The sequence below is a fragment of the Brienomyrus brachyistius genome, chromosome 18, assembly GCF_023856365.1.
Source record: "Brienomyrus brachyistius isolate T26 chromosome 18, BBRACH_0.4, whole genome shotgun sequence".
Classification (NCBI taxonomy): domain Eukaryota; kingdom Metazoa; phylum Chordata; class Actinopteri; order Osteoglossiformes; family Mormyridae; genus Brienomyrus; species Brienomyrus brachyistius.
In genome coordinates, this window is record NC_064550.1 from 5,547,420 (window position 1) to 5,690,421 (window position 143,002).

Sequence of the window (143,002 nt, forward strand, 5' to 3'; positions counted from 1 at the left end):
CCACCTGTGTTTATAGAAAGTCACTTTGGGCCCTCCTCCTCCACCTGTGTTTATAGAAAGTCACTTAGGGCCCTCCTCCTCCACCTGTGTTTATAGAAAGTCACTTAGGGCCCTCCTCCTCCACCTGTGTTTATAGAAAGTCACTTAGGGCCCTCCTCCACCACCTGTGTTTATAGAAAGTCACTTAGGGCCCTCCTCCTCCACCTGTGTTTATAGAAAGTCACTTAGGGCCCTCCTCCTCCACCTGTGTTTATAGAAAGTCACTTTGGGCCCTCCTCCTCCACCTGTGTTTATAGAAAGTCACTTTGGGCCCTCCTCCACCACCTGTGTTTATAGAAAGTCACTTTGGGCCCTCCTCCACCATCTGTGTTGATAGAAAGTCACTTAGGGCCCTCCTCCTCCACCTGTGTTTATAGAAAGTCACTTTGGGCCCTCCTCCTCCACCTGTGTTTATAGAAAGTCACTTAGGGCCCTCCTCCTCCACCTGTGTTTATAGAAAGTCACTTAGGGCCCTCCTCCTCCACCTGTATTTCTAAAAAGTCACTTAGGGCCCTCCTCCTCCACCTGTGTTTATAGAAAGTCACTTTGGGCCCTCCTCCACCATCTGTGTTTATAGAAAGTCACTTAGGGCCCTCCTCCACCTGTATTTCTAAAAAGTCACTTAGGGCCCTCCTCCTCCACCTGTGTTTATAGAAAGTCACTTTGGGCCCTCCTCCTCCACCTGTGTTTATAGAAAGTCACTTTGGGCCCTCCTCCTCCACCTGTGTTTATAGAAAGTCACTTTGGGCCCTCCTCCTCCACCTGTGTTTATAGAAAGTCACTTTGGGCCCTCGTCCACCACCTGTGTTTATAGAAAGTCACTTTGGGCCCTCCTCCACCATCTGTGTTGATAGAAAGTCACTTAGGGCCCTCCTCCTCCACCTGTGTTTATAGAAAGTCACTTTGGGCCCTCCTCCTCCACCTGTGTTTATAGAAAGTCACTTTGGGCCCTCCTCCTCCACCTGTGTTTATAGAAAGTCACTTAGGGCCCTCCTCCTCCACCTGTGTTTATAGAAAGTCACTTTGGGCCCTCCTCCACCACCTGTGTTTATAGAAAGTCACTTTGGGCCCTCCTCCTCCACCTGTGTTTATAGAAAGTCACTTAGGGCCCTCCTCCACCACCTGTGTTTATAGAAAGTCACTTTGGGCCCTCCTCCTCCACCTGTGTTTATAGAAAGTCACTTTGGGCCCTCCTCCTCCACCTGTGTTTATAGAAAGTCACTTTGGGCCCTCCTCCTCCACCTGTGTTTATATAAAGTCACTTAGGGCCCTCCTCCACCACCTGTGTTTATAGAAAGTCACTTTGGGCCCTCCTCCTCCACCTGTGTTTATAGAAAGTCACTTAGGGCCCTCCTCCTCCACCTGTGTTTATAGAAAGTCACTTAGGGCCCTCCTCCTCCACCTGTGTTTATCGAAAGTCACTTAGGGCCCTCCTCCACCACCTGTGTTTATAGAAAGTCACTTAGGGCCCTCCTCCTCCACCTGTGTTTATTGAAAGTCACTTTGGGCCCTCCTCCTCCACCTGTGTTTATAGAAAGTCACTTTAGGCCCTCCTCCTCCACCTGTGTTTATAGAAAGTCACTTTGGGCCCTCCTCCACCACCTGTGTTTATAGAAAGTCACTTTGGGCCCTCCTCCACCATCTGTGTTGATAGAAAGTCACTTAGGGCCCTCCTCCTCCACCTGTGTTTATAGAAAGTCACTTTGGGCCCTCCTCCTCCACCTGTGTTTATAGAAAGTCACTTTGGGCCCTCCTCCACCACCTGTGTTTATAGAAAGTCACTTAGGGCCCTCCTCCTCCACCTGTGTTTATAGAAAGTCACTTAGGGCCCTCCTCCTCCACCTGTGTTTATAGAAAGTCACTTAGGGCCCTCCTCCTCCACCTGTGTTTATAGAAAGTCACTTTGGGCCCTCCTTCTCCACCTGTGTTTATAGAAAGTCACTTTGGGCCCTCCTCCACCATCTGTGTTTATAGAAAGTCACTTTGGGCCCTTCTCCACCTGTATTTCTAAAAAGTCACTTAGGGCCCTCCTCCTCCACCTGTGTTTATAGAAAGTCACTTAGGGTCCTCCTCCACCATCTGTGTTTATAGAAAGTCACTTAGGGCCCTCCTCCTCCACCTGTATTTCTAAAAAGTCACTTAGGGCCCTCCTCCTCCACCTGTGTTTATAGAAAGTCACTTTGGGCCCTCCTCCACCATCTGTGTTTATAGAAAGTCACTTAGGGCCCTCCTCCACCTGTATTTCTAAAAAGTCACTTAGGGCCCTCCTCCTCCACCTGTGTTTATAGAAAGTCACTTTGGGCCCTCCTCCTCCACCTGTGTTTATAGAAAGTCACTTAGGGCCCTCCTCCACCACCTGTGTTTATAGAAAGTCACTTTGGGCCCTCCTCCTCCACCTGTGTTTATAGAAAGTCACTTTGGGCCCTCCTCCTCCACCTGTGTTTATAGAAAGTCACTTTGGGCCCTCCTCCTCCACCTGTGTTTATATAAAGTCACTTAGGGCCCTCCTCCACCACCTGTGTTTATAGAAAGTCACTTTGGGCCCTCCTCCTCCACCTGTGTTTATAGAAAGTCACTTAGGGCCCTCCTCCTCCACCTGTGTTTATAGAAAGTCACTTAGGGCCCTCCTCCTCCACCTGTGTTTATAGAAAGTCACTTTGGGCCCTCCTTCTCCACCTGTGTTTATAGAAAGTCACTTTGGGCCCTCCTCCACCATCTGTGTTTATAGAAAGTCACTTTGGGCCCTTCTCCACCTGTATTTCTAAAAAGTCACTTAGGGCCCTCCTCCTCCACCTGTGTTTATAGAAAGTCACTTAGGGTCCTCCTCCACCATCTGTGTTTATAGAAAGTCACTTAGGGCCCTCCTCCTCCACCTGTATTTCTAAAAAGTCACTTAGGGCCCTCCTCCTCCACCTGTGTTTATAGAAAGTCACTTTGGGCCCTCCTCCACCATCTGTGTTTATAGAAAGTCACTTAGGGCCCTCCTCCACCTGTATTTCTAAAAAGTCACTTAGGGCCCTCCTCCTCCACCTGTGTTTATAGAAAGTCACTTTGGGCCCTCCTCCTCCACCTGTGTTTATAGAAAGTCACTTAGGGCCCTCCTCCACCACCTGTGTTTATAGAAAGTCACTTTGGGCCCTCCTCCTCCACCTGTGTTTATAGAAAGTCACTTTGGGCCCTCCTCCTCCACCTGTGTTTATAGAAAGTCACTTTGGGCCCTCCTCCTCCACCTGTGTTTATATAAAGTCACTTAGGGCCCTCCTCCACCACCTGTGTTTATAGAAAGTCACTTTGGGCCCTCCTCCTCCACCTGTGTTTATAGAAAGTCACTTAGGGCCCTCCTCCTCCACCTGTGTTTATAGAAAGTCACTTAGGGCCCTCCTCCTCCACCTGTGTTTATAGAAAGTCACTTAGGGCCCTCCTCCACCACCTGTGTTTATAGAAAGTCACTTAGGGCCCTCCTCCTCCACCTGTGTTTATAGAAAGTCACTTTGGGCCCTCCTCCTCCACCTGTGTTTATAGAAAGTCACTTTGGGCCCTCCTCCTCCACCTGTGTTTATAGAAAGTCACTTTGGGCCCTCCTCCACCACCTGTGTTTATAGAAAGTCACTTTGGGCCCTCCTCCACCATCTGTGTTGATAGAAAGTCACTTAGGGCCCTCCTCCTCCACCTGTGTTTATAGAAAGTCACTTTGGGCCCTCCTCCTCCACCTGTGTTTATAGAAAGTCACTTTGGGCCCTTCTCCACCACCTGTGTTTATAGAAAGTCACTTAGGGCCCTCCTCCTCCACCTGTGTTTATAGAAAGTCACTTAGGGCCCTCCTCCTCCACCTGTGTTTATAGAAAGTCACTTAGGGCCCTCCTCCTCCACCTGTGTTTATAGAAAGTCACTTTGGGCCCTCCTTCTCCACCTGTGTTTATAGAAAGTCACTTTGGGCCCTCCTCCACCATCTGTGTTTATAGAAAGTCACTTTGGGCCCTCCTCCACCTGTATTTCTAAAAAGTCACTTAGGGCCCTCCTCCTCCACCTGTGTTTATAGAAAGTCACTTAGGGTCCTCCTCCACCATCTGTGTTTATAGAAAGTCACTTAGGGCCCTCCTCCTCCACCTGTATTTCTAAAAAGTCACTTAGGGCCCTCCTCCTCCACCTGTGTTTATAGAAAGTCACTTTGGGCCCTCCTCCACCATCTGTGTTTATAGAAAGTCACTTAGGGCCCTCCTCCTCCACCTGTGTTTATAGAAAGTCACTTAGGGCCCTCCTCCTCCACCTGTGTTTATAGAAAGTCACTTTGGGCCCTCCTCCTCCACCTGTGTTTATAGAAAGTCACTTTGGGCCCTCCTCCTCCACCTGTGTTTATAGAAAGTCACTTTGGGCCCTCCTCCACCACCTGTGTTTATAGAAAGTCACTTTGGGCCCTCCTCCACCATCTGTGTTGATAGAAAGTCACTTAGGGCCCTCCTCCTCCACCTGTGTTTATAGAAAGTCACTTTGGGCCCTCCTCCTCCATCTGTGTTTATAGAAAGTAACTTTGGGCCCTCCTCCACCACCTGTGTTTATAGAAAGTCACTTAGGGCCCTCCTCCTCCACCTGTGTTTATAGAAAGTCACTTAGGGCCCTCCTCCTCCACCTGTATTTCTAAAAAGTCACTTAGGGCCCTCCTCCTCCACCTGTGTTTATAGAAAGTCACTTTGGGCCCTCCTCCACCATCTGTGTTTATAGAAAGTCACTTAGGGCCCTCCTCCACCTGTATTTCTAAAAAGTCACTTAGGGCCCTCCTCCTCCACCTGTGTTTATAGAAAGTCACTTTGGGCCCTCCTCCTCCACCTGTGTTTATAGAAAGTCACTTAGGGCCCTCCTCCTCCACCTGTGTTTATAGAAAGTCACTTTGGGCCCTCCTCCTCCACCTGTGTTTATAGAAAGTCACTTTGGGCCCTCCTCCACCACCTGTGTTTATAGAAAGTCACTTTGGGCCCTCCTCCACCATCTGTGTTGATAGAAAGTCACTTAGGGCCCTCCTCCTCCACCTGTGTTTATAGAAAGTCACTTTGGGCCCTCCTCCTCCACCTGTGTTTATAGAAAGTCACTTTGGGCCCTCCTCCTCCACCTGTGTTTATAGAAAGTCACTTAGGGCCCTCCTCCTCCACCTGTGTTTATAGAAAGTCACTTTGGGCCCTCCTCCACCACCTGTGTTTATAGAAAGTCACTTTGGGCCCTCCTCCTCCACCTGTGTTTATAGAAAGTCACTTAGGGCCCTCCTCCACCACCTGTGTTTATAGAAAGTCACTTTGGGCCCTCCTCCTCCACCTGTGTTTATAGAAAGTCACTTTGGGCCCTCCTCCTCCACCTGTGTTTATAGAAAGTCACTTTGGGCCCTCCTCCTCCACCTGTGTTTATATAAAGTCACTTAGGGCCCTCCTCCACCACCTGTGTTTATAGAAAGTCACTTTGGGCCCTCCTCCTCCACCTGTGTTTATAGAAAGTCACTTAGGGCCCTCCTCCTCCACCTGTGTTTATAGAAAGTCACTTAGGGCCCTCCTCCTCCACCTGTGTTTATAGAAAGTCACTTAGGGCCCTCCTCCACCACCTGTGTTTATAGAAAGTCACTTAGGGCCCTCCTCCTCCACCTGTGTTTATAGAAAGTCACTTTGGGCCCTCCTCCTCCACCTGTGTTTATAGAAAGTCACTTTGGGCCCTCCTCCTCCACCTGTGTTTATAGAAAGTCACTTTGGGCCCTCCTCCACCACCTGTGTTTATAGAAAGTCACTTTGGGCCCTCCTCCACCATCTGTGTTGATAGAAAGTCACTTAGGGCCCTCCTCCTCCACCTGTGTTTATAGAAAGTCACTTTGGGCCCTCCTCCTCCACCTGTGTTTATAGAAAGTCACTTTGGGCCCTCCTCCACCACCTGTGTTTATAGAAAGTCACTTAGGGCCCTCCTCCTCCACCTGTGTTTATAGAAAGTCACTTAGGGCCCTCCTCCTCCACCTGTGTTTATAGAAAGTCACTTAGGGCCCTCCTCCTCCACCTGTGTTTATAGAAAGTCACTTTGGGCCCTCCTTCTCCACCTGTGTTTATAGAAAGTCACTTTGGGCCCTCCTCCACCATCTGTGTTTATAGAAAGTCACTTTGGGCCCTCCTCCACCTGTATTTCTAAAAAGTCACTTAGGGCCCTCCTCCTCCACCTGTGTTTATAGAAAGTCACTTAGGGTCCTCCTCCACCATCTGTGTTTATAGAAAGTCACTTAGGGCCCTCCTCCTCCACCTGTATTTCTAAAAAGTCACTTAGGGCCCTCCTCCTCCACCTGTGTTTATAGAAAGTCACTTTGGGCCCTCCTCCACCATCTGTGTTTATAGAAAGTCACTTAGGGCCCTCCTCCACCTGTATTTCTAAAAAGTCACTTAGGGCCCTCCTCCTCCACCTGTGTTTATAGAAAGTCACTTAGGGCCCTCCTCCACCACCTGTGTTTATAGAAAGTCACTTTGGGCCCTCCTCCTCCACCTGTGTTTATAGAAAGTCACTTTGGGCCCTCCTCCTCCACCTGTGTTTATAGAAAGTCACTTTGGGCCCTCCTCCTCCACCTGTGTTTATATAAAGTCACTTAGGGCCCTCCTCCACCACCTGTGTTTATAGAAAGTCACTTTGGGCCCTCCTCCTCCACCTGTGTTTATAGAAAGTCACTTAGGGCCCTCCTCCTCCACCTGTGTTTATAGAAAGTCACTTAGGGCCCTCCTCCTCCACCTGTGTTTATAGAAAGTCACTTAGGGCCCTCCTCCACCACCTGTGTTTATAGAAAGTCACTTAGGGCCCTCCTCCTCCACCTGTGTTTATAGAAAGTCACTTTGGGCCCTCCTCCTCCACCTGTGTTTATAGAAAGTCACTTTGGGCCCTCCTCCTCCACCTGTGTTTATAGAAAGTCACTTTGGGCCCTCCTCCACCACCTGTGTTTATAGAAAGTCACTTTGGGCCCTCCTCCACCATCTGTGTTGATAGAAAGTCACTTAGGGCCCTCCTCCACCATCTGTGTTTATAGAAAGTCACTTTGGGCCCTCCTCCACCTGTATTTCTAAAAAGTCACTTAGGGCCCTCCTCCTCCACCTGTGTTTATAGAAAGTCACTTAGGGTCCTCCTCCACCATCTGTGTTTATAGAAAGTCACTTAGGGCCCTCCTCCTCCACCTGTATTTCTAAAAAGTCACTTAGGGCCCTCCTCCTCCACCTGTGTTTATAGAAAGTCACTTTGGGCCCTCCTCCACCATCTGTGTTTATAGAAAGTCACTTAGGGCCCTCCTCCTCCACCTGTGTTTATAGAAAGTCACTTAGGGCCCTCCTCCTCCACCTGTGTTTATAGAAAGTCACTTTGGGCCCTCCTTCTCCACCTGTGTTTATAGAAAGTCACTTTGGGCCCTCCTCCACCATCTGTGTTTATAGAAAGTCACTTTGGGCCCTCCTCCACCTGTATTTCTAAAAAGTCACTTAGGGCCCTCCTCCTCCACCTGTGTTTATAGAAAGTCACTTAGGGTCCTCCTCCACCATCTGTGTTTATAGAAAGTCACTTAGGGCCCTCCTCCTCCACCTGCATTTCTAAAAAGTCACTTAGGGCCCTCCTCCTCCACCTGTGTTTATAGAAAGTCACTTTGGGCCCTCCTCCACCATCTGTGTTTATAGAAAGTCACTTAGGGCCCTCCTCCACCTGTATTTCTAAAAAGTCACTTAGGGCCCTCCTCCTCCACCTGTGTTTATAGAAAGTCACTTTGGGCCCTCCTCCTCCACCTGTGTTTATAGAAAGTCACTTTGGGCCCTCCTCCTCCACCTGTATTTCTAAAAAGTCACTTAGGGCCCTCCTCCTCCACCTGTGTTTATAGAAAGTCACTTTGGGCCCTCCTCCTCCACCTGTGTTTATAGAAAGTCACTTAGGGCCCTCCTCCTCCACCTGTGTTTATAGAAAGTCACTTAGGGCCCTCCTCCACCATCTGTGTTTATAGAAAGTCACTTAGGGCCCTCCTCCACCACCTGTGTTTATAGAAAGTCACTTTGGGCCCTCCTCCACCATCTGTGTTGATAGAAAGTCACTTAGGGCCCTCCTCCTCCACCTGTGTTTATAGAAAGTCACTTTGGGCCCTCCTCCTCCACCTGTGTTTATAGAAAGTCACTTTGGGCCCTCCTCCTCCACCTGTGTTTATAGAAAGTCACTTTGGGCCCTCCTCCACCACCTGTGTTTATAGAAAGTCACTTAGGGCCCTCCTCCTCCACCTGTGTTTATAGAAAGTCACTTAGGGCCCTCCTCCTCCACCTGTGTTTATAGAAAGTCACTTAGGGCCCTCCTCCTCCACCTGTGTTTATAGAAAGTCACTTTGGGCCCTCCTTCTCCACCTGTGTTTATAGAAAGTCACTTTGGGCCCTCCTCCACCATCTGTGTTTATAGAAAGTCACTTTGGGCCCTCCTCCACCTGTATTTCTAAAAAGTCACTTAGGGCCCTCCTCCTCCACCTGTGTTTATAGAAAGTCACTTAGGGTCCTCCTCCACCATCTGTGTTTATAGAAAGTCACTTAGGGCCCTCCTCCTCCACCTGTATTTCTAAAAATTCACTTAGGGCCCTCCTCCTCCACCTGTGTTTATAGAAAGTCACTTTGGGCCCTCCTCCACCATCTGTGTTTATAGAAAGTCACTTAGGGCCCTCCTCCACCTGTATTTCTAAAAAGTCACTTAGGGCCCTCCTCCTCCACCTGTGTTTATAGAAAGTCACTTTGGGCCCTCCTCCTCCACCTGTGTTTATAGAAAGTCACTTTGGGCCCTCCTCCTCCACCTGTATTTCTAAAAAGTCACTTAGGGCCCTCCTCCTCCACCTGTGTTTATAGAAAGTCACTTTGGGCCCTCCTCCTCCACCTGTGTTTATAGAAAGTCACTTAGGGCCCTCCTCCTCCACCTGTGTTTATAGAAAGTCACTTAGGGCCCTCCTCCACCACCTGTGTTTATAGAAAGTCACTTAGGGCCCTCCTCCTCCACCTGTGTTTATAGAAAGTCACTTTGGGCCCTCCTCCTCCACCTGTGTTTATAGAAAGTCACTTTGGGCCCTCCTCCTCCACATGTGTTTATAGAAAGTCACTTTGGGCCCTCCTCCACCACCTGTGTTTATAGAAAGTCACTTTGGGCCCTCCTCCACCATCTGTGTTGATAGAAAGTCACTTAGGGCCCTCCTCCTCCACCTGTGTTTATAGAAAGTCACTTTGGGCCCTCCTCCTCCACCTGTGTTTATAGAAAGTAACTTTGGGCCCTCCTCCACCACCTGTGTTTATAGAAAGTCACTTAGGGCCCTCCTCCTCCACCTGTGTTTATAGAAAGTCACTTAGGGCCCTCCTCCTCCACCTGTATTTCTAAAAAGTCACTTAGGGCCCTCCTCCTCCACCTGTGTTTATAGAAAGTCACTTTGGGCCCTCCTCCACCATCTGTGTTTATAGAAAGTCACTTAGGGCCCTCCTCCACCTGTATTTCTAAAAAGTCACTTAGGGCCCTCCTCCTCCACCTGTGTTTATAGAAAGTCACTTAGGGCCCTCCTCCTCCACCTGTGTTTATAGAAAGTCACTTAGGGCCCTCCTCCACCACCTGTGTTTATAGAAAGTCACTTAGGGCCCTCCTCCTCCACCTGTGTTTATAGAAAGTCACTTTGGGCCCTCCTCCTCCACCTGTGTTTATAGAAAGTCACTTTGGGCCCTCCTCCTCCACATGTGTTTATAGAAAGTCACTTTGGGCCCTCCTCCACCACCTGTGTTTATAGAAAGTCACTTTGGGCCCTCCTCCACCATCTGTGTTGATAGAAAGTCACTTAGGGCCCTCCTCCTCCACCTGTGTTTATAGAAAGTCACTTTGGGCCCTCCTCCTCCACCTGTGTTTATAGAAAGTAACTTTGGGCCCTCCTCCACCACCTGTGTTTATAGAAAGTCACTTAGGGCCCTCCTCCTCCACCTGTGTTTATAGAAAGTCACTTAGGGCCCTCCTCCTCCACCTGTATTTCTAAAAAGTCACTTAGGGCCCTCCTCCTCCACCTGTGTTTATAGAAAGTCACTTTGGGCCCTCCTCCACCATCTGTGTTTATAGAAAGTCACTTAGGGCCCTCCTCCACCTGTATTTCTAAAAAGTCACTTAGGGCCCTCCTCCTCCACCTGTGTTTATAGAAAGTCACTTTGGGCCCTCCTCCTCCACCTGTGTTTATAGAAAGTCACTTTGGGCCCTCCTCCTCCACTTGTGTTTATAGAAAGTCACTTTGGGCCCTCCTCCTCCACCTGTGTTTATAGAAAGTCACTTTGGGCCCTCCTCCACCACCTGTGTTTATAGAAAGTCACTTTGGGCCCTCCTCCACCATCTGTGTTGATAGAAAGTCACTTAGGGCCCTCCTCCTCCACCTGTGTTTATAGAAAGTCACTTTGGGCCCTCCTCCTCCACCTGTGTTTATAGAAAGTCACTTTGGGCCCTCCTCCACCACCTGTGTTTATAGAAAGTCACTTAGGGCCCTCCTCCTCCACCTGTGTTTATAGAAAGTCACTTAGGGCCCTCCTCCTCCACCTGTGTTTATAGAAAGTCACTTAGGGCCCTCCTCCTCCACCTGTGTTTATAGAAAGTCACTTTGGGCGCTCCTTCTCCACCTGTGTTTATAGAAAGTCACTTTGGGCCCTACTCCACCATCTGTGTTTATAGAAAGTCACTTTGGGCCCTCCTCCACCTGTATTTCTAAAAAGTCACTTAGGGCCCTCCTCCTCCACCTGTGTTTATAGAAAGTCACTTAGGGTCCTCCTCCACCATCTGTGTTTATAGAAAGTCACTTAGGGCCCTCCTCCTCCACCTGTATTTCTAAAAAGTCACTTAGGGCCCTCCTCCTCCACCTGTGTTTATAGAAAGTCACTTTGGGCCCTCCTCCACCATCTGTGTTTATAGAAAGTCACTTAGGGCCCTCCTCCACCTGTATTTCTAAAAAGTCACTTAGGGCCCTCCTCCTCCACCTGTGTTTATAGAAAGTCACTTTGGGCCCTCCTCCTCCACCTGTGTTTATAGAAAGTCACTTTAGGCCCTCCTCCTCCACCTGTATTTCTAAAAAGTCACTTAGGGCCCTCCTCCTCCACCTGTGTTTATAGAAAGTCACTTAGGGCCCTCCTCCACCACCTGTGTTTATAGAAAGTCACTTTGGGCCCTCCTCCACCATCTGTGTTGATAGAAAGTCACTTAGGGCCCTCCTCCTCCACCTGTGTTTATAGAAAGTCACTTTGGGCCCTCCTCCTCCACCTGTGTTTATAGAAAGTCACTTTGGGCCCTCCTCCACCACCTGTGTTTATAGAAAGTCACTTAGGGCCCTCCTCCTCCACCTGTGTTTATAGAAAGTCACTTAGGGCCCTCCTCCTCCACCTGTGTTTATAGAAAGTCACTTAGGGCCCTCCTCCTCCACCTGTGTTTATAGAAAGTCACTTTGGGCCCTCCTCCACCATCTTTGTTTATAGAAAGTCACTTTGGGCCCTCCTCCACCTGTATTTCTAAAAAGTCACTTAGGGCCCTCCTCCTCCACCTGTGTTTATAGAAAGTCACTTAGGGTCCTCCTCCACCATCTGTGTTTATAGAAAGTCACTTAGGGCCCTCCTCCTCCACCTGTATTTCTAAAAAGTCACTTAGGGCCCTCCTCCTCCACCTGTGTTTATAGAAAGTCACTTTGGGCCCTCCTCCACCATCTGTGTTTATAGAAAGTCACTTAGGGCCCTCCTCCACCTGTATTTCTAAAAAGTCACTTAGGGCCCTCCTCCTCCACCTGTGTTTATAGAAAGTCACTTTGGGCCCTCCTCCTCCACCTGTGTTTATAGAAAGTCACTTTGGGCCCTCCTCCTCCACCTGTATTTCTAAAAAGTCACTTAGGGCCCTCCTCCTCCACCTGTGTTTATAGAAAGTCACTTTGGGCCCTCCTCCTCCACCTGTGTTTATAGAAAGTCACTTAGGGCCCTCCTCCTCCACCTGTGTTTATAGAAAGTCACTTAGGGCCCTCCTCCTCCACCTGTGTTTATAGAAAGTCACTTAGGGCCCTCCTCCACCACCTGTGTTTATAGAAAGTCACTTGGGGCCCTCCTCCTCCACCTGTGTTTATAGAAAGTCACTTTGGGCCCTCCTCCTCCACCTGTGTTTATAGAAAGTCACTTTGGGCCCTCCTCCTCCACATGTGTTTATAGAAAGTCACTTTGGGCCCTCCTCCACCACCTGTGTTTATAGAAAGTCACTTTGGGCCCTCCTCCACCATCTGTGTTGATAGAAAGTCACTTAGGGCCCTCCTCCTCCACCTGTGTTTATAGAAAGTCACTTTGGGCCCTCCTCCTCCACCTGTGTTTATAGAAAGTAACTTTGGGCCCTCCTCCACCACCTGTGTTTATAGAAAGTCACTTAGGGCCCTCCTCCTCCACCTGTGTTTATAGAAAGTCACTTAGGGCCCTCCTCCTCCACCTGTATTTCTAAAAAGTCACTTAGGGCCCTCCTCCTCCACCTGTGTTTATAGAAAGTCACTTTGGGCCCTCCTCCACCATCTGTGTTTATAGAAAGTCACTTAGGGCCCTCCTCCACCTGTATTTCTAAAAAGTCACTTAGGGCCCTCCTCCTCCACCTGTGTTTATAGAAAGTCACTTTGGGCCCTCCTCCTCCACCTGTGTTTATAGAAAGTCACTTTGGGCCCTCCTCCACCACCTGTGTTTATAGAAAGTCACTTAGGGCCCTCCTCCTCCACCTGTGTTTATAGAAAGTCACTTTGGGCCCTCCTCCTCCACCTGTATTTCTAAAAAGTCACTTAGGGCCCTCCTCCTCCACCTGTGTTTATAGAAAGTCACTTAGGGTCCTCCTCCACCATCTGTGTTTATAGAAAGTCACTTAGGGCCCTCCTCCTCCACCTGTATTTCTAAAAAGTCACTTAGGGCCCTCCTCCTCCACCTGTGTTTATAGAAAGTCACTTTGGGCCCTCCTCCACCATCTGTGTTTATAGAAAGTCACTTAGGGCCCTCCTCCTCCACCTGTGTTTATAGAAAGTCACTTAGGGCCCTCCTCCACCACCTGTGTTTATAGAAAGTCACTTTGGGCCCTCCTCCTCCACCTGTGTTTATAGAAAGTCACTTTGGGCCCTCCTCCTCCACCTGTATTTCTAAAAAGTCACTTTGGGCCCTCCTCCTCCACCTGTATTTCTAAAAAGTCACTTAGGGCCCTCCTCCTCCACCTGTATTTCTAAAAAGTCACTTAGGGCCCTCCTCCTCCACCTGTGTTTATAGAAAGTCACTTTGGGCCCTCCTCCACCATCTGTGTTTATAGAAAGTCACTTAGGGCCCTCCTCCACCTGTATTTCTAAAAAGTCACTTAGGGCCCTCCTCCTCCACCTGTGTTTATAGAAAGTCACTTTGGGCCCTCCTCCTCCACCTGTGTTTATAGAAAGTCACTTTAGGCCCTCCTCCTCCACCTGTATTTCTAAAAAGTCACTTAGGGCCCTCCTCCTCCACCTGTGTTTATAGAAAGTCACTTAGGGCCCTCCTCCACCACCTGTGTTTATAGAAAGTCACTTTGGGCCCTCCTCCACCATCTGTGTTGATAGAAAGTCACTTAGGGCCCTCCTCCTCCACCTGTGTTTATAGAAAGTCACTTTGGGCCCTCCTCCTCCACCTGTGTTTATAGAAAGTCACTTTGGGCCCTCCTCCACCACCTGTGTTTATAGAAAGTCACTTAGGGCCCTCCTCCTCCACCTGTGTTTATAGAAAGTCACTTAGGGCCCTCCTCCTCCACCTGTGTTTATAGAAAGTCACTTAGGGCCCTCCTCCTCCACCTGTGTTTATAGAAAGTCACTTTGGGCCCTCCTCCACCATCTTTGTTTATAGAAAGTCACTTTGGGCCCTCCTCCACCTGTATTTCTAAAAAGTCACTTAGGGCCCTCCTCCTCCACCTGTGTTTATAGAAAGTCACTTAGGGTCCTCCTCCACCATCTGTGTTTATAGAAAGTCACTTAGGGCCCTCCTCCTCCACCTGTATTTCTAAAAAGTCACTTAGGGCCCTCCTCCTCCACCTGTGTTTATAGAAAGTCACTTTGGGCCCTCCTCCACCATCTGTGTTTATAGAAAGTCACTTAGGGCCCTCCTCCACCTGTATTTCTAAAAAGTCACTTAGGGCCCTCCTCCTCCACCTGTGTTTATAGAAAGTCACTTTGGGCCCTCCTCCTCCACCTGTGTTTATAGAAAGTCACTTTGGGCCCTCCTCCTCCACCTGTATTTCTAAAAAGTCACTTAGGGCCCTCCTCCTCCACCTGTGTTTATAGAAAGTCACTTTGGGCCCTCCTCCTCCACCTGTGTTTATAGAAAGTCACTTAGGGCCCTCCTCCTCCACCTGTGTTTATAGAAAGTCACTTAGGGCCCTCCTCCTCCACCTGTGTTTATAGAAAGTCACTTAGGGCCCTCCTCCACCACCTGTGTTTATAGAAAGTCACTTGGGGCCCTCCTCCTCCACCTGTGTTTATAGAAAGTCACTTTGGGCCCTCCTCCTCCACCTGTGTTTATAGAAAGTCACTTTGGGCCCTCCTCCTCCACATGTGTTTATAGAAAGTCACTTTGGGCCCTCCTCCACCACCTGTGTTTATAGAAAGTCACTTTGGGCCCTCCTCCACCATCTGTGTTGATAGAAAGTCACTTAGGGCCCTCCTCCTCCACCTGTGTTTATAGAAAGTCACTTTGGGCCCTCCTCCTCCACCTGTGTTTATAGAAAGTAACTTTGGGCCCTCCTCCACCACCTGTGTTTATAGAAAGTCACTTAGGGCCCTCCTCCTCCACCTGTGTTTATAGAAAGTCACTTAGGGCCCTCCTCCTCCACCTGTATTTCTAAAAAGTCACTTAGGGCCCTCCTCCTCCACCTGTGTTTATAGAAAGTCACTTTGGGCCCTCCTCCACCATCTGTGTTTATAGAAAGTCACTTAGGGCCCTCCTCCACCTGTATTTCTAAAAAGTCACTTAGGGCCCTCCTCCTCCACCTGTGTTTATAGAAAGTCACTTTGGGCCCTCCTCCTCCACCTGTGTTTATAGAAAGTCACTTTGGGCCCTCCTCCACCACCTGTGTTTATAGAAAGTCACTTAGGGCCCTCCTCCTCCACCTGTGTTTATAGAAAGTCACTTTGGGCCCTCCTCCTCCACCTGTATTTCTAAAAAGTCACTTAGGGCCCTCCTCCTCCACCTGTGTTTATAGAAAGTCACTTAGGGTCCTCCTCCACCATCTGTGTTTATAGAAAGTCACTTAGGGCCCTCCTCCTCCACCTGTATTTCTAAAAAGTCACTTAGGGCCCTCCTCCTCCACCTGTGTTTATAGAAAGTCACTTTGGGCCCTCCTCCACCATCTGTGTTTATAGAAAGTCACTTAGGGCCCTCCTCCTCCACCTGTGTTTATAGAAAGTCACTTAGGGCCCTCCTCCACCACCTGTGTTTATAGAAAGTCACTTTGGGCCCTCCTCCTCCACCTGTGTTTATAGAAAGTCACTTTGGGCCCTCCTCCTCCACCTGTATTTCTAAAAAGTCACTTTGGGCCCTCCTCCTCCACCTGTATTTCTAAAAAGTCACTTTGGGCCCTCCTCCTCCACCTGTATTTCTAAAAAGTCACTTAGGGCCCTCCTCCACCATCTGTGTTTATAGAAAGTCACTTAGGGCCCTCCTCCTCCACCTGTGTTTATAGAAAGTCACTTTGGGCCCTCCTCCTCCACCTGTATTTCTAAAAAGTCACTTAGGGCCCTCCTCCTCCACCTGTGTTTATAGAAAGTCACTTAGGGTCCTCCTCCACCATCTGTGTTTATAGAAAGTCACTTAGGGCCCTCCTCCTCCACCTGTGTTTATAGAAAGTCACTTTGGGCCCTCCTCCACCATCTGTGTTTATAGAAAGTCACTTAGGGCCCTCCTCCTCCACCTGTGTTTATAGAAAGTCACTTTGGGCCCTCCTCCTCCACCTGTATTTCTAAAAAGTCACTTAGGGCCCTCCTCCTCCACCTGTGTTTATAGAAAGTCACTTTGGGCCCTCCTCCACCACCTGTGTTTATAGAAAGTCACTTAGGGCCCTCCTCCTCCACCTGTGTTGATAGAAAGTCACTTAGGGCCCTCCTCCTCCACCTGTGTTTATAGAAAGTCACTTTGGGCCCTCCTCCTCCACCTGTGTTTATAGAAAGTAACTTTGGGCCCTCCTCCACCACCTGTGTTTATAGAAAGTCACTTAGGGCCCTCCTCCTCCACCTGTGTTTATAGAAAGTCACTTAGGGCCCTCCTCCTCCACCTGTATTTCTAAAAAGTCACTTTGGGCCCTCCTTCTCCACCTGTGTTTATAGAAAGTCACTTTGGGCCCTCCTCCACCATCTGTGTTTATAGAAAGTCACTTTGGGCCCTCCTCCACCTGTATTTCTAAAAAGTCACTTAGGGCCCTCCTCCTCCACCTGTGTTTATAGAAAGTCACTTAGGGTCCTCCTCCACCATCTGTGTTTATAGAAAGTCACTTAGGGCCCTCCTCCACCACCTGTGTTTATAGAAAGTCACTTAGGGCCCTCCTCCTCCACCTGTGTTTATAGAAAGTCACTTTGGGCCCTCCTCCTCCACCTGTATTTCTAAAAAGTCACTTAGGGCCCTCCTCCTCCACCTGTGTTTATAGAAAGTCACTTAGGGTCCTCCTCCACCATCTGTGTTTATAGAAAGTCACTTAGGGCCCTCCTCCTCCACCTGTATTTCTAAAAAGTCACTTAGGGCCCTCCTCCTCCACCTGTGTTTATAGAAAGTCACTTTGGGCCCTCCTCCACCATCTGTGTTTATAGAAAGTCACTTAGGGCCCTCCTCCTCCACCTGTGTTTATAGAAAGTCACTTAGGGCCCTCCTCCACCACCTGTGTTTATAGAAAGTCACTTTGGGCCCTCCTCCTCCACCTGTGTTTATAGAAAGTCACTTTGGGCCCTCCTCCTCCACCTGTATTTCTAAAAAGTCACTTTGGGCCCTCCTCCTCCACCTGTATTTCTAAAAAGTCACTTTGGGCCCTCCTCCTCCACCTGTATTTCTAAAAAGTCACTTAGGGCCCTCCTCCACCATCTGTGTTTATAGAAAGTCACTTAGGGCCCTCCTCCTCCACCTGTGTTTATAGAAAGTCACTTTGGGCCCTCCTCCTCCACCTGTATTTCTAAAAAGTCACTTAGGGCCCTCCTCCTCCACCTGTGTTTATAGAAAGTCACTTAGGGTCCTCCTCCACCATCTGTGTTTATAGAAAGTCACTTAGGGCCCTCCTCCTCCACCTGTATTTCTAAAAAGTCACTTAGGGCCCTCCTCCTCCACCTGTGTTTATAGAAAGTCACTTTGGGCCCTCCTCCACCACCTGTGTTTATAGAAAGTCACTTTGGGCCCTCCTCCACCACCTGTGTTTATAGAAAGTCACTTAGGGCCCTCCTCCACCTGTATTTCTAAAAAGTCACTTAGGGCCCTCCTCCTCCACCTGTGTTTATAGAAAGTCACTTTGGGCCCTCCTCCTCCACCATCTGTGTTTATAGAAAGTCACTTAGGGCCCTCCTCCACCTGTATTTCTAAAAAGTCACTTAGGGCCCTCCTCCTCCACCTGTGTTTATAGAAAGTCACTTAGGGCCCTCCTCCACCACCTGTGTTTATAGAAAGTCACTTTGGGCCCTCCTCCTCCACCTGTGTTTATAGAAAGTCACTTTGGGCCCTCCTCCTCCACCTGTATTTCTAAAAAGTCACTTAGGGCCCTCCTCCTCCACCTGTATTTCTAAAAAGTCACTTAGGGCCCTCCTCCTCCACCTGTGTTTATAGAAAGTCACTTAGGGCCCTCCTCCACCACCTGTGTTTATAGAAAGTCACTTTGGGCCCTCCTCCTCCACCTGTATTTCTAAAAAGTCACTTAGGGCCCTCCTCCTCCACCTGTGTTTATAGAAAGTCACTTTGGGCCCTCCTCCACCATCTGTGTTTATAGAAATGTGTGGCTTGATTTCAATAGTTATTCTATTTTTTAATGCAGAGGATCTGGGGGTTTTTCAGTATCCATTTCGGCGTCATGACTGACGGTTGACATTTCCCAACAGGTAGACTACTGCATCGTGCTGTTGGCTACATCCACCTCTGATCTGACAGAGCATTTCTCAGCCTCGCCTGCCTACTGACAGTGGCCACTGCTGCTTCAGTCAGGGGCGCAAAAAGCCGGGGGAGGGGGGAATGTACCCCCCAATATTTTATCATTCATTCAGTCTAATAAATAGATCTTTGTATTTAAATTAAGTTGCCACCCCCCCCCCCAGTATCAAAATTCCTCCTACTCCATCAGCTTCAGGCATTATTGCCTCCACCTCTTCCTAGTCACTGGTCAGTTGGTTTGCACTCCACTTCTGTGTGACGCACTTGGCCTGTCTTTTGTTTCTCTGGCCGCCTTGCCCATGTTAGCTTGCTGGTCCCGTTTTTTGACCTTGGATTGTTTGTGTAAATCCTGCCTTCTTCAAGTTGCGTCGCGTCTGTAAACCTCATTCATGCCACATTCCTGGAAATTGATTATGAATACACTGCAATTTTAATGTTGTTGTTAGTTGTTATTATTTGCACCATATCTACTGGATACTGTTATCCAAAGCAATATGTAATTAACACACAAATAATGGCATAATGGAGATTCGGGTTACAAATATAATTACAGTACGGTGGCAGCACTGCTGGCTCTGCCTTCAGGGGGGGCAGGTTTACATTCCATCTTGGTGTGGGAGGGGCTTGCATGTAATCCATGTGTTGTATGAGCTCCCTCCAGCTTCTTCCTGTAGTTAAATCACATGCTGCTGAAAGCAGTGATATTCCTAAATGGATGAGTGTCTGTACTGCGACACACTGACATCAGATGCTGTGTATTTTACCAGGGACCCCGAGGTCCAATCCGACCCCAACTGGCCCACTTGGAACGAGCTGTGGTGCTGGGACCGATGGACACATCAGCTTCAATGTGGCCAATGAAATCAATCACCAATGCTTTACAGTACTGTATGCTAAGCAAGACAAACATTTTCTACGAACCGCCAGTTATTTCAAAAATGTAATTCCTTGTGGTCAGGTAATTCTTATTAGTTGAAGAATGGATATTTTACTAAACATACATAAGACTTGTATGTATATTTAGTTGTCTAATCAAATGTGTGTAGATGCTTAAATGTGGAGATGTTAGATGGTGTAGTTACTTGATGGAACCAAGAAACTTGAATTATTTACACCGATTAAGTAACGGTGAACTATAACCTTGCACTTTATAAGCAGTAAGGATTCGGGAGGGGGGTCTCGTAGCAGTAAGGTAGCAGGAGGGGGGTCTCGTAGCAGTAAGGTAGCAGGAGGGGGGGCTCGTAGCAGTAAGGTAGCAGGAGGGGGGGCTCGTAGCAGTAAGGTAGCAGGAGGGGGGGCTCGTAGCAGTAAGGTAGCAGGAGGGGGGGCTCGTAGCAGTAAGGAAACAGGAGGGGGGGCTCGTAGCAGTAAGGTAGCAGGAGGGGGGGCTCGTAGCAGTAAGGTAGCAGGAGGGGGGGCTCGTAGCAGTAAGGTAGCAGGAGGGGGGGCTCGTAGCAGTAAGGAAACAGGAGGGGGGGCTCGTAGCAGTAAGGTAGCAGGAGGGGGGGCTCGTAGCAGTAAGGTAGCAGGAGGGGGTCTCGTAGCAGTAAGGTAGCAGGAGGGGGGGGCTTGTAGCAGTAAGGTAGCAGGAGGGGGGGCTGGTAGCAGTAAGTAAGCAGGAGGGGGGGCTCGTAGCAGTAAGGTAGCAGGAGGGGGTCTCGTAGCAGTAAGGTAGCAGGAGGGGGGGCTCGTAGCAGTAAGGTAGCAGGAGGGGGTCTCGTAGCAGTAAGGTAGCAGGAGGGGGGGGCTTGTAGCAGTAAGGTAGCAGGAGGGGGGGCTCGTAGCAGTAAGGTAGCAGGAGGGGGTCTCGTAGCAGTAAGGTAGCAGGAGGGGGGGTCTCGTAGCAGTAAGGTAGCAGGAGGGGGGGGCTCGTAGCAGTAAGGTAGCAGGAGGGGGGGCTGGTAGCAGTAAGTAAGCAGGAGGGGGGGCTCGTAGCAGTAAGGTAGCAGGAGGGGGGGCTCGTAGCAGTAAGGTAGCAGGAGGGGGGGCTCGTAGCAGTAAGGTAGCAGGAGGGGGTCTCGTAGCAGTAAGGTAGCAGGAGGGGGGGGCTTGTAGCAGTAAGGTAGCAGGAGGGGGGGCTCGTAGCAGTAAGGTAGCAGGAGGGGGGGCTGGTAGCAGTAAGTAAGCAGGAGGGGGGGCTCGTAGCAGTAAGGTAGCAGAAGGGGGGGCTCATAGCGTGCTGTGTCTCTCCCAGCAGGTGGACACTCCTTCTGTTACAAGTGGCAGTAGCTGCGTCAGAACTTCGCATTATTAGCAGTAACAAATCACAGTCCCACGTTTGCTTCTCCTTCTCATAACGCCGCAGCTACGCCCACTGTCAACTGAACGCCTACTGGACTCCCAGTGCAGACCAGCATACCGGTCCTTTTTCAGCAGAATGCTTTTTAATGCATGTTATGCGGCTTGTGTGTGCACTGATAATGAGGGGGTGTCTGGCAGAGCACGTCAGAGGAAATGCGTTCCGCTTTTCATTCCGCCCAGGCAGCTGTGCATGCCGCGCTTTGAATGGAGATCCACCAGGAAATAAAGTGATTTCACATTTCACTTTAGCAGAAAAACTGCAGACACTATCAATGCCTTTTAGTCACATATATTTGTCCACATGCACTTCCTGAGACCGTGAGCTGCAGCCGCAGATATGCAGTGTAGCATAGCCAGTTCCAGACCAACCACACAGACACCCTGATTTGGGATAGGGAGTGGAGTAACTGTGTACCGAGTTAGTACTGATATGGTTATTTAAACAGGGAAATTTACAACAACAAGCATAAATATCAGCTAAAATGAAATTATCTAAGATATTAGGTCTCTCATCTGTGTTTAAGTACTGGTACTGACAGGGAATCTGGGAACTGTTCCAAAGAAAAGAAATCTTTTTGCTTTAGGCTTTACTGCTTACAAATTTATTTATTCAAGAAAGTATACAAGCTACTTGCAGACAAGTGAAAATGTCTGAAAGTGTTCGGATTGGGGGCGAAATTAGATTTGTTTGCGTGGTTAACCAATGACATGAATAGAATGCAATATTATTACATATCTGCATGATCTCCCTCAAATTTGATAACTCTGCTGATTTTCTCACCTTATACAAAATTATTGCCACCGAACAACTAGAATTGTAATTGAACAGATGAAGATTAGTGCAAATCCTTACAGTGGTATCTAATGAGCGCTTGTGTTGACTATATGTATAAATGGTAATGTGATGTTAGAAAGTATTAATAATGATCAGGATACATGTGAACAACTCAGTTTATAGCTTCGTTGTTCATCTTAAAGTTCATTGTTACCATCACTACAGACTGAGAGCGTGTCTCTATGCTATTTCTGTATCCTGTATCTGTTGTTGATGTTTACATGTGTCTTACATCCCAGGGAATATGTCTTAAACAGAGCTGGGCTGCAGGAAGGCAAGAGGCACTCATGGTTGTCTCAGAGCCACAGAGTAAACAGGTCTTAAAGGCTTCTTTCCACGAGCTATTTGTGATGATACACCCTAAGCAGATCTAGCCGCAGGTGGGATCTATCAGATGAGGTCTGTTGAATCCCTTCATGCCTTTTGTCAGACAGTATTGAACGATTGCAGCACAGCCTCAGTACCTGCTGGTCTGCTCCCTAGGGCTGAGAGAGAACTTTCCAGCAAGCCTTTTAAATACAACCTAGCTGCTTTGTAAACAATTAGACCTTAATAAGCCCCATTTTGTTGGGAGGCCTGTGTGCAGTTTCCACCTTTGTTGCTGGAGTCTCAGGTGACCTGTAAATTACATGTACAGTCTCCCAAAAACTATCATAAAACTAAAGTATTACTGAATATCCTTTGCCGCTGACTAACGATATGATGCTTCTCCTTATACAGATACACACTGATCAGTTTTCCTGTATATAGTTGCATATACCTTTCACCTTCACACAATATCTGTTCTGGTTTGTTAACGGTGTTTTAAGAATTCCATGCAGCCAAAATGTATCTAATATTATTATGTAATATTATTTCTACCCTTTATTTCCTATAACAGGCTGCAGTAATGTCTTTGAGAAAATTATTATGGGAAAATGGACGCAGAAATGAAACGTGTCACATAATCCCGCATTCATCCCACTATAATGATAGTAGCACAGAGACATGGTTTTGATCCACAGCCATGTGCAGTAAATAGAAGAAAATAGAATCATAGCAGGTTGTGATTTTAGCATCCATGTACTTGGATTTGATTCATTTTTTGAATACTTAATTTTAATTCCGTGAAAATGAAACCGAAAAAAATAAATCCGAATGTAAAAACTGTTTCGAAAAGCCAGCAGTTTCGCCACTAGATGTCAGTGTGAATTCATAATTGCATTTTTGGCTTTAAATTTTTCTATTGCTGATGCTTAATACAACGAAATATGTATCCTGGCTATATGGAATACTTTATCAGATCATAATTTAATTTCAATTACTTGCTTATGTGAAATTTTGTTTTAACTTGGACCATGTTTCTAATGGATTAGATTCAATTTGTAGATTCATCTTGTGGAGTACGGTGCCAATGAAAACTCCTCACTCAGAATTTCTCAGGATAAATAATTACTTGCACCCATAACTTTACTGTTCATTTAAGTACTGCTTCTTATTATCGAATTTGCCGGATCAGCTCCAATGTAAATGCATTCAAAAGTGACTTCCAGTATACAAATATTATTCCTCTGATTCGCAGGATTGTTGGACATTCATAAAACGGCCTCCAGCAGGATGCTGAGCACTTCTCAAAAATGTAGAAAAAGACGAAACTGATACAATTTCAGGTCCTGCAATGAGACAGAAATGTTACATTTGACAAGCAATACCGACACCCTTTTTATTTTGGAGCTGGCTTGATTTAATAGCAAAGAACCCGTAAATGGACAAAAGAAGTGTTAAATATAAGCACCTACTATTTTTGCATTTTTCATAAAGGCTTTATGCAGCGCAGGTTCATGGAGAGCCTTCAGACTGTTCTAGAATCAACAAGATGGTAGGAACGGATGTCAGTGTGTTGGAAGGTTCACGTTCACACCGAAGCACCTTTCATGCTGGAAATCGTCTGAAAGCTTTTCAGGAACCAAGAGGAGCAGTCTGGGGAAACCCAAAGAGGGCGTATGATTCCACAGCGACAGTGAGTCACTCATACCAAGACACAGGTGTGTCTACGGACTCAGTGCCACTCAGTAATTCTTTAAGGGACAGACCTTCATGGCCATAGGACTGGGCCGGAGTGTTTCCGAAATGGCATGGCTTTACGGTGCTCCCAATCCGCGGTGCTGAGTATCTCCTGGCAGTGGTTAGAAGAGGCCAGAAAAACCACAAACCTGCAACAGAGTGTTGGGCTCCCATGGCTGACCGATGCACGGGGACAATGGGGGCGTCCTGGCCATTTCCTTTTACATCGTGATGGTTTGTGGAACATGACAAATAGCTAAAGGTGTTGTTCTGGCCACTTAATTCCCCAGATCTGAATCCTGTCGAGCATCTAGGATGTGCTAGAACAGCAAGTCTGATCTGCAGTAGCTCTACCTTGCAGCTAAGGGGACTTAAAGGATTTGCTGCTGCCGTCTTGGTGCCAAATACCGCAAGACACCCTCTGGGGTATGACAGACCTCAGAGGCTAACCGCTGTTTTAGCAGCACATGGGGGACCAACAGCATATTAGGCAGGTGGTCATAAAGTTTTGGCTCTTCAGGGGATATCGTGCACTTTCCAGTCACAGGGAACATTTCTCAGTTAGTCTCCTTTATAATGGTTTTGCTCTCAGTTCAAATATTTAGTTCTCCTCTTGATCACACCAGCATGCAGATAAAATGCATATAACTATGACAGAAGGGTAAGCTGGACCGATTTGTTCATAGTGACGCACATAGCAAATTTGTATCCTAGCAACAAACCAAGAGAAAATAATATTTCCTGCGAGTGTTTTTAAGAACACTAGGATGCACACTTATTTTGTCAAAAAATGCATGTGTTGATTAGTAGCTTATAAAACCAGCTCCACTTTAGGGGCACAAATCAGGAAACACAGTGTTAAGGCATCATAGATTTAAGAAAAAAACATTAAAAGTAAATGGAAAAAGAAAACAAGATACGCAGGTATAAGTGTTTGCAAATGTTCCATATACTATAATTGTCCTTGATGTAATTTTAATAACTTTCTTTCACTCCAGGGTTCAGGTCCTGTCCATGGTTCTATGTGATTCACGTTTGCTTGTGCTCTCCATGGTCACATGGAAACCCCTCCTGCATCTCAGAAACTTCTACTAGTTGAACTGGAATTTCTAAATAACTTGTAATATCTGCCTCGGAATTGACTGACATCGAAGATCTCCAGTGTCTTTTGTCCTGAGAATCTTCGGATAGACTCCTGACTTGCTGCCATGCTGTATGGGAAAAGAGAGTTTCTTGAAACATTCCACAGAGACTTTGGTCCAGGTTGACATGACAGCGTCATACAGTTGCTGCAGATTCGTCAGCTGCACCTTCATGACGCGAATCTCCCGTTCAACAGCATCCCATAGCTGCTCTATTAGACTGAGATCTGGTGCCTATGGAGGCCATTTGAGTGCAGTGAACTCGCTGTCATGTTCCAGACACCAGTCTGAGATGACATGAGCTTTGTGACCTGGTGTGTTATCCTGCTGGAAGTAGCCATTAGAAGCTGGGTACACTGTGGTCATTATGGGATGGACATGGTCAGCGACAATACTCAGGTAGGCTGTGGCATTTAAACGATGCTCAGATGGTACTAAGGGGCCCAAAGTGTGCCAAGAAAATATCCCCCACACCATTACACCACCAGCACCAGCCCGAATTGTTGATATAAGGCAGGATGGATCCATGCTTTTATGTTATTTAAACCAAATTCTGATCCTACCATGTGAATGTCGCAGCAGAAATCGAGACTCGTCTGGCCAGATAACTTTTTTCCAATCTTCCAAAGCCCAATTCAACAATTATCAGGAAAGATTTTTATTAAAATTTTGGCACAGTTATGTAATTCAAAGCAAATGTGTTATATATTGTATTAAATTGTTACTAAATTGACTCTTTTGTAAGGCAATAAATGAATGCAACCAAGAACAATTTGTTCTCACAGTAGAAGCAAAAAACCACTTAACTATAAACAACAACCATTTTCTCCATTAATTTGACTTCCTGTTTTTGTAACTCAAGAGGGCTTTGCACTCTTTGCTTTCTGGGTAGATGAAAAGCAATTGTGGGTCTCATTCAAACACCTCTGTTTCAATACAATATTGACAGATACAGTTTAAAGAAAATAAAATTAGCACACAATTTCAACAAATGTAAATAGCATTTAATTTGTGGGTGTACAGTTAACAATATTAAATTCAATAACATGCATCAATGTGGCTGGTGCTTTGACTTCAGTCTATTTCTGTTTGTTCTGATCCTTAATCATGTCAAATAAGATTCAAATACTGCACTTTAGTAACTTTAAGTGACACACCCCATCATGGTTGATTATGAGCATTTCATATTGTGGTGTGATCTATACAATATTTGAACTTAAAAATGCAGTATTTAAATTTTATTTTTGCCTTTCTAGTCTGCTTTATTTGTCACTCATAATGATAAAGAAATTTGCATTCTGCATAATGATTGGTTTCTTTATCATGCTGTGCATATCCGACTGTCTTCCTCTTAACAATTTTCACATGTAAAATACTTAAAAGGTGAACACTTGTAAGAGTAGAGACAGTGCCTTGACTGGTATAGAGTTATAATTGCTGCATTTTAGCGCATTCATTTAAATTTGATATTTTTACTGTTTAATCCAGAAATGTCACCAGGATGCCATCTTGGGGTGGGCATTTAAGTGTGTTGGGTGGGTACCAGCATTCAATCTGCATTAGAGGTTTTTATTATTTTTTTTTTTTGGGAGGGGGGGGTCCATTGAAGACAGTTGTGAACTGCGTGGGATATAGTAAAACACACTTCTGAGAGCGGGCTAGTATTAGCATTCACACCCCAGCAGTGACACTGTCAGTGTGGTTTTACCTCCATTTGCATCTTCAATGTTGTGTTGCACATCATCATTAGATTTGATTTCATTGTTGGATTCTGTGTAATGATCGCTATTATCAGATTTACTATTATGTATTTTATGATAGGATTTTATGTACTATAGTGTCTATTTACTGTGTTGTACAGCACTTTGGTAAACACTTGCTGTTCTTAAACACGCAGACAAAATGACGACATAATAATGCACTTTGGTTTCGGCATTTGACTGAGCATTTGTCTTTGGCGTCGTGGCCAATGACGGTGCAGTGAGTGAGTCAGGAGTGCTGAGATTATTATTAATCAAAGCTGACACCAGACCAAATACTTCTTCTCCAATGACTGAGAGTACAGCTGACTGAGATGAGTGAGCTCATCTTTCTTTCATCTTATTTTTTTGTTAATCCGTTATCTTCATGCTTGTGCAGCAAGTTGTCTGCTGTGAGCATGAAAAAGTAACCTGTCTACCTTTACTGCAGCTTTTAAAGATACTGATTAGGGATGATATTTATCAGTGCAGAATGATGGATTTTAATTTTCATTTTATTTTTTAGAGAAAAAGAGGACCTGAACAAAGGCTTGACTCTCCAAGCGTGCACCCATCCTCGTGAGGCTGATAACACTCCCTGTGTCACAGACGTAATGGCAATATGAGGAAGGAAATCCTACAGGGAAAGCCAAGTCACCGTGCAGAACCCTGAACTATAAATCAAACCAGCACTCACGTGAAATGCCCAGTTACCAAAGGAATAGCCAGGATTCAAAATGGAGACTCAGATGGTACAGCGACTTGACACGACAAACCACCAGCAGAAAGAGATAAAGGGGAAAATCTGACTTAGAGATACGGACAGGTGGAACATATGGGGATTGATTACAGATGATGTGTTGGAGACTCAGACAGAGAGAGGAGAAGGACCAGTTGGAACTGTGGAGACTGAGAGGGCTGGTTGGATTGTGCTGGTGTGACACCCGACTCTCTGTAGCTTGACATTCAAGCAGGTTGACATATAGGAGATATAAATTTTGCAGAAAGCTGATATGAGTGTTAGTAGTATATTACAGATACAGCCGCTGTCTTGATCTGGGCTGTCACACAGGCACCTCGGGGGCCTGCCTACGGTTACCACTCAGAGCTGCAATGTGGCTTCCTGGACAAAGGCCACCTGTCAGGAATTCAGGAGCGCAGCCGAGCACACAGCTACAGAGACATGACCCCAACTACCCACGGCTGGGGGCGATAATTATACTGGTTGCTAGCATACTTCCGGGATCCAGGCTTCACTTCAAAAACTCCTCGAGGAGCTCCTGCTAGCATCTGCGGCCAATCTGTTCCGCCGCTGACACAAAAACCTTCACATTTTTGTTTGCTTCGCTAACTCCTACCTTGTTCTTCTTTTGTGTCCCTCTCACTTCCCAACCCTGATGCCCCCGCCCCCTTCTTGCCCTCCCTGGTGCTGGAGAACCTGCCATTGCGTGAGATTCATGGCATCACACCTCCTCGGCATTCGTCTGACTCATCGCCTTTTTCCCTTTCTCCCCCTGTAATGACTGCTTACCCAGGACATGACGTTACCTGAGTGCTTCTGATGAAGGCTTATTAATTGTTGTATCAGGTAAATATTTTAGAAATTAATTCTTTGAATTATGAGACCCGATCATAATGTTTCATCATCATTTCAACACCTTCAAAGCACTGTTCCTGGTGAGAATCATGGTGGCAGCGTGCTTAATAGTGTCAGGAGGTTCTGGCGCAGGGACAACAAACATCAATGACCCACTCAGGGAACTGAACTCAGGCAGGAACTTATATACAAAAACTGAACCGGGTAATGACACAGCAGGAGAGAGACATAGACAGTTAACCAATCCTGGAGGGTTCAGGGCAACGAGCAATTGGGCACAAAAACAGGCAAGAGATATGAAACTACTGGAATAATTAACTCAAGGAACTCAGAAAACTCAACAGGGAAACTAAGAATTGAGAAAGAAACAAGGAAACAGAATTTAAGACGGTGGGGAATAACAGACAGGTACAACAGAACCACGGGTATGAACCATAAACGCAAAGTGAATACAAGTTACAAAGCACAGGAACTAGAAAACTGATACGAATGAAACAGAAAGGAACAAAATATACAAAAATGTATATTTTTGGATAGGGGTTGAGCATAAGAATGAGGGGTTGATAGCTGCATGCTCGGCCTATTGAACTATGCGGCCGTTCGGGAAAGAGGGGAAACACTAACGACTAAAAACAGGGAAGACAGAATGGTCAGCGACACCTGGTTTTTGCCATGGCCATTGGGTATGCAGGTTTTCACTGTGGCCATTGGACATGCAGGTTTTCACTGTGGCCATTGGCTATGCAGGTTTTCGTCGTGACCATTGGCTATGCAGGTTTTCACTGTGGCCATTGGCTATTCTTGGGTTCATTCTTGGGGAAGGTTCAGTTCAGATAGATCCAGATAAGATCCGAACAGTTGCACAGTGGCCTCAACCTCACAACCGGAGGGAGGTACAGCATTTTCTAAGTTTTGAAAACATTTACAGATATTTTATTCAGAGATATAGCACCATTGTTGCCCCTCTCACGGCACTCACCCCTACCAAGGTCCATTTTCAGTGGTCTCTGGTGACACAATGTCCGTTCCTGGACCTTCGCAGAAGTTTCATCTCAGCCCCTATTGTTCAGATCCTCGATCCCTATTGACAGTTGGTGGAGGTGGATGCTTCTGGCACTGGAGTAGGAGCTATTCCCAGAGGCATATTTCTGACAATAAGTTGCATCCTTGTGATTTTTTCCCCATAAGTTAGCCCCAGCTGAAAAGAACTACGATACCGGCAATCGTGATCTCCTGGTGGTCCGTCTGGCATTGGAGGAGTGGCGGCAGTGTCTAGAATGCACTAAGGATCTATTTCTGATTCTGACCACAAGAACCTGGAATACCTACAGTCAGCAAAATGCCTCAATGCACACCAGGATAGGTGGTTGCTATTTTTTAATAGTTTTAATTACTGTATCTCCTTCAGACGGGCTCCAAGAACCGCAAACCAGACGCCTTGTTGCGTCAGTTCGGAGGACAGATTCTGCCTAAGAGTCGTTTCATTGGGGCGTTATCCTGGGGAGTCAAGGAGTATGTTCAGGCCATGCAATGATTTATCCAGGCCCCAGAGGGTTGTCCACCTAATGGACTGTTTGTCCCGGACTTGTTACATTCATGGGTCCTCGAATGGGGGCATGAATCTCTCTGAGCTTGTGACCCTGGAGTGTATCGTACTCGAACACAGCGCTTCTGGTGGCCTATCGTGCTGCAAGACATCCGTATTTACAGTATGTCATTGCTTACCCTATTTCCGCATGAAATAAGAACCCCTCCCATGCTCCAACAGGCCTCTTGCAGCCCCTTGCAGTTCCCCTGATTCCCCTGGTCTCATGTATCTTTGGAGTTTGTGACAGGTTTTCCTCTCTCCAGAGCATTCACGGATGTACTCACGATTATTTATTGTTTTTCTAAAGCCACGCATCTTGTCCCTGTTCCCAAGCTGCACTCGGCCAAGAAGATAGCACAGTTATTGTTGGATCATGTCTTCAAGCCGCACGGTCTACTATCTGACATTGTGTGTCACAGAGGTCCACAGTTTGTTTCCAGATTCTGGAGGGAATTCTGTAGGCTGATTGGTGCCACCGCAAATCTTTCCAATGGGCAGACTGAGAGAGCCAACGAGGACTTGGAGCAGATGCTATGTTGTATGGAGTTTCATGATGCAATTCAATACAAAATTAATTTATATAGCGCATGTTCACAATATTACATTGTCTCAAAGTGCTCCACATTATCCCTTCCCCACTGAGGAAAAACTCCCTAGTAGGAAGAAACTTTGGGAGGAAGCAGATCCAAAGGGGGAGCCCAACCTCCAGGGACCGGCAGAGGATGCCCTAACCCTAACCAGACCCAAAGGGGGGCCCATCCTCCAGGGGGCAGCAGAGGAAGCCATAACCCTAACCAGACCCAAAGGGGGGCCCATCCTCCAGGGGGCAGCAGAGGAAGCCCTAACCCTAACCAGACCCAAAATAGCCCAGAATACCAAAGTTTATTAAAAAAAAATACCAAGAACATTGGTTTATAAAGTAAAATTGTGTATAGTCCAGGGATAATTCAGTGTCCATCAGGTGAAGTACATTAAGACGAGGGTGGAATATTCTTGGTCATCTCCATCTTTGCACTCTATCTGTCCCACTCTTGCAGAAGTGAAAGAACATGCAGCACAGGCTCTGTGTCTCAGGATTGCCAGGACACACTATTTTTGTAAGCCTAATTTTTACCCATTCTAATTTAAACAATTATTTCCCAGTTGACAAGTCTTTCACCTAATTGATTTGCCTCTAGGCGTGTTGACAAGGCAGATGTCACTTGGATCCTGTATTATGTAATTATATTAATTATTCACATACATTTTGAATTATAATCTTTATTTCTCAATGTGGAGTCCATGCCTCAACGGTTCAGAGCTGTTTTGGTGGAATGAGGGGGACCTACATGAAATTATGCATGCAGTGTTAATGTTATGGCTGATCAGTGTATATGTCTGCTGAATGAATGAGGAGGTGAAGTTTTCAACATTAGTAAATCTAAAGTGCCTTTGTACCAGTCTTACTGGTGAAGGTGAGCTTTAATTGCCTCATTTTGCTGAGGCACGTAACAGTGATGGCTGCTTCCTGGAGGCCCCCATCCCTGAGAAGCATTTAGGTTTGATATCCAGCAGTTTAATCCATTAACATACTATTTTTTCACACTGATACGCAAATGTATGCAAATATTGTCAGTCATTTGGCAGAGTTCTCTTTTTATGTTGAGTTTGGCTTCTGTTAAAATGGTGTTAAAGTGCAAACACAGTCTGTCAGCTCAGTCTTTGGACTTTGGTCCTCATGCAAAATATAAATGACATAAAAGTGCAAGTAAATTTGAAAATGATTATTACATTCAATGTATTCACAATTATTATTATTATTTATAAGTTTTATATTATATGTTTTGCCTTTACTGTGCAGTGTCCTTGGGTACTTTGAAAGGCGCTTCAAATAAAATGTATTATTATTATTATTACTGTTGATATTATTGTATATTTTTATTAATATTTTTTATGTTAAATGACCATATTAATCATATTACCAACATATTTCAGTTATAAAAAGATGTTAAATATGCTGATGATATTATTGTTTTATTATAATTATTGTTGTTATTATTATTGTTGTTCTTGTTTATTATAATTGTTGTTGTTATCATTAGTGGGGCATTGCTAGCAGTCCCTTTTTGTGACTTAAACACTCAGCTCTTACCACCAAAGATCAGTCATTCAGAAGCATTTAGTCATTTATATGTCCAGTTGTTGCTTACCCCACAGGCACAGAGCAGGTAAGCAAGCACAGGACTCGAGGAATCAGGCAAATGCAGAGTTTAATCGGAATTCCAGGTGCACCTGAAGGGACCAAAGGGGCAACACAGGGGACGCGATGGGACAATACTTGGAGAAACAAAAGCATCATGAAACGTTGCTAACATGCTATAACCTCATATAGCCATGAGTGGCTTTTCTACATCTCTCTAAAATGTGAAACATTCACTTGCTTTTCCCAGATTCCAAGGATGCCTTCTTTCAACTGCAGATTTTTGACCAACTTAAATGTCTGTATTCATTTCTTGATAATGTTTTCTTACTAATTTATTTGCACTATGAATTCTATGTCTTATGTAAATGTAGAAATATCTATTTCTTGAGTATATACAAGTAAATATCTATTAACTTTGCTGCACATACACTGAACAAAAATATAAACGCAACACTTTTGTTTTTGCTCCCATTTTTCATGAGATGGACTTAAAGATCTACAATTCATTCCAGATACACAATATTACCATTTCTCTCAAACATTTCTCACAAATCAGTCTAAATGTGTGATAGTGAGCACTTCTGCTTTGCTGAGATAATCCATCCCACCTCACAGGTGTGCCACATCAAGATGCTGATCTGACATCATGGGTAGTGCACAGGTGTACCTTATACTGCCCACAATAAAAGGCCACCCTGGAATGTGCAGTTTTGTCTCACAGCAAAATGCCACAGATGCCACAAGCATTGAGGGAGCGTGCAATTGGCATGCTGACAGCAGGAATGTCAACCAGATCTGTTGCTCGTGCATTGAATGTTCATTTCTCAACCATAAGCCGTCTCCAAAGGCGTTTCAGAGAATATGGCAGTACATCCAACCGGCCTCACAACCGCAGACCACGTGTAACCACACCAGCCCAGGACCTCCACATCCAGCAGGTTCACCTCCAAAATCGTCTGAGACCAGCCACTCAGACAGATAATGCACGGCCCCATGTTGCAAGGATCTGTACACAGTTCTTGGAAGCTGAAAATGTCCCAGTTCTTGCATGGCCAGCATACTCACCGGACATGTATACGACAGCGTGTACCAGTTCCCACTAATATCCAACAACTTCGCACAGCCATTGAAGAGGAGTGGACCAACATTCCACAGGCCACAATTGACAATCTGATAAACTCTATGCGAAGAAGATGTGTTGCATTGCATGAGGCAAATGGTGGTCACACCAGATACTGACCGGTTCTGAGTCCCCAGACCCCCAATAAAGCAAAAAACTGCACATTCCAGGGTGGCCTTTTATTGTGGGCAGTATAAGGTACACCTGTGCACTACCCATGATGTCAGATCAGCATCTTGATGTGGCACACCTGTGAGGTGGGATGGATTATCTCAGCAAAGCAGAAGTGCTCACTATCACACATTTAGACTGATTTGTGAGAAATGTTTGAGAGAAATGGTAATATTGTGTATCTGGAATGAATTGTAGGTCTTTAAGTCCATCTCATGAAAAATGGGAGCAGAAACAAGAGTGTTGCGTTTATATTTTTGTTCAGTATATATATTGTCCATTTTACTAGACTGTTGAAACACCACACAAAACATTCTGTTATGGCTTTGTCCGGCCTTAACATTTTAGTTGCATCTTGGAATGACTTAATTTCAAATATTAATTCAACGTCCGATTATGGAAATCCTGAATCCATATTACTGTATCAGTAAGACAATCACTGTCTTTAAGTGTAAATGAGCATAAAAGGGCGAAAATGCATAATCAGTTATGGAGGCCCAATGTGCTTTATGTATTACTTAAGCAGCCTGAAATATCTGCTGTACTCAGCACCTCTCACACTTGCCTGCTTCTGGTTTTTATTTATGTTCATTGCTTAATAGATTGTTGTACGCAAAGCAAATTCTATTTTTCACTGTTATACCTGCTTGCCTGATTTAAGTGAGTAAATCAGACAGTTGAGTTTACACACTGTTCAGCTGTACAACGTAACACTTGTTATGGGGAATGTTTGGTTTGCGACTCCAGGTATAATATGTATCCATAGGCTTAGTTGGCCGGAGATGTCAGTGGCAACCTGCACTGTCAGCTGGGTGCCTACAGGAGTGAGGGAGAGAGAGAGGCAGGACCAGGGCAGCATGTCTAGGAGCAAGCGATGCAGGCGATGTCAGCAGCTTAGTGTCCCACAGGAAGCTCTGCAGGGTACGTAGAAGGTTCAGGTCCCTGCTGAGCAGAGAGAGACCCAAGCACAGATCTTACCTCTGCTGGCTAGTTATTCTCCAGGACACACTCAGTGTTTTTATAGCCATTGCGTAATGGACAATTTTAACCTGAACTGTGTCAACAATTTTTGTTTACATGGTTCCCGGCGGGGCAGCATGGTGGTGCTGTGGTTCACAATGTTGCCTCACACCTCCCTAGGACAGGCGTTCGAGTCTCTGCTAGGGTGTGGATTTCTCATGGTCTCCCCAAGTCATTGTGGGGTTTCCTCTGGGTACTCCAGCCCCCCCACATTCCAAAAACATTCTGAGGTTATTTGGAGTTACCAAATTGTCTGAAGGTGTGGCTGATCAAAAATGGAGAGGGAGGCTGTTCCATAGCCCGGGCCCAGCACGGAGAAAGCTTGGCCACCTTAATCCTCAAGGGGCTGTTTGGGATGGAGAAAAAAAGAACCTGATATCTTCATTTTTTATCAATCCTAGCTAGAGACTGCTGAATAAGACGTCAGAGCGAATGAGAACATTACACAAAGCGGTAAGATAATTAAAAGTAAATTTCCCTTCTGACTTCTACAAGGTTATTTCCTAACTTTCTGAGGACATCCAGGAGATCAGTACTGTCCTTTGAAATGAAGACTAACAATATGTGCTACTGAACAGCATGAAAAGCAGAAGCCAGAGTAATTTATTTACCTTTTTAAAGGAAAAAATACTTATGACAAGTCCATTCATATTCCTTCTCACTCATTCCTTTCAGTTTCTCACTGTCTTTTCATTGTATTTTTTTTATTATTGTGACATCAGAGTCTCAGCTTGTTACTGCTAGTGTGAAAGGATTCCTTACTACTTAGAGTATCTCTCTCTGGTTGTTTTTCATACTTTGTGGAAGCGGTTCGGTGAAAGCGGAGAGCCTGCACCTTGTTTGGAGAGTGCATGTAGTCATTAACGTAAAGAGCACAGTCACAGTACGTGAGTGTCGTGAATTTTCTGGATTTTGGCAGAATTAGATTTTTTTTTTTCCATTTTGAATGTGGTTGATTGTTATGACATAACTTTTTTAGTCTTTTACGTTTATAATACTGTAATAATTCTGTTGTGTCAAGTACTTGTGGCATATTACAAATAACTGACGGAAAAGCTCATTTTTAAATATTGTCTATCCATAAATAGTATGAATATAGAAAACTGTTTGCATATTCAGGAAATGTTTTTCATGGGTAAAGTTCAAAAATAATGCTTTGTCTTGTTACTGTCAGCAAGATGAATGTGTCTGTATGACCTACATTGTTACCCATCAAAATATTAAAACCATTTGTTGTGCAAAGGTTATGAGGTATGCCAACTACATGTTTAGCTTTATGTAAAGTGTAAGTTTAATTTTTAAGTGTACTAGGGAAAGATGATAGATGGACTAGCAAATTTACAGATATGATTTAGCAGCTACTGTATTTTGCTGTGGGTCTTTGAAAAGAAAACAGAGTGAACACAAACCATGCTATTATGAGGTGCTATTTTTAATTACTATCCGTTCAGAATCAGGTATGGTGCCAGCAGGGACGGATTATGGACCGGGCCAGCGGGGCCGCTGCCCAGGGGCCCTTGGGGTGCAGGGGGCCCGTGGCGTGCAGGGGGCCCGCGGGGCCCCTAGCCCAAAACAATTTGCAACGCTTATCAACAATGTATTTTCGTTTGTCTATTTTAGAGGGCCTACATTCTTTTATCCTCTGCCTACAAGGGCCCCTGACCCTATAGGGAGGGCGTTTGGCTGCCAAGGGCCCTTGAATTCTGGTGGTTGTGGTGGTGGTGCTGGTGGTGGGGGGGGCCCTCGCGAACGTTTTGCCCAGGGGCCCACACAACCCATAATCCGTCCCTGGGTGCCAGTCAGTGTTTGAGAACTGTGGAGAGAGAACAGGCCCCCAGGCATATCGTCAGGGCTTTTTCCGGTCTCCTCTCCTTTTGCCTCCTCTTTTTATAAAATTCTAAGTCTTGGAATGTATATACCACAATGTAGGTGGCTTCCACCTGCTTATCTTTGACACAGTCTGATGGACCGTATAATAGGCAGCACATACACAATAACAGCCAATTTTGTGACACCAGTTTGCCTAACCCGTAGCGGAGGAGGCAGGAGGGCAGAGGGGCGTCCATCCCCGTGTCACGGCAGGGGGACCACCGAAAAATTTACCAAAAAGGATCACCCCCCCTCCCCGACACCGGCCAGTTCACCGAGTTCCCCAATGACTGACAGTCATGCAAAAGAGACCCCCCACCTCCGTGGGTCGGGAAATTTTCCTGAGCCCCCCCAGCCTCTCTTGCTGAGAGACCCCCCCCCCCCTCCCCCCCGCTATGGAACCTGTGTATCATTGGACTCCAGGAGGAAAGCTCCGAGGCAGAATTGAAACCCAAGCTCTGGAGGTTTCAGGCAACAATTATGGGAAGCCAGTCACTGAGCCGCCCAGATTCCAATTTAGTGCAGTATGTGTGATGGTCAATAAACAACAGCAAAACACATGAAAATAAAAAAAAAAAAACACAAAACACGGGCTGTGAAACAAAATGTTTTGCTACATTGGCTCTGCTAGACCAGTTTTTCTGTAGTCAAGTTATTTAATTAATCATCCCGATTCTTGTAATTCTTGTTACTACAATCACGTTACCATGCTCTCTCATTGTGACTAATAATACCCGGTTCAAGACAATTAGCATTCAAATTGGAATACTGCCTGCCTCGATTTTATGACGGAAAATCGTAACGCACAATTTGATGAAGTGCTTCTAGGTATCTGCCGATTTTTTTGTTTTCATTACCAGAAATGTTTCCGAAACGGTGATGCAATAGTTCCATCTGTTGGTTGTACACAAAATCACATCCAATGTATTGAAAACTTGTGAAAAGCAATATGAATCTCCATTATAGTGACTATTGTGTAATAAATTGTGTCTAGAAGAGATATTTCAAAATGTAATTCAATTTGAAGTATCTTATTATTTTTTCCCCTGGGACGGGAAGTCAGGACTCATATTTAAACAAACAACACATAAAGTTAAAATTGCATAAAATGAGAAAAACAATGAGTGGTTCTACTTTTTACCCACAGAAATTTGAGGCACTTCAGTTCTTGAGTCTGTTTTTATTTAATTGTTCTGGTTATTTGTGCAAAGACATGGTACATGGTATAGGCAGTTACACTATATGGACACAATATAGACACCTGGGGCCTCGTGTATAAAAACGAAACCTAGCGTACCGTTACGCACATTCTCACGGCAGCTCCAGACAGGGCGTACGCACGTTTCTGCTCGGTTTTGTAAACGGACGGCACCCAGTGGCAAGTCATTGCTACTGTGGTTTCCCTTTTTAAACTCTTAATCATGATGCTGATTTTATCCAATACACCGACAATAATTGTGTGTTGTTTATAAATGTACGGCACCTGATTTTTAATCAATTTGTAACAATAAAATGGTGCAGAAAATGACGTAACTATTACAACTACCGTGGCAGCTCTTGCGTTATTGGAAGATATAGCTTATGGAAGAATTAGAAGAGAGCGCGTCACATAGTGATTTCTTGGCCCATTTCTTGGCCCATGATGATGACTGACTTCTAAGTCGATTCAGAATTCCAAGAGCAATCCTTTTGCAGCTGTGTGCTGAACTGGGGCCAGCATTACAAAGGCAGACAATGAGGAATTGTGCCATACCTGTTCCTTTACAAGTTCTGTCCACTCTCGGGTTCTTAGCCACAGGTGCTTTTCAGCGAGAACTTGTGGACCGATCAGGTATTTCTCAGTCAACACCAGTGAACAACAGTTGCGTCATGCCAGCTGTATGGGACGTCATAATCCGCTTGTCACCCAGATATATAAAATTTCCTTACACTGATTGAACAGGCAAACATTAAAGCGCAATTTGTAGCGATGTCCGGTTTTCCCAATGTAATCGGAGCCATTGACTGCATACACATTGCTATAAAAGCACCTTCAGAGAACAAATTTGCTTATGTAAATAGAAAGCACTTTCACTTTATTAATGTACAAATTATGTGCGATTCGAACATGCGTCTCATTAATGTTGCGGCTAGATGGCCTGGCTCAACCCACGATTCGTTCATTCTCAGAAAGTAGTGATGGAAACAAACTGAAAATGTGGTGGTACGTGATGGCTGGCCGCTCGGAAAGAAGATTTTTCCCATTTTATTATTTGTAAACTTTGTTTGATTCAACCATTTGACAGTTCCTTAGGGGCGAGTGGGTGCCCACTGAAGTCGTGGCTTGTCACGCCGCTCACAATCCCACAGAATGAACAAGAGCAGCGTTATAATGATGGCCATTCTCGGGTTCGGGTGGGGGCAGAACGTACTATAGGGCAGCTTAAAGGCCATTGGCGCTGCCTGGATAAGACCGTCGGGGTGCTGCTATACAGTCCGCAGAAAGCGTCGCATTGTACACGCATGTAGCATGTTGCATAATCTGGCACAAAATCATGGCTTACCGGTATCCGAGGAGCTTAGGCAAGATGAACCTGAGCCAGCGAATTTTCCGCCAAATGGAGCAGCGTTACAACTTCGTTTGAATGTAATAGCTAGAATGTAAAACAAGTAACCAAACACCGTATTTATTTTTTAACAAATTCTTTTGTGTTGTTAATATCACACAACATGTCATTTAGATGTTTTAATTCATTGGCAACATATCTTACAGCATTGACTATTGCGGCTGGATGGTTGGCCCACGGTTTCACTATATTATTTTATATATTATTTAGTTTTCACCTATCCTGTCTTGTTTTCCTTTGAGACATATTGTCATGTTCCTCCGTCCAGCCCTCTCATGAACCACACCTACCTCCTTAACCCCGTGTGGGATCCTTCCGTTTGCCAGCTGTTCTACGTTTCCTGCCGTTTAGTCTTGTGCATTTCAGTCCGCGTTCAAGTCTGTTTCCCCAGGTCTGTCATTAACATCGCACGTCTGCCTGTTCTCCCCGAATAGACCCTGTTTGCCCGTATTCACGGCTCCCTTCGCCTGCTTCCCCGTCCCGACGCAAAACATATACAAGTGATGAGTTTGTTCTAGCGCATCACAACTATTGTTGTTTCAGTATCATGTTGGAAAAGAAAACTGCAGTTACTTACATGAAAATTAAATACAACACAATATTGTTATACAACCAATCTCATTCATTTGGCATTTACTGTAACCATGCTGTCAATCAAAATCCATTTTTTTTTATCTTCACATCCGGATGTTCTCCTTTCTTCTAACAAATTGGTATTAATTTTGCTTATTAATGAGCCACCTTCATTAGGTTAATTTACTGTTTTATTACACAATATAAGTAGCTTTACACGACAGAAAATAACATTAACATCATGGTGAAGAAGGGACATTATCATTTCAATGGTAAAGTCACAGTCATTTTTATGTTATATGCATAGTGTCCATATTGACACAAGGCAGGGAACAACCTCAAGACAGGGTGCCAACCCATCACAGGGCACACTCACACACCATTCACTCACACCTATGGGAAATTTGGTAACTCCAGTTAATCTCAACATATTTTTGGACTGTACCCAGAGAGAACCCCACAGGGAGAACATGCACACTCCACACACATGGAGCTACGGCAGAGACTCGAACCCGGGTCCCAGAGGTGTGAGGGAACAGTGCTAATCACTGCGCCACCACGCCGCCCCCAAACACATAATCCTATTTTAATTTCATAATTAAAACCAGCACTGCTTCAGTTGCAGAAGCCTTGCTAATACACATGGGGCCATAGCAGTGACTCGAACCCTGGTCCCAGAAGTGTGAGATCACTGTGTCACCCCTATACATATCCTTCCCAAGTTATACATTTTTTGAGCAGACATAATAAATATAAAATGTCTTCTTAGAGATGTACATATAACATACTTTAAATGTTTATGAATAGTATGAGATATTTTAGTTAATTTTAAAAGCTCCAAAAAACGTTGTATCCTCTTGCAACCGTACTGACTGGATGTCAAGAACCTGGAGGGACAACATATCACCTTGCTGCAGGTGGAACAGAGCGCCTTGATGGCTGGAGAACAAGGCAAAGTGGTTTCCGTTATGCCAGCACTTAGTCACAGTTGCCCTGGACAGTAACACTGGCTTCAGAGAGGATCCTGTTCTCCTGTATATATGTTGCCCAAACTGTTGGGACTCTCTTTCTGGTTCTGAAGAAAGTATTTGGAAATATACCTGTGAGTAGACAAAGTAAAGACCTTCACGTGGTATAATAATCTCTCCATCGACGTATCCCATCATGCCTTGCTGTATTGCTGGTCCGTTAATATTATCCCAGCTGAGAATCTCCGTTGTCCCTATCATATTCTCTGTCCCACCTATTCAGGAAGAAATAAGACACTGCTAAGACACTGAACTTAATATATGAATGAGTCCGTTTTCAAAAGCAAAACCGTATGTATTTTACCGTTTTTTATCCAGCGGGTAGGTTGCCTCAGTTCCTGCTCTGCTCCCATGTGAATGGCAGGTTTGTTGGAATGAAGTAAAGTTACATTGTTGGCTGCAAATGAAGCGTAAAATTACAGCATAATTGTAAATGCAGCCTTTATTAATTAAAAATAACACTAAATAAACATATATGTGTGTATGCCTGACTGCATGCATAGGAAAATTGTGTGTAAATATAGAAAAATTTAATAAAAACGTACCATTTAACTCCAAATACAGGCCATTCCTTATGTCAGATAAAATTTGCTGAAATTGAAGCAGAAGTATATTTTCTAAATCAATATCCAGCATATACAATTCTGACATCTATTAAGTCAAGTCTCGAGTCAAAACATTGCAAAACTTAATAATGAGTCAAGTCATTTGCCCTCAAGTTCAGGTCGAGTCCAAGTCTTTCCATCATTTTTGTTGCCATCAAATTTGTGACTCAAGTCCAAGTCCAGTTGTGAGTTATGCAACTTACAATGACTTTATTGTCATTGCATATTTTCTTGAACAATGAAATTTGCAGAGCAGTCTATAGGAAATGCATATATCTAGACATTATAACATAAAAAGCATAAATTAAAAGAAAACAAACATTGTTTTGGCAAGCTATTACACAGTTATCACAGTAATTCCGTATTGCACAGTTTTCATAGTATTGCACAGTTATTGAACTGAGTGTGTCTTGTTAAATTTAGTCCTGACTGGAGTTCAGTTCAGTGATGGCTTTGGGGAAAAAAACTGTCTTTGAGCCTGTTAGTGCAGGTCTTTAGGGTCCTGTAGCGTCTCCCTAATGGTAGCAGGGAGAAGAGGTGATGGCAGGGGTGAGTTAGAGTATGTCTCTCAAGCTGTCGCTGATTCTGGGGAGGCAGCGTGTCCTGGAGATGTCCTCCAGGGCTGTGTCGATGACTCTTTGTGTTGCTCGCCTTTCCGCCACTGTACAGTTGGCATACCAAGCTGTAATACAGTATGCCAAGGCAGTCTCGACAGTGCAGCAGTACAAGAACACAAGCAGGGTGGATGTGCTCTGCGGTTCTTTTATCTCGAAACGACCCAAGTAGCGTTTTATCTTCTGTCTAGCGAGGAATGACTGTCCGTGGGTGGGTCGTTATTGGTTCTGTAATTCATGAAGTGCTGGATGCCTTGTCACACCCGTGCCGGGTCCCTGTTGGTCACGTGATCCTCGATCTGTTTCGTATGTGCAGCTTTGGCTCTTTTCATACCTCTCTTCAGGTTTCTTCTGGCATCGCTTTACTGCTCCTTCTCCCCAGATCCGAAGGCTGCTTTTCGTTCCTTCAGTAGATTCTGGACTTTCTTTGTCATCCATGGTTTTCTACTTACGTCAGTTTTTTTTTTTTTTTTTTTTTTACCTTTAGTGATTAAAACTCGCTGCAGCAAAAACCCACCACAATATATCGTAGGATGCATTCTTTATAGGCAGAGATTATTCAAAAACAGTGTCCACTTACGGTTGTCCTCACACAGTTTTTATGTCCGTGTTTCTGCAGGGAATGATACATCTTTCTAACAAACTATCTCAGGAGACCTCAGCCAATTTAAAATGCAGACAGCAGAGAATTAACATACACAGTAATTATAAAATTAACGTTGGTAACCAGAGGGGAACTATAACCTAAAGTTTTCTGAGTCACAGGGTCTAAGTCTGGTCCAGGTCGTGAGTATTTGCCATCAAGTCCAAGTCTTTCCATCACTTTTACCAAGTCAAGTCACAAGTCATCAAATTTGTGACTTGAGTCTGAGTCAGGTCCTCGCCTCTGATAAATACATGATAAGTAATAAACTAATGTACAGAGTAGCTGCTTCTCCTCTGTATCATAACTGACAGGGCTCCCCCTCCTGCCTGATTCTGATACAACCCCTGGACAGGACGCTAGAACACTAATGTATCACAAGGCACATACATGCACTAGTAACGACTTAGCTGCGTGATTTTGGAGTACCGGGGGAAATGAGTGAGCGTACCCAGAGAACAAGCAGTGTCCGCGCTCACGAACACACTCAGCGGAGATACAATTCAAACACCCAACCTGGGAGGTCTGAGGCAGCTATACTCACCGAGGAACCAGGCCGCCTCTATAATCAGATTTATTTTAATTTATGATCAAATGCAGTTTCTAATGCAGTTTAGAAAATGGCTACAAAACAAAATCGAAACCAAAAACAACACAAGATCAGTTCTCCATAAACCTTACGATCGCATGTTTGCGTATATAACATTTAGTCAATATAAAACTAATTTCTAAGGACGGCTTTTCTGGTCGTTTTACCTTGTGCACGCTATTATCCAGTTCTGCTATCCACACCTCACAGCCTGTATGTCCTCCAGAACCGTGAGATGCATTTCTCTGATATCCAGGATCCACCAGCTGGTGCAAACAATGCAAAGGGTATTCCCCAAGCCTGGCAACTTCTTCGGCCTTTTGGATATGAACAATTAAATTGTAGGATATTATATGCAGGTATTGCGCAAAAACACAATAACAAAACGAGTTACTCTTAATTATGTTATGTTAATTATGTTAACATGCGATGTTATTCCATGTTTTCAATAAATTTGAATTAGATGTTGGTTAATATTTGTTTCTATTGTGTTTTAAAATTATAATTGTATTTTAAGAATTATAAGTAAGGTTTATTCTTATATTACAGTTTTGACGCATAAAATCCCATTGGCCTCGCGCTTAGTGATAGGCCGACATTCAATAACATACAAGCGTGGTATAATATAGTTTCCCATTAACAGGAAACAAATTGTAAAGATTTTTATATTGTGATTCGAATCCTATGTTCCTAATATTTACCTTAATTATCTCTTTTGACAGGTTGTATGCAAGAATTCCAGAAACGATTACTTCCACTCCAAAAACGATACTCAAAAACAAAACAAAAACATTCAGTTTTCCCAGCTTTTCCTTTGTCGGCATGGCATTTTCTTTCAACGGACAATAATTATGGATTTCGTTTTCCGAAGTCATACTTTGAGAATTCACTGAAACATTTTAGTTTAAAAAGACAAAGATAATTGTATGTTTTCCGTTGGAAGGTAAACCAGAATTCGTTTTTGTCGTCTGCCATACAAGTTTCCGTGTCTAGGTCTGTCCCTGGAAAGTCCCGACTCTAACGCCTTCGGGATTTAACTTCCAGTTTCATGAAGCTGCATGCAGTGTCATACGGAGTAATGACGCGTACATACAGTACAGTACGCAGCGTGAGTGAGTACACCTTCTATAAAGAAAGATACATTTATATTCCTAAATAATAATGGCTACAATTCACGGAGAAGTAACAAAACAAACATATACAGAACAATAACACAAAAGATGTGTTGATAATATTTCTAAAAAACATAAATAGTTTAAAAATGCTTAGTTCCACTGTTACAAAAATGAGTACAAAAATGTAATATTCTAGTACTTAGTATGTCCACCATTATGTTATAGCACCGCTCGTTCCCTTCTTGGCGAAGAGCATACATGTACCACTTCATGACAGTGTCGCCTCTTCTTTGTACCACTCTTGATGCTGAAGGGCCTCTGCAGTGTGACTGCAGTTTCTCCTCCTGCTTGCCCATGCCTGTCCCCATACCAGCCGTCGCGTTTTTGACCCCTGGCGGTCTTGTTTGTTTCCCTGCTCCAGTCGTGTTTAAATAACCCCCCTTTTGTTATCCCAACGGCTCCCCCATTGGTTTTTAAGTCACATCGCTTCCATATACTTTACTGTGGGAACCATGGCGTTGTCACTGGACTGTTCACCAGAGTGACAAGATACCTTTCGGATGCCATGAGATTCAAATTGATTGATTTCGGTCTTCACCTTTGTTGATGTAGTTCATGGCCAGATGGTTCTGTGGTCTCAGTAGTACCTTCCTATGTGTCCTTTTCAGTGCAGGACGCGTCCCATTCCAGTTTGGCTTTCCGCGGCTTCTGCCAGTGGCACTGCATGTAAATGTAATTGTGTTTTTTTTTATGTATCTGGGCATCTTCCCTTGTAAATACTAAGCGTTGTGCCAGTGAAGCGTGTGTATTTGTTAGCGCCTACCTGGTGTGAGTACCATGTGAATCTTTGGTTTCTCTCTTGGTGCTGCCGCTATACTTATAATATAGACAAGCTCCTTACTTTCATAGAAGGCTTTGTCTGTTTTTATAAAAGCATGACCTACAATGCAAATCCTATTACAATATATTTACCCACAAAATATTTCTAATGTGTAACGTGAGTAACTCAATTATAGAAGTGTACTCATGTATCCTGTCTAAAGTCTTTTTTAAAATTCTCACAGGGGTTTCACGTTGTGAAGGAATGTCCAGCCAAATTTTGAAGATCAGGATTAGGTGTTGTGCAAAAGTGTTTCATTGCTGCTTACTAGTGAGGTGGGATGCTATGCAGGGATTTGTTATTGTGATTCAGCATAAGCACAATTCAGCGATTTCAATGTTAGAAACAAAACATGGAAAATTTTGTTGTGGAAATATAATTTTTTATTAGCAGAAAAACCAATCTTCTACAACAGCTTGTCCTATTCAGGATCACAGGGTGTCTGGAGCTTGTTCCAGAGTCTATGGGTGCAAGGCAGGGAGCAACCCAGGGTGGGGCACCAACCCATTGTAGGACACACAAACACACCATTCATTCACACATATGGGCAACTTGGTAACTCCAATTAACCTCAGCGTGTTTTTGGACTGTAGGGGAAAACCGGAGAACCTGGAGGAAACCCCATGGTGACACGGAGAGAACATGCAAACTCCACAGACCCATGGCAGAGATTCCTCATCCCAGAGATGTGAAGCAACAGTGTAAACCACTGTGTCACCCCCATGACAGCCTGTGAGAGAAAAACCCCAGAGATAATTTACCATTGTTCTCTTGCATGAATAATATTCGTTGTATTTGCTGGTTTCTCCTACTTTTTGCTACAAGAAATAGACAAACTGTTGACTTTCTGGGGTTTTTAAAGAAAGTATGTGTCCAGTCTACTCACTTTTTGAATGAAAAAAATTGAATAATAATTAGCCATAATTTTTCTTTATAGCAAACATAATCAGATGTTTATCACAGACTTATGCTGTATTTCTTGTTAATCCTTGTGATATTGATCCATCCATTTTCCATGCTTGTCCAATCTAGAGTCTCACAAACCCCTTCATGGGATTATGTTATGCATGTATTACCAGTAGTAAGATTTCTGCAGTCCTCTTAGAATTGATCTTTGCATATATTTTCAAATTTTGTGCTTTGCTATTTGCTATTTACTTATTTATTTCCACATAAATAATTATTCTCAGAACAGCGGCCATGTACACTACAAACAATTTTTCTTCCTACCTTTGGACTGGAGGAGCAAACTGGAGCAAATCCACCCCCCTCATATAGGTGACATAGGCGCGCCATTTCATTAAGGAGTTCAAAAGAGCGAGTAAAAAGATAAATCTGAAGAAATACCACTGGTTGCATTGCATGACATTTCAATTATTTACATCAGCTTTGACATTTCATTGCTTTTCTTGTTCAACAGAAGGGAAACATGTTCCTCTGGGGGGGGGGGGGAATGACACACAGCAGAATCTTGCCTAGGGTGCCAGGACGTCCAGAGCCTGGAGTAGAGTACCCAGTAAACCCCGCAGAATTTGGGGAGGACAGGTAAGGTACGTGGCAGGAAAATAGATGGGTAAAAATGTGTCATTTCTTTTGTCTTGTTTATTTTGTATTGTGGAAAACATATACGCAATGGTCCACAACAAATCTATTTATATGTATCAAAGGTCTTTTGAGAAATTAAACCACTCACTAATGCAGAGGTTGCTGTAAATGATTTCCCTTTCCCGGACGTCTCCTGCGATCATGACTGTCTTTGATCTATCAAGTTATTACCTGTCACGGTATTTGAATTCCATTTCGTTGCAAAGCCCTAGTTGACCTCCAATGTAATAGGTGGCAGTAGCGAGTTTTTTTTTTAAGCTAGCCCAGTGTAATTCAAAACGACAGTAAAACGACGAAGAAGAAGCAGCCGTTTCCTTGATGCTGGATAGTCTGGGGAGCTTTCGCTGTGATGCCGCTTGAAAGATGGCCGCTTTCGGGATCCTGAGTTACGAGCACCGTCCCCTGAAGCGGCCGCGACTCGGTCCTCCAGACGTTTATCCGCAGGACCCGAAGCAGAAAGAGGTGACAAAAGCAGACTGTCAGTTTATCTGAGGCTCGATATATTGGCTGAGAGTTACAGCAGCAGGATACTGTGGGCATAGTTAATGGAATAAATTAGTTTCTGTATCAGGAGAGCCCGAGGATGCATTCCTGGCCTACCTTTTGATGTTCTCAGCAATTGAGATCGGTAGCTAGCTAACAATAACAATTAACGCAGCTGCTAAAAAAAGCTAATGACGCCGACTGATTAAAAGTAAAACCAGCCCAACCCTCATAGTTGCATTAAATACATAGCATAATTTAGATACTGGTTATCTGTCTTTTTCTATTTCTATCATATAACAGACTGAATGCCGTTCGTAATATGTATATGTATAATCTACTTTCTTGGAATAAAAAGCATCACTCATAAAGTACAATTTATCCGGTTATTAATGTCTTTTTTATAACAGATGAAAAACTAATATGTGGTAGCAGAAGAGTACTATGCCTTACATAGATTTTGCCTTGTTTTGCTTTGTAGCAGGCACATATGCATTAACCCTTATTTTAACTAAGTTATTGAAGCTGTCTTCGCATTTCACAAATGCATCTGTAAGAATATGTCGGGTATTTTGTGTGTGTTTTGCAGGATGAACTGACGGCACTGAATGTGAAGCAGGGATTTAATAATCAGCCGGCAGTGTCAGGGGACGAACATGGCAGTGCTAAAAATGTCAATTTCAATCCTTCGAAGGTAAAAAAAAAATTGATTATGTCCAGTTAGTTTCCTGGAGACCGAGAATTTTACTAACGAGTCACGTTTAGAGGGTGACTGTAATGTTCAGGATCGGTTTAGGGTAACCAGTGTGTATCGCGAACTATTAGAAATCAGACCCCACAATTCTGCCGTTGAAATGTAAGCAGCAATGTGTCCTCATCATAGTTTAGCAGATCCACAATGTGTGCTGGGTTTCTTTCTGTTATTTTAATTAAATATAACCCGGAAAAATCATCTACTGGACCCTATGTGCACATATGGAGTAAAATGAGCATAAGGTGTCCCAAAGACCGGATTCAGGAACTCCAGTAGTTTAACATCAAAAGCTGCATGTATGTGTCTTCCCTCATTTCAGCAGCCTATTGTAAGAGGGATTACATGCAAATGTAAGGCTCCCTCTAAAGTAAGTGACCTCACCCTTGGGTTTTACAGTCATAGATTTGATGGCATTCCCACCAGAATTCCTTCAAGTGAAATACATGTAATGAAACTGGGGAAACAAATACAATAAGTTTTTTTTTTTTTTTGCTTTCAGTATTACAAATGCATTCATTCTGTGTCACTGAAAGCATAATTTAGCATTTTTTTGTTAGGCTGTTTGCTTGTGGGATTTGACCTTTTTATTGCCTCTCATCCTGTGTTATCAAGGAATAATTAGCCACGAAAATCAATTTGGTTGTTTTTAATATATTGCTTCTCAAATATTCTGGCACACAGTCTGTGGAGAATTGCATCAAAACTGTTTATTTAAGAGACAGACTGTGGTTTGTGACTGTTTCCATGATCAGAGTATCATTGGTTCAGTTCCCATGGCTGGCAGAATGTTTTCACTGTTGGGCCTTTGACCAAGGTCCTTTATCCTGGACTGCTTCAGGGACTGGCTGAGCCTGCTTTCACACTTGTACGCTGCTTTGGATAAGAGTGCCTTCTAAACAAATGCAAATGCGTTTATGGAGCAGTTTCATTGCATTTTGTATGTCATGATCTAGTTGTTTTGGGAAAGTTTGGCGAGTACACAGATGAGGCTAAAGTATTAAAGCCAACTGAGGTATTTTTTCAGGAGTTGTTTTCTCGTAATTTAGATAGATCAGAGCTGTTTGTCCTTGTTTAAAGACTGAGTAGCTTTTCAATTTACACACATGTGTAAATAGGTGAGAGTGTTTTGTGTCAGAGCACAGGGTCAGCCAATGTTCAGTGTTCTTAGAGCAGTCGGGCTTGCCCAAGTGCCCGCCCATCCATCCATCCATCCATCCATCCATCCAGCCATCCATCCATTTTCCAAACCGCTTATCCTTCTGAGTCACGGGAGGTCCAGAGGCTATCCCAGAAGCTACGGGCATAAGGCAGGGAACAACCCAGGATGGGGGGCCAGCCTAGGACGGGGGCTCAGCCCATCGCAGGCCCAAGTGCCCAAATCGGGTATAATTCCTGTTTTGGGTTCTCTTGGGATTTGCAGCCACAGCCTTTTACATAGGGACTCGGATCCGGATTGATCCCCCCGCCCCCCTTCAAGATTTTAGGTTATGGTTTCTAAAACTCTTGAACCAATGTGAAAGATTCTATGTAACAAAAACGTGTAGTAATGTAGCTTGACTCTCGGAGTTGTTTTTGAAATGTTAAATAGTTCTGCTTTGCTCAGAGTGGTTCCTCTTTTTTTTCTGGACTTTCAGATTAGCTCCAACTTCAGCAGCATCATGGCAGAGAAGCTGCGATGTAATACATTCCCAGATACCGGAAAGAGGAAGCCTCAGGTTAACATGAAAGATAATTTTTGGTTGGTTACTGCAAGATCACAGAGTTCCATCAACAACTGGTTTACCGACCTGGCTGGAACAAAGCCACTTACCCAGCTAGCAAAGAAGGTATCGAAATTCTCTCTCTCATCTCTCTTTCCTTAAGGACAGTTCATGCCAGAATATTTGTAGATATTTCCATCCAGCTCTGAATTAGAATGTTCAGAAAAATATGATCAACCAGGTTTGTTAGCATGGATAATAGATTTATTGCCACTGACTTCTGTACAGAAGTGGATAATAGTGGTTAAACCATAGCCTTGTAATTTAAGTGACTGGTTTAAATCTTAAATCTGTGCTTAAATATGCAGTTATGTACTTTGAGGCAATAATGAAGTACTTCTATGAGTGACAAATCACCAAAGTTAAGCAAAGGACTTGCTGGTAAACACTACTAACTTAAAATTTCAAAGACTTTCTCTGCACTCATTTGCTGGTGTTTTGTTTGTGGGGTACAGGTTCCAATTTTCAGCAAGAAGGAGGAAGTGTTCGGCTATCTGGCAAAATACAGTGTGCCAGTAATGCGCGCTGCTTGGATGATCAAAATGACCTGTGCCTACTATGCAGCAATAACAGAGACCAAAGTCAAGAAGCGGCACGTCATCGACCCCTGCATTGGTAAACGCGCCGCTTTCCGTTTGCACTTTGGATAAAGTCAAGTGGCGATTGACCTCAGCCATGGTGTCTATTTTAGGTAGCAAATTAGAGTGATTTAAATTTACCTTAAGGATCTCTGAAACTTAAATTTAACTTTGTGCACGAGGTAGTAATTTATTGATTCTGCTGAAAGTATGCGCAGTATGCGTCTGGGAAAACATTACTACAGTTAGGAGAAAGGTAAGATTATTTGTAAATATATTGGGGGATGCGTGAATTGTGTTTCAGATCTGTTACACTAGTAACATGTATAACAATGTGTATGTAGAGTTTTTAAATATTGACTTTTAACGTTGTTTTCTCTAAAATTGGCTGTCAACTTTATTTCTTAAAATTCTCTGCGTCTTTATGTTCCTACGCACAGAATGGACCCAGATCACCACTAAATATCTGTGGGAACAGCTTCAGAAGATTGCGGAGTTCTACCGGTCATCTGGCGGGCAGGGGGGGGCCTCTCCCCTCCCGGCGCCCCCTGCAGAAGTGGAGGCAGCCATGAAGCAGTGGGAGTACAATGAGAAGCTGGCCATGTTCATGTTCCAGGTCAGCGTGGCCAGCGGGATTCGGGGCGGCGCTGTCCCTTCGCTGTCGTCTTTATTAAAGCGCGGCGGGAGGCCTCGCTCCGAAATTAAGTGGAGTTTCGCTACTGGGAGTCATGCCACCACAACAAACTTGAAACATTTATTCTTGATATGACGCCACACCCCGTAATTGGCGTGTTTATGTAAGATTTAGGCATGCCTGCCATTTCGGTTTTCAGCATTACTGTTCTGAGGCAGCAGACAGTACAGTGGTACAGATCGTGGGACTTGCTACCCTAAGTCTTTGAACTTCTCTCAGGTAAATTGTCCTGATTACCCTGTTGTGGTATCGCCCACGTGGCTGTCAGCAATGGATCCCTGCTACACTGGGTCTTCTCAGTGGAGCAGGTTTTTGTTTCCATAGTTCTTTTTCAGAGAAGGAGCAGGAAGGGAGGGGGATGTGCTCAATACAACAAAGGACCATTAGGTTGGAAAGCTGCCATTTTGGTGGGAAGTCAGGGAGAGCAAAGAGGAAGAAAAATAAACACCACACTGTGCATAAATTGGTTTTACTAACAAAAGTACAGACACCAGTATACTATATTTAGCGAGTATAAGAAAATACTGCGAGTGGGGGTGGTTACCCAACTCGCTCTTTCCGGATGGGCACTGCCTTCCCTCCCCTCACTGCATAAAGGGACCGCGTGCAAAACCAGTAATGTCTGTGGGTTCAAAAATAGTTTGTTAGGCTGCATTGGAGTGGCTAGTGTACTTACTTGGTATTTCTGTGTATGTGTTTGTTTTTATTTGCTTGTTTGTTTGCTTGTAGGATGGCATGCTGGATAGGCATGAATTCCTGACCTGGGTGTTGGAGTGCTTCGAGAAGATCCGGCCAGGAGAGGATGAGCTCCTGAAACTCCTGTTGCCGCTTATGCTGCAGGTCTGTTGGCGCAGGACGGCTTTGTTTAGTACAGTATTCGTTCCGTGAATTCATAACGGTTGCCATTTTATCTGCATTGATGAGCTGAATAGTTAAAATAATGATCTGATGACATTTAAGCTGTAAAGATTTGTATTTAGTGTAAAGGGTCGTTAATTTATATATATTTGAATATTTGCACATGCCACTTGTCAGCGTGCTGTTAGTCTGGCTGCGATGTACATTTCATCATTAGGGCAGGGCTGTCCACGTGTGCAACTCGGATTTTGGATCTAGGGGGCTTTTTGTGCATCAATGTGCATCAACGGTGCAGGTGCAAAATATTGATTACCAGGTGCATTACAGGCTGTTTCCAGTAGGTGAAATCTGATGGAATATTATTGCTGTATGCAAACACCGGCTGCGACTGTCTGTATACAAGGACAAATGTAGTATTTATGCAAAAGTCCGTGTGCGTATGCCATAGCAGTGCAACAAGAGAAGTATCAACAAGGCTTTACTAGTGAAAATTGTGACATGCCTAAAAAGTCATGGAAGATGTTGCAGTTCAGTAGGAAAATAATATAACTTATCTTGTCCTTATTGAATAAGAAAGTTTCACTAAGGCTTCTGCAACTGAAGCAGTGCTGGTTTTAATAATGAAATTATTAGGGATTATGAGGGGTTGGTGCCCCGTCTTGGGTTGTGTCCTGCCTTGTGCCCTGTGAGGGGTTGGCGCCCGGTCCTGGGTTGTTTCCTGCCTTGTGCCCTGTGAGGGGTTGGCGCCCGGTCCTGGGTTGCAACCCTGAATAATTTTAGAATGCTTTAGTGTGTGGTGTAGTACCTGAAGTCTGTACTGAGCAGTGTTCGACTGCAGCTTTTTTAGGTGCTCTCTTGAATGGCCAAATGCCAGTAGCAGTGATTGTGAAATGGCACACACTTGTGCGTCGTATGTATGTATGTATGAGTGTTTAATTAGCACATTTAGCAAGCATCTTTATATGAAACCAAAGCCCCCTCAACAGCTTCTTCACCATTATTTTCTCACAGTTAACAGCATCTTGGCACCTCTTTATGTGGACAAAAATAGGTCATGTGCTTCCAGTATAGAAAAATGCCTGTGTTTTTTTTTTTTTCTTCTTTTCTAGAGATACAGCTATTTTGATTTGCGTGTGCAATGTCTGACATGGCATGTTCACTTTCGCAGTACTCAGGGGAATTTGTGCAGTCAGCCTACCTCTCTAGAAGGCTGGCTTATTTCTGCACACGGCGCCTCAACTTGCTGCTCTCCGATGGATCCGTGGGGCCTGGCTCACATTCCACACAGTCGGGGAATGTGATACCTCCAACGCCGACCTCCCAGCCAGCAGGGGGCAGCCAACCCCAGGCCCCCTTCACTGACTTCTACATCTGCCCACAGCACCGACCCTTGGTTTTTGGGCTCAGCTGCATGCTTCAGGTAGTGTTGGACTTTTTTTTTTCCCAAGCATGTATAGCTTATTTAAATTCATTGCAAAACACCTGTATTTTTAAGAATTTTGCTGTCTTACCAAATTGTAAATCGAATGTGAATATGTGACTGAAACAGTATTGGGTCTTGCTCAAGACTTGCCCACTAACCGTGGCCCATGAACGAGGAAGACCTATGCTTAATTGGTAGTTTGGCCTCTTTCGTTTAGATGATTGCTTGGTTTCTCTAACGTCTGACTGCTTCTTTGTCTGCAGAGTATTGTGCTGTGTTGCCCGAGTGCTTTGGTTTGGCATTACTCGCTCACAGACAGTAGGAACAAGACTGGCTCTCCGCTGGACCTGTTGCCAATCGCTCCTTCCAGCTTACCTATGCCTGGAGGCAGTAACTCCTTCACTCAGCAGGTCGGCCTTAATCTCGATTCTCAGAATCAATACATACTGTAACTGTTTCTTGCTATTGATTTCATTTTTCATTTTATTTTTCAGGTGCGCTTGAAGCTTCGAGAAATTGAGGAGCAGATCAAGGAGCGCGGGCAGGCGGTTGAGTTCCGATGGTCCTTTGACAAATGTCAGGAGACCACTGCCGGTATGAGAGCAGCGCTTCACTCCTGTCACTGTGAATAATACCGTGTTTCTCTGAAAATAAGACAAGGTCTTGTATAAATTTTTGCTCCAAAACGCGCATTAGGTCTTATTTTCTCGTGTACAACAAACCTCAGTGTATTTACCAGTATTCATGAACAAAAATCCACATTTATTCAAACATATACATCATGTCATCTTCTAACCATATCTTTCCATGTAAACAATCTAACGGTACATTTATTCATGAATAAAAATTTACTGTGTACAGTAAAATCTAGTTATAACGGATAAGTATATAAGGGACCTGGCAAAACAGTCCTTTATATCCAAAGTCCGTTATGTCCAGAGTTGCTGTACGGCCAGAACACAACTACAGGACACCATTTACTCATGCCACACCCCAGCAGACACACTTGTGGTACAGATTATTATATTGTACATGTTGTAATCCAACTTTACCTTACCAGATGCGTGACTATTAATAATCCCGACTACGTATCTGCGCTGGATATCACCGGCACGCCAGGCGCCTTGTAGGCGGAGCCTGCATGTCCGTTATAGCGAACAAAACTACAGCTAAAAGCGGCCCAGGGGACCAAATTGTTTGTCTGTTATAACCGAAATTACATTATGTGCGAGTACGCTATATCGATACTTTTTCTGCATGTTCGTAAAGGCGCACAGCCAGGACCAGCGGACGATTTTCCTTTATAAGCGAGTACACTGTAACAGGATTTTACTGTATACATTTATTCAAATATAGTCGTCATGTCATCTTCTGGAACATCATCGTAAATTTCCAAGCTCAAAATTCCATCCTGAACATCTCGCAACTCAATTTCCTTTAGAACCAGTGGCCCCAAACTCATGTTTAGCAGTAGCACTGTCCTTAAATGAGCACATCTTGTCCATGTAGCCTTCACATACTATAATCACATCTCATTCTAGTTGCCGTACAATCCATGGGACGGTAACTAGGGCTTGTTTTTGGAGTAGGGCTTATATTATTAAGTATTCTGAAAAATCATGCAAGGACTTATTTTTAAGGAAACACGGTAATTAATCTAGGTCAAAAATGTGTTTTGCTAAAAGTAAACCTCCACATCTCTGACGCTTCAGTACCATTAATGCTATAATATACCTTCTGGTTCAGTGTTGCTTGTCTTTTGACACTTAATTTCACTTTTGAGTGTTTGATTTTACCACTGCATAAGGCTTGTGGCTTTTGTAATGGCATGTCCTCCTTTTGCGACCAGGCTTCACAATTGGTAGGATCCTGCATACCCTGGAAGTGTTGGACAGTCACAGCTTTGAGAAGTCTGACTTCAGCAACTCCCTAGACTCCTTGTATAATCGCATTTTCGGCTCGGGACAAAGCAAGGACGGGCATGAGGTGAGCTCTGCTATCGGTGATGAACGAATGGACTGATTGGTAGGTGGATTCATTAAATTCATTGCAGAAAATGATGCTTGATTCTCTCATGTTACAATGTCCTTTATCCAAATCCAAATCAGTCCTTATTCATTCACCAAGGGTATCACCTGTGTTATCCTTCAGAGGTTTAGCTTCAACAAAATGTTCAGGTTGATATCAGTAGTAAAAAAGCAAACTGGCCAACTAACAATACCTAGCTAAATTTACTGCACTGATTATTCTTATGGATAATATTATTTGCCCTTTTAGCTGGCCAGTTACCAAAAGTAATCATCTTGAACCCATCACATGACACTGGCAGGCTGAGCAGAATGTAGAGGATGTAAGAACTTTTGCTTGGTCCCCAGATGACCCCCGACGATGACGCAGTGGTGACTCTGCTGTGTGAGTGGGCGGTTTGCTGCAAGAGGTCGGGACGGCACCGCGCCATGGTGGTGGCCAAGCTGTTGGAGAAGAGGCAAGCTGAGATCGAGGCAGAGGTGAGCGGGGCTTTGCCTCGGGGTCTGTGAGGCTGAGGTGAGGAGGGCTTTGCCTCGGGGTCTGTGAGGCTGAGGTGAGGAGGGCTTTGCCTCGAGGTCTGTGAGGCTGAGGTGAGCGGGGCTTTGCCTCGAGGTCTGTGAGGCTGAGGTGAGCGGGGCTTTGCCTCGGGGTCTGTGAGGCTGAGGTGAGCGGGGCTTTGCCTCGGGTTCTGTGAGGCTGAGGTGAGCGGGGCTTTGCCTCGGGGTCTGTGAGGCTGAGGTGAGCGGGGCTTTGCCTCGGGGTCTGTGAGGCTGAGGTGAGGAGGGCTTTACTTTGGGGTCTGTGAGGCTGAGGTGAGGAGGGCTTTGCCTCGGGGTCTATGAGGCTGAGGTGAGGAGGGCTTTACTTTGGGGTCTGCTCAGGGCCCACTAAGCCTGAGCTGGAAGGTTTCCTTGTTGTACAGATGGGGTAGAAACTCAACGGAGTTATCGTTAAGGATTATTCATTTATAAATGATGCAGCTGTGTCAGTAAGATGTCATACTTGTCGCTTTGGGTGCATCTGCTTAGTGATGGAAGCAGCTGCGGATAGGTCTGAGAGCAGAGTGACCTTGTTGAGGGCTCTTAATACTGCATCTTGTGTTATTTGTGAGTGTTACTTTGGGGGGAAAAAAGCAAAAGAAATGAGGCAGATGAAGTGCTGCGTATTCCGGGAGACCAAGGGGGGCAGTGTAGTTAAAATGTGGCATATTGGGCCTAAATAAAGGATGACAAACCGAGCCGCTATGACTTCATAGGTAATGTAGGAAGGCTCCGATAGGCCGTGGACAGAGGTGGCTGCTTAAGGAGTAAAAATCCAGACCACGGTGTTGTTTCAGCCAACCACTTGCGTATAAAGAGTCAGAGAGTACTCAGCAGGCTGGTTGAAAGAAAGCGTTGGTCTGGGTTTTTGCTCTCTAGACTGAACCAGCCACCTCCGGCTTGGGGCTCATTTGACTGCCCGCCGCATGTCTTTGCAGAGGTGTGGGGAGTCGGAGGTGGTGGATGAAAAAGGATCGGTGTCCTCCGGCTCGCTCTCTGCTGCTACCATGCCTGTCTTCCAGGATGTTCTTCTGCAGTTCCTGGACACCCAGGCACCCATGCTCAGTACGTAACATCTTCTGTTCCTTCAGTCTCTCTCATCTTAAACGGTTCTGTTTTCCTTTACGAGGCGTGGCGCTCCTAGGTTTTCCTGCAAAGGAAAGGGTTAGGCTGTGTTAAATTCTTTAAACTAAAAATTCACTTCTTTATCAATTTCATGAATATTCTAAAGCAGGTGTTTTCAGTCTTTAACTAGGTACTTCCAAATGAAGATAGTCGAGAGCTAGGGAGACCCCCTGCTAGTAACGTGTGATCACATGACCCCGCAGCTGGGGCAGTGAGAAAGATGGGAGTCGCACCTGTTGTGTTGCACATTTAGTGAATGATAACACTGACATTCTGTCAATGCTCTGCTTCTGCACACCTCTATTCCATAACACCTGTTCTATGGCACTTCGCTTTACAAAAGCCTGTTTGCCTCATTGTTAACTTTTAATGGTTTTCCTGCAAATCATCTGTTTCCTACAAATGCTTTCCTACAAATCATTGTGTTATTCATCTTCATATTTACTGTCATCTTTCTTTTATCACCTTGTCTCTCTCAAACTATTCATTACAGTTTACACTTTTTGTAATCCTTTTATTTAGCCAAGATAGTCAGCTTATAATAAATTAACGCAGAGTGCAGTGGAGTATAATAGCATCGAACGTCTCTTTACAGCCGAACCTGGCAATGAGAGCGAGCGTGTGGAATTCTCCAACCTGGTCCTCCTGTTCTGTGAGCTGATCCGCCATGACGTCTTCTCCCACAACATCTACATGTGTACCCTCATCTCCCGTGGCGACCTGGCCTCCGACCCCCACTTGCCCCGCCCCCGTTCCCCTGGCGATGAGCCGTCCGACGACATGGAGCGTAAGGAGCAGGAGGCCGGCGGAGCTGTCAAGATGGAGGTGTGCAGTGGTGTCTCGTCACTTTGTTTTCTAGAAGTATTCCCATGTGACTATTATTAAGACAATGTTTGACACACGATATTTTGCCTTTCAGTATACTAGTCTGTCTGAGTCAATGGAGAATGAGCCCAACTCAAGTGCAAATTTTGATGAGGTATGTCCCCTCTTGGTAGAAAAGCGTCGATTTTCATAGGTGTATATGGTTGTCACAGTGCAGGAAACTCTGAGCTAGCATAGCAAGACTCATTGTCTGCTTGGTGGTGGTAATTAACCTGATTTGAGGATCACGGCAATAAAATTAAAACATACTAATGTTGTCATTGGACTCCTGTGGCCCGCAGATGTTTTCCCCACCCATGCACAGTGAGTCAAAGGGTAGCCCTTCCCCGGAGAAGCCTGTCCCTGAGCAGGACGTGAAAGGCGGTGTGAAGGAGAAGGTCGGGGACCCCGCCTTCCCGCTGGTGTACGAGCAGCCACGCCACATTCAGTACGCCACGCACTTCCCCATCCCTCAGGTGAGACGTAGCTGCAGGAGGTGGTCAGGGAGCCTTCTGTCAGTCGGCGGCCGCTTCTGCCCGTGCTGTGTGCTCATCGCGCCGCTCTCTTCCCTGGTGTGGGTCCCGTCAGGAGGAGAGCGCCAGCCATGAGTGCAACCAGCGCCTGGTGGTGCTCTACGGCGTGGGCAAGCAGCGGGACGAGGCCCGACACACTATCAAGAAAATCACCAAAGACATCCTGAAAGTGCTGAACCGCAAAAGTACCGCCGAGACCGGTAGGAGGCGGGCGCATGGTGTTCAGCCAGGTTCACATTCCGGGTTCTTCATGACATACTGGCAGAATAGCCTCTATTCTCTCTCGTTTCCTTGATGTTGCCCTGCTCAAACCTGAAAGTGTCTGGAAAAAGTGCCTGACTAGGTCTTTGTAACGATTGCACTTTGAAATGCACCATCCCAAGCTTTTAGTATTGCTTTTGCCGCTGTGTACCACGCGTTCGGTGTGTCACAGTTTTGGCTTTTCGTGAAAGGTCTGGCCTTTTTAAAAAGGCCAGTTCTGAGCTAGTTTGTTCCCAGAAGCAGCGCGCCTGCTGCCGTTGTTTAGCCGTCGATGCTTGCTGGCTCGGTGCAGTAATGCTTATTCTGATGCATGCCATCGTGCTCCCCCTCTTCAGGGGGAGAGGAAGGGCAGAAGAGGAAGAGGAGCAAGCCTGAAGCCTTCCCGACGGCAGAAGACATATTCTCTAAATTCCAGCTTCTCTCCCACTTTGACCAGCATCAGGTCACCTCTCAGGTTAGTGCGTTACTGCATGCCGGAGCTGCACCAGGGCTGGTGTCAACATGCACCTTTCACTTCTGTTTCTCTTGTTTTTCTCTCTTCATTTGAATTAGCAAAAGGCTTTTGTGTCCTTTAACTGACAGGTGTCTAGGAATGTTCTGGAACAGATCACCAGTTTTGCCTTAGGGATGTCCTACCACCTGCCCCTGGTCCAGCACATCCAATTCATCTTTGACCTCATGGAGTACTCGCTCAACATTAGCGGCCTCATAGACTTTGCCATTCAGGTAAGGAAACAAACAGATCTGCCTTTGAGTATATCTATATGAGTCAAAGGGTTTTTTTTTCCTCTCTCTCCTTTTATGTAGGTACAGCAACGTTTGTGTGAATTTAAGGATGTCATTGAGTGCTGGGTGGGTTATAGATGAAAATTTGGTCGTTGGTAGTTACACAATGTAGTACTGAAGTGAGCTGGATTTCCTCAGCTAACCTCAACCCTGCAGCTATTCACATCGTCTGCAAAAAGACCCGTAAATGATCGTATTTTAATTATTTTGCAGACAATCTGTATGTGACATGATGCTCTTCTGAGCTGATGTGCATCCCTTATTGCAGCTGTTGAACGAGCTTAGCCTGGTGGAGGCCGAGCTGCTGTTGAAGTCCTCGAGCCTGGCGGGTAGTTACACCACGGGGCTCTGCCTGTGCATCGTGGCCGTGCTCCGCCGCTATCACTCCTGCCTCATCCTCAACCCCGAGCAGACGGCGCAGGTCTTTGACGGGTACGCCTGTCTGCGTTTACATGTGCATTTAAGGAAGCGGGATGTGGCCTCACGTATGAAGCCAAGTACTGGGCTGCTGGTGAAGCGGCCATGATGTGTTCCGAAGTGGCTGCATGTGACGTGCTGTCTTCCTTCAGATTACGCATCGTGGTGAAGCATGGTGTGAACCCAGCGGACTGCTCCTCAGCTGAACGTTGCATCCTAGCCTACCTGTATGACCTCTACACCTCCTGCAGTCACCTGAAGAGCAAGTTTGGGGAGATATTCAGGTGAGACACAGAACCCTATCGGTATAAAAGCGTCTGTTACCAGTCCTTATGCTTATTTGTGCTATATAAGCTGTTTTGTCCCTCAGTGATTTTTGCTCAAAAGTGAAGAATTCCATCTACTGCAACATCGACCCTTCTGACTCCAACATGTTGTGGGACCCAGTGTTCATGATTGAAACCATAGCCAACCCTTCTGCACCAAACTTTAACCACTCCATGGTGGGGAAGATCCTCAACGACAGCCCTGCCAATCGCTACAGCTTTGTGTGCAATGTGCTCATGGATGTCTGCGTGGATCACCGGGATCCTGAGAGGTACTGCACTCGACTTTACGAAACCAAAAACGAAATAGATCTTTCAAAGACTGACTAGACTGTTTACCAAGCTAGTATTGGAAATGAAGCAAAGTGATGATTCTCTCAGTGTAACGTGTGGCTCGTCTGCAGGGTGAATGACATTGGGATTCTGTGTGCTGAGCTGACGGCGTACTGCCGCTCGCTGAGCGCGGAATGGCTGGGTGTCCTCAAAGCGCTCTGCTGCTCCTCTAACAATGGCAACTGTGGCTTTAACGACCTCCTGTGCAATGTAGACGTAAGTAACTCCCGCAGGACCCGGGCCTTCCGCCTGAGTATATAACCCGTATTTCAGAGATCCTACATATTGGAAGGATCTGCTGTAAATATTCTGGGATTAAATTTTGTGTCCAATGATGCTGAAAGTGATACTATCTATTTCCAGGTCAGTGACCTGTCCTTCCATGACTCTTTGGCTACGTTTGTTGCCATCCTCATCGCCCGGCAGTGCCTCCTCCTGGAGGATTTGGTACGCTGCGTAGCGATCCCTTCTCTTCTCAATGCTGGTAAGTTTGGCGTCAGTGAAACCTGAAATCCTAGATATGGACATTCCTGCTTAAATTTTATACCCGTTTCCTGCCGGGTTTTCATATTGACCGATCTTGTTGCTGACTATGCGGTAAGGTTATTTATTGCCAGGCATTAAATTAATTGTCCACGAAGGAGAAAATCTTGCTTGTATCAAAAGGGATTTATTTAATGAGGCATGTCAGGTCATGCATCACAAGATCCCCTTTATGCATGGGACTCTTTGGGGTGAGCTGTAAGACATGTGGAACTTTGATTTGGCTTCCAAAACTCTGCGTGACGGTTTCCCATTTGCTAATGATCTGTCTAATCCTCGCAATAAACGCATTGTCATTTTGGTAACTGTTTGCTTGTTCAGTCTAAATGTATTTCCCCCTGTATTTTAGTCTGCATTTTAGCTAATACGTCAGCGTATGACTGCTGAGCGATAAGTGCGTTTCCAGTGTGCCGCTCAGAAAACTGCGTCTTTCAGCCTGCAGTGAGCAGGACTCTGAACCTGGAGCCAGACTGACCTGCAGGATACTTCTCCATTTATTCAAGACCCCACAACGTAACCCATGCCCCCAGGACAGTTCCAAGTCAGGTAATATGCTGCCCCCCATTGCAACTACCCACTTCTGGCTTGGTGTAGGTGTGATCAAAGACGCTTTGCAATGGAAGCTCATGAATTATTGTTGGGTTCTAAAGGCAACATATATAGGGGTGAATTTTTGCACTCTGTATTATTGAATAGGGTGGTGGCGTAACTGGCAAGACTCTTGCCTTTCACCTCCAAAGGAGGGGTGTATTTCTTGAGCGGTATATTTGGTTCACTGTAAACATGATCTCTTGATGTGTAGGTTGGTTTCCTCCCTTGGCTTATGAGAACAGACATCTCTGGACGCCACTTAATTTCTGCATCTGGGCTCTGCGACTTGCAGTGTTGTTTTGTAACGTGTTTTCCAGGATGGAGACTTTGCTTGTCATAACAAATATGGAGTATAGGTGGATTTTAAGTATTGAAATAAATTGTTTTTGTGTGAACTTTTCTTTAAAGCAACCGTTGGGATCCGTTCGTCGTGTGATCGCCACCTTCTGGCTGCATCACAGAACAGCATTGTTGTCGGCGCGGTTTTTGCTGTTCTCAAAGCTGTTTTTATGCTGGGTAAGTCAGAATTTTCCTTCTAAGTTTTCAGCCCCAGTTTCTAATTCTGTGGACTTTACTAAAAACTACAAGGTTTTAGACAATGTAGAATAATACTGGTCCTCTCTTGTTTTGAAAAAACATTCCGTTGACTGAATTTCAGATAATAATCAGTTTTTAGTGTTTTGTAAAGATAAGCTTTTAGTGCATTTATTACAAAGAATCAATCAAAATGTAACGGAACAAGAGAACTCGGTGTCAGGCTATCATTGTGCTTTCAGGGGACGCCGAGCTCAAAGGCTCTGGCTTCTCCCACCCAGCTGGGCTGGATGATATAAGCGAAGACGACATGGGCTCCAAGAAGGGCTCTGGCCGTGCCGTTTCCATAGAGACTGCCAGCTTGGATGTATATGCAAAGTATGTGCTAAAGAGCATCTGCCAGCAGGTGAGAATTGCCGAATTGGACATGAAAGTGAATCTATGTGTATGACTGTGTATGTGCATGACTGTCTATGTATGATGTGACTTGAAAGGTACATATAAATAAAATGTACTATTATTACATGTGTGTAAAATAGGGCTGTAACGGTGCACGTGTTTGCTGTGTACCCTTTGGTACGTTATTTTCAGTTTGGTACATACAATGAAACAAATTAATAGCCTAAATTGTTTAACTGTAGTGCACTTTTAAATTCAGAAGTGGATGTTCAGTACAGAAAACATTGTAATTGTAGGTATGACTTGGTTATGGCTGATGCTGGTTACTGTTAGTCATAATCTGCCGTTTTAGAATGCTATAAATTTGTGTGTGTGTGTGTGTGTGTGTGTGTGTGTGTGTGTGTGTGTGTGTCCATCCATTTTCCAAACCGCTTATCCTACTGGGTCGCGGGGGGTCCGTAGCCTATCCCGGAAGCAATGGGCACGAGGCAGGGAGCAACCCAGGATGGGGGGCCAGCCCATCGCAGGGCACACTCACACACCATTCACTGACACATGCACACCTACGGGCAATTTAGCAACTCCAATTAGCCTCAGCATGTCTTTGGACTGTGGGGGGAAACCGGAGTACCCGGAGGAAACCCCACGACGACATGGGAACATTTAAACTCCGCACACATGTGACCCAGGCGGGGACTCGATCCCGGGTTCCAGAGGTGTGAGGCAACAGTGCTAACCACTGCACCATCATGGTGTGTGTGTGAGTAAAAGTACGCACTTACTACCCATATCAGGTTTTAAGCGGTTCCTTTGACTGCCTAAGACTTTTGCACAGTGCTCTTTGTCTGTGCATGTCTTGGGGCTGACGCCTCCCCTTTCAGCGATGGGACTGAGCATCCCCAGGCTGATTCCATTTAAGCTCAGTATCCATGACACTCGCTGCTCTCCTCTCTCTCTCAGGAATGGGTGGGGGAGCGCTGCCTGAAGTCTCTCTCGGAGGACAGCAGTGCCCTGCAGGATCCCGTGCTTGTCAACATCCAAGCCCAGCGCCTCCTGCAGCTCATCTGCTACCCCCACCGGCAGCTGGACAGCGAGGAGGGAGACAACCCGCAGCGGCAGCGAATCAAACGCATCCTGCAGGTCGGCTCCGCCCTCATTCATCCAGGGGTAGGGATAGTTCAGGTCTTGAAAGGAAAAAACCTAGACCGGGATTTTGTTACAACCAGGTAGTTGAGTATAAAGAGTCAGAGTACTCAACGGGCTGGCTGCAATAAAACCTTGGTGTGGACTTTTACTCTCTGGACCTGAACTATGGACCCTGATTCCCTCTAGTGCATATGGTGGGATATGTGTTTACGTGCTTTCTGCAAAGGCTGCTGCTTGAAATGTAACCTGCATTACACTTACGATCCTCTGGTTGCCTTGTAATTTTATGTGATCGAAATATACCGGTTCGTGGAAATTATATACTACCATTTCTAGATTGCACATGTTGAACAGGACATAATTGTCAAAAGACTTTAAAACACCGTCTGTATGTATGTGTGCAAATGTTCTGCAGATCTCTGACCACTTAAATCGCTCAAATAAATGAAATACCTGTGATAGGAAAAAGCTTTTGACTCCAGTCTCTGTGTTCCAGAACATGGACCAGTGGACCATGAGACAGTCATCTCTCGAGCTCCAGCTCATGATCAAGCAGAGCACAAATAACGTGAGTGTTGTAAGATCAAAGCATGGACTGATGTTTAGGGGTTAGTCTTTAGCCATGTAAGGTGTCGCTTTGGGTCATTTTTTATTTACTTACTTTCTGCATTTCAGTTATGCACTTTGTGCAGTTCATTTGACTTATTATTAAATATGTACTTTCTTCCTATCCCTGCAGGAATTAAATTCTTTATTGGAGAATATCGCCAAGGCCACGATAGAGGTGTTCCAGAAGTCTGCCGAAATGAATTCCAGTAACCCCGCAGGCAATGGAGCCGCTGTTTCCAATAGCATGGGGGGTTCTGCTTCGAACAGCAACAGCGGCAGCAAAATGAAGCCGGTGCTCAGGTGTGCATGTTCATATTGCCGGAGTCTGTCTGCAAATGGGGGACTCAGTATTGGCATAAAGGCATTTGTCCAGTACTGTGGACACACATGCACCTTCACCTCAAAAATGGCAATATTATGCTTTCATTGACTTTTGCCTACATGAGAGCCACATGTACACTTTTGATCTTTAGTCCTGCTCATTCGCTTTCTAGCTGAGATTCTGGTGGTAATAATCGTCCAGATTGACAAGCCTTGTGTGTGTGTGGTTTTCTGCAGCTCGTCTGAGCGTTCAGGAGTGTGGTTGGTGGCTCCACTCATAGCCAAGCTGCCCACTTCGGTGCAGGGACACGTGCTGAAGGCCACTGGCGAGGAACTGGAGAAGGGCCAGCACCTGGGCTCCTCGTCCCGCAAGGAGCGAGACCGGCAGAAGCAGAAGAGGTGAGCACCTCTCTACGCAATCAGGGTGAAGCAGTCTGCGTTCCGGACTGATCCTAAATGTACCGATCGTCAGGTGATCGCAGGGTGGCATTCTGCCACAAGACGGGGAACCATTTCGTTTTATTTGTTTCATTTATGGAGCATATTTCCAGAAACAAAGGTGCTTTATGGGGGGGGGGGAGACAAAGGAAAACGCACAAAAAAAACAAAACAACCGTAGAAAACTACTTGGTGGGGGAGGCACAGAGAACAAGCATGTGTTTAGCTTAGCCTTAAAGAGCCTAACAGGAAGCAGAGCTAGCATGCAGCAGTAGCATGTTCCATAGCCGCAGAGCAGCTACTGCGAAGGCGCTATCTCCCCTAGTCTTAAACGTAGACCCCGGAGAAACTGGTATCGTTAATGTGTTCAGCATCTGCGCCCACAATTTCTGCAGTCTGCCCACAGCATGTCGCATTCTGTTTCAGCATGTCTCTCCTGAGTCAGCAGCCCTTCCTGTCCTTGGTGCTGACGTGCCTGAAGGGTCAGGATGAGCAGAGGGAAGGCCTCTTGACCTCGCTCTACAGTCAGGTTCAGCAGGTAGTATGGCCTCCACAGTGCTCTGCTCATGACTAAATGGCCTTTATTCTGAAACCATCTTATTCATGTTTCATGTCTGTCCCTCAGATTGTGACAAACTGGCGTGAAGACCAGTATCAGGATGACTGCAAAGCCAAGCAAATGATGCATGAAGCCCTGAAGTTGCGGCTTAACCTGGTACGGCATCTATTACTGTATCTGTGCCCCAGTACTGACTCTGTGTTATCTGTGTGCACTCTTATCTTGGCTGTATCTGTGCCCCAGTACTGACTCTGTGTTATCTGTGTGCACTCTTATCTAGGCTATATCTGTGCCCCAGTACTGACTCTGTGTTATCCGTATCGACTCTTCTCTTGGCTGTACCTGTGAGCATCTGTGGTTGCCCTGGCCCCCTCACTGACGGCGTGCTCCTTTGCAGGTGGGGGGCATGTTCGACACGGTGCAGCGCAGCACCCAGCAGACTACTGAGTGGGCGGTGTTACTCCTGGACATCATCAGCAGTGGCACTGTGGACATGCAGTCCAACAAGTCAGTCCCTGTCATTTGCCGGGTCCTGGATCTCTGACCACTTCACCGGTTCTTTGTCCCACATGCACAGGACCTGTCCAGCAGATAGATAATCTGTATAGAGATCATTGTCTCCCTGGATCCCTTTGTGCAGTTCTCACGTTGTCCCTGTTAGCGTAGCATTTCTCTGGATATTTCCGTTGCCTCCTTGCATTCCAAGACTATGTGTTTAGGTCAGTTGGTGTCTCAAAAATGTCCTTATTTTCTGTATGAGTGTGTGCCCTGCACTGGCCTGGCATCCCATCTAGGGCGCTTAAGCCCAGTGCATCCTGGGATATGTGTGTGCATCACCGTAGTCCTGTGCTAGATAAATGATCATCAAAAATTAATCGTATTACTTGGCTGACTAGCTATTCATTTTATGGTGCCGTTGTTGGTTGTCCCAGCCTCTCATAGCTCTTTGATTGCGTCTGTTCCAGTGAGTTGTTCACCACCGTCCTGGATATGCTGAGTGTGCTTATTAATGGCACACTGGCTGCTGACATGTCCAGCATCTCCCAGGGCAGCATGGAAGAGAACAAGAGGGCCTACATGAATTTGGTGAAGAAGCTCAGGGTAAGTGCTGGTCTCTCCACATGGCGAACCGTTAGTGTTGATAGACTGCCAATGGCCGCGTGCTTTGATTGCATTTTTCTTTACTTGGTTTCCATGCAGAAGGAACTGGGAGACCGACAGTCGGAGAGCCTCGAGAAAGTGCGGCAGTTACTACCTCTCCCGAAGCAGACTCGCGATGTCATCACCTGCGAGCCACAGGGCTCCTTAATCGACACTAAGGGGAATAAGATAGCCGGCTTTGAGAAAGAGGTCATCCCAATATATGTGTTTTTCTCTTGATAAGTGATAAAGTTTCTGATTTAAACTTAAGGTGAACCTTATATATAAAATGTGCTCTTTTAAGAGTATTAAAAAAAGATCACATAAGCTGAAAGCTTAGTGTGCAACAAGTCAATGCGCCTTTTTCCAAACAGGGTCTTCAAGTTTCAACGAAGCAGAAGATATCTCCGTGGGATGTATTTGAGGGGCAGAAGCACTCTGCCCCCCTGTCCTGGGGCTGGTTCGGGACTGTCCGGGTGGATCGTAAGGTCACCAAGTACGAGGAGCAGCAGCGCCTCTTGCTGTACCACACGCACCTGAAGCCCAAACCCCGTAGCTACTACCTGGAGCCCTTGCCGCTACCCCCCGAAGAGGAGGAGCCTCCCACGCCTGTGGCCCCCGAGCCAGAGAAGAAGATGGCTGAGGTGGCCAAAACGGAAAAGAGTGCACCTGCCATCACCTCGGACCCCAGCAAGAAAAAGAACAGCAAAAAGAAGAGGAACCAGTCAACAAGCAAGACCGAAGTGAGCCATCCTGAGCTCTTCATGCTCGCAGAACGCAGGCCTGTAGGGTTATAGAATGCAAAAGCACAAAACTCACTTGGTTTATAAATACTGCTTATTACATTTATTACCAAAGATGTATTCTTGCAGTGTGGTCTAGCTCTGGACATACTGAAGAATATTGTTGAATAGGTGTCTGTGACCCTCTAACATTGTCTGTCGTCGTTTGCTCAGGACTATGTGATGAGCACCCCAAGAGGATCTTACGTGAACACCATGCCTCCGGACCTCCTACATAACCAGCCTGGGCACCATTACAATAGGATGGCATATAGCCATCAACCTATGGGCATTTATCCTCAGAATCAGCCTTTGCCTGCAGGTCAGTCTGCTGGCAGTACACCATGCCATTCATTCATTCATTAGCCAAGCCACTTCCGTTGACATGGGTCATTGTTATTCGAATCCTATCTTGGCAGGAAATAGGCCATGGGGCAGGACTAGACTGGATAGACGGCCAGAGAGCACAAATGAGCAGATGCAATTTAGACGCCCCTGGTAACTTAGGCTGTGTGCCTTTGGATGAGGAGAGGAAGCCAGTTCGGAGAAAAGGCGATCTGCTGCAGGCCGGCTCAAGAATGATGCCTGGTTCCTGGAAGTATAGAGTAACTCTTCCAGCAGTCTACAGTTTAGTGTCATTGCTCCGGTGTAGGTGCTTAAATATTAACTTTCCCCAAGTTGAGATTTTAATAATAATTCGTACTTTATTTGATCCCTGTAAGGAATTCTCTTTATGCCTCCCCCCACTTGCTCTCTGTTAGTGAAAGCAAGCTGACCATGAAGGACAGCCACGCATGGCGGCACCCAGGGAGATGGGGCTTAAGGGCCTTGTACGAGGACCCGCAGATGTGCTGAGGCCGGGCTCGAACCAGTAAACTTCTAATCAGACACACAGGCTTAGTCCATTGAGCCTCATGTTTAGGCTCGTATGTGTCTCAGCTGTGCCCTTGCAGTTTTCTCTTAGTAAAACCATATTTGTTTTTGGCTGCTTTCTCTAGCTGTATGCCACCTACTATGTCTAGTAAATGTCGTTGCTGCTTTATGGCCATGTATGAGAGTCCTAAGGAGGTGCGTAACCAGTACGTATACTGCCCAGGTTTTTCGGTAGCTGGGCTAAAGCTGTCTCACACCCCTCATTTCATCACCCAGGTGGTCCTCGGCTTGAAACCTCTTACCGACCTCCTCGCAACATTTCTATGGGCAAACTTGTGCCCACCCGGCCTCCTTACCCTACCATGATGCCCACTGTGCCGGGGAGTATGCCAGGCATGATGTCTCTGGATCAGCAGCAGCAGTACAAGATGACTAACTACAAGCAGCAGCCTCCAATGCCACAGAGTCAGATGATGCGATTGCACCTACAGGCAAAACTGGTAAGCCTAGCTGGCACGTCCCCAGCGACCTGGCCCATCAACAATCAAAATGCATGGACTGCGTATCCTGCTTTATTTAAGGTTCCTCTTAACTGATGAGACAGTTTAATTTGAAATATCACTGTACTTTCCAGAACATGCAACAATTACGACAAATGACACCCAACAGCCAGTACTCATCAATGCAACCCTCTCAGGTAAGTCCCATTGTCTCTCTCTGATGAATGTATGCTGTTGCTGACTTTCTGGTTCTGCTGCCTAATCATGTTTTGCTCTTCTTACAGAATATTGCGCAGGGCTACACGTCCTATGGCTCTCACTTGCATCCTCACCCCTCCCAGACTGGGATAGTTCACTCCGCATACTCCAGCCAGGGATTCCCGGGGTCGCAACCTGGTTCCAACCCAGCCATGGTGGACCCTTTAAGGCATATCCAGCAGCGGCCCAGTGGCTACGTTCATCAGCAGGCACCAAGCTATGTGCACACTATGCAGACTACACAAAGGTGAGCCAGTTGGCAAAAATGCAGTTCCGTTAAATAGACTGTTTCTTTTGCACGTGTGTGTGTGTGTTTGTGGATTTACACACACATTACATGCGTATCTTCTGTAATGGTAAGAATGACTAAATAGAATCAACTTAGTGAAACATCGGTATGAATGAAAGACTACTTTCACAAAGTCGCTGATTTAAGTTGACGGTAAATATCCACAGTCATTGTCTGGCTGATTTTTAAATGCAGTTCCATCGATTTCAGCTAGCAGGCCTGCTAGGTAATATCCGCAATTTGCTACATGGTGGGGTCACGTACTAACGCTAATAAAACAATATAACATTAGTGAAATTTCTAGTGTGAACCTCATCATTGATACTAGATCACTTTGTATGGGACTGGAAAATTTAGTTTAAGGTGCCGTGATTTTTAAAGACTTTCACAAAAAGTGGCTACGATTTAATGTGACCTAATGCATGAATTCTAAGTCAACCAACCTCCTGATGCCTGAAAAATCTAACTTTGATTACTTCTTATTATTACTTATATTTTTTTATTTAGTTTCCCCGATGGCTCTGAAGAGGCTAGGGTTGCATGGAATCTTTTGTGTAATTCATTAAGGGGATGTCTGTTCCGGAACCTCCACAGATTTGCCCACCAGCCAATGCAGCAGGCGCCGATGGTGCAGGGGCTGGGTCACATGAGCCAGGTCGTGCACCCCGCCATGAGGGCTAACCCTTTGCTGGCCGAGCAGCAGCAGCAGCAGCAGCAGCAGCAAGCGCAGCAGCAGCAAGCGCAGCAGCAACAGCAGGCCCAACAGCAGCAGGCGCAGCAGCAGCAAGTTCAGCAGCAGCAGGCCCAGCACCAGCCGCAGTACCTGCGCCCGCTGCCTGCGGCTTTACGGGTATGTATCTCAACCCGGACGCCACTGCTAGCCGTCTCTTCTCTACTCTGGTTTTATACGTCCCTCAGCCTTGTTTCCCGAAGTAAGTGGAGGCCTTATTCCTCTCGTAAACCATCTGGCTGATATTCTTGGGTAATGACTGTGAAGTGAAGCCAGAATGGCTGCTTGCACCGTACCAGTGAATCTTGCATATTGTGCAGCAGCAGCAGGTTCAGCAGCAGCAGGTGCAGCAGCAGCAGGTGCAGCAGCAGCAGGTTCAACAGCAGCAAGTTCAACAGCAGCAGGTGCAGCAGGTGCAGCAGCAGCAAGTCCAGCAGCAGCAAGTCCAACAGCAGGTGGGGGGGTCGCAGCCCCCTGCCCAGGGGCAGCCCCAGGCCCTGGGCATGCAGCCCCTCCCACCACAGCAGCCCATGGTAGGTCCCACTTAGTGTCTCCTGTTCTAGAATTAGTGTAAAATGTCTTATTTAAGCCTTGTTAATACAGATGCTATAATTTATTTTTTATACTAAGCTATACGTATTCTATGTAGACTGGTTTACCCTCTATCTGGATTCACACTACCTGTTTTATGGCACGACGAACGTGGACACTTGAATGTATATCTGTCTCGACCTGGCCTGAGGTGACTGTGGGTGTCTCAGTTTCCCCGGCAGGGTATGCAGCAGACTCAGCAGCAACAGCAAACAGCCGCCCTGGTCAGACAGCTACAGCAGCAGCTTTCAAGTAAGCTTTGGAGAGGGGGCTACAGATCGCAGAGATTGGGGGTGCGGGGACAGTAGGGATCAGATTATGGGTGACCGTCCTTAATTTTTTGTATTTTTTACTATTAAAGATATTTTAAGTGCTTTTTTTTTCACTGAATTTTTTTTTCTTTCAGATTCACAACCTGGACAGAGTACCAGTTCATATTACTGAATAAGTGGGCTTCTATGGGTGACCAGCTTGGAAGCCCACAAAGACATTGTGTGATGTGTGTTGGTCCTTATGGTCCTTATGGAGTTTTTTCATCCTTTGTGGGTAAAGATGGAACCTTTGTCCACAGCCGTGTTGCCCCATTCCTCATGCTTCTGGGAACAAGGCTAATGGAGCAGGTACTGTTGCTTAATCTCAAGAACAAACATGCAAGCAGCAGAGACAGTGCATTAGTTGCATTAAAAATGATGGATAATCTTGAACTACAAGGAGGAGGGCTCTGTTGTGAAAATAGTGTTTGCCCTGAGCAGAGAATAATGGAAGACGTTATGTGTTTAAAAAAAAAAAAAGTTATAATTGTTACTTTTATTTCAATTTGTACTATATTGGTTTTTTGTTTTTCTCATTAAAAATCAATTAATTTTATCCATTCACTTTTTTGGATTTGCAGCATCTTTTAGGCTGGTGGATTTGCCGCAGGTTGAAAGGATGTACATACTGTCAAGCAAAGACAGCCGCTGATAAATGACTGATTGACCGTTTACTGCCCTAATTATTAAATTCTGTGGATAACAGATATTCAAACAAGCTTGGCATTTGTGTGCTTCAGAATTTTGGTAGCCGATTTATAAATATGAATTATCCTTGTTAATTTCATTCACTGTACATAAATCTTTAGTTTTACTCAGTATTTCAATTCCAAGTTAATGTGTGAAGGTAACTGGATTTTAGCTTTTTCCGGTTAAATCGTCATTTTCATTTCTGTATATTTATTTTTAGATTCTGTTTTAGCCTTTAATATTTTAGTGCCATTGCTATGTTCTATTTTTTTTTTGCTTTCTTTGACCAAAAAAAGACATTGAACGTTCATTGTAATGTCTAAAGGGAGCACCACAAATTTTAAGCTTTGGTATTTGCATCTTTAAACTGTCATAGTCAAAGCATGTTTCCAGGTGACCACTGAAAAAAATGCATAGATGAACTGAAATTTTAGTTATTTTTTCACTGTCCAGATCTATGGTTGGTTGTTTGAATCTTTTTTTCCCTGAAACATAGTGTAAATGTTGCTCATTCAATGATCTCAGACAATCACAGACAAAGCAAAGTTTCCTTATCGGTGTATGAAACATCCCTCTTAGAGGATTTTTGAGAAAAAGCCAAGCAGTAAGGAACCGTCTACATGGAGCTGTTGAAGCTGAGAATTAGGAGGAGGCTGGCAGGGGCCAATGGGGAAAGCTTAGAGAACCACTGCTCTGTTTGAGACTAATGCTAGAACAAACGGAACTTCAAAGCTCAAGGTGGTGAGGGACCAGCATGCGCCGCATGTCGGCAGACCACTTCCCGATACATTACTGTAGAGGTTCCAATAGTGTGAAGCTTCCCATTGCTTGGTAATGCAACTCATGCTGTTGCCAGGTACTGCAGTCTTCTGTTGGTCTACTGGATTGTCTGCTTGCTGTGGCACCATGATACCTGAAACACCGTAACTTAAAGTTGACCGTTGTCACCATTTTGATAAGCTGCTCACCAAGGCAAGTGATTCTTTGACATTTGGCATTACAGGAGTGTAGTTTGGGGTTCCATTAATGAAATCTTAGAGATGTTAATACTTCACAAAAACCATTTTGAACACCAGATCACAAGTACTAATATGTCCTTGCTTGAATAACTATATAAAGTAGGTCTAGTCCCAGATAGTTACCCCACCCCCCTCTGCAATTTTGTTTTCCATGGTTTCAGTCAACCATGGTCTGAAAATATTAAATGGAAAATTACAGAAAAAAATCATGTTTTTTCTTTAACGGTTTTGAGAGAGCATAAGAATATCCTTTTTTTCTGGGGTGAAAAGAAACGTGTATGTGTGTGTGTATGTCTGTGTGTATGATCGTGATCACAACCCTGAATCGGTTGCATGGTTGGATGGATGGATATATAAGAAATGGAAACTTTTCCTAAAATTCTGGTTAATGTTAACATGAATAAATCTTTACAGAGTAAAATGTTCCATACATCAGTGCAAAGGACCCCACTTGGTGCACTTTAAGAAATTTTAGGAAGTCCAAGATTGCTGTATAACTAATTTATTGAACATTGGGGTGGTCAGTCATCATGCCCAAACTGAAGAAATTAGTCTGGACCTCAGAAAGAAGGCAGTAGATGCCCATCTTCAAGTTTCAAGCCGTTCACAGGGTCCAGAACTGCTGTGTGTTGTATCATTGCAAAGTATAAGGAGTCACATTCTGATAGGATCAGACCTGGATGAGGCCACAAGTGCAAGATTTCAAAGACTTTGGACAGGAAAATCAGATGTCAACAAGAAGCCCTAGATCTCTATGAAGTTAATCACTGAACTGGACTTGAGGTCTCAAATAAGACTCTTGTGAGGGCTCTTCATCACAAAGGGAGTCAAAATTCTGATTTCTTCGTACATTCTAGAGATATAACGGTACAATTCCATCCATCTGTCCATTTTCCAACCCGATTATTCCACACCAGTCACTCACACATGCACACCTATGGGCAATTTAGTAAGTTCAATTAGCCTCAGCATGTGGTTAGACTGTGGGGGTAAACCAGAGTACCCGGAGGAAACCTAATGGTACAATTCTTCATAAAAAATACAAAATGCAGGTCTTATTGAATATTTGGATTTATGAATGGAGTATAATGAATGGAATGGAGTGTAATACTGATTACAAATCCTTCCTCGTTTTCAATTACAAGTTCAAAATCTATATGGGGGGTCAGTGAGTGGTTCAGCAGGCTAGGTCTGTATATATGTGATCATAAGATTGCCACATTGGCTGATCCTATGCTGCTTAGTTTTAGGATGAATTCAATGCTAAAACAAATTCGTGCAGTGTTTTGATTTGACTTTGTGCTTCATAAAAAAGTTGGATTAGCTTTTGAATATACCAAATGAAACATGTTGTTGACGTTATTTTTGTATTATTTAAAGGGAATTATAAAGTACATAGTCATCAAAGTTGTGGGCAGCAAACAGATGTGGAAGATAAAGAGCTTTAAACTGTTCGGCTGGTAAATACATGGAATGGGTTGATAATGGACCTGTAATGTTTTGAAGCACAGCCAGGATCATATTTTAAACAAAATTCAGAGTGAGATAACCTAAGACCTCAGTCATCCAAAAACTGCAACTTAAAATACACTCCTCGTCCATTCTGTATTGAACAATGCTTTGTTTTTAATTAGTGTCGGTAATCCCATATTAGGGTATTATGAAATCTATATCGAGTAGAGTAGCATATTCTTATGAAATGTGGACAGTTACATCATTAATTTATTGCTAGACAAAACATATTTCAATAACAAATCAACACATCCCCAATGTACTTGCATATGATGCCAAAACGTTTTATCAGACTAACCGATTAGTTTTAAGGCTACCATTAATGCAAATAAGCCTTAAACTCACCCATTTCAAAGTGGTGTACTACGGTGTATCTTCTTACATAGTGCGGCTTTTTCCCAAATAAAATTGATAAAAATTATTTATAGTTATTATTATTTATATTACTTTTATTACCTTGCTGGGGAGCAATAAAGAATATCTAGAATGTTCAACGTGCCATGCTTCCATTTTAGTTAATAAAATGTCTCCTAAAATAGAAAGACCTTTTTTAACCCAAAAATTAAGTTCATGTCTACATTCTGATATCTTTTCCCAAATATTTCAGTTTTCTAATCAACTATTGTCTTTAGTTTTGTGTTTGCCGTAATATTTTACAGGGATACCATGAGCATTCGCTAAGGTGCAATCATAAACAGACAGCATTTCACACTTTGCTAAGTTTAAAGATAATACAAATGCCTTATAAAACGGTTGATTAACTATAAATCAATGGACGTCTATGAACAAATCCATTACCTGCAAAGACTCCGCAGTGTCAACAGTACTAGTTTCCGCACCACGACACAAGCGGCCACACAAGTTAGCGCCAATCCCGCGTCACAAAAGTGATTTGACCTTCCTAACTACCTATCATCTTACTCCGGAGCCACCTTTTTGACCTTTGACCTAAAAACGGAAATACGATTTTAGCCTAACCGTATGAACTCCAATAGAAATCGAGTAAAGACAGCTTCACAAAGATTGACGTTTGAAGCAGCCAATGACAATATTCCGTTCGACTGTCAAGCAACTGCCGATGGGCGGGGTTTGTTTGAAGGTTCCTCTAGGCCTTGAGGGAGACCTGAACGCGTAGAGTGGTGCCTTGCACCCAGGTTTACTTTGGGTCAGTTTTCTTGTGGTTTATTGCCCACAGGTATAGTCTAGTGGAGGAGTGAGGATGTTGAAGTGCACGGCATTGTGGCAGAAGCTGGCTCCATTGGCTCGAGCCTCCTCAAGTTTATGTCGCCATCATGTTCGACGAAAGGGTATGTATTTACAGTCTCTGTGTGGCCGGTACCTACTGGTGATAGCCGTGTAAGTTCACTGCCTACAAATTACTGAGTGTGATTCTTGTTTTCTTTCATTTTTGTTAACTGACCAACAAATCGTGCGTCCCAGTATTGAAAGCGAAGCTGACAGGCCGCTAAGGCATGGCTATCTTGTAGCGAGTTGATGTAACGTTACTAATTACAAATGTGAAATTCACTTCGGTGTGAATTCGTATGGATCGTTTTATATGTGCAAAGGTAGAGTCCACTTTAATCCTTTCGCTTTAGTATTTCATAGCACAACGTCAGTGTCATATCAAGTTGTGACAGATTAGCCGGCTTGCTACTGACAATAGCAGTTGATTAAGGGTCAGTAATGATTGCGAACTACGTGAGTATGAATTTGTATTTGATGGTCATTGCGCAGGTTTTGTGTCTTGTGTAACTTCTGCATTTATTAGTTCAGTTTAGATGCCTATCTGGCTAAACTGTGCTCTTAAAAGGTTTTCTTCGCGTTTACTGACTGTTAGTTTTGTGTTAATTTGGTGCACGTATTCAGGCCTTGCACAGTCTTTAAGTTAAATGTCACACCGGAGTGTTAAAGATGAATGAAATAACTACGTTCCCAGATATGGTGCCCAGTGTCCCTGGCAGGGAGCTAGGGCTGCATGTCTGTACCCCAAGGCTTTTCTTGTAAAGTTTGTACCAAGGTCGTGCACGGTTAACTATTAAACAGAGGCCTTGTAAGCTAAAGTATTTCGCCTATGGCCGTAAAATGCTATTTTTAGTAGAATGACACTTCAGTTTGTGATTGCTTTCTACATGTTAGCGATGAATGTAGTTTGCCATTTTATGGTTCTGGATTTAAGTACAGTTATTTCAGTCATTGTGTTCTGAGACTGTTATTTGTCTAATCCACCTTTCTTTCTCTTAGTGCTGAAATGTGACAAAATGGTGCCAGTGATTCCAAAGGCCCTGATGTCGTCAGGCGCCCCTGGGAGTGCAGGCGATAATGCTGCTTACTTCATGATTGTGGGTGCTGCTTTTCTTGGAGGAGGAATATATGTAAGTGTATTTTTGTACTGGAAAGCAAAATAAAGGGTTTTTGCAACAAAATAAACTGAACTTTGTTTTTTGGCAGCTGGAAGTCAGTAAAACAGTTTGAAATTCTACATTTGTATTTTACTTAGTGTGCTTATCCTGGATATCTATTCTTTTTTGTACAACAAATCTATGTACAAGAACTCGGTATTAACAAATATGCAAACCCTGTTCCAGTATTTTCCTGTCAGTGTAATTAATACGCAGTTTTACTTACACCCATTCAATTTAAAATTTCCACACTGTGCTTAATAGTTACTGAATGAGCTCAAAATATTAGTTTTTGTCTAATTTTCATACAGCGTGTATGAGTTGTGGGGAATGATGTCAAGGGGCTGCAGGCCAGACTCTGTGCTGTGTTTGGTGTGATTCCGTTTTTAATTTCTATTCATCTGCACTTTGAATTGAATATCAGCAATGCTGAGCATGTGACAGTCGGTTTCTCAACTTTCTTGAAGATGTATAGCACATTGTCACAAGATAAGAAGAGGTACCAGGATCGACTTAATGAAATAAGTTCCAGATCTGTACAGCATTCAGAAGATGCTTCAGCTACCCCCCACACACCAGCTGCAGGTAGGTTGGTGGGCTTTTGCTCTTCAATTTCTGTTTTAGTTTTATAATGCAAATGTATCCTATAGGTTTGTTGTTTATAAACTTAACTCAAACCAGTTTGTCAAGTGACTTAAAAGTTAAGTAAATGATCATTAATTTGAATTCTCTTTCAGCCAAGGCAGCAACTTCAAATGGTGTGCATCTTTTTAGATGTTATAACTAATGGTTTCTTCTACTTTGCTGTTATTGCTTTCTGCTATAGAGACCTGATCCTGTTGTTATTTTGAAACTATGTGTAGATGATTACACTTTTCTAACAGAAGTGTTTTTAATCAATTTCAAAAGCTTTTTCCCAGTTTTTTTTTTTTGCAATGTCCCAAAACCTGACTACATCTAACAGAAATATATTCCTTGTATAATAGTATTCTACTTATATTTTACTTATATAACTTAATCGCTCCTTGAAGAGTTACACATGTTGATCATAATATCCCTATAATGTATTAGACCCTCTGCTCCACTTAAGACGCTAAAGTTTAAATATCAGTTTATGTAACTCATTAGTGTCTGCAGTCCTGATGCCCAATACTTTTTATCAAAAATTGTTTGTCTTAGTTAAGAAAAGTCTTATGATTCTTGTGATTTGTATTTTCTTTGTTTATCCTGTTGGGTGGGTGTCAGTTTTGCCAGTAGTGAAAGAATACTTTAGATTAGGACATTGTTTTGTCATTGTTTATATTTGTGACAAAACTTTTTTGTTTTCCAAAAGTATCTAATTTCCAGGTTTTGTTATTGCAAGTCTCCTATTAAGTTGCTTAAAATTAATGAAATTATGAAGCTGTTTTACCTGAATAAATTACGGTAGTACCAGAAATAAGTCCATCCAACTACTGACCGCTTATCCTGGACAAGGTCATCGGCAGAAGTGATTAAGAGAAATTTGTGTTGTGTTTTTTTTTTTTTTTTTTTTAAAGTAATTGAGTAGACAGTTGATGTTTTGAAGTTTTTTCTTTAACCTCGGTGCACTAGTTTTTTTAATTGCGTTTTCCAAAAGATCTCGTATTTCTCAAGAAACTGAACCTAGCTTTAAAAAAAAAAAAAAAATTCAGTAGTAGTACCAGAGGTTCATGCATAGTGCTGATTACTGAGTAAGTTCTCCCTTCTAGAATATATTTGACTTCTTGTAGATATTGAGTTGCTTAAACTTTGCTTCACAAAGCCTGGATGTGAGCGTCGGAGGAAGCTGTAATATTATTTGCTGACTTTGCATGCAATCTCTTGCTATTAAGAGCCTGGCATTCGTGATGTGGAAGAATTGGCCACCGTGGAAGAGAATACAGCCTCTGTTTTAGCAGAAAGGGGACCTGCAGAGCAGAATGAGGGAGTCGTAGGAGGAAGTGCCGGGCTTCCTGCTCAGGAGAAGACCATAAGCCCTAGTGATTCCAACAAAATTTCAGAATCTAAAGGTTAACCTTGGATAGTTTGAACCGCTCTCTTGTCTAGACACCATCGTCTACTAATGCATCAACTTGCTTTGCATTCTGACTTTTTGGTGCCTAATTTTTCTTCAGTTGCATGCTGTAGGACTGCAGTCATAGCAGTACTAAAACATCATGTATTCTGTACTGAAAGATCTTTTATGGGGTCCTTGGTACCATAGTGAGCACGCACTGCTTGGTCTGCAAACGTGCATAGACCTGTGACTCTTTAACACTAACATCTGGGGAAATCCTGCTTTAACACGTTGTTTCGAGCATATCTAGTTGTTTTTTTTTTAAGAGTGAAAATTTCCAGCCTGTTTACCAAAACAAAGCAGTTCGATTTCTCTTTCAATTATTCTGACAGTATCTGCACCAGTATTGGAATCAACACCTGGAGAACTGAAGACGGATCCGTCTTCTACTGAAAGTGGTAAGAGCTAACAGCACTGGAAATTTTGTCATTAGTTTTGAAACTTGAATGGAAGGACAAGATTTAATCCTTAAGTCATGCTAACACAACACAGCGCCAGCCTTGGTATTTATCCCTGAGGAAAGGCTTGTACATAAGACGGCAGCAGGTATTTTGAGGCATGAAGTCCAACTTCTCTATCCAGGAGAACACCCTTTTCTGGGTTTTCAGATCTGTTTTGTCTAAAGCTGTGCCATTTGTCTCCCATACACCTGGGGTAGATGCAGCCGTGAGCCTCCCCGAAGTCCCCCCTCATGCCCCCTACCTGCTGATCGGCGGTGGTACCGCCGCCTTTGCCGCAGCCAGGTCCATTCGGGCTCGGGATCCTGGCGCCAGGGTCAGTACCATGCTACACGGTACCAGATAATTCTCTTGAAGCAGGGTGTGCCTGTCAAATCGGAACAAGTAACCTACACTCACTGCCATATAGACATCCTACTTTTATTCAATGTGATTTGGGATTTATACCATTTACCTATAGTTGTTTGTGGAGTTGTGTATTGCTACTGAATAAGTATTTTTCTCGAGTACAATAAAATGTCCGTTTATGAACCCTGACCCTTAATGATGTAAAGGTCCAAAGCGTAGTTTCAGCTGCAATGCCGTTTGCCCCGTTCAGACTAGACATCAGAACTACTGCCGAATTCTGATCAGCTCCATTGGGTTTACATTGCTATGTCCTTAGGTGTTAATCGTTACAGATGAATCGGATCTGCCATACATGCGTCCTCCTCTCTCCAAAGAGCTGTGGTTCTCTGATGATCCTAGTGTGATAGACACACTCCGTTTCAAACAGTGGAATGGCAAAGAGAGAAGGTGTGTCCCGTTCTCTGGAAAGGTGTTTGTGGATTTCTCCTTGGGATTATTTAATAATCTGCATTTTTCTTTTGACAGCATCTATTTCCAGCCTCCATCTTTTTATGTCAGTCCTCGCGAGTTATCTGAAGTGGAGAATGGTGGGGTTGCGGTTCTTACTGGTAAAAAGGTATGTTTCCATTTTTTTTCCTGACTAAAGCAAAATCTAATATTTTTAAGGCCCCGGTTTAACTAGTGTGTGTGTACATGTGCACGTGTGTGCGTGGATATTCCAGAAGCCAATATCTCTGGACTGGTAAGTCAAGTAAATAGTACCTGCTCTGAATTTCCTGACATGCTCTCATAGGTAGTGCACATGGATGTAAGAGGAAACAAAGTGCGCCTAAATGACGACACTGAGATTTCTTACGACAAGTGCCTCATTGCCACAGGTAAGTCGAGACAGCACTGCGTAGCGGAGGTGGAGATTTCTGGTCCCGAGAGTACTAATCCAGACCAAGATTTTGTTTCGACCAACCAGTTGAGTACTCTGTGACTGTGACTCTTTATACTGAACTGGTTGGTTGAAACAAAATCTTGGTCTGGATTTGTACCAGAACTGGACCGGGAAATCTCCACCCCTGCTGCGTAGCAGCTAAACTACATAATGATCTGTATATGGGGTGGATCTGGTGTTTGCTGTCTTTGTATATAGTGTGTGTTTTTTGCATACACAGCTTGCATACATTCAGTAGCAGTTTGCTCTGTGTGTGTTTTTAAAATCTTTATTGAGATTGGGGGTAAAGCGTCAGTGTTGTAAACCGAAGATCACGGTTCCATACCCTGTCTGTGCCTTTAAACTGCCGGTGAGTTTTAGGGGGAAGTGTGTGGCTCCACCTCTGCACGTTTGTGGGTCCTTGAGCAAGGCCTTCGTCCCCCAGCTCCCTGGGCTTGGCAGCGGGTGGCTGCCCTTGGCGGACAGATTACTTTACACACAGCAAGTTGAGGGGAGGCATAAAGACAGTTTCCCCATGGGGATCAATAAAGTATCAATTATTATTGTTGTTGTTTTTGCAGTCCATATATGAGTCTTTTTCTGACATTGCATTTAGAATGCCGTTTCAGTTTGCCATTTAATAATGTATGTAATTTAGTGTTCGGGCTGTTTTAGGCGGTGTGCCAAGGAACTTACAGGTACTTGAGCGGGCTGGAGCTGCTGTAGCACAGCACACGACCCTCTTCAGGAAGGTATGTGCACTGCAGTCTTTGTGTTTTCTCTTCACAATTTGGAATTGTGTATATTTCTGGATTGTACAAATTTGGCAATGGAAAAAAATGACACTTGTAGTTATAAAAAGGCTAATCTTGCTGATTTTAATTTAGAAATCTGATTATATAATTCGTTGCATTATACCTGCATGAAGGATGCTTTTTAGATGGTCATTCACTGTATTTGTACATTAAAGCTTTTGTGTTTTTTTTTTTTTTTTTTTTATGACAAACATTTTAACTTGAGTGCATATCTGAATGAACTGAACTACAAAAAGGCATTCTAACGTGGAACTAGTGTATCGAATTGTTAACTGTGTGAATGTCTGACTTTTATAGATTGAAGATTTCAGGTGTCTGGAGAAAATATCTAGAGAAGTCAAGTCCATGACTATTGTTGGAGGTGGATTTTTGGGGAGTGAGCTGGCGTGTGCCCTGGGTAGGAAAGGTAAGGCTACTTTCCTGAGTGCTGGGAACCTCTGATTCAGATATGAGCCAATCGTTGAAGGAAATACACTCACAAGCTTCCAATTCTGTCCTCAATCAGCTAAAGAAACTGGTCTGGAGGTGATTCAGATGTTTCCCGAAAAGGGCAACATGGGAAAGGTGTTGCCCGAATATCTGAGCAACTGGACGACTAATAAAGTCAGGAAAGGTGAGAAGCACTTGAATCTTTGCGTATTATTAGTGAAACGGCCCTTCACCATTCTGTAGTTGCAGGAGTGCCTCCTAATGAGATTTCTCAGCTACTTCGCTGCCCATTTTCGTTACAGAGGGGGTGAATGTCATGACCGAGGCTGTAGTGAAGCATGTCAGTTTCCAGGATGGCAAAGTAGAAATCAAACTAAAGGACGGCCGTGTTGTAAGTATAGCCTTTCACTTTTGTGTATTCTGTAGGAGAATTACTTTTCTCTTGCTTTCTGCTTTTGCCAGGGAACACAGGGTAGTCCCTGTCCTGACCAGGGCCCTTTGGTCGCTCCCGTCAGTGTGGTCTTCTGCACTTTTTGGCCTGTGTGCTAGTGGGTGGCTCTTGGCAACTCCTTTGTTGTTGTTCTTGTTATTTATAATTTACATTATTAATTTACAAATTGCACTGGTGATGTTTATTTCACCGAGAGCTAAAAATTGATACTTTGCATACTGTAATTATGTTGGTCACATTTTTTACTGCCAATATATTTGCCTACTTGCACACAGCCCATTTTTGTTAAAGGACTGATGTGCAAATCTTGCCCATTGCCATCTTGAATGGGTTAGTGTGTGAAGGGATTTTTCCAGTCGCTGCCATCTCTAATTAATCCCAACCTTTGAATTCTATAAAGCAGGTGCCTAGACATAGCTGTGTGCTTGGATTCACGATTCAGTGCAATTTCAGTACACGGGATGTTTTGAAATCACTCTTTGGATCTTGGAGTTCTGTTCGGATACACGCGTGGAGAGAAGCCGAAGCTGCTTGATGTGGGGGCGAATGCTTCTGTCGTGCCGATTGGATGGGAGGAGAGCAAACAGTTGATCGCTGGGGTGGGAGGAAGCTCTAATGGTCTTGACCACCCTCTCTAGTCAGTGCAGTTTGTAAAGATCCGAGGTAGCTGTGATATCTTGGGCCATGTTGGTGACTCGCTGTAGAGCTCTTTGGTGAGCCTTGAAGCGGCCAGCAGATGAAGCTGTTGTGCATTTTGTCAGGAGGCACTCTCTAACAAGCCTGTACAAGCCTACCAGCAGTTTGAGGATGCAGCCCTGTGGTATGCCTGTCTTTGGGGTCAGGGAGGAGTGTTTCGTTATCATGGGAGTTTGAGGGTGATTGTTCGGCTGTTAATTTGTGTTTAGGCCCAGTCTTGAGTGGCAAATCAGGAGACCCAGGATTCTTGCTGCTCTGCTTTGCTGTTGTGCTGGTCAGAAACTAATCTTTAAAATTCTACAACAGCGATTCAAAATGCTAACCAGCGACTTTTAGCCATGCACACAAACTCACGCACACACACACACACATGCACGCATACATCCACGCATACATGCACATAATACACCCGACTGCTCTGCATAAAGAAACGTGCAAATGCACAGCACTTGCGTCCATCTGATCGCTTGTCATTTAGAGCTGAGCGAGCGCAGTGTTGCTTGCCGTTGCTAATTACTGGAAGTTTCTCAAATGATGGATGGTGGAAAGATGGCAAGCGACGTCGGAAAAGTCAGACTGGGAAAAAGTAGACGGTTAGTGGATGACGCTGCCGAATGTGCCAAACTGACGCATGCTTTCCAGGCAAACTGTCACGCCACAAGTGGTAACCCAGGGGAAATAAAGGCGCCGATGAGACTGGTATCAGTAAGGCTGACCTGCCTAGTTAGTCGAATTTTAAAGCATGACTTTGTTTACAGTAAAATAACACATTCATCACATGCTTTGTAGCTCCTGAGCTTCAGAAAAACAAATCCCCTGTTGAAGGTGAGGGTAAGCCATGGAACAAGCCATGTGGGGGTCAGGAGTGCCGAGAGGCCAGGTAGAAAGGACAGAATCACACAAGCTACATTTCAGTCAAACCGATGTTACGCTCTGAGAACAAGTAGGCTTTTTATTTATGTAGCACATGTCATAAACAAATTCAGTGTGCTTTATATTAAAATGCATTTAAATAAAATTGACATATAGTAATAGATAAACGTTTAGTCAATAGCTACTCTGGTCAGCTGTTTCCATGAAGTTGCTCACTGCATTGTGCTCATAAGAATAATTTTAATGCCACTTAATACAGATTGATGTGATGCTGTGATGAGGCTGAAAGAAAAGGGAATGTTGATACTGACAGGCAACGGCCACCAAGGAGATGATCAGCTCACTGCTTAGGGAGCTACTGCCTTTCAGTTTGTTTTTTTTCTTGATGTATTTATGTAAAATGGTGCAGAAATTTTCCCTTTATAGGTGTGCAATATATGATATAGGGGGACAGATTGAACGGCAATGTTCTCGTGAAAAGCTGACCATGTGGCATGTTGTAGCTTTATTTTTGCTTTTGATACATCTTGTTTTCTACCTTATCTGATATGTATGGGGTGCTTCCGCGGTCACAAGCTAGCATCATTTATCAGAGCTTCCCCAGAACGAGAACAAAATGCGCTGGTCTGGGGCTGAAAGTTTGTCGCCCCTGGTGCCAGTTTAGCCTTAATTTTTCAGTTTGGTAGTTAGCTTATTGGGGTGATTGTGTTGAACTCTGAACTTTAGTTGATGAATCACATTCTTGCTAAAGTGTTGTGATTTCCTGGTGATTTAGAACAGCGTGTACAGTGATGCAGGTGGACTGGAAAATGCTCTTGGTATGAGCCGTAACCAGCCTCTAAGTGTGCTTTGTCTGTCAGTGTGTTTGAACCATCTGTGAGGAATAATAACCTCAAAAGACCAAACAAGACCTTGCAACACAAATGAAATGCATGTGACACACGAATGTCACAAGTTGAATGCATTCCTGAGTCACCAAGGGAGGGGCTTGTGTTTCGCTTCTGTAACCAGTCAGTGTTCATTGTATGACATCACCATTAATTAAAACCATTGTTTTCTGTTACGCAGAGTTGTAAACTACCTGTTTTATTATGTACGCCTTTTGTTAAAGTACATGACATAGGAAGACGCTTTCATAGGCTGCTTGGAGCAATGTAAGGCTGTGTCTTTATTTCTTGATGATGATTATAATTTAATAAAGCTGGAGGTTAAGGGCCTTGCTTAGTGGCCCAAGGTTTGATCCAGTAACCTGATCACAGATGCAGAAGCTTAGCTTGCTGAGCCGCAAATTGGCCCCAACTTGTCGTGAGAAATGCGGTGATGTCAGACATGGACGTCTGTGATAGGTTAAAGAAGTGAAGTGCATGCCCCTCCCTTGTTTATCCAATGATGCATTGAACTTCAGGATGTCCGGTGATGCACTTCATACACAGGGGCCTGTGGAATGCTACTTGACTTTTTTCCAGCGTGCCAACATGCAAGCCATGCCTGGCTTGTTTCAGTGACATGTCTCTGGTTCTTGTTGCACCAGTCTGGAGCCTTGGTTTCTAGGGCACATTGGGGTGCCTGGACCCAGTATATTTCCCCTGCAAATCTAGTTCTTGGGTCGCTCCATTTTAATTCAACAGACTTCTAAGGTTTTGCATCCCATTTTTGATGAAATATGACCACCCCATGTAAAAGTCCTCTTTTTTTTTTGCTACCCCTGGTTTGTAAAAGGTGCTGTATCTCAAAGGGATAAAAAATGCATAAACAAAAAACATTACTGCGCTCTGCAAGGTATTCATAATTCACATGCTACATTTCATCAACAATGATACAATGGCCATTTGATGAATTTCAATGGAATGACCCTATTGTGACCTATATATTTTATACTTGCTTGTCTTAAGGTGAGTTATGGTGGTCTGGAATATACAGTTGCAGGGTTGGGAATAATCCGTGTTGGGATGCAAACTCATCGCTGGGCATGCACACCATTCACTCACTCACCTACGGGCCATTTGGTCACTCAGATTAACTTCAGCGTGTTTTTGGACTGTGGGAGGAACCTGGAGAACCCAAAGGAACATGGGTTCTCCAGAACATGCAGAGAGAGCATGACATGCAAACCCCAATTCCAGAGGTGTGAGGCTGCAGTGCTCGCCACTGTGCCACCCTCCTGTCCCTATTATCGTTTGTCTATTTATTTTGTAAAAAATAAACAAAAGAGCGATTTGAGTCAGAGTATTAAGATTTTTTTTGTGATTTGAGTGCAGCAGATTTTGTTGGGAATACAAATAGACTAGAGTTCACAAAACAGGGACACCAGTTCCTTCCTTGGCATAGCCTGCTCTGATCAATCCAAGTGAAAGTTATTAAATCTCTTATTGATCTCTGCTCTCTGATCCACATCAAGAAGCATAGAACGGAGAGGATGAAGGGTTCTTAAGGGTTGATCGTCTGTGGAACAAAGTGGAATGAGTTAGTTGGTAGCAGATCTAGAAGAAAAAGTCAACACAACTGTGGGAAAGCATCACTGAAGTCTGAATGGGCAGCACCCCTAGGGGATACTGAATCTCTACAAGAAGTGTAAAAGGGCAAAAGGAGTGCAACACAAAACAGGGGTGGTTTTCTTTGTGTTTTTGAACAGCAGTTGTTGCCATGCTGGATGTGTGCATTTCTAAATGTTACCCATGTTCATTTAGGTAAAAACTGATCACATTGTAGCTGCAGTGGGACTGGAGCCAAGTGTGGAACTCGCCAAGTCTGCTGGCCTGGAGGTGGACTCTGACTTAGGAGGATACCGGGTCAATTCAGAACTGCAGGCCCGATCTAACATTTGGGTGGTATGCACTTTACATTAGAATTGATGCTTAAAATCGGAATATGAATATTTGTTTTTCACTTGGAGAGTTAAGTTTAAAAACCTGAGCTTTTCGAAATATGAAATGAAAAACAAAGTTTGAGGTAGGATTACAAATGGTATTGGTCAGTGTTCACCGGTGGGTTGTTTCCATAGGCTGGCGATGCAGCCTGCTTTTATGACATCAGACTGGGCCGGCGACGGGTGGAGCACCATGACCATGCAGTGGTGAGCGGTAGACTGGCTGGGGAAAACATGACTGGAGCCAGCAAACCCTATTGGCACCAGTCTATGTTCTGGTGAGGCTTGATTTCAACTTTTTGATCAGAGAGTAAAGTTCTGTTTCATTTAGGGCTGCATGATATGTCACGATTATATGGCCCGTACACAGTAATTACCAGGGCATTAGATGGTGGGTGTACGCATTCATCCAGACCCCCAATATTCCGTACTATTCAGACATTTACTTGCGCCCACAGTTTGTTAACCAGATGATAGGGTCGCCCCAATCTCGTGTTCTTCAGACCGATTTATGAGTATTTTACATTTGTATACATGCTGATACCAAGTACCAATACAAGTGCTTAAGGCAGTATTTATAACATTGAAAATAAGTGACCTCTCCTGACCAGGCAGGGGTGAGATGCTGAGTGACACCCCCCCCATTGCACAGCTGTACTCAGGTTCTTATCCCTGAGGTGGTGGGAGCGGCAACATGCTGTAATCAGCCCCACCCCCAACTTGGCATAACCAGGCCAATACTCAAATAAAAATTTGTTTGTAACCCATCTGTTCATTTACATTTTTCACCAAGCATTACTGATGAGTAAATTTGAACTTTTACGAAAACCTGTTATACCAGGCTAACAATTATCATCACATGCAATGAACTGAGTTTTTTTCCCCTTATTTTCAGATTTGCTTAGCTTGTTACTCATATTAATATTCAGATTGTATCAAATAAAATGCATAACATACGGCCATTTCCAACCAAATATAAACACACGTTTGTGTAGACAAAGTCTCTGATATACAAGAGTTCTCCGTCAATGGATTATAATGCAAAGAACATCCATTAATATGTCACTATGGCATGAAAAGATATTTAGTCAGTGACTGTTTATTTTGTATGAGAGTAATACATTTGGCGGAAAACTGGACGTGCGACTCTATTGGGCCGAGCCTGCCCACTTAGTCTGAGTGTGACAGAAAAATCTCACTCTTCTCCTTCTCTCTTTAATAAAAAAAAAGTTAGGATGTGTTTGTGAGAGAAGACAGGGCGCTGGAGAGTGACAAGGGCACCACAGTGCACCCTGAGGTGAGGACATTATTCCACAATGCAGGACCAGACATTTGTGGCAGAGTCTCACGATTTGTGATAATTTTAATAATTCCCGGGAATTCACCATACATAATGCGGGACATTAACACACTGAAATTAGCATATTAGTGAAGATGAATAACAGTAAAAATGGAAAGAGAAATTTCACTTTATTGTAACTATTACAGCAATAATTTACTAATAAAAAATATTAACTATAATGTGACTTGAACCTATAATGCGATATGGAGTTGCAACTCTGACCCCGATATACCCGTCCTCCGCAATGATATGAAACCTGCGCCCCTGCTCTGAGGCATGTCTGTGACAGGACCTACTTGACAATGTAGTAAGAGCCTCTATTTTTACTGTACGTGGATTGTCTCTAGACATTTTTTTCTCTCTTCTCCGGAAATTACACTATAGTTTGTTGTTGCGGTCTTTCTCTGCTAGCATTAGCAAACTTCATGTACTCTGCACTATGATGCATCTTTTGATCAAATAGCTTGTGTTAAATGACGTGCTGTCCCTTCTTCCTCTTGACACTTTAGCAGAACAGGGCTTACAATCTGCTTTACTTCTGTCATTATCTTTTATCTTAAAATATGTCCAAACCGCTGATATCTTCTGTGTATTCTTGTCAATTTGCCAGCGCCAGTGTTCTGTGCAGTTAGCCTTCTCAAATGTTTCCGGTTGATGTATCTCTTGCTAGATGCCGAAATCTGATTGAGCAGCAAAAAAAAAAAAAAAAACACTACTGCTTTGAGTTTTAACGTGATGTTGCAATTTAGTTGTATCTGTTCTTGGTATCAGAGAATTTTTACAAGTGACTATATGAGTGCAGTATCGGCCTGATACCCGATGCCAGTATTGGTACATCCCTGGCGATTTTTAGTAGTACGTCTAAAATATTAATGAGGTGTATTGTGATGTCCAATAGTTAGTAATCTAGTATAGATCCATCGTATCCTTATGTTTAATGAGCATGTCAGACTTTAAACTGCAAAAAGTACCACTACACCATCGACATCTTTACGGTGTTTGTCCATATGTCCTCTTTCATGATGCGACTGCTGACCTTTCTTCACCTCGACTACAGTGTGTGTCACGTCTACGATATACCGGAATGGTAGCGTGTGGTGTGCTCCCCTAACCAAATTTAATAAACATAAGGATGCACTGAATTTATACCGATTACTACATTTTAGACATCACAATATACTACTAATCTGCATACCAAATTGTGGGTGTAAGTAAACATCCGTGTAGTACTGAAAAACCAGCGACCAGACAAATATTTTACGCACACAATGTAGGTGAGTATTACACCAGTGCCATATAATCGCAATTATATCACGACGCAATATTGTGCAGCCCAATTTTCATTCATTAAATCTCGATTTCCGTGTTGTGTGTTAGGAGTGACCTTGGCCCTGATGTAGGCTATGAAGCCATTGGGATTGTGGACAGTAGCCTTCCAACAGTTGGAGTCTTTGCGAAAGCAACACCAAAAGACACACCAAAAGCTGCTACTGAAGAATCAGGTACGGCCCTCAGCTCAATGGCCATGTAGCTCTTAGCATCCTATAGCATGATGAGAAATTGATTTTGCATTTCAAATTGGATCCTGCTGTCAATTGCAATGTTAAAATTAATTTAAGACTGAATACACTTGATAAATTCTTCAATTAGGCAATTTAAAAATCGAAGTGCATAAGTGTACCAGTTTGGAAGTAAATATTGTTAGTGACCAATAAATGTGGTTCAGCGAATAAAATATTTAAAAATATGGATTTTAGGATGCCTGTGAGAAATCTAAATGTCATTCATGATGAAATGACCCTCTTTGCAAATTTTTGTAGGAACTGGAATCCGGTCAGAGAGCGAGACTGAAGCAGTAGCCAGCGATGAAGCAGCCGCTTCCACAAGCCCTCCTCGCATACCCCAGCAGGGAGAGGATTATGGGAAGGGAGTCATCTTTTATGTTCGTGACAAGGTTGTAGTGGGCATCATCCTGTGGAATGTATTCAATAGAATGCCCATAGCCAGGAAGGTAAGTGATTTAACGTGCACGTTTCAGAACACTTTGTCAGATTTATAGACCGCAACGACTGTGATTGGCCTTTGCTTACACTGTATCAATGGCAAAGTGTAAATCGGTAACACGTCTGCTTACAAATCAACATTTGTTGCAATGACATACAGAGTTGAGAAATTAGGACTGTGATCGTGGTAATGAGTGTCCTTTTCTTTGTTTTATTTTTTTAAGATTATTAAGGATGGGGAGGAACATGCAGACCTAAATGAAGTAGCTAAGCTCTTCAACATTCATGAGGACTGAAGGTGGATCAGGGATTAAAAACGAAATGTATGATGAAGGCCTTGAACGTTTATAGTCATCACCATGCTTTGTTGGTCAGAAAGGTGACTTGCCTGAAAGAGACTCTTTGGGCACATGCGTTTTTTTGCTATTCATTTCACTGTATAAATTTGGGTGATTTATGTATCGGATGCATCAGAGTTCAGGGTTTTCTTTTTATAATCTCCAGTTTTGTGAAAAGAAACATTGTTTGAATGCAATGTCTCACGTAATTGTAAATGTGACGTCAAAAGAATCTGTAAGAGAGCCCAATTTTTTATAAAATGAATGAAACTTGATGTTTCCCTTTAAGACTGAAGTAGTTGTATGAAAGTTAAATAAAATTTTTAAATTTGCAGTCGCGATATTGTTTTTGCTTCTTTTGTGCAACCCCCACACCACTATTTGAATTGAAATTCACCTTTATTTATGTAGCGCTTTAAGCATTAGCATTGCCTTTAAACACTTGAGTCCCGGGGCCAAGGTTCCCAGCATCCACTAGACAGGAGTCATAGGAAGAAATTTACTGGTTTTCTTAAGGGCAGCTGATGTCTGTTTAAGGATCCAGAGGCATATCCTGCACGTTGAGCATTACCATAATTTAGGGCTGGGTGAAATGGACAAAAAGCCACATCTCGCTATTTTTTGCTGAACGGCAATATACAGTATATAGATCGATATGTTTTCCTTAAAGCAATAAATGGAGAGCCAAGTCAGAGCCAAATGTCCCCAATGTCACACAGACACTTTTATTAACACAACTGTACATGTGCATGAAAACTGGCTCAAAAATAAACTACCAGCATGTATTTTACCAACCAGCTCCTCTTCACTAGCCTTCCTCCTGTTTGTGTCTGTCCCGATGTTGCTGCTGCATGCAGGACTTGTGACTGAGGGGGAGGGGAGGGGCGCAGGAGAAATATGCGAATTGGTGGTATTCTAACATTTCATCATACCCATCGAAATTTCCCATCTTTGGGTACTGTGCATGCGTACAATGAAATCATGCCCGTTTTCTCATGCTTGATATACGAGTCAGTAATGCTCACATCCTCCTTTATAAAGTATTTTACTCTATCGAAATTGGTTACACAAGTATTTTATGTATCTCATAAAATCAAAGTATTTCAGTCTATCAAAATGTGCTACCTGTAATTCTAACACTGGTAATACTGTCGCAGTGTCTACATTACATTGTTGATGTTTTTTTTTTATTACTAATTTTTCGGCCATCCACTTTCAGCCCATAAAAATGATGGTAGCATTGTTTGATAGGGTAGCACTGATCGACAGATATATTTATTCAAATGTGGTACGGTAGGACAGCTCAGCAGGGTAGGACAAATCGACAGAACAGGGGCCCTACATAGATATTTTTAAAGCAATATAAACTATATCAATAAAAGGCCCACGACGGAGACCAAACTGTCTGACACTGGGTTCTGCATTACATTCCAAAATATCTTGGTAATCTTCTTGATTATCATTTCATACAGTGCACACAGGAATGTAAATATCTCTGGAGATGGACTTGTAACCTTGCAGTTGTCCATGCTTTTCTAAAATGTTATTTCATGCTTCCACAGACCATTCTCTACTTTCTATGCTTGGTGAGGTGCACACAGACACACAAAACACGGGATCTACTTTTGTCTGTTTGACCTGGTTCAATGCATGACTTTCAAATTACCAGCACCTGAAACTTTTCACACTTGTTACAGGATTTTTTTTAGCAGGATGAAACTGCTTGAAATACAATCATCACATGCAACTTACAAAAGGTGCCAGTAATTTTGATTTGGCTTTTTTTTGTATTGTTTGTGTGCTGTTCCTTTCAGGGCTGGACTAGCGATTTGGCATTGTCACCAAAGTAACAGCTAGGACTGATAATGAAATGTAGATTAGGAATGAGCAGACTGCAAATGAGCACTAGGTGGAGCTATTTAGCAGAGCGCATATAGAAAATGCAATGCATGCGAATATCCGTCTCCTTGGCTGGTTTGTATTCGATAGTTTGTCTTTTGTTACTTTTTTTTTTTTAGCAGTTCATCATTTTGTTTAAAATATATGTTTTCGATTTATTAAAAGCTATATAGAAAACTACAAAACATTATTCGAATTTCTCCCATCTGGTTTGTGCATATAGTAATGTAAACAGACGAACAATTATTTCATTTTCAAAATAAATTTAACGTTAACAATTCACCATTTACATTTTATTCTGCATAAGACAAGAGTGTATGAAAAATGGATGGTTGGATTTTAATTTTACTATTTTAGATATATCATTATGTATGAAATTCCTAGAACTGGATGATTTTTTTTTTATGATCAGAATGAAAATCTACCAGTCAGCGCAAAGAGGACCTCCTGCATGTTACTAGTTTCCAAGTACCATAATCAGTATTCTTAGTACATTAATTCAGGATGCCCTTGTTGCTCTTATGCCCGTTTAAAATAATTGAAAATGAAGTCAATTTTAAGACGATCCCTTGAACTAGATGATGGGAAAATATGTGAGTTGCTCGCCCAGTCTCAAAACAGAAAGCAGTTCCTACAAGGAAATCCCCGTCGGTTCGCTGGAACGGAGGCGGGCCAGGCGGGGGTCTACTTTTAACCTGACACAACTCGCCCATGCTGGTATTTGTTATTTCACAGAAACAGGATTTGGACGTTTTACATGCCCACGCAGAATAAGTACTGTGTGACTGAGACTTTTGGAGTTTTACTTGTTTAGGGACGAAGACGTTGCCTTTTGTCACAGCCTGAACACTATTGCTGGTAAGGGAGAGGTGCGCGACCCGAGTTCGTTTGTCTCTATGTATTTATAGTATAATTGCGTCTAAGTGTCGACAGTACTTTGCTACTTTATTTGCCTGATTTTCTTGGGAATCAGTAAGAAAGAACAATGTATTGTTGTTACTCCGTGATTTAATTTCAGAAACAAAGGTTTGGTAATGTGGGTTCTTTGGCACCTTGGTAATAACACCATTTTCATGAAACCATGTTTGTCTGTTTTTTTTCTCCCTCACAATGTTTGTTTGCCTCGTTTTAGAAATATCCACGGTGTTATGTGCAGCGAAGAGAAAAAACACTCGCCCGTATTTAGTTATTTTTACTGGAGGTTCGCGTCGCCTTTCACCTTCCATACTCCGCCCATTTTCGGCGGTTGGCCTTTATCAGAGATTCTCTGATGCTCATCATCTAGCAGATATGAACTCTTTTCTTTTTCCCTCTTGAAAAGCCCTATTATGACCTCGTACTTTCATAACTTTTTCTAATTTCTAATCTAAAGATTATGATCATGATGATGAAATCACTTCAAATCAGAGGCATTATTTTTTCCAATAATGGTAGCCTATTCCTGTTCGTTATTGATAGTGTGTTGATGTCACTTGCAATAAGGGAAGTTTTGGCCACGAGATGTGGCTACTGCTGCTTGTTTGTTGCAAATATTATATGAATGCCTAATGTTTGTGGAATGAATTCCTCACCGAGGAGTAACATACTTAATATGTGATGCAAGTTTTTGGTTTTGTAACACTTTACAATAACTCATTTACTTCTACAAACCATGAACAAATATAGTATATATAGTAGCTACTTCAGATAAAAAATGCTTTATGATTAATATCCGACCATTTGAGGGTGTACATCTAAAATTTTCAAGTCACAGATTTTTACAAAGAGTATGTTTTGGCATGGGAGGGTGACATGGTGGCCCGTTTGGTAGCTCTCTTGCCTGACACTCCCAGCGTTGGGGCTTTCAGTCCCCCTGACGTGGATTTCTTGGTTAAGTTCAAAGAGATGCAGTTGGTATCTCAAAATTGCCTGTTTCCTGCCTGGGTATCCCCTGATGGGGGGGAAGGCTGTTTGGTACTGCAAGAAAAGTGGAGTGCCTACAGGAGACTCCTGTAGCTATGGAGGGGACATGGACATTGCAGTGTGGGTCTGAATTTACAAACTGGAGATTTGAAACAGCTGTAGATTTTTTTTGAGCTGTTTGATATACAATAACTTCATATGTGAACATGGAAATGATCACTCCTACTGCTCAGGGAGACACCCTCCCACAACCTTCTACACCCCCCATGCCCTCCCACACCCTTCTACACCCTCCCACAACCTTCTACACCCCATACCCTCCCACAACCTTCTACACTCTCCTGCACTCTTCCATACCCTCCCACACCCTTCTACACCCTCCCACAACCTTCTACACCCCATACCCTCCCACACCCTTCTACGCCCTCCAACAACCTTCTACCCCCCTCCCACAACCTTCTACACCCTCCCATACCCTCCTACACCCCTCACACCCTCATACACTTTTGTATACTCTCCCACACCCTGCAGCACCCTCCTACACTCTCCTACATCCTCCCACCCCCTTCCAACTGCTGTTACTCAGACTCACCCATGGATACAGCTGGTGAAAACTCACGGTCAAAAACATTCCCCTTCCGATGCTTTCAATATTTTTATTTTTCCTAGCAAAGACAGAGAAAGAAGTATTCAGTATCTGTTGTTTTTGTGTCAATAGTCCAAAAACCCATAAGCTATGTTTGCTGCCACAGAATGGGATGTTTTGTACCTCCAGCAGTTTGCCATTGTATGTGCTGTGCATATTCCTAGTGAGATGAATATCCATAGGGGCGGCATGTGTGTGGAGTTTGCATGTTCTCCCCATGTCGTCGTGGGGTTTCCCCCCACGATCCAGAAAACATGCTGAGGCTAATTGGAGTTACTGAATTGCCCGTAGGTGTGAATGTGTGAGTGAATGGTGTGTGAGTGTGCCCTGCGATGGGCTGACCCCCCATCCTGGGTTGTTCCCTGCCTCGTGCCCATTGCTTCCGGGATAAGCTCCGGACCCCCCGCGACCCAGTAGGATAAGCGGTTTGGAAAATGGATGGATGGATGGATGAATATCCATGGAAGTTGATTAGCATCATGACATCATGAGGAAAGTAGTTCATGCTTAATGGAAATATTTTTCAGACACAAGAAACGGTGAACGTTCCATAGTTTTAACACCTATGAAGCTGAGAATTCTCTACTTCTGCTAGTACCACTAATAATAATAATAATAATAATAATAATAATAATAATAATAATAACCTTCATAGTCTGAACTGTTTATCTCAAAGCCATTTTGGGATCCATCATTCCCATTATATTGTTGTTAACTGCTTAGAATAAATTTTCTCTTTTATGCTGCCTAATCTGTGTTTTTCATCTTCTATGGCCATTGATCCTGTCCAGCATCATAGTACCCCTAGAGCCTGTTCCAGGCAGCACAAGGCAGGAGAACACCCTGGGCAGGATGCCAGTCCACTGCAGTGCTCACAGTCACACCCTGTGGGCGATTTAAAATCACCAGTTTAGCTAACCGCATGTTTTTGGATTGCAGAAAGAAACAGGAGTACCCAGAGGAAAACCACACAAACGTAGTGAATGTGCAATATCGACACAGCTACAGCTTGCTTTTGAAACCTAGCTCTGGAGGTTTGAGGCTACAATGCTAAATATTAAGCTACTATTTATACAAAATTCTTTCCTCTATGTGTTGATTTTTACCATTGGCTCATCAACTTCTGCCATGAAAACATTGTTTGGTCCATGAGCTTCATGATTCATATCTGCACCATAATGGAAAGAAAAAAATCACATGGCTGTATTAGATTTTTTTGTGAAACAATACTGTGATATTTATAAAACAAAAAAAGGAGTTAAAAATTCACCCAAAATAAACTATAGCCAAAAAGTTCTTGTTGTTACTGTATCTACAATTCAGCCTGTCAGATAAGTTGACGTTCTTACGAATTGTGTCAACAAGTGGACATTTCAGGTCCAGAAAGTAAATATCCAGAACAAGAATGTCTTTCAACCAGCCAGATGAGTACTCTGTTACTGTCACTATTTATTCTCAACTGGTTGCTTGAAACAAAACCTTTGGATTTTTACTTTCTGGCCCTGAAATTTCCACCTCTAGAGGGCAGAAACAAAGCAGATTTACCACAAATTTCTTCCTTTTGCTGAATATCATCTCTGTCAAAATCAAAATATGTCTTTTGGTAACCAGATCTTGTTCACTTTTCTCCATATCAGTCATTATTGTTAAAATTCTCACAAACATGCCACATTGTGTATGACTTAGTGATGTTAGATTTGTGAATGAATCATTCTTTTGAATCAGTTCTTTTCGGTGAATCGGTTGAAACGGTTTTCAAATCTAAATGAATTGAACTTTTTGGAGATACACTCATTGTACAGGTAGTATTAGATTCTAAAAATATTTGACAAATTAGCATATAAAAGCAGCAAGGATGAAAGTGCAGTAAACTTTATTTTGATTCATTTTGAAAAGGATTAAAATTGCAATTTAAGTTTTGTTTATTGTGACAGGGTGAAAATGTTTTACGGTAAGTTATTGATGGTGTCAATCATCTGGTACTTGCTATGTGGCAGTTGCGTGGGTAAACATCAGCACATAGTGCAACTCTAGTCAAGATCTGAGACAGAAAATTACTATATGTTCTTCACTAAGTAATTTGCATGTTTACCACACCTCAGCAGCATAACCATCTATGCTTACTGGGACATAATCAGAGGTTGTAGTAGCAATAAATTACCTTGATAACCTGATACCCTGACAAAAGTTTAATAATTGTGTTTAAACTACACACTTCCAAAGCCAGAACATTGTCCCATGGTACTTAACCACGAATGACGGTAAATGGGGTTTTAGAAGAGGAAGCTTGTTTTTGAATAGTTTAAGCAATCAGTTACAGATTCTTATTTTTTATATTTGGCCAAAGCTATATTTATATGAAATAAACTAGATTAATAGAATTGCTGTGTCTGTTACTAAACAGGACAGGGTAGGTTAAGGGTCTAAACCCCACTTCTGCTCTAGGTGTGGACTTTTCATGGTCTCCTTACGTTATGTGGGTTTCCTCTGGGTACATTGTTCTTTGGAGTTGCATTTTACCAGTTTCCATAACCAAAATATGACTGAGAGGCTCTGAATTATTGCTGACAGGTCTGACACTTTTACTTCCTTCTACAGCTCTGCTAGATACTTATTTTTTTAAGTTAGTCTGGATCATGAGCACCATCATTAGTAAAATGATCTGATGTTGCAGCTGACTGTGTACATTAAACACTCCACTCTGGTAATAAGCCCCATTCCTGAAAGGCTAAGGAGGGACATAATTATGATTTAAAACCTAAATGCAAGAAAACAATTTGATAATTAAGTAATTGAAGTAATTGGCGTAATGTCATGCTTAAAAAATCGAATACAATAGAACTCCACATTGGCTAGTCTTTCAGACCCGGATTGGGTATACTAATCGGGTATGACCCACAGTATATTTTAAAACTGAAGTTTGCACCTTTTCTGCCAAAGAACTTGGTCTGCTAATGAATTAAAGCGATATTAAAGACAACCTATTACTTAAAATATGTAACTCATGAAACTACTCTTAGTTTGCTTTGGAAGGAAATGGGATAAAGTCTTGTGTTACGTGTAGGAACCAAATAGGGAAAGTATTTATATAAGTATACATTGTTTTGAATTCTTTTTATCTCTGATTACAAACAAGGCCGCCTGTTCTTCGCCGTTCTGACAGTTTCCTTGATGACGCTGTAATCCACCGTAAGTGTTGTGCTTGAGCTCTGGTGTCTTGCACAGACCTGGCATGTGACTTACACCCATTTTTGGATGCCCAGGAATCCATTGAGTTACCAGGGACACCCAGTATAGAGGACTCTGGCATGCATGGATGGGTCTAATGCTGTCTGTTCAGTCTGCCTCCCGCAGTTCGGCGTGCTCACTTCTGTAGAGCAGCGTTTCCTTGCCCTCAAACAGCTTGATTTAAACCCAAAAAAAAATGCACCCTTCATCACAACAGACTTGCCAGAATCTTTCATTGTGGGAAACAAAAACTCTAGATTGTAGGTTGAAGAATGACTCATCTGACCATATAACTTTTTTTTTTTTTTTTGACTGTTTGCTAGACCACTGGGTGTTTCCTTTGTGCTCACAAAAGGGCTTTTTTTTGTAATGAGATGTTGTACTCAAACCTGATCAGAATATGCTCTCCGTGCAGTTTTCAGCAGAGGCTGTGCTTGACAAAACTGCCTGCTCAAGTCTTTATTTGATGCATGCAATCAGCTCTCTCATTTTCTCGTCTTGTATCTCAAACCAATGCGGTGATGTCCGAATCTCGTGTTTAGATGTTGTACCTACTGGCAGTTCCCTCCAACCTCCATGCCAGTAACACCTTAGACACAGTTTCCGGTGAGACATGTGTGAGCTCAGTGGTCATTATCTGTAAAGCTCCAGCAAAATGCGTCGCCAAACAATCATCTCTCTGTCTCTCCTGGCCATGGCAGCTGGGCCTGCCTGTAATTTGTATGCGTGACCCTTAGCGTGATGGAATGTTAACCGTTTCATTTCCTCAGGAACACATCCCCTTTGTTGTTTTGTTTCTCTCATTTACTCAGTTGTTTCCTTTCGAGCTACACGTACATTGTAGCTTAATAGCTATTTGTTCCGAAATGAAAAGGAAAAATGTTTTTGTGAAATCGACACAACTATGAAACTTAAAATTGCATCAGATAAAACAGCTACAGTTGCCAGAAATTAAAACGCTTTTTTAATTTAATTTTACTTTTTTACTACTCCAAAACTACAAACTGCGAAACTAAAATGTTAATTTTCTTTCATTCTGAATGTGAAAGTGATTAATAATTCATTTTAATCATTAGGAAATTATTCTAGTTAATTATGATGCCCAGTATAAAAGATAAATATACACCCATAACACCACAACCAATTATTTTATAAATTATTCTTTGTTACTGGCATCCTGCAACCAATCACGGGCAGCGCCAGGCTGAATACCTTCGACCCATTATTACATTACAGGGCTTAAACACAGTCTTGCACTAAGAGCATGCATGGGGAGAGGACATGCAAACATGGGGAGAACCCCTACCCTGGAGGTGTGAGGAAACAGTGTTACCCACAGAGAAACCGTGCCAACTTTACATATGGTTTACTACACAACTAGCCTGCACTCATCCCATGCAATCAGCTCCATGAGCCCCATGAAACTTACATCCAAGCTTGATCACAAAAGCTTCTCGCATGAGATCCCCAAGTCAAAAATCAATAGCACAGAACTTGTCGTTCCATTAACAAAGGAACCGAGCCCTTAAAAAAAACATGTGCTATGAAAAGAAATTATTTAATATTTACACTTGCATAACTTTCACTTTTGTTTGATAGCTTCCCTTTCGGCATACATACAGTTTTACAAGGCTGGCCTTTCATATGAGAAAGCCAAATACATTGTATTTCCAGCTCAAAGTCCAAACTTCGCCTAGAGACCCAACATGATAATGATACTTTTAAATATAACGAAATAGCTTCAAATACATTGGAATCTTGTCTTTGCAGATTTCAATTGCTTGCTAAAGTCTGATGTTGCCTCATGGAAGCTTGTCTTGCTGCCCTCTTAGTTGCAAAAATTAGCCACCAATCCATAGTTTACCAGACTCTCACCTGAATATATTTGCATGAAAGACGAGCACGAGGCTTCTGATTGGCTCCGACGGAAGCCTCTGCTCTCGGCGCTGTGAGTGGCTGACTGTTCCGTGACTCAGTCTGAGACAAGCAAGTTACTGCAGTGTACGTCTGCTTCATTCTCAGTGCGTTGCTACTTTTCTTTTGTTTTCTTTAATTTTATTTTTAAAATATGCCGAAACAGAAGGAAGAACACTGGTTCTAGTTTCCCTTTTTTACCACATTCAAGGAATATATAATCTTCTCCAGCCTGTTTATTAAGTTTGTATTCTATTCTGGATTTGGTTTGTTTGCTTGGAAACAGGTTACACACCTTTTTACAGAGTTTTCACGTGAAGCTTGCAACAGGAGCTATAATTTTCTGAGGTCAGTACTTAACCTTTACCCAGTAAGCAAACTGAAGGACAGGCCAGAATTCTGGATGCTAGTGCTTTTGATTCATGTGCTAATTTCCAATGATATACCTTTGCTTTAATAAATGTAATTTAATATGGAAATTTGAATTATATGCCACGCATGCTGGCTTTTAGAGTAAAAAAGTATAACAGAGAGTTTGACATTTAGAGAGGTATATGTAGTTTTCTAACAATATCATACAAAAATAATGATCTTTTGCCTAAAACAATTCAGGTGTAATAAGTATATATACCAGAGTAGATTTTTTTACTTTCCTCTGAGAGGCTTTTTATCAAGGCTTTATTTTTCCTTAAATTAAATTTACCTTAAATTAGACTTTTCACAATTCAAAGCTCATTTGTATAGTCTGTAATAATTTCATTATAACTTTTATTGTATCTTCGTAAATCATGGCGGTTCATAATATTATTAAGGCATGTGTTTGTAGCATTTAGTTTTTTGCTTTTGTAATAGAGTACAAAGAGTTCCAGTTCTTTTTGTTGATCTCAAATTATTTCAGGACACTTCATATCCTGCAGTAGTAATGGTGGTTAATGTTGCTGCAGAAAGATGATCTGAGTTTTTATGCTTTATCTGTGAAGCAATGACACATTTCCTGTTTCACAAATCCCTTTTTTTAAACCACAGTTTGGTTCTTGACTGAGTGCATTTATGTTCACTGAAAATAATCACAAAATGTTCCTTTTCATGTCTGAATTTGTAACCTTTTTATACATCTCTAGTATTTTCCAGCTCTCCTTCAGCCATTGTACCAAAGCGTTGTTTTTAAAGTAGAATTGAAGTGCATTTTACTGTCGAATTCATTTATGTGAACTAAAGCTACTTTGTTGTGACAACAATTGTCATGTTAAAACACTGAAAAGCGAAGCAAACCATTTTGCAGAGGGCACGCTTCAGTGGCAGCTTTCCATTTCTATACATTGTGTAGTATAAATAATATACATTGAATATTAATACGTATTCACAATTTCCGTTTCATAAAAATGAAGAGCACGGTATATCTTAGACTTTGTGTGTTCAGACCTGTTCCACAGCAATGTGACCTGTAGTTCTGGGTGTGTATCTGTGACCTGCTGGTCTTAATCCAAGCCCAGGTTTGCCTGGAACAGGAGAAGGGTGTGTCTATAGATTCTACAATACCTAGAACCAAGACGCCAATATCCATACAGATGGTATATATCCATTACAATATTACTATTATAATACATAATGCTTCATGTTGGCCAACAAGCACAAAGACTGATTCCACAAAAAAGCCTTTTAGTATTTATTTGTAGATATTAGTGCAGTATTATTTGATCCTTTTCCTATATAAATATAAACATAGAACACATGCATATTAAAAACAAACAAGGTCATGATATTTAAAGAAGCAATATATCAGAAGTATAAGTAAAAGCAGGAGTTTGTGATACTGGTAACAGAAAGAATTTGTTGCCTTTATGAACGAGTAGCTTCTCAGCAGCATTATGGTATTACGTCCTGCTTTTTCCCTCCGGCCGGAGTGACCAAGGCACATCGCGGTTGTCTTGCTTTACACTTGATGAATGGAGACACAAAGCCAGGCTCAAAGCCTCCTGTGAGCCCTACTTAAGCAGCTGCTTAATTGTTGTTGGTTAATTGAGCTCTGGCCTGAAGACATGTCCTCCTTACCATCACCTCTGTAAGTCACTGCCCCCAGCTGGGCAGAGGGGCTTTGTAAATGTTCCATTCAGCTGTCAAACAGTGTCACTGTTTGCTTTTATAAAGCTTAAGCGCCACAAGCTCTCTCTGTGCTTCACATGTCCTCACTTTGTCTGCAAAGACTGAATTATTGATATCCCAAGTGAAAAGGAGTGCTTCTGGCCACGGGCAACGCTGCTTGTCAAGGGAAAGGTCTTCTTTGTCTATCTTGCTCATTCAGCAAAAAAAAAAAAAAAAAGCACAAAGCCCCCCCAGTGTAGCTTCCACTCAGGACAAGCAAAAATGGGTGATAAGACCACTGGCTGAGCCCCAGTGACACTGGGGAGAGGCACTGCATCGGGGAAATAAGCTGGAGCAAGGGCCTGTGATGCTTTACATCACCTGCGCCATCATAATGCATTCATAGAACATTCAGTGCACCTTCATAATACCTTTATAATGCATTCATAGAACATTCAGTGCACCTTCATAATGCCTATATAATGCATTCATAGAACATTCAGTGCACCTTCATAATGCCTATATAATGCATTCATAGAACATTCAGTGCACCTTCATAATGCCTATATAATGCATTCATAGAACATTAAGTGCACCTTCATAATGCATTCATAGAACATTCCTGAGTAGCATGTAATTATACCTTAACATCCTAACATATCTCAACAGCTTTAATATACTTTAATATACATAAAAACAAGCATTGTATAGTAATAAGAAACGTAATCACATAATGTTTGTTCATAATGTATATTAAGGATGTTATGGTATACTATGTTAGTCATGAATGTTCTCTGAATGCATTATAATGCCATTCTGCAGGTGCAGCGAATGTAAAGTGTTACCCTAAAATTGCAAGGGTGGATAGATATAAAATATATCATATTTGAAAAGAATGGAAAGCGAGCATCTGGATTTGGCTCTTATGCAGGATGTATTTCTGACGGAGCAGCACTGAAACAGGAGATGTTTTTGTACGTTAATGCAAATATATTTGTCTCAGGCAGACTGTCAGTTAAAGTAAAATCCATGTATGCACTGTGCATGGGGACATTCAGTAAAAAAGATTTGCATCACATTTTCATACAGGTCACTATTTCCATGAAACAACACACTATGGCCTGTAGTCACAACTGTCCCTCCTTTGTGAACAAGCTTAGACTGGTGGATCATTGTCCTAATATACAAAGAGACCCAGAAACTGGCAAGAAGAATGAAGTGATTTTGGTTTCCCAACCTGGAAAAATGTGATACTAAGAAAATCAGTGTGTGATAGATTTTCAGCAGAATGTGAAGGGTCTCCATTTTTAATAATGTGGTGAAAAATCAGTATTGCTTTTATGCTATTTGGAAAAGGAGTGTCACATACGCTGATCAGCTGTAACATTAAAACCATTGACAGTTCAGGTGAATAAGATTGATTATCTTGTTACACTTGCACCTGTCAAGGGTGCCATTAAATATTAGGCAGTTCTTGAAGTTGATGTGCTGAAAGCAGGAAAAATGGTCAAGTCTGAGGATCTGAGCCAGTTTGACTACGGCCAAAATGTGACGACTGGGTCAGAGTATCTCTAAAACAGCAGGTCTCGTGTAGTGTTCTCAGCATGCAGTGGTCAGTACCTACCAGAAGGGAGGTCAACCGGTGAACCAACGATGGGGTCATGGGTGCCCAAGACTCAGGTGGGATGCGTGGGGAGCGAAGGCTGACCTGTCTGGTCTGATCTCGCTAGCCGCCTGGTCCGACCCCACAGGAGACCTGCTGTAGTAGAAATTGCTGAAAAGGATAATGCTGGCTATGATTGAAAGGTGTCAGAACATGCAGTGCATGGCAGCTTGCTGCATATGGGTCTGCGTGGCTGCAGACCGGTCTATTCAGAATAAGGAGAGAATGGTTCTTCCTATGAATGCAGACTTTTGGTGTCATCCCCTTGAATGACTGAATAACTTAATCAAGCTTATAATTCCGATTAGGGATGAAAGAATTTTTTAATTGCATTATACTTTATTATACTGTAGCAGTGTTGGAAAAACAATTCAGATATACTGTACAGATAATGAACTAGAGGAATAGACCAATTAAGCCATGGAAGATAGCTTGAATGAGTACTGGGACAGAGAAAGGTGCTTCTGGTGGAAGTAACCTGAAATAAGATGCTAGTTTTCCAGAACAGTCATACTTTAATATAACCTAATGTATTATGCTGAAAGGCAGTGTCCGGCATCTTGGCAATGGGAAGACCGGTACAGGAAAGGGGTTTGTTTGTGTGAAGCATGACATTGCAGCATCGTTGGAGATCATTTTTTTGGATTATTTTATTCTGCATGGACTATGGCACCATGACTTCAGCCATAATAAAACACTGTATAACTGCACTAGCTCAGGTATTGGTATTTTTATTTTCATAGATATTGACTATATTAATCATCAGTAGGCCTGTGCATAAAATTCTTAAAAAATGTATAAAAAAATAATTTTCCTTTGTGACTTTGGCACGTTTTTCTTCATGATACTTGACATCCTGTGTCATAATCATCTATATCGACTCCTGTCGCCAGAGTAGGATTTGTTCTACGTGTGGTAGGTTTTTGCAGAAGTATATCCGTAATCAAGTTTTGCTGCATGCTAAATGTGAGGTTTTTTTTTTTTTGTCTGTATGATATTTTTTCGGTGTGAAACACAACTAATTAAGTACAGTAGGCTGATAAAACTAGCAAGAACACAGCATTGTTGCCATGCCCATAGGCCATGGAGCTTCATAGCAGCTCCCTCGATGGCGGATTATCTCCCGTCACAGTGGTACAGCCCTTGATGATGCAACATGCTGTCATTATAAATGGCACAGAAATGTACAGATGGCAGATTTTCTCTGCAGTTTATTGCGGCTCATTCTTTTTGCCTGCTTACCCAGTTTTCACTGTAATTAACAATAATTGCATCACAGTTGATGCCTGGCCGTCTCCTGCGGCCTCCTCACTGCACTCTTCCCAGGCTGGGCAGGTGATGTGGCCTCGACGCCCTACTGCATTCCTCCAACCAGCGTCTAGACATGACTGCAGTGTTGTGCTTCGAAATCCATCAGCCGTTTGGCCACACTGTGAATTGATAAGTGGAAACAACAGCCGAGGAATGTGTATTTCGCTTAGAAAAATCGCAGTTTGCATGGCAGCCTCAAAGTGCAGACCACCTGCTTGATTTAACACCTGCCATGTATTTTGGAGTTTGGAACTTTTGTTGCAGTAGTCAGCATAATACAATGTAGTCAAATTCCATAACAAATTCAAGATAGAATTACAATATTTTGCATGTTCCTAAAATCCAGTGTTAAGTTCACATAAAGAAGGGTGAGGAGAAATAAGGAGAATGTCTCCGAATTTTCACACTCATATGATAGTTGATGCTTTTATTAGAGCTAAATAAATGGATTAAGAATAGTCACCAAAATTAGACTCCGGTGTATATTTTTGGCCTCAGGCTGCAGTATGAAAGTGCTGCCTTATCTTAATTAGAAATAGATAAGAAACCTGTGCTGATACCTGATTCAACGCAGGGGATCTAATCTAATGTTATTTCCGTATCGAAAATGTTTCATTTCTATCTCTATTCAGTTCAGTTCGGTTAGTCGCTTATTTTGATAAGGTAAATTCAAACATTTCGTAACTTCAGTGAAAATAATTCACATGGGAACTTAATTGCACACTATTAATGCAATACAAAGAGAGTAGAATCTTGGAGCATGATTTTTATTGTCATTAATAAGCAGGGAGACTGGATTGTACAGAAACACACAAACGGAGAGGAGGCTTTGGGAGGAGGGAGGGCTGCCAGCGCAGAAAGCTGGTATGTTATCATTGGACTGATGCTGATATCCCAATGCATCGATGTATCTTTACACCCATAGTTAACAGGCTTATTTACAAAGGTCATATCTTGTCTATAAGGTCTATATGTATTTGATATACAATTAAAGCAAAATGTAGTTCCATTTTTCCATATATTTTCCAACCAGGTATAATGAAGTCTATTCCAGGCAGCACAGGGCACAAGGCTGGAGCACACCCTGGAAGGGAGGGATATCAGCCTGTAAAGTATGGATATCACCCTGTAAGGGGGGATTTCACCCTGGATAGGAGGGATATCACCCTGGATGGGAGAGATATCATCCTGTAAGGGAGGGTTATCGCCCTGGATGGGACAGATATCACCCTGTAAGGGGGGATATCGCCCCGGATAGGAGGGATATTGCCCTGGATGGGAAAGATATCACCCATTAAGGGGGGGATATCGCCCTGGATGGGAGAGATATCATCCTGTAAGGGAGGGATATCACCTGTAAGGCTGTAAGGGTAATATTCTGTAATAAGTGATATTAGTGAACACTGATACATTTTGCTTAATTATATAATTGTTTGTATCAGGCAATGATGAGAAAGAAATTAAATCAAGGAAAATATTAGGAGAAAACCTGTACAACGTAGCAAGGTTTGTTTTTTTATTGAGATGGGAAAAGTAAAATAAAGTTTATTTGAAATCTTTCAAAGTCTTAAGACTGCTTTTATGTGCAGGGCCAGTCACTTCCTGAGGCCGGAAAGTTTATTAGTATTTATCTACAGCGCCTAAGTCTTTACTTGCTCTGTTTATCATCATAAGCTAGAGTGACCTTATGGCACGTATGAAAATTAACACTCTGTATAGAGAAAAGAATGCATTCACTTTAAAATGCGATTGGCTTTTTCAGCATGCTAAATGATTATAAACATGATACTTTTCTTTTCCTTAGCTCAGTGCTTTGTATAAGATACTAAAACATCACTAGAAAAGTTTTTAGAGCAAATTGTTTCTGGTCTGGTCTTGTAGCGGCTATTTTCACAGAAGGAAATATAACAAAAAATCCTTCAAAGCCAAGTTTCTGAAATATTTCAGACAAAACGCATTTAAAAACAGGATTGGATTCTGTACTCAGACTTTGTCTGTTTTGTCAGCTACATATCTGTATTTTGCAGTATTTCCATAATCATATATTTTTTTAACATATTATAAAGATGATGCATACTGGCATGGGCATCGCCGCCATTAAATCTGAGGGGGACGTGTCCCTCTCACATTTCATAATCATTCGTTTGGACTCCCCCACATGTAACATAAACTATTTGTTTTATGCCAGTGTGCCCCCCCCCATTCAAAATGCTTCTGATGGCCCTGTATACTGCAAAGACTTTTCAGTTATAACATTTTGCATTTTGGACTCGATTTTATGTACGGAAAATGTATTATGAGGCAAAATCAGAGAACTCAGAGAAATGTATATTTTGTATGACATTTCAATAGATACATTATGGTTAGAGTTTCACAGTTAATCAGTACCATTTCTCTAGTTAAAGCAAGTTCATACTAATACAATTATTATAATCAATGATGGGCATCATCTTTAGGTAAAATGCAGAATATGGTCATTGGAATAGGTGAGGCTGGAGTTAAATTGAATAAACCTGTAAGAGAGGGCAGAATTTCCACTCTTACTTTAAAAGAAAGGAGCTATTCTGACTGTGGTCTAACAGTCAGGAAGTAGCTCAACCTCAATGACGCGTTTCCTGTACTTGCAAGATTCACAGGTCAGTCTCTCGGCGCATTTCTGCCATTCGTCTTTCCAAGGCCTCCTTTCGCGTTTCTCTTCCTCTTTTTAGCGAGTATGGCAAAGGGCCCCCTGCTTTGTGTTGTATTTTACAAACAGATGTAGCTGAGGTTCCTTTAATCTCATAAACAGTTAAGATAGGTCTAGCGCTTCAGTGGACTTATTTCTGATGAACTGTCATTTCTGATGAACTGAGCTTGGTTTCTGCTGAATGAATGTGATTTCTTCTGACATGCTGGACTTGTAGTATGATAGCTGGTGTGTTTCTTTAGCTGGCACCGGAACATTCAAGTCCACACTATCTAGTAACAAAGTGTGCAACTATCAAGCAGGCCTCAGTGCATGGCAGCAGGCGTCACTGTGGGTGGTGCGACTTGAGCTGTTCCTCATTGTTCTCTCTTTGCTGGTTCTCTCCAGCACATTATGCCGTAGGGCAGCTGTCTGTGTTTCAGTTGGCCCCTGGTTACCGTGTGTTTGCGGGGATTGTCAACAAAAAACTCACTAAAGCCGTTCATGTTCCACACCTTGTTTGCAAATTGATGACCTACGACACTCATTTCGTCCATGTAGTCGGAGGGTCGATGATTCACGCAACGCCACGAAACAGAGGACAGTCGCTACAGCCATTCCAGCGTTTCGTAGGGGTGGCTGTAATGTCAAATTATTTGTTTGCATTCGGTGCTAAAAAAAGGGTTGGCAAACGTCAGCCATGTAAATGTAGCTCAGCAACAGGCTCATGTAATTACCAGTTGACGGCCACAAGTCCACTCTCCTGTGCGGTTCTGCATGGTTATCTTTTTTTTTTTTTTTTTTACATCGTGAGCACATTTTTCAGGTCTCCATAAAGATCTATGAATGAAGATCAAAAAAGTAAAAATCTCATATTTAGTTTGGTTACTTATGGTTAAGGTTACAAACCTGTGTGTGTGCGTGCGACGTGTGTGTTTGTGTGTATGTGTATGTGCGTGCATGCATGTGCGTGTGAGTGCGTGTGTGTGTGCATGCAACATGTGCGTGTGTGTGCGTGCAACATGTGCGTGTGTGTGTGTGCGTGCATGTGTGTGTGTGTGTGCGTGCATGTGTGTGTGTGTGCGTGCATGCGTGCGTGCATGCAACATGTGCGTGTGTCTGTGTGTACATGCAACGTGCATGTGTCTGTGTGTGCATGCAACATGTGTGTGTGTCTGTGTGTGCATGCAACGTGTGTGTGTGTGTGTGTGTGTGTGTGTGTGTGTGTGTGTGTGTGTGTGTGTGTGTGTGTGTGTGTGTGTGTGTGTGTGTGCGTGTCTGTGTGTGTATTCCCTAAGCATTCCGTCTGGGCCTTTCCCTTATCTTGTGCTTCTTGGTGAGGCATCAGAGCACTACATAACCCTGTACTGCTAACTATTAGATACTGGATAGATAATGTTTTTAGTGTACTGTTTTAATTACAAACTTTTTACAGTAAAATTTATGGAGGGATAATATTTAATCTTATGTTATTTTCAATTACTTTTTCTTTTAAAAAAATTTGTCAGAGCAATATTATTTTTGTCAACCTATATATAACAATAGTTATACAGAAGTATTGCCTTTAGTTTTGACATTTTCTGATAATTTCTCTCTCTCCTTTCTGGCAGGTTTGCATGAGTCCCTGTCTTCAGAGGAGAAAGAAGTGGAGCACCGTTCATGATCAGCATCCATTGAATTCTCTAGCCTTACCATAAAATACTTTGGTCTTTCCGGCCTCAGCTGGTTTTGTGAAACTGCAAAGTTACCGCAAAATTTTATTTTTGACAGTTCCTGCTCTGTTGCGGGTTAGTGAAGGGAGCAACTCTCCCCGACCTAGTCGTCATGAAAATTATGACCCATCAAAATGAACTTGTCTTCCAGTTTGTCACCAGCAAGATAGACGACATGAACGAGGTACCAGATGCATAAGCTTATTTTTTTCAAATTGTAGTAAGATTTCTTTTGAGAAATGTGTGAGCATAACCCAGCCATTAGAAAGGACTGGGTGTACTGCCATGGCTTGGGTGTACTGCCACTTCTGCCAGTTCATATATGTAGTATTTACATTTATTTATTTGCCAGAAGTTTTATCATCAAAATTGAGGCACAACTGGGAACGGAGGGTCAGCCAGCCCCTGGAGCAGTTAGGGTTAGGGACCTGCTCAGGGGCCGATGGTGACATCACTCTGCGATCAGGGATTGGAACCAGTGACTTTGCAGTCACAGTCCCAGTGTCTTCTTTATGTGGCACAATATAAAAAGGAGGCTAACATGGTCAGAAGATACAAAAGCAAAGGGTAGAAGAGAGCAGAGCTAAAACCAGTATAAAATGAAGTGAGGTTTTCATGCAGGTCACATAGATAAATAGATGGATGGATGGATGGATACATCCACAGGTACATACTCCGTTCTGTAAGTCACAGAGAGTAGGGGATATTCCAAGGCCGCAACCTTTCATTGAACGTTGAGGTCCCACCCATTCATCATGACATTATGGTTATGGGAAGATTCTGATTATTGATTACCCCACCCTACCCGCATAATTTCTGCCCATTATTAATTACCCCACCCTACCCACATAATTTCTGCCCATGGGATAGTTATTACATGAAGGTTAATGGCTATGGTGTCCTCTGCTCACCTTTTATGGCTTTATGTGGTTGAGAACAGCAGTGACTTCGAATTTATCGTTCACACATTAAAATCAGCTGACTGGACTTCTTGTGGTATCTTGTGAAGCTAATTCAGGCTGCACAAGTTAATTTTCTAAATGTGTTCTCACCGGTTACCTCAGTAACGTTATTTCAGGTCTTACCTGACTAACCTGTTGAGACATAAAAGGTCAGGGGAATTAGTAATACCTACTAAAACTTCTCGTGTTGTGATGAAATCATTCACCTTGTTCTGCTCCATGTTCAATATTCGAGGGGGTGTCCAGCGGTCGTGTTCATTGTAGTTTATCTTTTTTGATGGTCACAATGCAAAATAAGTGATAAATCTAGTAACCGGAAAGGACTCTTTTTGAGTATAAAATTTTGAACGTCATTTTAGAAAAACAGACTACAGATAGAAAAATGGTAACAACACATTTCCGGCTTGATGGCAAAAGGTGATGTTTAGTAAACATTTTTAATGGCGTTACTTAGAGTACACACACACAGACTAGATTTTTTCAAGTACACAGACCAAATTTTAGTTGTGAATATTTATGTCATTATATTGAACCATTACATTGGGCCAGATTCTGAAAATCATAAATACTTCTTGCGGTTAGTGTCAGTCGGCAGTCTTGATTTTTAAGCATTAAGCTTAAGCCTATAGGAGTTCTCACATCTTAGAGTATGCTCCCATCTTCTGGCCATTCCAGGAATTACATCATGCTTTTGTGGAGAATTATAAATGTATGTTTTAGGTTGGCACTTTCTGCTTACATACTTGTTGGTCTTGATTATTCATTCTGATCTTCTGTGATTTATTTTATTGTTTTGTTAAATAAGCTACATGTAAGCCTGTTTGCTTAATTTACTGCCATTTTCGTTCTGTGGTGTTTGTGTCGATGTTGAACAGCATGTCATCCTTATGAGTATAGCTCTGCGCTTGTCCCCTTGTGCTCAGCTGGGTGACCCATCCATATTCCCAGCGGTCATTGTGGAGCCAGTGCTGACAGCCGACCCAATGCAGGTCTACTCGGGCCTGGAATCAGACGATGTTCCCGGTAACATCATGGCTGAAAGTTCCCTGAGTGCCGCAGAGGAGCAGATCATGAAAGGTGACCTCGGACTGTCAGGTAAAGGGGCCATTACTGATTATTTCCAAAGAATGTGGTCTTTCTGTTTTGAAGGCTTCTAAGTAGCTTCTCCATGGTTTTATGATGCAGAAGATGCATGCACTGACACTGGAGGGGACATGGAGGCTGCAGGGACTCTACTAAATATGGAGCCGCCCAACAACATTTTGGATGAAAAGCGTCTAAGTACGTTTTTTAACGGTAATCTTACTCTCTTTTGATATTTGGAATAATGTGTGGCTCTACAAGCTGTGCCTGTAATTTGAAAGTCACCGGTCCAAACCCCAGGGTTGGCAGAGTGATTTCAGCATTGGGCCCTTGACCAGGGCCCCCAGCGCAAATTGTTCAGGGGCTGCATCCTGACGCCGATTGTACCAGTGTCTGTATATCTACAAGAGAGATGCGATGGAATTCCTCTATGAGAAAATGATTTGGTGTTTTGTTAATGATAGTGGACAACACAAAATCCACACCATTCTCCAATGCTTACAAGTTCTAGATTGTTCTAGATGTTTTAAGCTTTAACTTACCTTTTGATGACATCAGTTTTGTTTGTCTCCTAGTTCATTCTTTTGTCTCTGGGATGGACTCTGAACTTGGTTACATCACATTGCAATCAGAACAGCTATGCACTAAGGGTGTGGATGAAGAGTCCTTAGATGAAGTACCACAGAAGAATATTTCCAAACAGCAACGGAAAAGCAAAGGTATAAATTGGATTTTCCCTGCCTCTGTTTTTGTTCATATTCCCCTGAGTGTTGGCTAATTTTTTTAGTTTAACTGATAGTCACCATCTATTCAATGACCTCAGGCAACAATTTATAACCAGGTTATCAATCAGTCAATCAATCAATCAATCAATAAATAATCCAATATTATATGTAGTATAATATAATTTAGGTTTGTCACAAAACAAAGTCATTTATAGTAGTAGTTTTGTAGATGGAAAAAAACCAAAATTATAAAAAACCTATTCAAGTCTGGTAAAAAGTCTATAATTAATGGAACCAAAAAACTCAATCTTAATGATGAAATTTGTGGTTTCTCGCCAAGTTATACAACAACACTGATGAAGTATTATAGCCTGTCGGGAATTTCTGTATTTTAATATATCTAGGATCTCCTTTATCAAGTGAATACCTCTCACTGTAGGTTAAGCCCATTTGGGCCACAAATTGTACTACAGCAAGTGCTAGTAGTGGATGCTCATTGCCCACACCTTAGCCAATAGTCAGGCACGTTTTAAAATGCGTCCACCTCCATCTAGTCCCATCTTTATGTTCCCACAAAGACTGGTCCATTCCACCCAAACAACCACTCCGAACAGACGCCCTCCAGTCTGACAGAAACTTGTACCAGTGATTGTAGAGAAGGAACAAAACAGTGTTTCAAAAGCTGTCATGTTGGTAGCTGGTGGCAACAACTCATGCATAGTCATCGTAGTGCTGGCAGGAGACAGTGTCTAGAAGGTGGTGAAGTAGACATTTTGGGTTGGTAACCACTGTCTACAAAGTGGACTCCCTTAGATCACTGTCCCACTGACCGCAGCTCCTGCAGGCCTGCTGTCCTAAGTAACCTAACTCAGTAACAAGTACCACTTAACATTCTCCAAATACGCCTGAGTTAGCCATACCTTGGGATATTTAAATGTGTTATCAGGAATAATCGCTTCTCTTATAGTGAGGAATCATGTGGTATACTTGGATTTATTTTATAGCTTGGAACTTCGTTGAAGACTCGGCATTGTTGTGAAAATCTTTTTTCTTACTCCGATGAAGACCTAAGTAGTAATTAAATTTGAGAGTCACATTATCCAAATAATTCACATCATTTCATTTCATTTCCCTTCAGGCTATAAGAATTAAAGTCATTGGTGCAGCTACATTGTAACAGGTGTCCTTGCACTACAGTGTACAGCTCATTGGTCACACGCCGCGCTCCTTAATCATTTCATTGGCTGGTGCCCTAATTTTGCTGTCCTTTGTGCCCTCTGTGTGACTCCAAGCACACGTTGTGCTCTCACCTCCTTTACAGCGCGCAAAGCCCGCCTGACACGTCCGTGCTCTCCCATCGTAAACCCCAGCCTACCGCTGAAGAAGAAGAACAAGGAGGGCAAAGGTGAGCACGCCATTGGCTCTTTATATGTAAACACTTCACAGACAGGAGGCCTGCACAAGCACTGGGAGAAAATGCAGACAATGAGCAGCAGGGGAGGCGCTCGACGCCGTCCTCGGGGGTGTGAGGTTACAGTGCTACCGGCTGAGCCATTGTGTCACCCAACTTCTCAAATTATTATTATTATTACTGTTATTTCTTTTCTATTCTTTATTGTACTGTTACCAGATTTGTTGTTATAAGCTGAATTCGTGAATCTGTACCTTTGATAATACAGTGCATAACTGTGAGTTGACCGTAACCCCTGCGTCAGCCCTAACCTTGACTATAAGAAACCAAACAGAATAGATTTTTGATTGCATTCACAAGTCTTTGTGGGGACCTAAGAATGGTCTCCGTAACGTCAAAATAACAGGTATTTATCCTATTGTGGGGGACATTTCGTCGCCACAATATAATATAAACCTAATCCACACACACAACACACCCACACACGCACACACACACACACACACACACACACACACACACATACACAAACACACACAGATTCACACACTATGGGCAATTTAGAGACACCAGTTCACCATACATCACCATATCATTAGATCTTTATGCAGTATTACTGTTACTTATATCGGTAGTAGAGGGATGGATGGGTACCAACATCCTAGAATGTTGGTAATTCTAGTGCTTTTTTATAATGAAAGTATGAATTTAACATGTAATTTTTTTGAGGGTATAATTCTTATATTTGAAATTTGATTACCCCAGGAAACACGATCTACCTGTGGGAATTTCTCCTGGCCCTGCTGCAAGACAAAAATACCTGTCCCAGGTACATCAAGTGGACACAGAGGGAGAAGGGCATCTTCAAGTTAGTGGACTCCAGGGCAGTGTCGCGGCTGTGGGGCAAGCACAAAAACAAACCTGATATGAACTACGAGACCATGGGAAGGGCGCTCAGGTGAGAGGGGAAGAACATGGTGAAATCCAGTTAAAACGATTCATTCACATGCCCTGGCTACTTTAATAGCACTTACTCATCCTTTTCTTTCTCCTAGGTACTACTACCAGCGAGGGATCCTTGCCAAGGTCGAGGGCCAGAGACTGGTATACCAATTCAAGGAGATGCCAACAGACCTGGTCGTCATTGAAGATGATGAAAACCTCGAAGCAGAATATGTCCCAGGCCAAAGAGGGAACAGTGTGACATCTCATGGAAAGGCCGTCAACCATGGGGCCTCCCGGCCTGATCCAGGAAAAGCTGGAGAGAAGCTGCTGAGGTCTGTAAGGAGGAAACGGAGTCCCAACCAGAGGCACCCGGATGAGGAAGACGGCCGAGCAGAACGTGTGCTGCAGCCAAACCAGGACGCTTCTGCTCCAGCCACTGTGCAGATGCCAAGGTTAGGAGAATGAGTGCATGCTAAGCTTCTGGTCCTTATATGGATGACAAGGTATCATGGCTGGCTTGCTTGTTTTCCAGCAAGTTCTGTACCAGAATTTGATAAATATTGTGTTTTTTCCACATTTTTATGGTGTAGGAATCTACATCAGATTGTTCTCATTCTGTCGTAATCAGCATGCAGTGCAGTGGGTGAGGGCGCTTGCAGGTGACCTCAAATTTAGAGGAGGTGTGTTGGTTTAAGTCGCAGAAGGGACCCTGCTGCAGTAATGGTAGTACTGGTGACAATGTGTAAGGAATTCTTGGGTTAATAAGCAATGAAACTCACAGAAGAAAAAACTGTGCAAGCAGTATGTCACCTTTTCACACACCCATTAATTAACAGGGAATTACAAGCCATGAAGGCATTTCAGGTTTCCTTGTAAGGTAAATTCTGTCATACAGCTTGTATACATAATATATTTTTTTGTTCTCCTGTTGATTACATGAATACAGCACAGAATTCCTGATAGGGAACAATATTTAATGTATATTTTAATTGTATTGTGTTTTGAATGAAGTTAAAATATAAATACATTATTCTTAGGAGATATTGCACACATCTATATCCTAACCTATTTGCATTTCAGGTGCCAGCCTTGTTCTATTAGCTACAGAGCCAGTTAAAGCTTATTGCTTTCTTATTTCAGGCTGAATTTCATTTACAGCATGGTGCCCAGAGCATATAATAATTTACATGATGCTGGAGTTTCATTTTGCAGTGGTCTGTTGGGATGTTGCGCAATGGGCGAGTTGGGATCCTAGCCAAGTGACTAAATGAGGGGCTCTCAGTTATTGGCAAATGGGATGTTATGAAGGCCAGTATTATACATGGTTGCCGGGCATCTTCCTGAAATACAAGTGCGGAAACGTATTTTCTGTTTTCACAGGACAATCAGTGTTCCTGGCTCTGTTCAGGCCACAGTGCCCATGATGCTTACATCACGCTCCCAGGACGATGGAACCATTACCCTGCAAACTCTACCCATCTCTGCTGTTTTGGCCAATGGGGGTGCGAGCCTTGCATCTGCACAGAGGCTCATACTGCGCCCAATGCCCTCCAACATGCCCACGGTGAAGGATGTGCTGGCTTTCCCAGCGTCCACAGGGGATGCTCTCTCTGATGATCCTCACTCCCAACAGCTGCTGTTCACCACCCTGTGTTCTTCTAGCCAGGGACTGGTGGGATCTGTGGCCCAGTCAGCCTCTCTAAGCAGCCTCAACCACCTGGTTAGCCTTGACGCCAGTGGACAGGCAGCAGGGGCTAGCGGACAATCTGAACTGGTGATTGCAGCAGTGCTGAAAGATGGTGAGATACAGGACCTGCAGATCAAAGAGGACATTTTGGACCCAAAGTACATACAGGCGCTGGGCGATCGTGTGCCTCGCACAAACTCATCGGAGAATGAGGGCAGGGATAGTGCAGAGGTCTCCCACGAGGATGTCATGGCTGGTCACGCGCTGAAAGCAGAGCCAGAGGACTTGGAGACGAGGCCCCCAAGAGAATTAGCAGCCGCTGAGAAGCGGAGCACTTTGCTGCTCGGCAGCTTGACTGAGGGCCTGACTCCCGTGAAGGTGCTGGAGGTCCAAGGAGAATCCACACGTCGGCAGCAGAGCCTTCAGGTCTTTCCTGCTTCTGTTCACATGGCTGCGTCCCATTTGAGTCTGGATCAGGTGCAGACGTAGAACAAACCCTGGTACCAGCACATGTACAGGAAACAATCCAAAAGCATCATTTCTCTAGCAATCTGCCCTTTCTTTCCTACAGAAGGGAATACATAATTTATTGCTTTTAAAAAGGCATACAATCCAGCCTTAAAATGTATTTACATATATAGTGCCTTCATTTGAAATTAAGAATTGATTTCTCTTTTACTTTTTAATGTTCAATATTACCTTCAGGTAGTGTACCGGGATATACTGTACTATGACTGATTGCTTCCATATTACACTGAATAAGGAACAATTTTTTAACCCAGGTTGTATCTATGACTGCTAGTTAAATGCCTCCTAGACGGCACATTTCATTAAACTCTCTGTTTGAGCACTTTCTGAGTGGATTGTGCTATATGGTGCAGGGATGGAGAAAAGGAAAACGAAAGTGACAGACTGGGTAAAGTGACACAAGGTGTCATGAAATGCCTGGAATAAAATATAAATGTGTCACCCATAGCATGCCCTAAAGAACTTTCCACAAAAAAAAAATGTTTGTTTCTAGTATGATGTCAGCACCAGACAGTCCAAGTAGTCAGAACTAATTTCTGGGCTTTTAGAGAGAAGAAATGGTGCAACCATAATTTGTCTGGAAGGTAGTTAGAAATTTTGAGGAGGGGGGAAGGCGCACTCCTGACAGCCGTGCACTGTAATCTGTTTTTCTTGAAAGCATTTGCTTTATATGTCTTGTGAATTTTGTGAAATTGATCACTAATGTCTCTGTGATTGCAAAACATCTGGAGATCTGTGCCAATTCCCAGGACATTCCAGGATTGTTTGGCATACTTAGGCTGTCTGGTGAGGAATATTATCTCAAAGAGATATAAAAATTCATGCTGTGTTAGGGTAAGCCGTCGATCCTCTACTCACCTAATTGCTGGTGTCAGAAAGGTAAGTTCCCATGAGAATGGGCTGGTCTGTCCACGAAGATATGAATTTAAAGCTGAAGACTTCCAGCTTAAATTACTGGCTGAAGTCACAGTGAGAACTTTAAATATTTTTATAGAAAAGACAAATATATCGGGGGTTCATTTTTGTCAGGTCGCAAATGTATTTATTTTTTGGATATTAAATGGTATACAGTATATTTTAAATAGTACATTTTATGATATATAGAGAAAATGAATGTAAGGACGTGTGCATGAATAACATTCCACGTTATGAAAATATTTAAAAATATTCATCACAATTAAATGCAAATGAAGCATAAATTCAGGGATTTTTACATGGCAGATTCCTTATTTCATAAATATCTCGATGTTTGTGTCCTTTCCAGCTCTATACGACAGTAATAACTTTACAGCTTTATGTACCAGTGATGATACGAACTGTAATGGCCTCTTAATTCAGTAGCATGAAATAGAATTCCAGTTCACAGGTATCCATATCCTTTACAGGTTTGAGTATCTGAAGTGTAGGTAGGGTTATATGGCTTGAGTATGACTGTTCAGCATGTCGTTTGTAAGACAGGGTACTAGGTATTCGGTGGGGGCTGATAATCCATATGAAATCTAATGAGCGGTTCAGTCTACGTTGACTGGTATTGATCTTGAAATAAAGTTTGTGCTAAATTTGTTGCAAGAAAGTGTGGGCTAGCAATGTATTATTTTTTGAGAGAACCAGTTGCCTCAATCAGCCACAAAATGTTTAAGGTTCACCTGCAACCAATTGTTTTAAACATGTGGTAAACTTACAGGCTTCAGCATACCAAAATATATGGCATTTCAAACATACATTATATTCACAGTAGTAGCAATGGTTGAAATATCATGCATACATATGTGTATCTACTGTCTCCTAACACTCAGGTGGAATCGATGAATGACATGAGCTTTTTTTTTATCAAAGCCTTATTACAGCACTGCTCTTCAATCAAAACTCATGACTGAGAGCTTTGTAATCTTTGGGGTAGCATGTTTGTGTCACCATGGCAATGTCATGGTAACAAGCGTCAGCTCTGATTGATGTGTTCTTCTAACACAAAGGCATTTTCTGCACATTCAGACAACAGCGTCTAGGCTGCTGCGGGCTTATAGCTGCAGAGATGTCGTGCCTGTTTTCCATGTCATTGCCCAAAGGTCTAATGCTGTTTTCTTGAATGCGCTCACCAGAATTTGCAATCAAGTATCGGAAGTCAAGATTTTTAAAAGAGAAATTGATTAAAGACGTCTCTTTAAGAAGCACATGACGAGTGCGTGATGGTGATTAGGCTGGAGTCGTCGTGAAATATGTTGCCGATTGTGTTTTACGGAAAAACGGCGGGATACTTTTCTGTTATGTTTGTCGTTATTACTGTCGTTTTCAGATTTCTGTATCCTCCTCAAAAATGTTGTTTAAAACAAGAAAATAAATCATTCAAACAATGTGTTCTGAGATGAATATTATTTTTTAACTGAAAATTTCCAAAAATTGACCATATAGTTAAATGGCAGGTAGCAGTGATGTAATACTGTCCTGATAGGTGAGTAGACTGTAATACCGTATAATTGTACAGACACACTTTTCCTCTACCTCTTAGCTTATAGATTTGAATTTCTTGGAAATTTATTGGAAATGTGATGTAAAACACTGCAGGATGGAACTTTTGCTCTGGAATTTGTCAACATAAACATCTTATTTTGGAAAATCTAAATACATTTGGCTCATCTCAGCCTTGAATATCTGACATTTATACATAATTTCAATAATATTTAGTGCTGTTATTTTCCAGTCTTCAGGTAATAACTACATGATCTTTTGTGATATATTTTTTAATTTCTCATTTTTGCTTGGTTAGATTCACTACACCAAATAATTTGTAAACCAAATTATTTACAAGACAAATCAGACTGAAATCTCAATGCTACTGTTCCACATTGTCAGTACTATGACTCATTTTTGTAGAATAAAATAAATGGTTTATTATGTAAAATGCTTATTTTTTCTGGTCTATCAGAGCTTCAATTCAGGTACTGATAAATTTAAACTATTGTTATGTTGTGAAAGCTAATATTATTAAGGAGACATACTTAACTCTCATATTTCCTGAAAATCATTAGACAGATGTAATTAATTAACACATTGCCAGTGCCTAGCAAAGGATGATGGATATTTGAATGTCATCCCATGTAGCAAGATGAATGTAATTCAGACCCGGGCCAAATGTTATTCAGAAATCCCCACAGATCTGTAAACCAGATCTGGTCCACTGTCTTTTTGCACAATGGATCAATGCTGGTCCAAATCCTCATTCTGGATTGGAAGTAGATAAGGACCATATATGGGTCAGATTAACATTGAATGTTGCGAAATCTGGCCCATATCTGCACCAGAGTCAAAAGTTAAAATCAGATTCAACTCAAATAGGGACAGTGAGTGACTTAGTGGGCTAAGTCTCGCTTGCTAAGATTGGAAGGTTGCTGGTTCAAGCCCCACCCTTGACCGTGGGCACTGTGCATTAGCTGTTCCTGCCCTGTCGTAACCCCCCCCCCCCCCCCCCCCCCCCCACACAACAGAGCATAAGATGGAGTCAGTGAAGAAAAGCATTCTGATGTTCTTGTGCACATACTGTAAGTTAGCTTTATTTGTTAAATGTGGCTCAGACTCTAGTTTTCCAGACTGACCGCTGACCAGTTCTGCCCCAGGATCCTGCCTTCACACATGTGGGCAGTGAGTGGCTCACTGGGTTAAGTCTCCATGCTTGTGAGCAGGAGGTCCCTGGTTTGAGCCCCAGCCCTGGTGAAATGACCTTTAACCCCCAACTCTGGGGGTGTTGGCTAACCCAGTGCTCTGATGTCCAAGGTATGGTGAGTGGGAGGGAGTTGGTGAAGAGATTTATAGTTGTCCTTATGCAAATAAAAGTGTTTAGTAAAGTCTGCTCCAGTATCCAAACTCAGGATGCTGGAGCAGAACTTAAGCACAGCTATACTGTAACATTCCCCTTCACCTTGCTCTCAACAGCTGATTGACCACATGCAGCATCCCCATAGTTGGGGGTTAACGACCTTGTTGAAGGGTTCACAGACACATAACCATTCTACCAGGGCTGGGGCTCAAACCAGGGACCTCCTGCTCACAAGCACAGAGACTTAACCCAGTGAGCCACTCACTGCCCACATGTGTGAAGGCAGGATCCTGGGGCAGAACTGGTCAGCAGTCAGCCTGGAAACACTGAGCATGAGCCACATTCAAGAAACACGCATTATTTGCACAAGTACAGTGGAATGCTTCTCTTCAGCAGCCTTGTCATCTCTCCATGGACTGTTCTGCTGAAGCTGGGGCTTGAACCAGCAACCTTCCAATCACAGCCAGAGAGACTGTGAGTCACTCACTGTCCCTATTTGCGTTGAATCTGATTTTAACTTTTGTCTCTGGTGCAGATATGGTCCACATTTGGCAACATTCAATGTAAATCTGACCCATATATGGTCCTTATCTACTTCCAATCCAGAATGAGGATTTAGACCAGTATTGATCCGTTGTGCAAAAAGACTGGACCAGATCTGGTTTACGGATCTGTGCTGATTTTTGAATGACATTTGGCCTGGATCCGGTTCAGACTCTTGCTATGTGGGCGGTTGCCCCTCAGACTCTCAGCCCATCAGCTACGCATTTGTTAAGCGAGCCCTGCAGTGAATATTGGCAACCACAAGGTGGCAGCAAGGCTACACTTCTAAATGGAGCATATGGAAATCAAAGTCGTGCGGGAAACATTCAACAGCCCCACTAACCCTCCAGAGTATTATCTTTAAAAATAATTTAAATTCTTAATCTTTCTTAAATAAATGAAAACAAGAAAAAGAACCCCAATTGTATGCTTTAAACCGGTTAATATAGCAATTAATTGCCAGCTATAGAAGATCCCTAGGCTATGCAATTTGTGCGTATAGCCACTTTGGAATGGCTGCAGAAATTTCAGGTTGTGCATGGATCTGCCACCTGGCAAATGAAACGGAGACTGGCATCCAGTCTTTCTTAATACGGCCAGACAAACTTAGCACTGCAATTAGCTCCTTTGTTTAAGCTCCCAGTGCTCCTCAGATGTTTACTGTTAATAGCAACCAATAAATTAAGTGCTTAACAGCTGATAAACACTGCAAACACTTCTAGCTGAATTCAGATAGCACCAGAAACACTTCTGTGAAATGCATACAATACATTCACCGCAAATGATATCCCCAGAGAGTTCCCAATATAGAGCTTATTCTCACACTTGGGAACTGTCATTTATTCTGATACTTCTGTATTTCTGTCTCACCAACATGACTTGAATGTTTTTTTTTTATCATTTATCAAACTTATCCTTATTCTGTTAAAATACTCAGCTGGATGTAAGGCAGCCAATATGCACCAATGCACCAGTATTCAAATACAGCACATTTAGCTCTCACCTAACAGCTTCAGTGATGCTGCTTTGCATACTGCCACCATAAACCATAACAATAAACAGAGGATAAAACACATACAGGTGGAAGATAAATGCGAGTACAAATAATCACTGTGAACTAAGAAATGTTTGTCAGGAAACACATTTCAGAAAAAAATGAAATGTTGTGCAGAAATTTAGTTTCCACTGATGCCAAAGTATTGTTGCAACTCTCACCAATCACCCTCGATGTGGAAGACTGGGTTCTTTAACCTACACCCTAAGCATTCCAAACTGGAGCTACTGTACTGCTTTCAGAGTTGGATCCTAGAGGCCTTAGCCATTTTGTCCTGTGGTTAAGATTGCTGCCTTATGGAGTTTTACAATTGACAAAATATTTACAACCATGACTGCTGGACAGGTTCCACCAAAGCAATTTCTGCATCAGGAAGGGAAGACTGTTGGATGGGATCCACTGAAGGAATGCCTAAATTTATAAGGGAACACTGTTGGATGGGTTCCACCAGGGAATACGTAAATTTATAAGGGAAGACTGTTGGATGGGTTCCACTGAAGGAATACCTAAATTTATAAGGGAACACCGTTGGATGGGTTCCACCAGGGAATACGTAAATTTATAAGGGAAGACTGTTGGATGGGTTCCACTGAAGGAATACCTAAATTTATAAGGGAACGCCGTTGGATGGGTTCCACCAGGGAATACGTAAATTTATACTGTAAGGGAACACTGTTGGATGGGTTCCACTGAAGGAATACATAAATTTATAAGGGAACACCGTTGGATGGGTTCCACCAGGGAATACGTAAATTTATAAGGGAAAACTGTTGGATGGGTTCCACCAAAGGAATACCTAAATTTATAAGATAACACTGTTGGATGGCTTCCACTGAAGGAATAACTAAATTTTTAAGAGAATACTGTTGGACGGGTTCCACCAAGGAATACATAAATGTATAAGGGAACACTGTTAGATGGGTTTCACCAAAGGAATACCTAAATTTATATGGGAACAATGTTTGACAGGTTCCATCAAAGGTATATCTGCATCAAGAAGGGAACACTTTTGGATGGGTTCCAACAAAGGAATACCTAAATTTATAAGGGAACACTTTTAGATGAGTTCCACTAATGGAATGCCTGCATCAGGAAGGGAACATTACTGTATGGGTTGCACCAAAGGAATTACCACACCAGTAATGGAAAATTTTTGGATGGGTTCCACCAAAGGAATACCTGCATCGGTAATGGAACACTGTTGGTACAGTTTTCCCAGAACAATTCATTGTGCCCAACATGTACCCCGACTCCACCTAAACAAGAGATTTAAAAAGAGTGCACCAAAAAATATGTATTTCCATTAACTATATTTTGGTGACATATCCTATCATTTCCTAGGTTCCATTGTGAGGGGCTGCTACTTCTTCTAAATCTTTTTTTTTCTACAAATGCAGTCGCTTGACATAATTCAGCTGTAGGATCCCTCTTTTGCCCTACTTATTCATACTTACACTTTAGATTGCTTCAGAAAAAAGGAGACTAATGCAAAATAGATGGGATAAAATCTCTATAATGTTTATGCTTTCAGGCACCTTAAATGATGGAAGCAGTAATTTCACTATGCGGTGATTTTTGCAGTTACATCCAACTTAACTAAAGAACATTTTTAAAGTTGAAGTTTTTATTGGGTGTTCGGTTTGTCTCTGCCAAGAGCAACTGTTCTGACTCCCAAGTTCGCAAGTCTCTCAACAACTTTAGGTTCTCTTTTCTCTCACTTGCTTTTTGTGAGAATCTCTATAACTCAATAAAATCCACTCATGAATGACAGAGTTGAGATGCATTAGAACAAGGTGTCATTTTTAAATAAAGATTTGATACATCGAGACTGAGGTGAATAGTAATGATTTATCATTTCTGTTACGTCCCGGTCTAGGGTCGGGACGCAGACAGCAATGAGAATGGGGGGGGGGGGGGGGTAAGGGTGCGGTAGGTAAAGAAATGGAATGACACAATTAAGGTAGGATGTATTTTGAAAATATGGGGGTAGGGGACGTGAACTTTGGGAATGACAAGGGCCAAAACAATAAACAAAACCCAGTGAACTAGCTACAATTTACACAGGGCTACCAAATACAATCTGTAATCCACAGAATAGTCGATAACCAGACAGTAGTCAAAACACGGGTAAACAAACACAAAAGCCAAATAACAAAAGCCGAATCGAGGTCCAAAAGCACGTGAACCGAGACACAAAAACGGGTCGTAACAGTAAGTCAGAAAGAAAGCAAAGCGAAGACAGAGGGCACGAGCAAAAAGCTGTCAGATGGGGTGGTGAGGCGTCTTTTATAATCCGCAGCTGGAGAGGCGGGAAACGGGAACGAGGCGACAACAAGCAGTTCATCCAGTTTTGGCGCGGCTTTCATGGTGAGAAGTGGAACCGGATCGGCAGACTTGCGGAACGGGATCTGAAAGGGAAAAATGAATACACGCACATACACACGCGGACGTAACAAAAAAAGTGAAAATACAAGCCAAAATACTTGCTTAACTGACTCCACCACTACTACTAATTTCAATCACATTCCATAACTGTGGATGCAGTACGGGATGGAGGTTATATGCCCCGTTTGAGATGACATTCTGTTATCTCATACCTTTAGAACATTATGCTGTTTTAAATAGTTGACATATTTTGTGAAAAACAACGGAAATGAAATGTCCAGCTTCGGCATAATGCAGAGCCTGTGGGGCGGGCAAAGGGAGCACGCCCCGCACAATTACATCACCAGCCTGCACTTTTGAGACTGACTCATTTCCATTCTGCAGACATGGCAACCACAGTTACTTGGTACTTTGTTGATTTTTGTTTTTGACTGAAAAGAGTTCAATTTTTCATGAGTCTTTTGCTGTTGCTGCTATACTGGACTGGCAGCTGATATAACTTGAGACTGTTGATCTGCACGTTCATGTTAACTCAATTTTTGCCTCTTTCGTCAATGAACAATTTTCAGCCACTTCACTGGACGCCTTTTGGGGGATGAATAACCAGGATACATGATCATGCTTGAAATACCCAGAAGTGTTACAGCTTCTTGCTCAGTCTCTTTTGTACACAATCCACAAATCATCTGTCTTAAAAGGCTTTAAAAACATTTTTAATCTCCCTTTTCTCCTTCATCTGTACTGATTTAAGTGGATTTAACAGGTTAGGTAAATTAGGCACCATAGCCTTTGCCAGGATTCATCTGTTCTGTCCTTTAGAAAAAGCTGCAATCCCTGGTATTTTGTACACATGGACATGAATGGATGGTGTTTTATCAGTCGATATTGCTCAGGGGTGATAGCATGTTGGTCTTGGCTGATAGGTGGCTTGTTGCTTAGCACTGCAGCCTTATGTTCCTGCCAGCATCACTGCGTGTGGAGAGTCACCTTCCCCCTGTATTTGCATAAGGCTCCACCCACGCTCCCTCAGTCCAAAGGCAAATCGAAACGCTGTTTTTAATATGCTGGTGGAGTGTGAAGGTGTGTAAGTGAGTGTGTGTGTCCAGGGCCCCGTCCCAGTCTCTGGGCACCACCTCGACCCGGTGCTGAATAAGCGGTTATGAAAAATACGTGCATGGAAGCTACATAGAGTGGTGCATATATTACATAGGTGGAATAGGCCCATGGTCTTCAGTAGGTCCAGGGGCTTCAGTAGGTTCATGGGCTTCAGTAGGTCCAGGGGCTTCAGTAGGTCCAGGGGCTTCAGAAGTTCCAGGGGCTTCAGTAGGTCCAGGGGCTTCAGAAGGTCCAGGGGCTTCAGTAGGTCCAGGGGCTTCAGTAGGTCCAGGGGCTTCAGAAGGTCCATGGGCTTCAGTAGGTCCAGGGGCTTCAGTAGGTTCGTGGGCTTCAGTAGGTCCAGGGGCTTCAGTAGGTCTAGGGGCTTCAGAAGTTCCAGGGGCTTCAGTAGGTCCAGGGGCTTCAGTAGGTCCAGGGGCTTCAGAAGGTCCATGGGCTTCAGTAGGTCCATGGGCTTCAGAAGGTCCAGGGGCTTCAGTAGGTCTGTGGACTTCAGTAGGTCAGTGGGCTTCAGTAGGTCCATGGGCTTCAGAAGGTCCAGGGGCTTCAGTGGGTCCAGGGGCTTCAGTAGGTCCGTGGACTTCAGTAGGTCCCTGGACATCGGTAGGTCCAGGGGCTTCAGAAGGTCCATGGGCTTCAGTAGGTCCATGGGCTTCAGAAGGTCCAGGGGCTTCGGTAGGTCTGTGGACTTCAGTAGGTCCGTGGGCTTCAGAAGGTCCAGGGGCTTCAGTAGGTCCGAGGACTTCAGTAGGTCCCTGGGCATCGGTAGGTCCAGGGGCTTCAGTAGGTCCGTGGACTTCAGTAGGTCCCTGGGCATCGGTAGGTCCAGGGGCTTCAGTAGGTCCGTGGGTCCAGAATAGTGACATTTCTAGTTGACACATCAATCATATTTAAAACTTTGCTTTAAAAACCTGAAGATTTAAGAAGAAAAAAAATCTATCCAAGAAATAAAAATACAAGTATTTGATAATACGTCACTGAAAATGAGACACACAAAGTAATACTAAAGCTAGTTAAAAGTTATTTTGATTTATTAAATAAAGACCATGGTGGACGCAAACAAACACTGTTTCTCAGAATGATGAATGAGTTGATAAAAGGTGAATGTATGGTCAATGAAGTGATTAACTGATTAGTTAGAGCTAAATGGGTCAGTCAGAAACATTTTTTGAGAATGGAAAATGGAAGGATGACTGTTCTCATTTGCATTTTCATATCCAAAATAAAATACATAACATACCCGTACAAGGTCTGGACTTTCAAATAGAAAATGTATGCATTTAATTTCTACTATAGACTGTTAGATTATTTTATTATTTCTGTTTTATAATATGCAAACAAAAAAACAAATACATAATCTAAACTTGAAATTATAACCAAAATGGAGAAAAGAAACATTTGTGGTTCTTCATTGTTGAAATTCTGATGGAGGTCAGAGTGTTTACTGACAAAGGGACCAGTCTGTTACTTGTTTGATAAACTCAGAATGGACCTCCCGACGCCCACGGACCTCCCGACGCCCACGGACCTCCCGACGCCCACGGACCTACCGACGCTCATGGACCTCCCGACGCCCATGGACCTCCCGACGCTCACGGACCTCCCGACGCCCACGGACCTCCCGACGCCCATGGACCTCCCGACGCCCATGAACCTCCCGACGCTCATGGACCTCCCGACGCCCATGAACCTTCCGACGCCCATGAACCTCCCGACGCCCATGAACCTCCCGACACCCATGGACCAAATCTATTTATCTATTCTAACTGCGTCATTGTCATGCCTGCTGTCTGTACACATTTTTACGAGACAAAGATTATGTGTCAAGTTTTATTTTCTGACATAAGGACATTTTTAATATTACTGGAGTGGCCTAATATATCATTGTTGGCACACTAGGCTTTACTGATTTTTAATTTACATATCACATTCCATATTCCATATTTTATTATCTGCACAATACTTTGCAAGTACAGATTATGTGCTTGAATTGAAATTCTTTACTGCCCCTTATTTGCACTGTGTCTGGAAAATAAATTAGCAATGAAATTTAAATGTAGCCAGGTCCTTTCTTCTCTCTTGGCTGCATCTGTACCTTGTCACACATCCCTTAGCCCCACCTGTACCTTGTCACACATCCCCTGGCCTCACCTGTACCTTCTCACACATCCCTTGGCCCCACCTGTACCTTGTCACACATCCCCTGGTGCCACCTACAGTGTGTCACACATCCCCTGGCCCCATGTTTACCTTGTGACACATCCCCTGGCCCCACCTGTACCTTGTCACACATCCCCTGGTGCCATCTACAGTGTGTCACACATCCCCTGGCCCCACCTGTACCTTGTCACACATCCCCTGGCCCCATCTATACCTATACCTATATCTATAACAGAATTAGCAGCAGACCTACTAGCCATGCGACTAATTAAAATTAACGCATTCATAAAAGTACTTTTTTCTATTCTAGAGTAGAGTATACGTTACTTCAAATAATTTGTGTTAAATTCTGCTATTAACAGAAAGCTGAGTGCAGGTGACATGTGCACATCTGATTCAGCATTCTGTAAATCTACATTCTTATCCATTTTGCTGAGCTCATGGGACATTCTCGATATCTGTTCACTGATTGGGTGAACCATATAACCCAACCCCTGGGAAATTCACAATAATTCTTATAGAGAAGTGGAAGCATTTTGTAATGCCTACTTGATTTAATTCCTATGTCCTTCAGTAAAATTATGTCAGTTTAATTTATACAACTGCTATAGCATGTTTGCCCATGATTGGCAGGCAGCATCTCCAGAGTCACATTGGTTTTAGATGAGATTATACTTTAATGGTCTCTGGGGGGAATTAGACGCAAAAAATCATGTTTCACTTTCATGCTGGAGAATTCTTCTCATGGCACCTAAAATACTCCGAATCTCCATTACAACACCAAGGCTGCCATGAAACACTGAACACAAATCAAAAAGTCCAGGAGTGGCTGGATTAGGACCTACTATTGGTGTTACTTATAGAATCTAGGTTAAAAGGCATGATTCTGTTTGTCCTTTCTGCCTAGAATTATTTAGTTAGAAAGATGTCTATGGTCATTTTCCTTAAGCCCCATACCTATTGTGTTAAAGATTCATGAAAAATAGAGAGCAGGGAAGTTATTCCAGAGGAACAAAGATGTCCTTCTTGCATCAGCATGAACACCATTAAAGAGGGGTAGCAGGCACAGCTTACTGCAAAGGTGGAGGATAACTGACCTCAGTTGAACTCGAAACTCCAACTCCAATGGCAACAAGCCCATCATTCTGCTCAGATATGAAACTTCATCTTGCCTGAGATTCGCCATTCAGAAACAGAGCTTCACCAGGTGAGATGCCTCAAAGGGACGATGTTTGTATTTTTCCAGGCGGGTTTTATTTATGCACAGGGTTATAGTGAGAATATTGTTGTGCCAGAACTGTCACAAAAGTGCTGGAAGGTTTAACAAGGGATACTTGCTGTTGTTCAGCAGGAATCTTCTGCCCACTTCCATGCATTGATCTGGCAGATGCCTTTTCTCTGAACCCAGTGGTGCAGTCAGGCTGCCCTTTAAGGTGCATTTTTCAGTGCTGGAAACAGCAGTGGATTAACGAGCTCAGTGCCCCCCAGGCTACACTTTCTGCAAGCCCTCACTTCCCAAAATGGTACAACAATTAACTATAAAACTATTAAATATCAGTCCATCCATCCATCCATTCTTTGCAACCGACTCTCCTATGCAGGGTCGCAGGTGGTCAGGAATTTACCATAGACCCACCATTACTGTTATTGGGTCAAGAAAGCTTCAACCTTTATGTTGTGATGTGAGAGAGTTTTTACTGAGGAAATAGGATAAAAAAACATCTCTGCAGTTCACAGATAACTGCGAATTTGGATAAATAGAAACTTTATTATTTAAAATGATACTTGTTTTCTAATTTTGATCACAACAGTAGAAACCTGCCTTTATAAATTTATGCAATCTGTTGGTAACTAGGTTGATCTTTTAGCGTTTTTCACTACCTTTATGAGACTTTTTTTACAAGTATAAGGCTACAATGCCGTTGTTTAATTCAAATTATTGCGTTTCTAAAAATATGTCATAAGTTGATTTAAAATAGCATGGATTGTATGTGTCACGGGAACGCTCGCGATTGCTGGGTGAGCGTGCAAGCAGGAAGCAGGCAACAGTATACGGGGCAAAACGGGAGTTTAATTACGGAGACTGGGACCGGGAAACAACTCACACTTACAAACATCAGGTAACATCAATAATGGACAACGCTAACAGGTAAGACCAGGACTTAAAACCAGACAAGACTAATCACAGTAATCAGATACAGCGGGGTACAATCAGGGAAATACACGTGGGAAGGCAGGGGGCGTGGCACACACGAGGAGCGGACGAGCCGGGCATGAAAGTATGTGCTGGAAATAAGATATTTTATGCGAAATATTAACTTTTGCACTAAAAAAACTTGTATAATTTCTTTGTTGATTCAAAAATGCGTTCAAAAACAAAATGTTAAAAATAAAGGCAGAGTGGGTTGTGCTTCCCAAAAACCATAATTGCTAATTATGTTGGCGACTTTCACCTTTGGAGGACTGCAACTGAATGTTTACAACAATGAAAACCAAGATGTTACATTGTCCCACTTAAAAAAGAAACACATGATTCCTCTTACCAGTTTTTCAAGCATTTCTTTGTTCCAAGATCGCACATAAATTTCTTTCATCTTCCAAGAAATACAAGCAAATCGCCTACTACCATTTTAAACTTGTGATTAATCACAGCCTATTATTGTGATTAACTTGATAGAGTTTTTAAATTGATTGACACCACTAGTTCTTACTATTAAAATGTAATAAAATATTTAAAAATAATAAATTAATAAATGAATAAATATTAAATATTAAATTAATATTAAAATATTAAAATACTATTAAAATAATCATTTTATGCGGGAAACTACATATATACATGCCGGAAAATACGCAATGGTACAAAAAGAGCCCCAAAATGATACATTTGGTCTTCTTATAGTTTTAATCAATCATCAACACGCAAATAAGTAAATGACCAATAAATTATCACTTAAAAAAAATTTAATCTAGATGGCCTTTAGGGGACCCTGATCATTTTGGGCCCCTAGGCTGCAGCCTTGGCACGCCTGTCCATTAATCTGCCCGTGGCTGGAAAGTCCATCCATCCATTCATCCATTCATCCATCCATCCATCCATCCATCCATCCGTTTCCTGTAACCGATTATCCTGTTCAGGGTCGCAGGGGGTCCAGAGCTTATCCAGGAGGCTACAGGTGCAAAGCCGGGAAGAGCCCAGCATGTGGCGCCAACCCATCGCAGGGCACGTTCACACACCATTCACTCACACAGGCACACCTACGGGCAATTTAGCAACTCCAATTACCCTCAGAATGTTTTTGGACTGAGGGGGGGGAAACCAGAGTGTGTTTAAAAATTAATACATGTGCTTAAAAAATGTTGAACTCAAAAATGATCACAACTGTGGTGAAGTCAAGTGTTATGTCTTTAACCCCTAGCTGGGCATATGCTTATTATCTGACTCACTTAGATAGACATTGACTGGGAATTAATGGGGTATGTCCCCCAGCCTGACAGACACCCCTGACCTTCATGCCAATGCACTCAATGTCTGCTCTCCATCTTCAATTTCATGGACCTTTGCATCTGTGACAGCTTGGGGGTGGAGGGGAGGGCCATGTCGACGGTGAGCTGATGCATCATTTGATTTATCCACTAAACATCTGTTTGTTCTTGCTTTAAGTGCATTTATTAGCAGATGCTATGCTTTTCTGGGGCTTTTATTGCTTATAAATCTATTTTAAGCTGTTATGACTGTGGGGCTCAAATTAATTTTAAAGAATAAATTATCTTTCTATGATAAGACACCATATTAAAATATCAAAGCATTTCTATTAAATACATAATTACTCTCTCTAACATAAGAACAGCAGGAGACAAACATTTACCCCAGTTACATTATAACTAATGTGAGACACGTCATCCTACATTTCATGAAACAGTTGCAGCTGGTGGAAGCTATATTGCTTGACAGCTGTATTGCACATTAACAGCAAAAAATTCCCTTGCTTTAGATATCATACAATACTTAGAGATTTCAAATTATATAAATAATGCTGAAGAATCAATAAGATAATACTAATACAGTAGATCTAATATGCGTTTCTGCCCTTAAGGTTATTGCAAACTCCTTGTTTCCTTATGCATTTGATTTCACATCATGTTTACGGGATATGGATGCTTGATCAATGCTTTGTAGATTCTGGGTAATTGGAATGAATACTTACAGTATTAGGACACTCAACAGCACCTATTATAATGCAAACATACATAAGTCTGCATTTCAACAGCCCATCCTGTAGCATGCATAAATTTTAGCGGAACAGGGATGTCACCTAAGATCTGATAGGTTGCGTACCCTCACTGACATTTATGTCTGCAAAATATTAGAAAATTGTTTTAGACTTCAGAAATCTTGTACTTACACGGGGCTTGTCAGTGTCATGACAACAAGAAACTCACAAGTTAGGACCTACTTGCTGAATTTAACTCAAAAACCCAAATAGCTATTCCAGATCAGAGTTGCGTGCAAGATGAAGGTAGATCAGATGTAAACAAAGTATTGAGGGAAAAACATAGAACTGTAACATGAGAAATCAAGTCAAGGGCCCATATACTAGATAATCCGAAACCAAACCAGAAACTGATTCTGCAACTTTACACTTGGGAACCTAAACATTCAATGTAGTAATTCTGGCAGGAGGGGCGGGCTGCTGGTGGCTGGTGGAGAATTTGTGCCCATATTTGGTGTGGTAGCCATGTCGGGAAATACAGACACCATCAGTCTGTCTTTATTCACCTATTATTGATTGAAATATATACATTAATACTGTCTCCAGAACTTTGAACCTGAAAATATTCACACATAAGAATAATCAACTGATACAGTACAGAAATATAAACAACCTCTACAAGACCGTGGTAATTTGGAACGTCTAGGCTAACTGTGGTATCAGGGATGTTAGAAACCTGGGTTTTTCCTAATCTGTTACATTGCGAAGCCTTGGATGTAACTATGTTATTTTCTGTGGTAAATAAAAGCCTCTTTCCGCATTGCACATTCATAGTAAACTATATAATGAAGACTCTCAAGACCGAATTTCTCACCTGCCATATCCTACCTACATGCTCATTAATAAGTAAGCTCTACCTGCTCTGAAGTGCCAAAAAACCTGCATTGGCAATGCAAAGTACAGATGCTATTACAAACAGTACACATGCCACACAGGAACAGTGTCATTTGGCATCATAAAACTTTGGGTTTGCGCAGCAGAACTGGAAGGGACACAGATTGCCAGACAGGTTAGCACCACCCAGCAGCTGTTTACACAATAACGTTAAGAATCTAACAAAACCTTAATTAAATATGGTACATAATTTGCTAATGAAAATATGCAAACCTTGAATGTACATTTACCATCAGTCATCAGCTACACATGAAATATTCCTGCCAGCCCTTCAATACCACCTAAAAAAGTGGTCTACCTCTTTCTCTGTCTGCTGCAAATTCACTTCACTGTCACACACCCACACAAAATGGTGGCAGCCTTTCAAGCCAAACTCACACAACGGTGGAGCACGCAGACACTCTCACTATATTAGTGATCGCCCAATAACGGTGTTTCTTGGGGGTCTCTATGATGCATGGAAACATTCTATGAAGGTCTATACAGTGTAAGAAAGGCTCCACTGGGGAGGTCTACCAACATACATCTACATGCTTTTCTAAAACCTAGTCCATTTTCAGAAGGGGGGAATTCCACACCATTTGTCTTCTCCAAAAACAAAGTCGAAATTACTGAGACGCTAAGTCATAACTATTGACAAACAGAGATTGTGAAAGGCTTATATGGTTTATATGTAGTCTGCAAAATGGATTGTGATCAGATTGAAGAATATTTCGAAAATGGTTTTACAAATGATGAAATCCATGGCCTACTTGCTATTGCCCATGGTAATGAAAGCAAACGTACATTTAAAAAGAGATTAAATAGGAAGAAGCTTTGCAGTCATTCAACTACAGCTGCAAACATCTGGTCAGTCACATGATAATACAGTAGGTGCATGTGCCAGAAATGTTGCCTGAATGGTTTTATAACTGACAAAGAAGCGAATCTGAGTTTTACTGCTCTTATTACTTGGAGAACCAGGAAACCAGTTGTGGAGTGTATCACAGTCAAGGTCCAAATTATGTATAGCATGTTGATGGTTATGATAAACCGAAGCCATTTGGAATTGGAATCAGTGTATGTTCTGATGTTTTTCTATGAGAATTGTACGGCTTGAAGCAAAACAATGCAAAGCAAAGAGTGACCCACTGGTTATTGCTGAATATTTAATGGATGCAGGGATTAAAGTTTATGGTTGCCCTGCATGGCTGAGAATCATAGGAACATAAGAAGTCCATGTGGCTGAGATGCAAAACTGTTGGCATTTTTCAGAGTTCAGTCCAGAGACAGACATCATAACATTTTGTACAAGGACTGCAAATCAGCGCCTTGGAAGGTGGTGGCACATATTACGAAGTCAACCTATCCGATTTTGGATAGATCTCTTTGGCAAAATGAGAGGGAAACCATCTTGGATGAGTCACTGATCAATACCTCCATCCATCCATTCATTATCCGCCACTTATTCGGGGTGGAATAGTATATATGGGATAGTGGCAGCAGTATAAGCAGAGATGCCCAGACCTCCCTCTCTCCAGCCACCTCCTCCAGCTCCGCCAGGGGAATCCCAAGGCGTTCCCAGGTCAGCTGGGACATATAATATCTCCAGTGTGTCCTGGGTCTGCCCTGGGGCCTCCTCCTGGTTGGACATGCCCGAAACACCTCCCCAGGGAGCCATCCAGGAGGCATCCTAGATAGACACCCAAACCATCTTAATTGGCTCCTTTCGATACAGAGGAGCAGCGGCTCTACTTTGGGCCCCTCCCGAATGTCTGAGCTCCTCACCTTCTCTCTCAGGCTGAGCCCAGACACCCCATGGAGGAAACTCATTCCTACCACTTATATCCGTGATCTCATCCTTTCGGTCACTACCCAGAGCTCATGATCATAGGTGAGGGTAGGAACATAGATCCACTGGTAAATCAAAAGCTTTGCTTCCTGGCTCAGCTCCTTCTTTACCACAACTGAATGGCACAGTGACCACATTACTCCCAATGCTGCACCGATCGTCTGTCAAAATCCCATTTTCTTCTTCCCTCACTCATTAACAAGAGCCTGAGATACAATAAACTCCTCCGCTTGAGGCAGCAACTCAACCCCCCACTAGAAGAGGGCAGTCCACCATTTACTGGTCGAAAACCATGGTCTCAGACTTGGTTATACTCATACAACCAATCTCACAGAATTGGTTATACTAGGCCTGTTTGTTCAATGTGTGTTCCAGGAAAGCTGAGGTTTTATGGTCAGTGTGGGTCACTGCGCCTCTTACTTATAACTTTTGATCTGGCAATTAGTAAACTACAAATTATGCACTGTAGCTCTATGACCTTTGAATCAATCTACAAATGAGTGAGAAGAAAATCACAACGATGATTAAATGATATTTTATTAATACAAAATCAAAAATTATTATCCAGTCTAAATGTCTTGATGTCCATCAATACTCGCGATGTATCCTCATCACAGTTTGATTGACTGCATCACAGGTAGCAAAGAGGCATTTCTGCATACTTTATTGTGTTTTATTTCTATGTCTTTTGCTTTTTCAATATTGCAAAATAACGTTCTGCCGACTGGGGCATGAAAAGCATGCGGGTTAACACACGTTAGACAGTCGACTCCTTGCTGCAAACGAAAAACGAGTAAGGTTTCATGTAGGCTAATATGCACTCTTTCCAAAAACATAATGGCTGACCTCAAGCCTCCTCAATTTCCTAATTAAAAACAACCTTCGGCTGGCCTTCTTACAGGTAAATTCAATATCTTTCTGTACATTTTAGCTTGTCATCAATAAAAGTTCCAAGATATTTCATGATGTTGACAACTTCCATAGGCCAAGCATCACAGTTGAGAGTTTGCAGCTGCTTGGAATGATTAAAGATAAGCTGCTTTGTTTCATCAGCATTAATGAATAAAAAAATCTCAGGTTTTATAGCTTGGAGACTTGCTCACAGAAGTTGTCGTTATGATATTTGTATAACAGAACAATCTAAGCCATATCATCTGCATATTTGAAAAACGTGAAGTCATCACTTAAAATGTTCATTTCATTTAAATTGCCGTGACCCTGAATAGGATATGTGGATTTGGAAAATGGATTTAGGAATGGATGGATGAATGGATGGATGGATGGATGGATGGATGGTGTAAACTGAAAAAAACGAGGAAATAAAACACAACCCTGCGTGGTGTTGAAAGCAGAACTTAAATCAATAGAAAAAATCCATGCATGAGGTTGAAGGTGACCAGTAACAGTATTAATTAGTGTAAGACTGGCATCCTCTGTCCTTCTATATCATTTATAAGCAAACTGTATCCAGATAGTGTGTAGCAACTGAGATGACCGAATTTGGCTAGTGTGGAATTCAAAGCCACAGGACAAAAGTCATTTAACTCTTCCTTCTTTTTTGGGCAGTGGTCTAATTGATGGTAATTTCCATGTATTTGGTCCTGGATTGGGTGGTTCAGTAATAACTGGAACAATCTTGTTAGGAGACTCTTCAGAGGAGAAGGGCTTTAAAAGACCATCAGGTCCTGGTGGTTTCTTGGGTTTGATCTGAGTGAGGTAGCCCACCACCTCCTCCAGCCAGCTAGACAGGAGAGCCCAGGAACACTGGCACAGATAACACTAATCTCCTTCCTAAAATCTAGGTTGTAAAATCTCCCATAAAAGGTATTAAGGTCATTAATAAGTGACAGGCTGGCTAAAGCAGATCCACCCAGACCCTCAGGCTCTCTCCCCCTAATCTTGTTAAGTCCCTCTCATTCTGCTTTTGGGTTCCCACTACAAAACTATTGTTCTACCTTATTCCTGTAATCAGTCTTAGCACTCAGTAATTTAGTTCTCAGCTCATTCCTTTTAACTATGAAGCTTTTCAAAGCTGATTTCTTTTTAACTTCATGGCCCTTACTTCTAAAGTCTGCCTTTTTGTCATTAAGACGTTCAAAGTCTTTTAACAAGGAGGGCTTATTGTTTGGGGACACTCAGTATCATCTCCCTTCTCTCAGAACTGCATGCAAGATGTAATGCAGTCGGTCAGATCATGGGGTCCTTTCAAGTTTCGAGGGATATAATCCAGACTGTCATTTCAAAACAAAATTAGATTTTGTCTTCACTCTCCTTATTCCAGATTTGGATTATTTTTTCCATTGGCGTTTCCTTCCTTTTGCGCTGCATTTATTTCAGGAGCAGATATATGACGTTATAGTCTGAATTCCCTATGTAATACGTCTATGGTGTGTGAGAAGCAGGTTGGCCAGTCAGTATATTGCTGTAAGGTAGAGAGATGCACTGCCGGGGGAAAAAGTTTAAGTCCCCATGTACCAACAGGCTGATCAGCTGATGGTGCCAGCATGTGATTATAACACTCAGTGCTATGATCTGCGGTTTTGATATTCCTCAATCCCGGTACATACAGCACATCACACTAATGGTAAGCTATGTAAACAGGAGGCAGACAGAAGGATCTTAATTACCAGCTCAGGGACGCATAGGCGTTTTTTTCATCTATCCATGCATCCATTCTCTACTGCTCATCCAGTCACAGGGACAGCAGTCTACGCAGAGATGCCCAGACCTCCCTGTTCCCAGCTCCTTTGGAGGGATACCAAGGCGTTCCCAGGACAGAAAGAAGAAAGCGCATTTCTGCCACCAGTATCTGTGATCTTGTGCTTTCAATCACTACCCAAAGCTCGTGACCATAAGTGTAGGAATGTCGATTGAGCAATAAATCAAAATAAATAAATAAATCCTCATCTTCCGGCGCAACTCTTCACCATGATAGACCATTACAACACCCACAAAACTGCCGACGCTGCACCGATCCACCTGTCAGTCTGCCGCTCCATTCTTATGTCACTCGTAAACAAGGCCCCAACATACTTAAATTCCTCCACATGAGGCAGTAACTCATCTCAACCCAGATGAGGCAATCAACCCTTTTCAGGGCGAGAAGCATGGCCTCTGACTTAGATGTGCCAATCCTCATCCCGGCAGTTTCACTCTCAGCTGCAAACTGCCTCAGTGCATGCTGCAGGTCACAGCTCAATGAAGCCAAAAGGACCACATCATGTGCAGAAAAGCAGAGACGTTCTCCTGAGGAGACCGAATCAACTGAGATTGCACCAATCTATCATCTTTTTGTTTGAATAACATACTTCAGGACTGAAACTAACATGAGAGAGGAGAGAGAACTTCTTTTGACCTTTGCTTGTAAGCAGATGTACACATTTAAGTCATATTAGACATGCGTCTATACAAACGATGAAGAGACTGATCCCTCGGTGGACCAGTGTGGCTCAGTGTGTTAAACCCCAGCTGATCAGCCGCATGTCAGTGGACCCTTCAGCAAGGCCCCTCATCCCCACCTCCTCCACCTTCAGGGGAGACATATGTGGGCTGATCGTGTGCTGCAAACCCCTCCCCCCAAAAGAACAAGAGCAAAACGGGGTAGGTGAAGAGAAGAATTCCAAAATACTTGTACTCATCCATCCATCCATTTTCCAAACCGCTTATCGCGGACTTGTACTCATGTTAAGGTAAATAAAAGATTTATTATTTATTCATCATTTTATCTTACAATTGATTAAGCAGGTCTGCCAGCAAACATTTCATTCATAGCAGATTCTTTCATTGAATCTGTTTTCTATGCATTAAAATTTAACCTCTGATGTTAAAATTTAACCTATGATGCATTAAAATTTAACCTCCGATGTTGTAGTTTCCACACAATAGTTGTCTTGCTTCTACTGAAATCGAGCCACTTCACACTTCCTTCCAGAGCCACCAGTCCAGTCAGCAGATCCATCAGTTTCCATTTCTTGTAGTTCTTCTGGTGCGAACAGGTACCTCGCTTTAGGAATACATTAGCTTGACTGAAAGTTGAGCCAGTCGAAACATTGTGAAATGAACACAATTGTTAGGTTTTTATGCAATCTGAATATCACACGTGGGCATTAAAAGAAAGATTTAAGGAGAAAATAGCTGATGTAATCTATTCTCTTTTCAGCATCCTGAATGCAGTATACAGTATCAAGAAATACAGGGGAAATCAGCAATGCACTATTATCAATTTCTGCTACCGTCATTTTCGGCCAATCCTTGAAAAATAAATCCCTGTAATTCTCTGTAAATCAAAAACTTGTGCAACCACAAAGCTATATGATGGACCAAAAAATTAAAAATGGTTTAGGTTAGTTTTTCAAAAAAGTACTTCTATATTGTAAGGGCTGTATTATTACCACAATACAAGAGCCGCTTCACTCAGGCCTGGTCAAACCTACTGAATTCCATGGCTTTTATTCTCCTCGCTTCTCCGTTAAATCTTTTTGTGTATTGAGGAGCAAAGGCCATGGAAGATGCTCAGTGCCGGCAAATGGAATCCTTACTCTTTCAAAATAAAAATGAGAAAAATCTCCAACTCACAATCACGTTTTTCTTCCCTGATAGCATACTAATGTTTTGAATGCAAGATTCAGCACTTATGCTGCAAAATAATTAGCTTTTATAAGCCTGTGCAATGCATTAAATGGTAAAAGTGAACTGATTTAATTTCTCCTTGTAGAGAATCTGCTCTTACTGCTGTCATAACTACACTGACTCAGGACACAAGCGGCATGAACTTAGATGTAAATTCATTGAGGGCTTCTATATATTGAAAGCATAATTGCATATATGTAATGGTACATGAAAAAAAAATGAAATGAAAAACACTCATGCACATTATACTTCCCTAATAAAAACGGCTTTAAACAAGAAAATGCAATTCACAAATAATTTAGTTAGAGAAAACAGGGTTTATGCCTAGACTTCACTTATTAATGTGAGCTCCTGTCTAATCTGCTGGAATATTGATTGCCTGCAGGAAGGACAGGATGTTCTTGTGTCGTCAAGAGACAATGATTAGGGGTTCCTGAACCGGAACATGAAGTAGAGACACTTCATTACAGGCAAAAGAAATTTAAAATGAGCTGCGACTAAAAACAATGACTAGATGAGCCTCTGCAATTTCTTAATTAAATACACGTAATGGCAAAAAACAGCTTTCATAATGAACAATTATCTGCTTACAATTGTTAAGAATTTCAATTGTTATGGGTAACGCTTTAAGAGATATTGAAGAATGACAATAATATATCTACACTGGATATTTTTAATATCTGCACTGCGTTGCTTCTGTCCTTATAAAAAAAAAGCATTTTTACGTCACATAGACAAATCTGATAAACGATGAATAAAGTCTTTTCCTGTACAAAATGTGTGCATTTGGGTAAAAAATACATTTTTTGTTCCAATGTTTATATGAAAACATCATAAAATTACACTTACTGAAATTACAACATTTTAAAAATAATAGCGTAATAAAATTATAACAACAAAAAAGTCAAATCTTTCTGGCCTGTTTGTTACCCACTTCCTTGAGTTGTCTGATAGGGTTACTGCTGTTTTAGACACTGAGTGCTATCAGCCACAGCCACAGCAGTTAAGGCCTTGAATGTGGTTTGTTCTAACTCAATATTCAATATAAAGTAAGAGCTGTTTTGCACAAAAGCCTCAGCCAAATATTTCTGGTAACCCTGACCGCTCATTTGGGATTCCTTTGTAAACTTTGTGACTGCATGCCCTGCCATTGAGTGGCATCCCACTAAGGATATCCCCTGCATGGTACTGTGTACTTCATATACTCTCTTAACTAGGCAAAACATTTTCAAAATTACATGGACAACTAGTGCAAAGAACCGCCCATCTGGTTAAATGTGGCTAATGCAATAAGTAACTTTCATGATAAACATTATCAGCATATCTGAGAGCATCCTCACAAATTTCATCGTGGCCTGGTTCGGACCCTGCACCTCCTCAGACCACCAGTTCCTCCTCACAAATTTCATCGTGGCCTGGTTTGGACCCTGCACCTCCTCAGACCACCAGTTCCTCCTCACAAATTTCATCGTGGCCTGGTTCCGACCCTGCACCTCCTCAGACCACCAGTTCCTCCTCACAAATTTCATCGTGGCCTGGGTCGGATCCTGCACCTCCTCAGACCACCAGTTCCTTCTCACAAATTTCATTGTGGCCTGGGTCGGATCCTGCACCTCCTCAGACCACCAGTTCCTCCTCACAAATTTCATTGTGGCCTGGTTCGGACCCTGCACCTCCTCAGACCACCAGTTCCTCCTCACAAATTTCATCGTGGCCTGGGTTGGATCCTGCACCTCCTCAGACCACCAGTTCCTCCTCACAAATTTCATTGTGGCCTGGTTCGGACCCTGCACCTCCTCAGACCACCAGTTCCTCCTCACAAATTTCATCGTGGCCTGGTTCCGACCCTGCACCTCCTCAGACCACCAGTTCCTCCTCACAAATTTCATCGTGGCCTGGGTTGGATCCTGCATCTCCTCAGACCACCAGTTCCTCCTCACAAATTTCATTGTGGCCTGGTTCGGACCCTGCACCTCCTCAGACCACCAGTTCCTCCTCACAAATTTCATTGTGGCCTGGTTCGGACCCTGCACCTCCTCAGACCCCCAGTTCTTCCAGTGAGTCATACAAACCCTAGAGAAGATTGTTTCTATTACTCTGCCGTCCCTGCAGGACGTCTGTAGCGCCCAGTGGATCCAGGTGACCACAGGAACATCAGTGATCATTACACTACACACACAACCACTTTACCCATCTGCATTCTGGTAGAATGTTTGCTAACAATTTATGTCAAGTAACTTAGTAATTCAGTTACTACTCAAGTACAAATCATGAACAAATACAGTAACATAACATGCATGAACCATTATGACATTAATGATAAACCAATGTGGGGGTTACTATGCAACTAACACTTAGGTTCTGGTTAATTAATACATTAAGTTAGAGTGTAGTACTGTATTACTTGTGACCCCTCAGGTATCAAGTGTTACTGAAAGTTCGGCAGCCATCTGAGTCAGAAATCTGAGGCGTAAAACAACTATTTTCCACCAGCTACTGAACAGTCTGCCCACTCCCAGTCAAGAATTGGGTTTACACTGCAGGTTGGACTCACAACACTGAAAATCTGTTATCTATCTATTCAACATTCCTGCTCATTCAGTTCCATTGCCGATTTGCACCGTTTCCTCCCAGCTAATCCATTATTTAACTGTATGTCTGATATCTATGTCATAATTTGTCATCATATTCCATTTATTACTCTTTCGCACTATGACCAATGAGAACACAATTTAATCTCAACGTGTGACTTGTGCCTTATATAGCTGTAGATGACAATACTTTGATTTGAGCTTCCATGGAGAGAGAGAAATTGACAAATGCTGAATTTGGTTTAGTTCTCTTGTTATTGTGCCAATTGCAAGCTGCAGATGCACAACAGGAATTGAGGCTCAAGTGACATGGACAGGAAGTTTTCTTCACTGACAGTCCTGAGAGGAAAACACCAAGCAGTTCAAGGGAAGGAAACGCTGCCTTCACTATAGACGTCGAATGAGGAAGTCGCTGGGGCAGAGGGGAGGCTCCTCTTCAGCGTCTGCTCAGCGGGTTCCTGCAGATTGTGCAGCTCATGTGGAGCTTCTGGACAGCAGTGCTGCAGGGGGTAAGTGTCCCTCAGTGCTGCAGGGGTTAAGTGTCCCTCAGTGCTGCAGGGGGTAAGTGTCCCTCAGTGCTGCAGGGGGTAAGTGTCCCTCTGTGCTGCAGGGGGTAAGTGTCCCTCTGTGCTGCAGGGGGTAAGTGTCCCTCACTGCTGCAGGGGGTAAGTGTCCCTCAGTGCTGCAGGGGGTAAGTGTACCTCACTTGGCAGCTTCCACAATTTCCCTGGGTTTGGTGGGGGCTATGTGTGTTTGATTACCAAACTGCTTGAAGCACAGGGCAGCATAATAACCTGTAGGTACAGCTGTACCCTATCAATGTAGCCTGTTTGCTATATCATAAGATCAGCTATAAGGTCCCTTACATAAATCACTGAATTGAAGCTGGGGAACGTTTTTTAGCTTCATGCCTTTTAGGCAGACGACTAAATAAAATGCGTGATGCGTGATGCATGCAGTTCTGAGATAGGGTATAGTTTCAGCAGTGTTTTGGACATAATGAGTCCATGGTTCTGATTCGATGGTTATGGTTAGTGACAAACAGTGTTAGTGATATCTGTAATAGTGTAATTAGTAGCAGTACTAAAGAAATGTAATACCAAACTTTCAAACTTCTTGTTTGCAGTATCGCTGTATCATTTCAATTCCCGTATCCAGTGCAACACTAGTCTGAACAAACTCTGAGATACTGGGTAAAATGTGGGACTACCTTGTTATACATGCGACATGAATAAATAAAAATCGTTACATGATAATGAGAAAAGCAAACTCGGGTCTGGATCGCTAAACTCGATGGGGAGCAGCGCGCTAAGGGAGCTGGGCTCAGACGGAGCAGAGCTAGGGGAGACGAGGAGAAGCAGGAGCTGGGGGTGGAGATGGAATAGAGGACAGAACCTCAAAAAGGGACCTGGTTGTGCATGCAGCACCGGGAAGGAGGAAGGAGGGCATGCGGAACCCAGAGAGAGAGCAAAAACAGTCAGTGGTAAGCACAGGGGAATTAATGCACAGGCAGCGATACAGGTGAATGACATAAGGACAATGACATGAGGAGTGCTATACCATAGACGAGGTACCAATATTGCAAGCAGGGTCATTAGCCAATTAACTAAATAGGTAAGCAAGGAGACATAAATGACGGACACATGATAGGTAAACACGAAGGCCTGGGGAGCGCCGGAGCAAAAGCACGTACGTG

At 43.0% G+C, this 143,002-nt stretch overlaps 4 protein-coding genes and 1 long non-coding RNA gene across 13 annotated transcripts; 3 read left to right on the forward strand and 2 right to left on the reverse strand.

Annotated features, from left to right (window-relative positions):
• Positions 1-39,132: 39,132 nt before the first annotated feature.
• Positions 39,133-43,470, reverse strand: tnfsf10l4 (tumor necrosis factor (ligand) superfamily, member 10 like 4). Its single transcript, XM_048982933.1, has 5 exons — positions 43,140-43,470; positions 42,606-42,755; positions 40,533-40,578; positions 40,292-40,384; positions 39,133-40,202 (listed from the first exon to the last, which is right to left on the reverse strand). Exons 1-5 carry the CDS (start codon positions 43,311-43,313, stop codon positions 39,778-39,780), a joined length of 888 nt encoding a protein of 295 aa, XP_048838890.1. The 5' UTR covers positions 43,314-43,470; the 3' UTR covers positions 39,133-39,777.
• A 2,849-nt stretch (positions 43,471-46,319) lies between these two features.
• Positions 46,320-70,970, forward strand: med12 (mediator complex subunit 12). Of its 4 annotated transcripts, none has more exons than XM_048982882.1 (44): positions 46,321-46,500; positions 47,111-47,215; positions 48,910-49,101; positions 49,491-49,650; positions 50,054-50,229; positions 51,037-51,147; positions 52,334-52,585; positions 52,852-52,998; positions 53,083-53,182; positions 54,438-54,574; positions 54,964-55,095; positions 56,094-56,220; positions 56,876-57,105; positions 57,200-57,259; positions 57,447-57,620; positions 57,733-57,877; positions 58,274-58,392; positions 58,521-58,664; positions 58,993-59,156; positions 59,294-59,425; positions 59,512-59,739; positions 59,872-60,016; positions 60,164-60,284; positions 60,779-60,889; positions 61,343-61,450; positions 61,711-61,874; positions 62,828-63,007; positions 63,510-63,581; positions 63,753-63,922; positions 64,181-64,342; positions 64,808-64,919; positions 65,007-65,096; positions 65,338-65,447; positions 65,906-66,041; positions 66,141-66,290; positions 66,455-66,823; positions 67,037-67,184; positions 68,012-68,235; positions 68,370-68,432; positions 68,520-68,740; positions 69,377-69,632; positions 69,833-70,045; positions 70,274-70,355; positions 70,510-70,970. In XM_048982882.1, exons 1-44 carry the CDS (start codon positions 46,402-46,404, stop codon positions 70,545-70,547), a joined length of 6,579 nt encoding a protein of 2,192 aa, XP_048838839.1. In that variant the 5' UTR covers positions 46,321-46,401; the 3' UTR covers positions 70,548-70,970. The 4 variants fall into 4 exon arrangements, with proteins under 4 accessions (XP_048838843.1, XP_048838839.1, XP_048838841.1 ...); XM_048982884.1 differs by having other exon boundaries at positions 69,836-70,045; XM_048982885.1 differs by having other exon boundaries at positions 69,848-70,045.
• A 1,640-nt stretch (positions 70,971-72,610) lies between these two features.
• LOC125712656 (uncharacterized) lies at positions 72,611-74,478 on the reverse strand. Its single transcript, XR_007383362.1, has 2 exons — positions 73,981-74,478; positions 72,611-72,799 (listed from the first exon to the last, which is right to left on the reverse strand). It is a non-coding gene; the product is annotated as an uncharacterized LOC125712656 (long non-coding RNA).
• Positions 74,479-74,714: 236 nt separating this feature from the next.
• Positions 74,715-89,989, forward strand: aifm1 (apoptosis inducing factor mitochondrion associated 1). 3 transcript variants are annotated; one of them, XM_048983663.1, is made up of 18 exons: positions 74,715-74,942; positions 75,880-76,010; positions 76,505-76,622; positions 77,891-78,067; positions 78,447-78,512; positions 78,773-78,888; positions 79,237-79,367; positions 79,446-79,536; positions 79,714-79,798; positions 80,518-80,594; positions 80,955-81,063; positions 81,163-81,270; positions 81,389-81,477; positions 85,794-85,934; positions 86,108-86,250; positions 88,692-88,816; positions 89,135-89,325; positions 89,542-89,989. In XM_048983663.1, the coding sequence occupies exons 1-18, from the start codon at positions 74,855-74,857 to the stop codon at positions 89,611-89,613; spliced, it is 2,058 nt and encodes a 685-aa protein (XP_048839620.1). In that variant the 5' UTR covers positions 74,715-74,854; the 3' UTR covers positions 89,614-89,989. The 3 variants fall into 3 exon arrangements, with proteins under 3 accessions (XP_048839620.1, XP_048839621.1, XP_048839622.1); XM_048983664.1 differs by lacking the exon at positions 77,891-78,067 and having other exon boundaries at positions 74,716-74,942; XM_048983665.1 differs by lacking the exons at positions 74,715-74,942; positions 75,880-76,010; positions 76,505-76,622; positions 77,891-78,067; positions 78,447-78,512 and having other exon boundaries at positions 78,779-78,888; positions 79,253-79,367.
• Positions 89,990-92,181: 2,192 nt separating this feature from the next.
• Positions 92,182-118,369, forward strand: LOC125712943 (ETS-related transcription factor Elf-1-like). 4 transcript variants are annotated; one of them, XM_048983574.1, is made up of 9 exons: positions 92,182-92,423; positions 108,576-108,861; positions 110,563-110,734; positions 110,825-110,935; positions 111,298-111,441; positions 112,769-112,852; positions 113,624-113,816; positions 113,914-114,255; positions 115,184-118,369. In XM_048983574.1, the coding sequence occupies exons 2-9, from the start codon at positions 108,790-108,792 to the stop codon at positions 115,977-115,979; spliced, it is 1,914 nt and encodes a 637-aa protein (XP_048839531.1). In that variant the 5' UTR covers positions 92,182-92,423; positions 108,576-108,789; the 3' UTR covers positions 115,980-118,369. The 4 variants fall into 4 exon arrangements, with proteins under 4 accessions (XP_048839531.1, XP_048839530.1, XP_048839528.1 ...); XM_048983573.1 differs by having other exon boundaries at positions 92,182-92,412; XM_048983571.1 differs by lacking the exon at positions 92,182-92,423 and adding an exon at positions 99,263-99,592.
• The last annotated feature ends 24,633 nt before the right edge of the window (positions 118,370-143,002 follow it).

What these genes read in the sequence shown, in the direction of transcription:
- tnfsf10l4 (XM_048982933.1), bottom strand. Translation starts at nt 43,313, where the DNA reads ATGACTTCGGAAAACGAAATCCATAATTATTGTCCGTTGAAAGAAAAT. An exon ending in TGTCAAAAGAGATAATTAAG is followed by an intron (nt 42,756 to 43,139) that starts GTAAATATTAGG and finishes CATATCCAAAAG; the next exon opens with GCCGAAGAAGTTGCCAGGCT. An exon ending in TGGATAATAGCGTGCACAAG is followed by an intron (nt 40,579 to 42,605) that starts GTAAAACGACCA and finishes CTTCAATTTCAG; the next exon opens with CAAATTTTATCTGACATAAG.
- aifm1 (XM_048983663.1), top strand. Translation starts at nt 74,855, where the DNA reads ATGTTGAAGTGCACGGCATTGTGGCAGAAGCTGGCTCCATTGGCTCGA. An exon ending in AACTAAAGGACGGCCGTGTT is followed by an intron (nt 81,478 to 85,793) that starts GTAAGTATAGCC and finishes ATGTTCATTTAG; the next exon opens with GTAAAAACTGATCACATTGT. An exon ending in GAATGCCCATAGCCAGGAAG is followed by an intron (nt 89,326 to 89,541) that starts GTAAGTGATTTA and finishes TATTTTTTTAAG; the next exon opens with ATTATTAAGGATGGGGAGGA.
- med12 (XM_048982882.1), top strand. Translation starts at nt 46,402, where the DNA reads ATGGCCGCTTTCGGGATCCTGAGTTACGAGCACCGTCCCCTGAAGCGG. An exon ending in ACGGCGCAGGTCTTTGACGG is followed by an intron (nt 59,157 to 59,293) that starts GTACGCCTGTCT and finishes GTCTTCCTTCAG; the next exon opens with ATTACGCATCGTGGTGAAGC. An exon ending in CATCAATGCAACCCTCTCAG is followed by an intron (nt 68,433 to 68,519) that starts GTAAGTCCCATT and finishes CTCTTCTTACAG; the next exon opens with AATATTGCGCAGGGCTACAC.
- LOC125712943 (XM_048983574.1), top strand. Translation starts at nt 108,790, where the DNA reads ATGAAAATTATGACCCATCAAAATGAACTTGTCTTCCAGTTTGTCACC. An exon ending in AGATAGACGACATGAACGAG is followed by an intron (nt 108,862 to 110,562) that starts GTACCAGATGCA and finishes CCTTGTGCTCAG; the next exon opens with CTGGGTGACCCATCCATATT. An exon ending in AGGTGACCTCGGACTGTCAG is followed by an intron (nt 110,735 to 110,824) that starts GTAAAGGGGCCA and finishes TTTATGATGCAG; the next exon opens with AAGATGCATGCACTGACACT.